Below are 143,381 nucleotides of genomic sequence, written 5' to 3'. Positions count from 1 at the left end.
TGGGGAGAAGAAGTTCTGTGCTCACTGTAACTCTGTTTTGCTGCATGAGAAGGAAGCCCTCCTTTCCCTGGCAGGCTGTTCAGGAGCCGGGCCTGTGACATCATCCGGCAGAGTTGAGCATCAGCTGGGCAGCTGGTGGAGGAGCCTTTGCAATGAGTTACGAGGCTCTGAAACGTTCTGAGTTAGTTGACGCCCTTTGTGGCACGGTATGAAGACTTTGGTTGCGCCCGAGTGTTTGTTTTAATGAGGTATTGCAGTGTAGCACACTCAAATGGAAAACACATGATGTCCCCCAGGCAAGAGAGAGGCAATAACGACACAGATTTTTTGAAGAAGACTAGTCATACCACAGGCTACCATTATAACAGAAAAAATAACAAGAACTTTAATACAGTTGTCTGGCCAAATATATTAATTTAAACTGAATGCCTTTTAAAAAATATTATAGCCGTGAGGCACAGCGTTCCGTTGGCAGGCATCTTCAAAACCCTCAATTTTAGAGGATTCACAGAAATGTATTGAAGTGCAGCAGCCGTCGCTGGTATGTACGTTGGGAGGAACCACTAAAAAGTCTTTGATCATTTTATGTGAGGCTTCTTTGAATTTGACACAAAGAAGCGAAAATGAAAGGGGAGATGTTTTTAAATAGGTGGCCATTTTTGTTTGCACCAGAGAACGGCTGATTTGCACACAGAGAGCGCATTACTTCATTCTGATGCATCAAAGCACTTTGCGGATTCCCAGGTCCAGGGAATGGGAATGGAAAGGGGCGGTTCCCCTCTCCTGGCTTCCCCGTGCTTCCTTCTTGGACCAGCCATCTCTCAGATCCACTGGTGAGTGGCAGGCTTGTTGGACAAGGGGTAGGCTTGGGTTCCAGATGCTTCCACAGAGGGTTACCTGTTTCCACACCAGAATTTTTCCTGGTGAAGGGACAGTCAAGATATCAAGGCTTCTTTTCATTTCGTGAAAGGTAGAAATGGAAGCTCACAAACACATTGGTCCCTAACTACTTTCCCATTCTCCACCTCTCACCAGTGGGTCTGATAATGGGTGGTGGGCAGGGATATATATATATATATATATGTTTTTCTTGCAGCTCAAATGAAGCCAGAAGTTAGCACCTTGACTCCCTTAACTGATTATCTTGCCAAAATCTCCTCACGCCCAATTACCATTGGCTGTGTCTGCCCCTGTGCAAGAGTGGAAGCAGGTCTCACCCCCGGGTAAACCTCAGCCGTCTTTCTCTCTTGCTCTTGTTCTCTTTGTGACCTGCCATTGTCCTAAAAGCAGCCAAGAAAGTACTAAATGTGGTTCCTACACCAACACAACTTGACTTTGAGGATGCAAAAGAGAAATTGCACACCAATAATTATTTTTCCTTCTTGAAGTAAACTGGATCATCCACATGACTGTTTCAGTGAAAAGGAAGCCACGGTGCCCATAACTTCTCCAGCCAGTTCTGGTGGATGCAGCTTGCCGTTCTGCTGGATCCTTCCCCTGGAGCTCGGGCCGCCGTCTGTAATTGGAAACATGCTTGTCGCGGGGCTCTTGACTGCAGAATGGCACGGACTTTTTTCCCATCTTTGTTCGTTCTGGTTTTGTCCCTGTGCCATGATTTTGAACATTGAATTCAAATTTGCAGCTTTTAAAAGAAAACCACAAGAACATGATTTTTAATCTCTTGAGATTTGTTTGCCCCTGTTCTACATAGAAAGTGGCCATTTCCTCAATAGACCCGAGCCGGATTTAAGGAGCAAGTAAAAAATTGCATGTCTGCTGTTTGTCCATTTTTCCTTCATTCCAAGTCTTTCTCCAGTTCAGGATGAGCACAATCCACCACTCCTGGAAGGCGGGGGTGGGGGTGGGGGGTTGGCTGCTTATGCAGACCCCTTTTCAAAGTGTCAAGGAGGGGTCAGCCTTTGTTTAAGTGGTAATTTTAGCTTTCTGCTGGATTCCAGTGCTGGGGGGGGACAAAGGTCCTGGAGAAGCTGTGTAGCCGCACGTGAAGTGATGTCACTGGGGGAGCTCACCTAGAGAAATGAAGAGTCTCACGGCGTATGTTTTTCGGGAACTGGTTCTAATTATCCCCAGTGAGGGAGGGCCACTTTGAATCACGACGCCTTGACATCCCTTCCATGGGGAATCTGCACCACTGGTCACCAGATGTGATAGGGCAGGCGCGCAGCTTCCCGAGGGCGGTCCTGCGGGCTACACAGCTCACAGGCTCTTCTCGTGCTCATCTTTGCTGGAGGGAGGCCAGACCTGAAGCCTACGCTCCCTGCCCCCACCCAATTAAAGAAGATTCTGGGCGGTAAGGCCCACTCTTCATATCCGTGTCTGTGAGCTCAGCCCTTGTTCTCTGAAGGATGTGAAGGTTGGTGCAGCTGGGGTTCAGCTGCTGCCCACAGGCCTCTCTACCGGTTGTTCTGAGCTAAATACTAAATACTATGCACATTTTCCAAGATGGGAATTTTTATGTATAGACAGGCACACCTACAAAGTCCAACCTGGGAAACCTGGATGGACTTTGAAGACCCGTTCTTCCTGCAGGTCTTTACATTCTTGCCTTTGCTTTTAGACCCTTGAACATTGTGAGTCCTGGTACAGTCAGGCCACCCTGCAGGGCAGGCTTGCTTCCCCAGCATCCGCCATGGGCATGGGAACTGCCAGCACTTGCAGGAATGTCCCTGAGGAATGATCAGGACCTGGCCGTGTGGTCTGTCCCCCAGACACTGACGATGCAGACTGTGTGGAGTGAACTCGGCACCACGCGGCCAGTGCTGCACCCAGCCGTGCGGTCTCCCCACAGAAGGCTGGCGGGTGGTGACCTTTCTTCCCCGGGAGGAGGCTGTCAGTTCACTGGGTGTAAAGTTCACCCAGGGGTCTCAGACTGAAGACGGGAACGACTGGAACCATGAAGTACACCCCTCTTAGAAATGGAATTTTTCAGGTGGTGGAGACCACTCAGTTGGGGCTCCTGAAGGGAGCCATAGTTTTCCTTCCCGGGACACTTCTCCAGCTTCCCTGAGCATTCTGTCCTGTAGATTTATTTCCTGAAGCATCTGCCTGTTCTGCAGTGGGCATTTTCCCAAAGCCGCTATTTCCGTCTGTGCGGGTGGGACCCCAAGAGGAGCTAAGCAGAGAGTTGTGAGTTCTGGGGCGGCCACAGAGGAGATCTGCTTCAGGGGTCAGGGGGCTTCTCTGGGGTCCTCTGCACAGGCTCAAGAGCCACTGCTCCCTCTTTGCATCTCGCTTTCTTTTTTCCTATATGAGAAAGCTTCCCTGGAGAACTTCACTCCTTCTGTCCATACGGGATGACGTGGATTCCTGTTTGCCCAGTTCAAAAAGCGTGAGCGAGCCACCAGAATATGAAGTGCCAAGTTCGAAAGCAAAATCAGATCTCTGTATCTTTCATGTTTAGAGAGAGTGGTGAAAGGAGGAGTGACAAGACGTCCGTGATGATGAGACCAGAAAACCCAAGCAGCGGCGGCCCTGTTAGTGGGCTCCGAGGAGGCGGGTCTGTCAGGGAAGCCAGGTGTGCGCGGGATACACCAGGTCCACCTCCCAGGGGCTTAACCAGACGGGGGTTTGTTTCATGTGCCACCGCACTCACTCACCAGAGGCTCTGCCACCTGATGACACCATGACGTCTACACAGGCTTCCAGCGTGACGTCAGAGGGAGGAGAAGCACTTGCAGAATTCAGGCCTGCTCTGTACTGTCCACCTCGACACCTGTGACATCTTGACTTTCACTCACAGGCCAGTGGCCAATGTCATGGCCTCACAAAACCACCGAGGCCAGGAATCTTCCAGCACACCGGGAATAATTAAGCTTGAAGATCCACACGCATGTAGGCATGATAGGAAAAGAAATTGCCAAGAAACTCACTCAAATTCTAAGCATTGGGAATTCCCAATTGGGTAGCTCATTTCCTAGACGTACAGGCGGTAAGCAGCTGGGCCATTGAAGGTTTTAGTACTGACCCCTGGACTGAGATCTGAATGCTGGCCACAAACACTGGTTCGTCTGCAGCAGAGGAAACGCAGAGACTCCCTGCCACAGGGGCCTGACTGTGACCTCGTCACACCCCGTCACATGTCCTGTGATTAATTGTGTTAGACTGAAGAAAGACCCTGGAAAGATATGTATTTTTTTCAAATCAGAATTTACAAAAAAAACCAAAAACCACACAATTATGTTCTAATCGATGGGTCTAAAATCTTGAAAGTAGGGCTCTTAACTCCTTGGAGATTGTACCCATAGGAGGAGTTGGGTACCTGCTTTTATCAGAAGGGTTGCTTCCCTGAAGCAGATTTATGTTCCAGAAGCAAATTTCAGGTCTACCCATTGGTTGGCTCAAAGCTCCACATCAGATTTCTCAGAAAACTATAGGTGAGGGTCTGAGTGAAGTGTCTAATCTCAGGGATGGACAGATTTGGGGGAAAATCATTATATTGTCATCTCCTATTAACTTATTGTCACAATTTCCATGGTAATGTCTCTGAAAGCAATTTAAAAATTATAAGTTTGATAATATAGTGTGAAGCACAAATTTGGCAATGTTTGTTTATTTATTGGTGCTAGGAATTGAACCTTGGGAAGCTGAGCTACATCGCGGGTCCTCTCTTGAAATTCTGAGACAGGATCTTGCCAAGTTGTTTAGGGCCTCACTGAATTCCTGAGGCTGGCCTCTGTCTCCTGAGTTGATGGGATTACAGGAACACGCCATCATGCCTGGCATATTTAGCAGTGTTACTTAGAAACTTAAAATAAAAACATTTGCATCCTCTGATTTAATACTATTTCTATAAATTTTTCCTAAGTGATTAGAGAAGCTTAAAAAGAACTTTATTCTGGAGGTTGGGACTGGAAGTGACCTAGTTTTCTACAAAGAAGAAGGTGGCTCGGTCACTCAGCAGTGTTTAGGTGTGTGCTAGGTGCTAAGTAAGCCCTCTTCTTGACCCAGAGTTCAAGCTGTGGGCAAACCGGATAAAACCCCTTCCTCACTGGGGAGATGATCACCAGCAGAACTCAGTTCAGTGTCCATCAGTGGTGGTGAGTGGATGCGGGATGAAGGCGAGGAGCAGGAGAGGGGGGCAGGAGGAAGAGTGGAGGGAGAGTGAGGAGCTCACAGGGCCCGCACCGGAGGGCGCAGAGACACCTGTGGGAGCCGCTGCAGACCGAGGACCTGGGGACAGAGGTGCCTTTGCAGGGGTCGTGCTGTGGTGGAGGCCTGCAGGAGAGGCCAGTAGGGACTCGCCTCTGAGTAGCTCCAGGGCAGTGCCAGGTGGCGCCAGGGAAGCAGGGTGCTGCTCTCCAGGTTCCCAGGGGCTTCCGGAGCTGGGCTTTTTCTCAGTGACGGTAGCTTTACTCCGACACATTCTTAACCCACTTTTTCTGACTCTTAGTATAATTTCCCGCTTTTGATGCTTGATTTTATATTTTCACATGTTCTAATAATATCTGTGTACCTGTGCTTTTCATTCCTTTTATTTTCAAAAGGGACATTTATTTTGTTACAGAATCACAACATGGTTAACATTTTAGTTAAATATGATTAGTAAAAAGAAAATTGAAGCTCTCCTGAGCCCCATTGATATGTTCAGGTCCTAGTTCTCTCTGTATATTTTAATGAAGTTACGTGCATTTATATATAAATGTATGCATTTACTTGAAACATGAAAATGAACTTTTAAATTAGCAAAATTAGACATGTCTTACTTACATTCTTCTTCACTGCTCCATCAATATAACCACAAATGCCTCCCCCCCGGCCCCTGGCTGCCCTCTCCCAGGGCAGTCGGCTCTGACCTGTTCTTACTCTTTGACTCTTGGAGGTGGACATGGGTGGACAAGTCACCCACAAAGTTGGGATCAAACATAGTGGATCCCTCTGCCTTGTTCAGATCACATTCTAGAAAAGGGGGGGAGAGAGGTGTGCAGAGTGCAGCTCACATTTTTACTGGCCGCCCCTGGCCCTGGGTCCTGTTTCCAAGGACGTGGGTCCCTCCGTGGGTGATTTGCTCCTGGTGTCCCTTCCTGCCCTCCAGCTGTCCCCCAGAGGGAGAGCCAGCTCCTTTCTAAGTGTGTCCCTCACAAGCAGCTCTGTGACCCCCCCACCGTGCATCATGCTGAGCCCTCCTTCTCCGCGGGCTCTTTGCACGTTCACACCCGGTTCACACCCAGTTCACACCCGGTTCACACCCACCGCCCTCAGCTGCTATTCCCCCACATTAGTCACAAACAGTATTATTTTTTAAAAAATGGATTCCTAGTGCGTCACAGTTAATCTCATCGTCTTAAAGCGGAGTGAGCTAGTCCTTTGTTCAGATCCCCCAAGGGCCCAGTAGGCCTTGGGCTACCTTTGCATTTCTGCAGACCTATATGTCAACCAAAGGTGTGATCGGTAGAAGAACGGGCAAAAACTTTTAGACCTCAGGCCTGCTTTCTTCCTCTCCTTCCAGTTTCAGTGAATTGATGGGAGCTTTAGGGAGCCATTTCCCCCACTGTTATAAACGAACCTCTCCTCCTGCATACAAAGCAGATGTTGGTAATGTCCATAACAACATCTGGGAGGTGGGTGGGCAGGACCTTGGGGTAGGTTGAGTGGTGGGGACGAGGTGGAGAGGTGACTCAAGAGGCTTATCTCCGATGACTGAGAGCATAAAGGAGCATTAGAGGGAGAGACTTGAGGCCTAGGTGAGCTTTGTGCTGGATTCTGACCCTGCTGTGTTGGAGCCTGAGAGGGCAGACATACAGAAGAACTGTCAGGTGCACTTTCAGGTGAGCACCGCATCAGAGCTGGGGCAGCTGTGGAGGCGTCTGTTTGTAAGAGGCAGGGAAACTGTGGATGCGCATGTGGCCCTTCCTGGAGCTCATGAGCAGGACGTGGAAACCAGAAGAGGGTAATACCAAAGGAGAGGCCGCGGAGGGGGGCTGCGGGGACTCTGGGATGGGCCTGTCAGGCACCAGCAGGGAGGGGTCTTGAGGTCCCCTGTGTCATCCTTACTTGGACTGTCTTACATGAATTTCCCTTTCAAAGTTCAATTTTCTGATCTCTCTGCAATGCAATTGCTGTCCCTTTGCACGCGTCCCTTCCTCCAGATGGTGGCTCGCGGTGGGAAGCAGGGATGCCCACATGGACTCCTAACTGGCCACTGCCAGCCTCAGAGTTTGGACCCTGCATGAGTGCGGGTGGGTTGCCCTAGGCCGCACTGAAACAGAAGGCTCCAGAGCTCTGGTGCTGGGGAATCTGAGAGGTCACTTGCTTACCAGTGCTGGGTTGAACCTGTGCTGGGGACGGGTCTCTCTCCTAACAGACTTTTAAACATTTCCCAAATAAAGCAGGCTGTGTTTGCCTGTGCATGTCCTGCCACTTTTATTTGAAGGGCCAAGCGGTTCCTGTCTTTTCCCCCTCAGAAGAGGAACCCTGACTTCTTATCACCTCTCCTGTCTCTGCAGTTTTAAGTCAAGCACATTTTATTCTCAGGGGTTCTGTTGCTCATCACATTTGAATCATGCAGTGACGTTGGTAAAACTGTCCTAGGTTGGAGCAGGAAAAGTCAGGGACAATGTTCCTTTATTGGTACAGGAACCGCAGCCGGGAGGACTGAGGATGCATCTCAGTGCCCATCGCTCACCGGCCTCGGGACTGTTTTGCACACTCACGGTTTGGAAGGATCAGCACAGAGTCCTGTGCGGAGATGCCAACTCCGCCCGGCGAGCAGGGGTTGCATAACTATTCCTAGCTCAGTGGTGGACGCGCTGCTGCCACTCTGTGTCATATTTGAATTTATTCTTTGTTTATAGAAATCCAAGCCAGGAAGACTCACAGTCTTGGCAGCTGATTAAAGCAAGTTAAGTTTGAATTTTGACACTGTAATTAAATGTGAGCTCCAGTCAGAGGGCGCTTTCCACCGTCCTCCAGGTGGGGGGGCCACCGAGCGGACGAGGGCCCTGCTGTCGAGGTTAGGCCTCCGGGATTCCAAAGAAAGCTTGGTTTGTCCACGGAGGGTTGAATGGTGCCTTCCAAAACATGTCTTTTAGAGGTATGAGCTAGCAAAATAAATGAGAGAAAATTGGGTTAATTTTAATCATTCTGCCACTTTGGTGCCAGATCTTTGAACACCTACAAAAACAAAGTCAGTCTTGAAGCGCAGCCTTGACTCTGGATTCAAGAACCCCGTTCCTCTTGGTGAGCAAGAGCAGCCAGACACGCAGTTTGAACCTGGGGGCCTCCGTAGCATGACAGGGTACCTGAGAGGCCCTTCAGGAGCCCATGATGACCACCGGGCTTCTGGAGATTCCCCAGTGAATTCCTTTCCAAGTGTTTTCAGACCAGAGCCGGGTCCTTTCTGCTATTGATCGTTTTCATATGGAATAACACTGAAGCCCAGGAGCACACTGGTGGGACGGGGATGGGTATTCCATGTGGGTGACTGCGGCTTCGCTGGAGTCACCGTGACGGGTGGGAGAGAATCAGAGAGAGCATCATTCACAGGTGGCCGCCCAGGGAGGGAGTGCAGCGTGGCCCCAGCCTCCAGGCCAGGGTCCTGGTTCCCAGGGACTCTGCCTCTCACTGTCTGGCTCTGGGAACAACACTTACCCCCGTGACTGCTCCCTCACATGTAGAGAGGGAAGAAGGCGCCTTCCAGCGGGTTGTGGTGAGAGGTGGCTGAGGTGACTTAGGATCACCAAGCACTGACTGTGGTTGCCTGCCTGTGCCAAACTGGCAGAGTTTATCATTGTTGTCTAACCAACTTCACTTTCTCCATGAAATTAAAGGAGGAGGAAGAGGAGGGGGAGGAGGGGGAGGAGGGGGAGAAGGAGGAGGACGAGGAGGAGGAGGAGGAGGAGGGGAAGGGAAGAAAGAAGGAAAGAAGCAGCAGAAGATATTAGAATTAATGAGGAGGAGGGGGAGGAGGAGGGGAGAAATAAATAAATAAATTAGAATCAATGTTTCCCTGAGTATTGGGGGGAATGTGTTAGTGATGGATGCTCACGGGCTGTTTATCATAAATACGGACTAAGATCTGCCTTCAGCAGTGTTCCCTCCTGGAGTCTAAGCAGAGGCACAGGGATACCATCCTGGGCTGTTGATGCAGGAGAGACAACCACCTGATAGTTCATTTAAAGTATCTCATGGACGGGCAGGATTTGCACATGACCCCTTTATCTTGCCTTCCTGCCACCTCTGTGTTTTTTAAGAACTGTAGGATATGTTTCAGAGAGGGACCTGGAGGCGTGTGATCCAGAGTTGGAAACTGGCCTGGCCTGGACACAAAGCCTCCTTTGACGAGCCTTCTTTTCAGAGTCGCTCCCACAGGAGAAGTCACTTCGCTGGTCCACGTGGAATGGCAGATCTTAGGTCCAAGAGAAATAGTCTCACACGCTGGAGCTTGCTTCACGGTATCGGAGGAGACCGTCCGCGAGACTGCTCAGCCTTCAGCAGGAAATGCACACGGAAAAGCGGCTCAGTGTTTGGGATTGGCTGGAGCAATACTGAAATAAACAAGAATTTGCTTTTTCCCTTTGTCTTGCCTGAAGTTGATTTATGAGGCAGGACCTGGGCTGAACTGTGATAAATACCTGGGAGTTGTTCTGAACCCAGCTGTCATGCTGTAGTGCGAAGCTCCGCTTGGATAATTGCTTGATTAAAGTGAAATATTTCAAAATACTAGAACCACACTGTAAACTGATGATTAAAAATAGTGGGAGTGTTTTAACTTTGCTAGAAGAGCAGTTATGGAAAATTCCTTTTTGTAACTTTCAAATAGCTTTGATTGACGATATTTTTAGATAATCGTTTGTCATATTGCAAATAGAGCACTGTATGGATCTTTAATTTATGATAGTCTCTTTGGCAATACCAATATAATCCGTCTTTTCAAATGTTAGTAAATCAAGGCAAAAGCCTTTTATTAGTAAATTTATAGATACAAAAAGAAAAAGGAACCCAAAATACATATTTTTTAAAGACCATTACATCAGAAATGAATCTTCCCTTTCATTTGAGGGAAAGTACAAATCTTATTTTATATCTTTTAATTTAATTGGCTAGATTTTGCCAACACTTACCTATGAAGCGGCCCACAATTATACTCCTTCTTAAAAGCAGTTTTCTGGCAGCCTGTTCTTGGGCAGGGGAATGCACATTATGGGGAATGATTGATGCTCCCCTCAGTTCAAGTTTAAGTGATTTTCCTATAACAGGAAATGCTCCATTGTGATGTGCTGCCATTCAGTGTTCATACGTAATGCCAACCATAGCTCTTCGTACTGAGAACTTGAGCTGATCAGAAGGATGATCAGATTCACCCAGAGACGGCTGAATGTTGCACACACCATGTTTTTAACATCCAGACCCCACATTGCGTATCTTTAGTGGAGAATATCACCAATGCCTGAGTGCGCAAAGGGACCCCACCCTCCCGTGAACTCCTCCCAGGAGACCTAGGAGCCCAGGCTAGGTTGAGGCTAGGGCCCTCCCTTGGAGTTTCCCACAGTGTGTCCTGTCTGCTCAGTGTGTCCTGTCTGTCATTGTCCTGCCTGTCAGGCTGCAAATTCCTCGGACCGTTCCAGTTATCTGCTATTTTATCTTGATTTCCAAAATTCAGAACCTGAATTACATTTTCTCTTTGCTGACAAATTTGGCTCCTGTCTCTCCTCACTCTGATGCGCTGAGCTGCGTCCACGTGGAGGACGCCTCTGCCGGACTCTCAAGGTCCCTGCTTCTCTCTGTTTCCTCTTTGGGGGCTTCTTTGGTCTCAGAGCTTCTGCTTGGTTTTTGGATGTGGCATTGCCTAGTTTTAAAGGACGTGAGAGAAGGCTCTTTAAGGACTTGGCAGTCTTTCCGTTTACTTGCTGTGCCATAGGCAAGTTTCTTACCGTCTCTGTGCCTTCCTACCCTCCGCTATAAAACTCAGCTAATAACAGACACTGGTGAGGTTTTCTGGTGGCTGGTGGGACGTGGCTCCTAGTGTCTGCATATAGCTCCCCACAGGCTGGTCTCACTGTAGCCTTATGACCACAGACCTCTGATGGGCCTGGCTGGAGCTGGGAGGTCCTCGGTGTCTGGTTCTCTGCTGGGCTTCTGAATGATGGACGGACCTACTCTGACCACCTTTTCTTTGTCTGCCCTCGTCTCTCCCACCCAAGAAGTGAGATCCAGTCTTGGCCTTTAAACCCCACTGGTGCTTTGCAATCCTGTGTCCCTGTCCACAGCCAGCCCCCAACTGAGGTCTCAACGTATCGTGAGCACTTCGCTAAAGGACTGACGTGTCCTCGCGGTCTGTTCTCTGTCTCCTCAGCTCCATGCAGTGGAGGACTGTCGTCCAGGTGTGAGGACTGTGAGACTGCCAGCTGCCACACAGTGCAGATGGTCTCGGGGTCTTCTTCCCCCCATTTCCCCTAGTCTGGCCAGTCCTGTCCCTCTTCCTGCAGCCGCTCCTGGTTGGTGATCTCTCCTGGACGGGTGACGCACATCCCAGGTCTCTGTGATGCTCACAAATCTTTTATTCACGTAGCAGCTGGAGAACCTTTAGGATAAGCCAGTCAGACAATCCCTACTTGTCTCTGGCCCCAGAGGCTTCCTGCCTGAGCGGGGCTCACTCACACTCCCTCCGGTGAACTGGCCCTCGCTCCCTGTGGCATTTGGGTCCTCGCCCACAGATGTCAGCGCTCTGTCCTGAGTCCCCTGCCTGGGGCTCGGGAATAGCTACCTCTCTGGTCCCTCACCCTCAGGGGCCATTTCTCTCGCTATGTAAGGGCTGACTCCTGCCTGTCCTGCAGGTTTTGGCCTGACACCACCTCCTTGGCGAGGGCCACTCCTCAGCGAGACCCTCTCCAGCTCTGGCCCTCCCTCAGGAGCTGCGAGGGTCCTGAATTTGCTTCTCACCTACACACTCCTTCCTCTGTGCTCCTTCCCTGGCAGGAAGAGAGTAGGCCGCCACCCACAGCAGGTTCTCCACTCTCCTGTGGTGCTGGAAATGGTGCCTCTGGTGCCCAGCTTGGATGCGCTGACCCAGGACAAAGCCAGCCCTTGAGGGTTTGATGGTTTACTTCTGCTTCAGAGGGGATGGATTATGACGAGGGTGCTTTCTACCAAAGGCTTTCTGTGATCTGAGCTGAGTCTCCTGTGCTGGATGCTAACTGGATGGTGGGGGCTCCTTGGCCACTCCTTCCTCCTGCTCCTGTGTGTGTGGCTGGGGTGCATCCTGAGTTCCTCATGTGGTTGGACACTGCTTGACCTGCCAGCAAGAGGTCGCCTCCCAAGCATCTAATGTCTCATGCACTATTTATTAATTTGCATTAAATTTATTCATTAAATTTAACTGCATCCACCAATTCCATTAATTTTTATTCATATCCATTTTTAAGTTAATTTCTAAAAAATTTGGAACATAACATATAAATAAAAGTCCCCGGGCAGTAAATGCTTATCAGAATTAGTTATAGAGCAGCTAGCTTCCCTTGGGCTCCTTCCCAGGTCGGACCCTCCCTTCCTCTAGAGATAGATACCGTCCTGTTCTCTGGCTTCCCTGCTGCGGTCTGGAGCTGGCTCAGTAACGCTGCCTACCGACTCCCTGAGCCCGGCTTCCTCCAAACTTCATGAAGCTGTAGTCGCCCCGCGTTCCTCGGGGCTGCCCCAGGTTCTCCGTCTCTGAGGCTCCTTCCTGTGCTCACATGTAGCCCCGTGGTCCTGGGGTCCCTTTCCAGGGAGTGTGGTGTGTGTGCCACAGCCCGTCCATCCCCTCCTTTCCTGAGGGCGTCGGGGGCTCCTGGTGTTCTGCAAAGGTGGGCAGCACCGTGCCGAGCAGGCGGGCGTCTCCAGGCGCACACGGCACACATGCAGTGGTGGGGGGGCGCCGAGCCTTCTGAGGTGGGAGCTGGGTGGATTCCCTCCACTCACTCGCTGTCCTTCTCTGCCCTGCTTCTCGTCCAGGGGTTTGGCTCCGGCTGGTGGCCGCAGAGGGGCTCCCTGACCTGTCTCCCCTGGGTTCAGCTGGTGAGGGGCCCTGGAAGGAGGCTGGGGCAGCAGGAGAGGCCAGGGGTCCACCTCCCACCTCTCTCCCTTTGTCCCCTCCGTGGTTTCTCTGTGGCCAGTTTCTGGGTGTCCCTCCTCGCGATCCTGGGCTTGAGGATGGAGATGGCCTCCCTTTCTCGCAGCCCTGGGAGATTCATTGCCCCTCAGTGTTCACTCAAGATGCCCTGGTCATCGTGAGCTTCCCATTCAGCTCTTCTCAGTTCCCCTTTGAACATGCCCTCTGCTTCCCCAGCCGAGAAGTCAGCACTTTTCCAGTCTCCGTGGGCCTGTGCGCACAGCCTCCAGGGAGCGCTGCAGCCCCCCACTCCAGCCCTTCCCAGGTGGGGCAGGCTCTCCGTGATGGCTTGGCCTGCATTTCCTGGGTTTCTAGGGACGTGGAGGCCTTCCATATCTTTAATGCTTGTGGGTATCTTCTTCTATGAAGGCCTTTCAGACCTCTTCCTGGATTTTCCTTTGGGTTGTGTCTTACTGATTGATTTATAGAAGTTCGTTACGAATTGTGGATGTGGATCGTAGGCTAGGATGCTAAAAATATCACCTTCCACTTTTGGGGTTCCTTCTAGTTTCTCAATGAATCTTTGATGGAAAAATAGCTCTTATTTTTAAAAATTTTAATCCAGTTCAAGTTATCAGTCTTTCCCTCAACAGATAGTGTTTTGGCCTTGTTATACAAAATCCCCATCCCAGAGTCATGAATGTATTTTATTTTAGTATGTTTCAGAACCTTTTTATAATGCTGCTTCTCATATTTAGATCTGTAACTTGTGTGGCATTGATCTCTCTGATCGTATGAATGACTCACCAAATTTCTCTTTCTTTCTCCTTCTCCTTCTTTTTTTTAAAATTTTTTATGTGGATGTCACATTTCCCAGAACCATTTACTAAGAGTGTCCCCCCTTTGCTGGCTCCGCTACAGTGCCACTTTTGTCAAAAATCCAGTGTGTCACTATGCCTGTGGACTTGCTCCTGGGCTTCGCTTCCTTCATGGATCTATTTGTGGGGACCTGCATGCACGTCACTGTGACCTGATTGCTGTGACTTCATTATTGTGCTTGGTCTCTCTCTAAGCAGCTTCGTCTGCCTCATCCTCCTCTGAGACTGCCTTGTCTGTCTTTGACCTTGTGCATGTTCATGTATACTTTAGATTTAATTTGTTGTATTCCACAAAAATCTCACTGTAATTTTTATTGAATATTCATTGAATCCATTGATGAATCTGTAGAAAGTGGACATCGTCACAGTATTAATTCTGTCAATCTGTGACCACGGTATCCATTTATTTATCTTCTTTCCATTTTTTTTTTGTAGTTTTCAGTGTAAATTTTGTGTACCTCTTATTTTTGATTCATTCTCATATCATAATAATATTTTTTGGTGCTAAAGAAAATAGGATCTTTTAAATTTTTCACTTTCTATTGATGCCGATATATAGACATGAAATCAAATTTTCTATGTTGCTCTTATGTCTAATCTCTTAAACTTGCTCATTAATTCTAATGATTTATTCTTAAAGCCTCTTAGAATTTCTATGTAAAAACTTCCATCTGAAAATATCTCCTGACATTGTATCCATTTTCTTGCCTTATATACCGGCTAGATCTCTAGTGCAATTTCTGATAAAACAGGGATAGGTGATATATGAGCCTCCCTTGTCTATACCCCATCTTCAGAGGATTAGATTTTAATGTCTTACTACTGAATTTGTGGTTACTTTAGGTTTTGGTTGATGCAATTGGTTATCAATTTGTGAGATTCATAAAATTACCTTTTATTTTTAATTTACCAAGAATTTTTATTATGCATAGATATTGAATTTTATCAAATGATTTTCCTCCTCTATGTAAGATTACTATATGAGTTTCTTTCTTTCTTTTTTTTTACAGTTGCATTGATTCAAACAACATTTTATCCTGAGAATAAACCCATTTTGGTTATAGTATACATTTTTTTTTCATATAATGTTGGATTTTGTTTTCTAGGATTTTGTTTTGGATTTTTGTGACCACATTGATGTGTGAGATTGGCCTGTGATTTTCTTTTTTAAAAATAATGTTCCAGCTGGGCACCGGGGCACATGCCACATGCCTTTAATCCCAGCAACTCGGGAGGCTGAGATAGGAGGATTGTGAGTTCAAAGCCAGCCTCAGCAAAAGTGAGGCACTAAGCAACTCGGTGAGATCCTGTCACTAAATAAAATGCAAAATAGGGCTGGGGATTTGGCTCAGTGGTCAAGTGCCCTGAGTTCAATCCCTGGTACCCCCTCCCAAAATAATAATGTCCTAGTTACATTTTAGTGTCAAAATTTCTTCCTTTTCTGTTGGTTGAAAATGTTTGTGTAAGTCCAGAATCATATTTTTAAGTATTTTTTTAGAATTTGATGATAAATCAGTCTCAGCCTGGAATTTTATTTTTTTTTCCTGGAGTTTGAGATTCAGAAGGTTTGAGATTATTCAGTGTCTTTGATGGTGTAGAGGTTCAGACTTTGTGTTTTTTTTTTTTATAACAGTTTTGGTAGATTTTATTTTCCAAGAAGTCTATCTATTTTAGCTGATTTTTCCATATTTATTGATAGGAAATTGGTTACAATATGCTATTATCCTTCTGATGTCTCCAGGACTAATAGTAATTTTCCCTTTTTATTTTTGACTTTGTTACCTTAATGTTTTTGTTCTCTCTTTAATTGTACTCATTAGTGGCTAGTAAATAATTAATCTTCAGAGGACCACATTTGGCCTTGTTAATCTTCTCTACCACATGCTCATTTTCTGTTTCATTAATTTTGTTCTTTTTTTGGTTGTTTTCCTCGGGTGTTTCTAAGTTCTTGAGGTGGACTCCTTTGCGGGTTTCCTGGGACAATCGCCCAGGGGAACAGCAAGGTCTCTGATTCACTTCATTCATCCTCTTCTGTGTTTGTGGAACCAAGCCTAGTTCAAGTTCATGGGATATGTGCGGTCCCTGTGGCCCTCTCCTCTCACACGGTCACAACCTGCACTCTAGCAAGAAGCCCTCATATTGACTGTCCCGAGCCCTCCCAGAAGGGCCAGTCAGTCCACTGCATAGCAGTCTGTGGAGGTCAACGGTATTTTCTCATCTTGACGGTGTTTCTCAGAAAAACCTTCAACTACTTTTTCCTTCAGTGCTGAACCAAGTTCTTTACCCAAGTTTCCTAATCTTCACTGATTTGCCATTCCCCGCCCCCCACCGTCTGAACATGGTACGTTTCTTTGGGACTCAACAAGCTTCATCTCCTCAGGAGTCTTTTGTTAACAAGTCTCAGAATTTTGCTGACAGTGTGTTTCATGAAGTAGATGTTCAATAAATATTTCTTGGGTTAATGAATAAACTTCAATCTCTTTGTATCTATGTTGATATTTAAGTATTCTACAAAGTCTGATAGCTTAGTACATGTCTTAATGAGTATATTTAAATTTTCTTGATATTTTAATGTTTCTGTCTTAAAATACGGGTGACTTGAAAATTTTTTCCAATTATAAAAGTAGTACACACTTATTATATCCCAATTTCCCCCAAATGTTTGACTTAAAAAGTCACCACGTGATCTCAGCTTCCAAAGTGAAATTTATTCTTCTGGATGTTTTCTTTGCATATGCTAATATATTCATGGGATCATTTTAAAAACTTATTACACCTTGACTATTTTCTGTGCTGTTCATTTAGCTCTGCCTCATTCCTGTCAATACATGTTGTATGTCTTCCAATCTCTGATCAATAGACGTGCAGTATGTTCTTTTTTAACTTTTACTCGTCAGCGAGATAATGTACTCTGGTACGTGGTTCACCTGTTAGTATTTTTGATGTCACTATGTCTCATCCAGCGATGTACTTTCTGATTGGCTGACATCTGTCTGTCATTGTGTGTGTGTGTGTGTGTGTGTGTGTGTGTGTGTGTGTGTGTGTGTGTGAGAGAGAGGGGTGGGGAGAGAGAGAGAGAGAGAGAGAGAGAGAGAGAGAGACACTAAACTACATTGGGAAGTTGGATTTCTTGATTCCACTTGTTCCCAAGTGGAGCACTTCTGTCTCCCCTCAGGGACATTTGGCAAAGTCTAAAGACAGGTTCAGTTGCTGTAACCGTAAGGAAGGAGGGGCTGGGGGGTCTACTGAGGGGAGGCCAGGAAGTCTGGCCAGCCTCCTATACCCAGCAGCCCCCTGGACCTAGCAGATAATTCAGCCCCAGATGCAGATGCTGCGAAGGCTGAGGAGTCCTAGGGTTTTTCTGACTGTCCTTCCATGGCCATACTGCGCACTGCATCAATTCCAGGGCACACATTGATTTTCAAGAGCTGGCGTGTGTCTTACAATCAATAGGGTAGCATTATGGCTGATGTTGATTGGCAGAATTGTTTCTCTTTCCACGTGATCCCTTCGTATCTGACGAGTCTCAGCCTCCGAGGTGATGAAAAATGATAACATGACCATGTCTCCTGAGTTACTTCTGCACGTGACTACGTCCAATTCCAGTGTAGGAAAATGAAGTCTGTGTGATCGCCGTGTCTGTAGGGGTGAGGAGCCGCTCCGTGTCCAGCTGGGCGCCTGTGCCATCAACCCCAGACCTACTCGAGGGCCGAGAGTAAAATGCAGGGTCTGAAACAATCTCATCTATACGATTTTATATTAAAATAGTTCTCTTGGATGCAGTAAGAGACACGATATTGATAGAATGTTCATATTCAGGGCAGAACGATCCATGTATTCACTTGGGAGGCCATGAATCCTTCTCTACCCATTGACTTTTCTCCATGACTTACATTCATTGCATTTAAATGCAGGAAAATGGCAACTAATGGTTGGAATGCCTGGCAAACTTTCTCCAGCCTGAGCCCTCTCTGTTTCCTAACATTTGTAAGCAGTTGGATAGGTCAAGGAACGTTGTGCTTCCTGACTTTGGGGACAAGGTCATGGTAGGAGTATCTGATTTCCATATGGCTTCTCTCTTCCAGGCCCTGGTTGGCTGGTGGCGTTGATCTCTTACACCAGAGCTCACTCAGATGACAGAACACAATTTAGCAGAAAGCTTCCCCCACCCCGTTCTTATCAGAGAAAATCTGAACATATTCAGTGGTAAATGGGTTTCAGTGTGTACTGTCAATTCTTTTTTGCATTTGTAAGCGAGAAAAAAATGAGATGGTTAAAAGGTGGCGGTTTTGAGTTATTAAGAATGATCTGGATTAGCCTCCACTTCCCTGGGTCACTGCTAGGTAGCAGCTGATAGTCCACATCTGGTTTTGGTTTGCGGTCGCTGACAAAGGAGCACCACGTGCATACAGCTGCATTGTTAGCAGTCTCCCCGCTCTTTGAGGGCAAAGTGCTCCCCACGGCAGAGGTACCGAAATGCTTTCGACTCCAATTTACAGATTAGGCCAAACCTTTCAGGTTAAGGGTCACTAAAGGCAGTTGAAAAATTTCTTTGTGAACTTCCCAGTTTTCTGGCTATTAAAGAAAATAATAAAATAAAAAGGGCTCCTAGGCGCAAGAATTCCATAAAACAGAGAGCGGCGGGTGAGGCACATGGATGCTCCCCGCTCTGGTGGGAAGCTCAGAGCAGCTTTAAGTCTGTGGAATGGAAGCTCCCACGCCCTTGCTCAGTGTGGGGGGTGAGACTCGGGTACCCTCGCCACCTGGGATCAGAGCAGCCATGCTTTATCTACAGGAACTGGATTTGTGAGTTAAAAATGAGTCAGAATGTGAAGTGTCACTAAAAAGAACCAATGAAAGGGAAAACAACTGGGCTCAGTGGCCTGCCTTACAGTGTCCGCCCCTCAGGGTGGTCAGAGCCCAGGAGTTCAAGGCCAGTCTGGGTCAACACAGTGAGATCCCCATCTCAAAAGAAAAACAACGTTGACCTTTCCAGAGCCTGCAGGTGTTTGGCCAGGATCCTGCTAGGGACAGGTATGTTTTTCCTGTTCCCCTTGGTGAGGGTTTGACAGAATGGAGACCTACTGTGTGTACCTGTGCATGTCACCTTTGCCCACAGTGACGCTCCAGTCCCTAGCTGGGCCCACCGGTGGAACCTTCTAGATGGCTCTCAGTACATCTGAACTTGACTGGTGCACAGCACTCCCACCCCCACGGCACCCTGGAAGCCTGAGGCAGGGTGTGAGGGGCAGCGAGCCCTGACCTCCAGGAGCTGGTGCTGCGGGGAGCGTGGTGTCCACACCTTCTCCACACCAGGGCTTTTCTTTTCAGTAACATGGGAATGAATTCTCACCTTCAGCCTTCTGCTTCCCATTTGCCCATTGATTTGGAAGTCACAGAGAGACACATGGGAATTCCCCACGTCTCCTGGGGAAGGTGATCTGGGGCGGATGCAGAGATTTTTTTTGGAGCATGGGGCCGAATCCAGTCACACAGGACCTTGGCGGCCCTTAGCAAGGACAGAGAACCCAAGTTGGAGGCCAAGCAGGAAGGGTCTCCTGCTGGGGCAGAGTGACCCCCACAGCATCCACACAGCCACTAAGCAGAGGAGGAAGGTGGTGGAAGAGGAGAGGGATGGACTGCTGAGGCCCACTTCCTATGTTCTTCTCTCAGGTTAAAGTGCTGTGATTTGATAGAGTTTTCTTTCCAACTACTATGCAGGTTCTTCTTTGGGTGAGGACTTGTGTGCACCCTCAGTGCCTGACCCATGACTTGGCAGCCAAGGTCAATACAGATTTGGAGGATAGATGAACAATCACCTAGGAAGAATATTTTTCTTCTTTAACAATGTTGCCAATGTCTCTTTTTGAGTAAGGCATCTGGCCATGACATTCTAATTACATATTGCTGCCTAACAAATGACTCCAGAGCTCAGAGGCTTTAAATCACAGTGGTCCTTCATGGTTCTAGGGGTTGGCCAACTGAGATAGGCATTGGAGCTGGAGTCTTCTGGTAGTTTATTTATACCTCTGGGGGTTCATGCTGGCTGTGGGCTGGGACTGACCACCAGAATTCCTGCATGTGGCTTGGGCTTCCTTCCACGATGGTGGCTGAGGTTTAAGAATGGGTGTCACCAAGAAAACCTGGTGAAGTTGGCCTTGGAAGTCACGTAGCCGAACTGTAAAAGGCACCAGCCCATCCAGATTCTTCAAGGAGTGGCATTTGGAACCAGCCTTTCTAAGCAGCCAAGTCAGTGCCGACATGTGGAAGGGCATGGGTGGGTAGAAAATCCTACTGGAACATCTTGGGAGGTATAACCTTCCTGGTGATATGGTGGGTGCCTAGCAATGCAATGAATCTGCCTTCAGGATGGTCTCTACAAATATGCCTGAAACCAAACTAGTTGCTGAAATAGTTTATCTAAAAATAATTTTAGGCAGAGTTCCTTTGGAAAATTGCCAAATGGGAGCTAGGATTTTATGTCAAAGTCCAGATGAATCTTCTGTCACCCTGTCATGATGCAGGTAAAATAGATGTCCACTCATTCATTCACTTATTCATTCAGTATTTTTTAAAAATTGAATATCCACTTGCTTCCAGGTCCTGGTAGGACTCCTGCTGAGCTGGAAACCCCGTAGCCCACAGGGTCAGACGCCCTCTTAGAGGCTATTTACCCCCTTCCCAGTGATTTGGAAAGCTGCTCAAAAGGCTACTTCCAAAGTGACCTGGGCCTACAGCTGGTCACAGGGAGGGGAGATGCAGACTTCTGGGGGAAGGAATGGGTGGGCCTGAGGCCTCCTCTGAGTCTCTCATCTGTTTACTATCTAGTGTGTGTGTGTGTCGGGGGTGGGGCACTTGGGTGACTCACAGCAGCAGCTATAATCTTATTTTGAGTGAAAATCTCAGGACTTGCTTAGAAGGCTGTTGGAAACCAGACAAATGGCCCAGACACTGGGCACATTCTGTTCAGAGTTCAGGGAGGGGTTGGTGGTTTGGCCACAGCCCACAGGTGAGCCTCAGCTGTCCTGTGGACAGCTGGGCCTGGCCCTGTCACTGGTTAGTACTTCACCCAGAACAAAGAGATCCCAATATCAAGTCAGACTGTGCCCCTGAGGGCCTGTCCTGGGCTGGCCACAGCCACGGCCACACCGCCATCCCCTGCACTTCTGGGCTCTGTGGACAGGCTTCATTCACTCACATAGCCATTGCTGGATATGACTCACCATGGTGACAGCTCCGGGCTTCCAGATGTTTGCCTCTCTTTGTGGGGAACTGGGAGAGAGATGGCAACGGACCTGCTCACACGCACGCCAGTTCCTCCTTTGAGCCACCTGTAAAGGTATTCATTGAATTAAAAAGGAAAATTGGCACAAACGAATTAGATTCCTCATTGGTGCTACCTGACAGGTAAGGATGAAGCCAGGCTCGCCACCCCGAGCCAGACCTCCCCGACCTGTTTCTGTCTCCACCTAAGCGAGCAGTCGGTGTCACTGGGGCTCTTCCACCAAGGTCCTATCTACCTGCAGGTGCACCATGGTGACGCTAGGCCAGGATCCCCCATGACACAGGAGCAGCTGCATCCCATCTATTTTGTGATACCGCTGACACGCAGAAGCCTGTTTGTAGCCTCTAAAAGTGGCCGAGTCACCGATGAAACTGCATTAATCATCCTTCTGCAGAGTCCACTGGAAGCCGACCTCTCTGCTGGGCTGGCAGACAGAGAGGAAAGTGCATGTTGACCACAGCCCCTGGGGCCTCTTCAGATGTTGGTCAGAGCCGCACCACACACAGCCTGCCCCGGACAGCCCTGGACGCAAACAACTCTCACCCGTTGACCTCACCAGTGCTTGGTAGATGAACCAGTATAGATGGAAAGGGGAAAAAAAGGAAATACTGCAGATATTTTAAAGTACAAGTGAGGACAGAAAGAGGAAATTTACAGAATAGGCTATATTTGGGGCAAATATTGCCAAGGACTGCATTTTGTTTAAGTGTTCAGCATTCAATGACCAAAAAGTTAGTGTAATTGTATAATATTATTTTTCAAGAAAACCACCAGATTTAGTTTTAAAGCTTCTTTTGTTTAAAAAAATATATATATATACACATATGTAACTATTATATATACAATTATATATACTTATGATACCATTTTGTAAATGAAAACTATAAACACCTCAAAATACTATCCCCCCACTTTTTTTTTAAATAAAGGAAGCAGGTTCCACAGTACTCTTTCACATCTGATGTATTATAGTGTAATCTCTGTTCCCTTCCACAGATTTCAGCTCCAAAAGGACCCTACTAAATTCTGAGTTTAGGCAAGATTCTAGCAATCAAGCCAGTATGGCCCACAAAACACACACACACTAGAAACTGACCTGTTAATTCAAAGCAGCTTGTACCAGGAAGGTTTGGAACCATCTTGAATTACTGTAAAGTATAATATTTCTTGGGGTTCAAAATTATAACAGTGGGGTAGAGCGATTATACAATGTCCTTGGTCCAGTCTCACCCAGAAAACCAAGCTGTTAGTCTCAGGGGCAGATCTGTGCTGTCTTTGCTCCTAACAGCCTGTATGTCCTTCTGCTCTGTCATACCACACAATTCACATTTTTCAAAAAAAACTTTTCTACATTATGAATATTGTGTTTTAATTTTAATGGATGAAAGCACAACTGCTTTGTAGGATAATAACATCAATTCAAGGAATTTGAAGTCAGGACTGGGGCATGTGGGTGTTCTCTCTGAGGGCCTTTTGGGGGGACCCTTAGCGCCCTCTAGTGTCCAGGAGCCGAGCTGCTGGAAGGGAAGCTCCTTCAGGGCTGGCTCCCTGTAGGTAGGTAGGTAGGTGGTTGCTTCCTGAAGTTCTTGGGGCAGGATGGTTTTTGTAGCTGTAATTAAAGGACAGAGTAGTTTCCACCAGGCAAGGGCACAGTGGGGACACCGTGATTTCCCTCCTGGCTTATCCCTGCCAGCACGTTCAGAAAGTCTTTCCAGGTGGCCCTGAACACTGCAGCCATTCTCCAAACTCATATCGAGATCTGCGTTGGGGTCAGATGACAACAAATTAACTTACTGTTTAGCTCCATTGCTGTTCAGTGCATTTACTGAAATAGGATTAGGCACATCTTCATGTGGGCAAATTGGAAAGAACTGGCCCCCTTGACTGACTCCCACTCTACCCTTGTGTTCCCTGCCCTGGCTGGCTGCATGGGACATGGTGCACTGTAGAGGGGGTCATTGTGATAAAGGCTACAAGACAGCTGTCCCATCCCATCCCATCCCATCCTGTGTCATCATGTCCCCCAGCCCCTGCCCCCATGAGGGGCTCTGAGTGCTTGATGACTTCAAATTCGGCATAGGCTTAGTCGCCTGGTGATACTGATGCGAATGTAAAGGAATTTATGGCACACATTTTCTGTCTTGGCTTTTATTTCTGATTCCATTTGTGATATGAGTAAATTAGCAAATAAATCATCATACTGAGCCATGTTGAAATAAATAAAAGACCATTGTAACTCAAAAGCAGCCCTTAAGAAAAGCAGGAGCAATTATTAAATGCAGACTTCTCTGTAAATTTCCACCAGCTGAATGGCATTAGAGTGCCATTTGTTATCTGTCTTTAGGAGATAATTTATATTTTCTTTTAAAATTAATTATAGATCAAGACAAAAGAAAATCATATGATGAAGATGATGGCCAGTATCTTATAAGGGAGATGGACACACTCTTTAAAAAAAAATCACTTAAACTTCTGACCAGTGATCAAAATTGATGTTCATTTCAACCACCCAAGATGACTTCTCAGGGTGGCCAATGATATTGTCTAGCACCTGGGACAGAATCCACTGGATCCAGGAATGGGGCAGAGAGGCAGGGCAGCCTCGAGACAGGATGGCCAGATGGTCTGGTACCCTCAGACTGTGTGCCTCCTAGAGAGACCAAGCCTCAAGGTGACCAGAGGCAACCTGATGGCTGTGTCATCTGGGCTCAGACATGCCCATTTAGACACATTTAGTTGCTCACAGATTCTATGTAGAAGCTTGATAGCACAATCAAAAACTTTAAAGGTTGCTTTAAGCTGAACTATTGTGGCAAGAGAATCTCTCTCCTCTTGGGCTGTATTTTTTAATTGTGAGTAATACATTGACGTATTTAGGATCTCTGATAATGGATCCGACATTCTTGCATTTGCAGAGGCGTGTGGTGTAGGCAAAGCTGGCACAAACGGGAGAATGTGGGGGCTGCTTATGCAATTGTGTTTATTGAAATCATTGCTTCATTTGAGCCCATGGGGCCGACCTGATGTGGGCTTCAAAATGAAGGAAATTGCAACTCGGTGTTGAGAAGTCGAGGATTTAGTATGTGATAACAATTTCCTTGGTTTAGAGGAGTTCCAATCAAGCAAGAGACTGAAGAATATATTGACCACAGAGAAAAAGTGTTGGAACAGCAGTTATTTAAATTGTAATTGGATTGTTTCTTCATGTGCTGATGGAGGATGGCGTGCACCCACGTGCACACACACACACACACACACACACAGCTTTACCCAGTGGGGCGAGTCCTGCGGTGTGCTATGAACAGAAGGAGGGTCCTTCAGTAGTGTGCAGTGTGACCTTGAGGGCTGGGAGCGCCTTACTCGGCATTTGTTCTCAGGCAAATCCTCCTATTGATGCAGACGGAAAAGCCCCCTGAGTGATGTTGTTCCATTGTGGGGCAGCTCCAGATGCTCGAGTCTTATCTACAATCTCAGGCATGTCCCTGGCAGAATTCCTTGGGACATCCTTCTTGCAGGGCTCTTGTGAATAATCCAAACACTATGCATTTTAAGATTCATGTGTCATCTTAGGGACAATATACAGCATTTTTGTGCTATTGTTTTACTGTTTAAAGCCTGTGTTTATTTCATGGGTCGGTTCCAGGCTCCGCAGTTTCATATGTGCGGAATCCAAGCAGACTGACAGCTTCCCGAACCCCCAAGAGGGGTCTTGTCACCCTGGCTTCCTGAGTGCCCACCAGAGTTCCTGCATGGAAGGGGCATGCCGTTGACACAGAGGGGACGGATTAGTGTTGGGTCAGTGACCACCACAGAGCACATGCCTGTCTTCTGGGGCTTCTTACTAAAATTTATCCCAAAACAGTGAACCTTGCCTTGCTGGAGGCAATTTAAAAACAACAAGCATTTTATTACACATGGGCTAGGGCACGGCGGCTCGAGGTGTCCTGTTCTGCATGTTCCACAGAACAAGCCTGCAGTTGACAGCAGCTCCCCCAAACAGAACATGCCATCTCACTTAGACACCTTCTACATTAGAATCTAACTTTTGTTCACTATAAAGGTTCTGAAAATACAGATGATTCTAAATAGAAAGGAAGAAAAAAATGACAAAAAATTATCTACTATTAGTATTGTATGTATACACCTGCTGATATTTTTTCTTTCCTTATTCATTTTTAACATGATGGGTCTGTGCTGTAATTCTCCTTCATGGTTTTTACCTCACCGGGTAGCATGTCAGAGAAGTTGTAATATCAGAGCGTCCGTCTCCTACATCATTTTCCTGGACACTCTCCGTGACGATGGACATGGCATTGCAGGCCTCGTGCACGGCCAAGCCAAGGACTAGGTAAGTTATGAGCCTCCACCGCCTCTTCTGTTCTCCACCACGTCACACGTCCTTGTTAGAACTATGTTGTTCTCCTCCAGAGCCTTCTCCACTCCCCAGCTCCCTCACATCCTCCACGTGGAGAAGTTAACAAGAGCACAAAGATGAGAACTTGCAGAACTTTCAGAAAGTGGGAAGAGTTTCAGGACAAATAAACAACAGGGCTTCTTTGTTGTCACAGTTCTTTGGTGGTCTTTGGATCTTACATCCTCCTTTTATTTGGAGTAAAACACTGCAGACTTCTGAAGGGTTTGGGAGAATTCGTGGGTAATGGATGCCTGACGAATAACTGCAAGATAGAAAGGTGTAACTGATTCAGGGGCTGCTGCCCACAGCTGCTGGGTGGGCTCCCTGGTCCAGGTTGGTGTCTCTTCAAGCCAGGATAGGACAGGATGGGCAATTTGCAGATGGCCCCCTAACTGGTGACCTTGAGGGCTGCTTTCCCTAAGGAAGAGTGGGATCTGGGTGTAAAGGTAGCCAGTCGTGAGGCAGCTGGGCCCCAGGCTGAGGGTTTGGTGTTGGGTCAAGGAAGGATGAAGTCACCATTTTCAGGGGGTTCCCCTAGGGTAATGTTCGGGAGGTGGCTTTTGCAGTGCAGTGTTTGATTAATAGGTTTGCCCTGTGCCACCAGGAGCTGATCAAGTTGGCTTTAACTGTCCCGAAACTCCCAGGTGTGGATGCTGTTCATGCCATTCTAGACACCAGGACTTGCTCTCCTAGAAGATGCTGGGAATCAAGCATTTCTTCATTGGAAATGAGAAAGATAAGGCTGGGGACGTAGTTCAGTGACAGAGCGCTTGCCAGGTGAGAGCGAAAGGAAGAAATGGAAAAGATTGGATTTGCCTTTAAAAAATTGGTTTAAAACTCATGATCCTAAAAGTCAACATTCTACAATCTTTTTTTTAAGATTTTTATGCATTTTAAAAATTAGAATCAAACTGGCAGAATCTTTAGGAAATAAAAATTTCATCTGGTTTCTCTTTGTTGGGATCCAGGCAAACAAATTAGTCTCTAATAAAACAATATTCTCATTATTTAAAGAGTAAGAGATATTACATATGTGTATATGATGCATAAATAAATAGGGAGATCATCATGGAAGAACGGGATCTCCACAAACATGCTAGAACTTCCTGCTGTGGAGGGCAAGCCAGGGAGGCAGGACCACGCACAGCTCCCTCCCCGGCTGCTCTGTTAGCAAAGGGGTCCTCTTGTTTAAGTTGGTGCTTGGTAAATCCTTAATGCAGCGCTGTTATGGGAGACTACACAGAACCCTGAACTGGTCCTCTTTAGAAGAGAACAAAAAGCAAGAAATCTTGGGGAAGCTAGAGAGGGTTTTGGTTTTTTTTTCCTTTTTTCTTACTACTCCTGAATTCTAGTGGAAGCTTCCCAGATAAAACAACTCAGGACTTTGAAATTTTAGGGGAAACACAATTTTAATCGGCCTACCATCTCACTCATTGTTCAGAGATGAAAAGGGCGGAAATCAGCCTCCCTTCAACATGGAGGTGCTGAGAACTCACAGCTTCTGATGGCTACACAGAATGAGATTTCGTAGGATTTTTTCCTCAGATCCTCAGGCTCTTGCTTGTTGGCTTTTTCTTCTCTTTCTTTTCCTCTTGTCTCTCCCTTCTCTTTTCCTAATTTCCCCATCCCTCCTCCTCCTCCTCCTCCTCCTCCTCCTCCTCCTCCTCCTCCTCCTCCTCCTCCTGCCCTATCCTAACACAAGAGGGGGACCTGGGGTGGGGCCGAGGACATGGGAACCTTTCAGAACTAGAGAGGCGCAGTCCAGTGGAGAGCGTCTGCCCGGGCCGGCCCGCAGCCTGAATGAAAGCAACTCCGAACCTCCACCTCTGAAGCCCAGAGTGGCCAGTGACTCAGGTTCTGGTCTATTGTGTCCCTGGGTCCCCACTGAGACCACACCTCTTCACTGGTCCCCCTTTTGTGTAGCTAGATCCAACACAGAATGTTGTTTCTTCCAGAGAACAAGTAATTTCCTGACAATGAGCGATTAAAGGCCTGGAATCCTCTAAGGAATGTGCGGGCTGCATGAGCTGTACTTCCTTGAGTGGAAAACAGCCGTGTGGCCCTGAACCTGCCGGGCCTGCAGCACTTAACGAGATCCTCACATGGCATCCCCTGGCAGGCCACGCTTGCCGGGCTGTTGTCCGCAGCCTTGCCGCTTGCCAGGGGACCTGCTCACAGACATTCTGAAACGTGGGCTGTATTTTCGCTGTTTGGATTTTAAATATTTGAAAACAAAACTTTGACAGGGTTATTATTTATTTATTTATTTTTCGTCTCTTGGTGACTTTGGGTTGAGAGCCTACATCTTTGACCCTTTACTTATTTATTTTGTGGAGCAGATCACCACTGTGTGTGTTTGGAAGGACAACATGAAACTCAGTAGCTCTGAAATACTCGGTTGAGGGACAGAGGATCACTTTAGCCGGCCAGTGGCCATCTAGGAACGTGAAGAGGGTCCCATCTTCAGAGTTGGCTTGCAGGGGAAACAGCTCAGGTCCTCCGTCCTACCTGAGTGGCACGTCCCGGGAGAAGTGGGCCGAGTGTCCTGGCACCCAGGTGGAGGGTGCCCTCCCCATGTGAAGCCATGCGGAGTCCCACCACATCTGTATCCTGCCTGGGTCCTGGTGCGCGTGTCATACGGAGCCATGCCGGTCACACCTGCTGTGGCAGGCTCAGTCCCAGGCAATTGATGTCTTTTTTTTTTTTTAATTAAAAAAAATCTCCTGGCTGCATATCATCAAGAAAAACAACATTGTTTTCAGGGTCTCTTATCTCTCCACTCCCAAATATCCTGTTTCTTCGGGCTGGGCGGCCAGGACCAATAGAAACCTCTTCCTGCCATTGGCTGACTTCATTTCCCAGACTTAGCACAATCTCATCCGCTCTAAACAACCTCATCAAAACTACTTTCTGGTCAGAGAGAAGCAATAATTATTATTAACATTTATTAACGATCAATAAACTTGATTGCATTATGGCCAGCACTATCAAGGTAAGGAGAGGGTTCCTTTTCGTTTGACAGAATCTTGTTCTTCTTGCGCTTTCTCTGGTTTCCTTTATCAGGGTAGATAAGTTAGGGTTGGGCAACACCCCCCCCCTACCACAATAGAGGACAACAAGATTTCCTCTGCACTGCCTAGTAAATTTCCTTTTTCCTACTCCAACCATCCGCAAGGCTTAAAAACTTCAAACTCAGAAAAAAATTGGGGTTTCTAAATTCACTGTTGAGTGCTGTGGGTGACTTTTGCAAAGCTTTTTGGAGCGCTTCTGAATTTTTAGATTCTTTCTTGATTCCTCGCCGTGCCTGGTGGTGGTTCCGACTCTGGGCAAGAGTCGCCGAGGTTGGAGGGCAGGGGCAAAGGAAGAGATGGGCTTGACAGAGTTGAACTTTTGGAAGCTCTTCAAGGACTCCTTAGCCCCAGGCATGCCAGCCAGTCCCCGTGGAAATGAAGAGATGCTCAGCAGGTGGCTGTGGGTAATGGGACACGCTGGTGTTGGCTTGGTTGGTGGGACCTCCGTGCCGGGGAGGCCAAGCGTTCCTTGGTGGTGGTAACTGGGTTTGTTGGGGACGTGTTTATGGTTAATAAAATTCCTACCCCTCTGTGCACTGTAAGATTTCTTCCGAGAGATGTTGGGTTTGTGGGGATTGGGAAGCAAGGGGCTGCGGGTTCTCTGTGCTCTGGGTGTTTGGTCGGAAGTGTTTTCTTGCAGTGTTTCAGTGGATGGCATGTAGAGTTTAACTGGGAGCTAGACCCAGGTCGGTGGAAACCTGATGAGGTTCAACTCCTGGAAATGAAGTCAATGCAGTGCTTAGTGCCAGCGGCCAAGTCTGCGAGGCGGTGGGTCTGCTGGGGCATTTTCCAGGCGCAGGCCTTGGTGACATTTGTAGAAATGAGAAAAATCAGCAGCACCAGCAGATAAAGCAGGGAGACGAGGAACAGGGGCTCGCCCTGAGCTCTGCGGCGAGAGGTGAGGAGCCGCAGGCCGTGTCCGCGCAGGGTGTGGGTTAGCTGGAGAGCTCCTGGACATGGACGCTGGCCTGGAGTTGGGCCGAGGGGTTTCCCAGAGTCCTCTTGGCTTGGTGTTTTTGTTGCTTGAAATGTTTGTTTGGAGACTTGCTTGACACACACCCTATAAACTGTGTTTCAGGAGCTCTATTCTGTTTTATTACTCAAGTGTGTTCAATAATTTGTCACTAAATTCATGTACCAAAGACTTTCTCGCCTTACAGAGATGTTTCTTCTATTGAAATACAATTATCATCAAAAAGAATTTTAAAGCTGGAGGTTTGAGGTGCTTCATCTTCAGTGAAACTTCAGTAGAAACTCCTTGATTTTGCGGCCCAAAATGCTACCCTTTTGGTTCTTATTTTTACTCTTAATTATAGCCATACTTCATAACAATCCCATCAAATGTTTTGGTGTAAATCTTAAGTAGCTTGAGTAGAAGCCTCTATGTTCCCCTCCATCCGTGCATTAAAAAGGACAGAAATAACCGACCATCCTTTAGGAGGTAGGGGAAACTTTGAAAACTGCACGGATGAGTTCAAGTGTTCAATTTAGAGTATATTTTGACAAAGACATGAAGTTGTTTTGGAAGTTTGAATGCTTTGTGATTCTCAGAATAAGTTTTGGGAAATAGTTCACGCTTCTATTTAATATTGATTTACTACTTTATTACACTCGATGCATGTGTAGTGTGTCTCTTAAGTGAACCTCTAAAAAGTGACTTCAAAGCCCTTGGTTAAAAGCCTCTCTTCACAGGTAACTCCCAGAGGACTTGCCTCTGTGAGGCTTCCTGGGCAAGGTCAAGAGATGAGTTTCCAGCCCTGTTTACAGAGTAGAGAAAGGAGGTCTGGAGTCCTGGACTGCAGTGTTAGTTATGTTAGTGCAAAGCTCAAATTAGCACAGGGAAAATTACCGCTGTCGGTGGAATTAGGAAACAGCTCCCGACACAGGCTCTTCCAGTCTTCTAGTGTGCGCACTGTTTTGGGTTGTTCTAGTAAATAAATCCATTAGCTGGTCAGGTGTCAGGCCCTGGGAATTTGTAAGGTTGTACTCTGCATCTGGGTGGGATTTGTTTTCTTCACTGACATTTGTAAGATCCCATGAGGCACTTGGAAGAGGAAAAAGTATTTGGCCTAGTCTTTGTGATTCCCATCATTCTCCCTTGGTGACTTGAGATTGGGAGCAAAATATCTCAGTTGGAAGAAGTGAAGGAACTTGGGAGCTTATGTTTCTCTTTTTAAGGGTCTTGGGTTTTAGGAAGAGGCCCAGAGTTCTAGGGGAAATGCGGGTGAGCGATGGAGCTCATGCCCGTGTGCAGGCTGCTCACCCTTGGCCTTCGGGGCTCCCCCGGCCTCTGGTGCTGGACACCACCTGTCCCACCTTCACCACAGACCGGCTCTGTGTTTGCTTGCAGACTCCGGGAGAACTGCTCCTCTCCCCGTGACTCCGTGAGGTTCGCTTTGGGGGGGTTCATCCAACCCGCAGCCTTCCCTGATCCTGTTTACCATTTAGGAAGTCTGTCTGGTGATGTGTTTAAAAGCACTGTCTGTCTGGTGATGTGTTTAAAAGCACTCAGAAGAGTGCTTTTAAACACATCAAAGAAAATACTCAGAATACAGTGGGAATCTCTTTTTATCCGTGGGTCCCCTGTGGGGGTCAGGAACCCCAGGTTGCAGCCCCGAGCCTAGAGTTGAATCTTTAAAATGGGAGCTTGGGGAGTGCCCTTGTCACACAGGCCCAGCACGACTGGTGAGAGCACTGTTAGAGGAGAATCAGGCAGGATGTGGAAGCCACCGAGAGGCTTGCCCAAGGCCAAGGGACGGGGGCTCCGTGCCTGCTTCAGTGACTCCTAGAGAAAGGCGTTCCTTGAATCCACAGGGGTGGGGAAGTTTGACGATAAAACAGGAAGTGATGGGAAATTGGTTTTATTAATTTAAAAACATCCAGCCAGCTTTCTCGATGTCACACTGTGCACACAGCAGGCACCCAGAATAGCGCCACCCACATGAAGCGAGCTCATTAAAATGGAGGGTGACAGGAAGGAGGGAATGTCCTCCTAGGTTCTGGTGGACGTGCCTCAGGGTCTCAATAGCAATAAGCGTATATCTTCCACCCACCTGTTGGCTTAAAGGGATGTGACAGATTTTATTCCTTGACACTCTGTGGGACTCTGTGATAGTAGAAAAAATGACAGTGCCAAGTGCTGCTGTCCTGCTGTGTAAATGTCACATCCCAGGGCTGGTCCTCATCTCCTGCTCTTGCCTAAACACGCACTGATAGACTGTCATGTTGAAATGACTTGCTGTTGGTCCCTGGGCTGCTCCTGACCCCAGGCTGCCCTCTGTGGCCGCAGCTCACTTCCGCAGGCTCTCTGCTGGGCACATACCTGTGCACAAGGGTACTCAGCCACCCTTGGGGGCAGAAGTGGGAAATCCAGGGCCTGAGGACCCTGGTCTCATTTAGTGCACCAGAGGTCTGCTACTCTCTTAGAGAATGTTCCAAAATGGACCCATTTCTTCATTATCCACATCTTTTTAAAATGTTTGTTTTTTAAAAAGTGTTAGTTCAATTAAATTTTTGTTTTGCAAACAGACCTTTATTTAACGGGGAGGGGGGAAGCCCACAAACACACATACCCACACTTATGTCTCTTAAAAAAGCATACCTAAGAATGAAATCAAATTTTTAAAAACAACCATTTCTGACATCTTCAGGAAAATCATTTCTTCTGTATTGAGCACTCTGTGGTAAGTGGGGCCCAAGGCAGGACGGGTGGCTCAGGAGCTGGCAGGAAATTGAACAGCTGATGCTCAGGAGAATCAGATAGAAGAGGCCCTGGAGGCCAGACCTGAAAGCTTTCTGACAACTGATCTCAGTGAAGGCATTTTAGAGGAGGGTCTCTGGGCCTTGCCCGGCTGGCTGGCACACTCTGCTCTGTGGGACCTCTTCTTTAGAGCTGGGGACATCTCAAATGCTGCAGGAGCTGCCACCCCCCTCCTATCCTGACAGGATGGGGGAGAGCTGTCCCCTGCCCTGCCCCAGGGAGTGTGCCACAGCACCCCTGAAAGTCAGTCTCCTACTTGATATGGCCACAGACACACCTGCACTTGAATCCTCATTCATCTTGAGCCCCTGGGCAAGGTCCCTGACCTGTCTGAACTCAGTGTCCTCATCTGCAAAATGGGATGGCAGTGACTGTCCTGTCTTGTGCTGTGCGGGCTGATGTCTGTCATGCTTCTGTTTGGTGCTCAGTAAATGGAAGATGCCATCTGAAAACCCAGGGGATGTAGCCCTGCCAGCATGTCGCCTTGTCTCTCTGTCCCTTTTCTTAATTCTATGCCTGCTTTCCTTGTGTCCTGATGCTTCTGCAGGGACAGGGAGAGTAACAGGGTTGGGTCATTCTATGGGGCACTGCAGTGTCCTCCCACACCTGCAGCAGGCACATCGAACCCGGGTGGCAATGAGTCTGGGCAGGGCAGGAGGAGAGAGCCGGCCAGGTCCTCCAATGGAGGTGCACTGGGGCAGGTGTCCAGCACGGGACAGAGGAGTGTCCATGTAGTCACTCAGGTGGTGCTGGTCAGCCACCACCTTCAGAGGCTTCCTCTTGCTCTGAGTTTTTTTTGCTCTGTTTGTGCAGAGAGGCCAGAGGCCTGCCGTGACATTGTGCTCCTGGTGAGTGCAGGAAGAGGGACCTTGGAACGTCCACGGTCCTATTTTCTTGTTAATTTTGAAAAAAAAAATGCATCCTGTTGCTTTATACAAACTACCAACATGAAGCCTTCTCATTGTTGAGATGATGAGAAACAATCAACCTAAATTGCCCCAGGTCCAAGGAGCAGAGAAGACAAACGATGGTTGACACTTGGTGTGTCTTTGCTGCCTGCACCTGTCTGTTTTGCTTCTTGCCTTTAGCTCTGCTTTACAGACATTTCTCCAAATCTTGGAAGGATTTTGGTAGGCAGAATTTTATGTCGAGGAGAGAGCAGGAGAGCCCGACATCTAAAAGGAGTATTAAAATTTTTATGACCATATCCTGCTGCAGGAAATAGTCCTGTTTTCAAATTTTCACTAATCATATTGCAATGTAGCCTCTCTTCGGTTTTTTAAAATTTATTTTGTTAGTATCAGTGCTTAGAAAAGGAACTTTGGGCCAAGAAGTATACATCTCTTTAATCTTTGCCAGATTCACGTATTTGCTGATTTGAAGATTATCTGCCAGTTCGCTTCCTAGAAGGATTGTACCGATTCCCACTTTCTCTAGCTGTACGTCCAGTTCCACTGCACCCAGAACAACCCTGAGTGCTTTATTCTTTGCATCTTGTTCATTCTGGCAGGCAAGGACAGAAACTGGTTTCTATTTCTCTAACTTTACTGTTCTTACTGTTAATTTTACTTTCTTCTTCCTGTAGACCTGTTTCAACTAGTGGTCCGCTGTGTCCTCCGATTTTATTTCTATTTGTACTTCTGTTCCCTGTTTGATCCAATTTGCTTTCCATCTATTCCTCAAGTGTAAGATCAGCTCATTCTGTCTACTCTCTGACCCTCGTTTTCTTTCCCGTCCTCCTTTGGGAGCCTGAACACTTTCTGATCCCCATTGAAGTCCCTGGGACCTCCTCTCCAGAGGCATCCGTCCACTGTGTCTGTGTCTTCAGCAGGCCAGCTGTGAGCGTTCAATAAGCATTAAATAAGTATTTACTGGAAAACATTAATGTTAGTTAAAATTCTCTGAAGTCATAAAGAGAAAGTTAAAGAGATCAGAGTAATACAATTGTGAATTTCAAATAGAATTCTCATTTCTTTAGAGAGAGTTCTTCTCTTAAGTTAGAACAAATTAGGCTGAAACGAATATTTTAAAGAGCCTAAAACTGCTTGCTATCTAAGGAAGCTCTAGCATCCTGACTTCGTGGACCAGGTTGGAGTCCTCGTGGTGCTGCCAGCTGGTGCTGGGCTCTCCTGCTCTCTCCCGATTCTTGCAGCCCCTGGGTGCTGAGGACGGAGGGCTAGAGAGGCTGGGGACCCAGGCGTCTCTGTCTCCTCTCCGTGCCATCCTGACCTCCTTGTCCCCGTTTTCCCCTCTGACCCAGGTATTAAATTACTGCTGAGACTCGCTGCATTAAGAGACAGGGCAAGGCGTTCCAAAACTGGGGAGTGACAGTCCTTCCAGCTGGCTCCTTTATGTTGTCTGTTCCTGCGTGAAAAGTCCCGCAGGGCAGCAGTTATTTTACTCTTGGTGGCCGGGCAAAATAAAGTGCTGGAAAATTCAGGAACAAAAATTCTAGTACTCAATTCTACATGTGGTCGGTGATAAGAACTCTTTCCATATTTGGCAATATCCAAAGGGCAGCGGCTCCTGATGCCAGATCAGCTGCGACATACATGTCCTCACCCCAAGAGGCCACTTCCGCGCTCCCGTCTTGGGGCGTCAGGAGCAGCGAGGCAGGTCGGAGTTTTCCGCCAGGCCTCCCCGTGTGTCTCCTCGGGGCTGGGCTCTGGGAGGAACCCAGCATCTGCTGTGCTGCGCAGATAAGTGCTGAGACATTTAGAAAAGAAATGCTAAGGCCGAGCAAAGTGATTTATTCTTTAAAGTGCCCTGGCAGAATCCAATCATAACATGAACATCGGGGCTGTTACTTCAAACACTTCTGTGAAAAACAAAGCATGTCAAATTCTGGAAAATGCCATACACCACAGTGCGCAGAGATCCCGCACTTGCAAATGTAATACACTGGCTCTTCAATCCTTCCGCCTCCATCTCTCTTGCCATCTTGAAATTAGCGTCTAGCAAACAGTGCATGCGCTTTATTATTATTATTTTTAAAAATTAAATAAGCAAACATTGCTTCAGGGGCAGCACACCAGAGAGGACCCCTTTCCACCTGCACATTCACTTTTCACCCCAGGCCATCAATTTGAGGTTCATCAGCCAACAGCAAATTTCTCGGCCCCCTCCCCTTGGGTCCCACTGGCTCTTATTTTTTTAAAGCTGACAGTGGCCACGTGAAGCCAAGCTCACCTTTGAGGAAGAGGGAACTGTTGAAACGATACTTTGGAATTTGTCAACGTACTACTTTGTGTCTCAATTTGAGGTAGATTTCTCAAGACATTGCTCCAAGTTAAAAAAGAAAAAAAAAGGAGAGAGTGTGTGGTTTTTCGTTGCGTAGTGCACTTTGGTTACCTGACCCTCCAAGGGACATCAAAATCCTGAAAGCTGAATAGCGAGAGCATGGCCCGTTTATCTTCTGCCCAGAGGGGCACTTGATACTCTATTTCTCGGTGGCTCCCTTAAAATAGCCTCTGTGGGAAAGGATTGCTCTTATCTTCCCTGCAGGGGGCGGGAGGAACAGATGGCTGCTGACAGGTCAGGGAAGAGGCCAGCCTGGGAGAGGTGGCCTGTCACTGTGGGACTGCCGCAGAAATCGGTCCCCTCCCCGGACCTGGTTCCTTCACAGAGAGGAGCTGGGCTGGTGGGCCCTCTCCTTTCTGACCTTCCATGTGGCTGCCCCAGGGTGGTTCATGGCAAGGTCACCCGCGGGACCTCAGAAGTGGGGACGGTCCTGTGTTTGAGCTGCTCCTGGCCCCTTCCTGGTTAGTGAGTTCCAGCCTCACAGCCGGAACAGAGGGCTCGGGCCCCAGCTCTGGTGTTATGTGAGTGCACCAAGGTGGAAGCTCTGGAAACTGCAGTCAGCACCCAGGAGCCCCTCAGTCAATGCCAGCCAAGTTTTACCATCCACTCAGGTCCAATGTTCCTTCTGGGACTGCAGTCAGGAAACCCATAAAGGCTTTTAATTTTTATATTTCTTTCTTTCCTTTTTTGTTCAATTGCCACCACGGTTTTGCAAATTCAGTTTTTTCCCAAGGAGCCAATGTGTCCGTTTTCCTTGGACGAACATGTTCTTTTCTCTGTATTATGAAATAAAAGCTCTGATAGAAACAGTGAGTTCCCAATTATTCAGAAGCACTTTGTGGGAGTTGGAGAGGACTCAGCTCAGTGTTGGAAGTGCCTGTGTTGAGTTCCCCTGACCTGGGAGGACACCTGCAGGGCCCTGTCCCCTGGGCTTCCCTCTCTCCTCCTTATTCTCCTTCCCTCCTCTTTCACCCACTTGGCAATTGCTGGCAGCCCACTGGGAGGTTTGAAAAGCAGGCAGACGGTGATGGGGAGATGACCCTCCTGGAGCATCTCTGTGCCCAGAGCCCTTGCTGGACCTGTTCTGTCCCTCACAGCTGCCGCTCCCTCCCAGACACTCAGTCACTTTTCTCCTTCTGGGAAACCTGGGCAATGCAGGTTTGCAGACTTTTGATCCAGAATAAAGAAATGAAAATAAGGTGCCCAGAGAGTTGGCCTGGGTCAGAGGAGGGTCTTCAGCACCTTCTCATTCTCATTCTGACATTCCACTTCATCTCATCTGAACTCCTGGAACTGGACGCATCTTTATGTTCACATACAAATTAAGAAGACTGCCCACAGACAAAATTAAATGACTTTCCAATGACTTTGTTCATTCCACCAGTGAAGTTATAAAGGACAGTTTTCATTGACTTTACCCCTTTTTAGCCAAAGAATCTGATCTCAATTTAGCCTGTGTTAGGCTTAGTAAAGAAGTAAAATTTCCTTTGCTACGAAAGAAATTTCCTTTGTTTCTCATACACCCCTGAGAGGACCCCCTCTTGTCCTCTAAGTCTATCCTCAAACTCTCTCACTGTTGGAAGCACAGGCGTGTGGCCACCAGTTTTGATAAGAAGCTGGTTATGAAATAAGCACAAATGTAATTTTTTAAAGCCTTGTTCTCTGGAGATGGAAAACATCTTTTTTTAGATCACATGTTTACTGCTTTGGTAAACAGTAAAATGCTGCTACAGCAATTACCTTGAGGATGAAGGTTTGTAGACAGATCCTTCCTGCGTTCACTTCCTACTCAGATAGCAAGCCCAGCGCAGGCGCGCCCTGCAGGAAGGGCTCCCGTGGACACTTCCTCTCCGCCACTGTGTGGCTCATTCCTTATTCGTTATCTCTTCTCCAAGGGGAATAAACCTGTCACTCTAGGTTTTCTGGGGAGAATTCCCTGCCTTGAAAGAGGTAAAGAATCGAAGTTTTAAACTAACGATCTTTGTCCTTGTCTCAATCTTGGTGTCTGCTGGTGGGTGGAGGAGACTAGCCCTGTCTGTAATGGTGTGTCCTGTGGGTACCAGAGTCCCTTCTGAATCCCGGATGACAATGCATGAGTCTAATAGTTCTCCTTGAGATCCGATTAATGACTTTTCCCAGGGCTGCTTTGTTTAAAGGCATTTTGAATTTTGCTTTCTTTACTCAAACAGAGATCACCAGATTTGGGTACAAAAATTTCAGCTCGTATTTTGTTCTCTGTGCTGAGTTTACACCAGTTATTAAATTCCAAGGAATGCATTGTTTAGGCCCTTTGAACCAAAGCAAATAAAACCACAAGGTACCAACACTGAACAATAGGGGATCATCAATTACCCCTCCACAGGATATGTCCTTGCCGACCAGACCCTTTGTAGGGGGAAGAATATCTCAAGACAACAAACAATAACAATGAACAATAAACTAAACAAAATAAATAGCACCTGAGAGGCCCTCCACTCAAGCACTGGCAGAACACCAAAGAATGATGTTTATGCATGGAAACATACAGCTCCACCCAGGTCTCCTGCAGAGAGACCCACAATGATCAGAAAACCAGCCAACGATCGTTCCTGGGTCACGTCACGGTGAAGCATCTCCACTGGAGAGCAGAAGGCACCTGGGAGTCTTGGATTGCAACAGAGCAGACAGTGGCCAGTGGAGCCTTCTCCCTGGGGAGCACAGTCAGTGTGGTGCAGAGCAGAGGATGGTTGCCCTGAGCAGCTGCAGACACAGGGAGATGATGTAGTTAGTGTCTCATGAGGGGGAAAGTATGTTAATATGCTCTAGTGATTTTTATCTACATAATCACCCAATCTGTTTATTTGTATTTGAATAAAATTATCCAAAAAGAGATTTTCCTTTAGAGAATCATTTGATGATACATTTTGCTTGTCTCATTGGTAGACAGGCCGGTCAAATGCCTAGCCTCCTGTTGGAATGAGACCTGCTTTCTTCCTTGACATTTAGTGTGCCTCTCTGTCACCTGGTAGTGACACTCTGCGGGCATCTCCCAGTATCCCCCTGCACACCACGCGATGCCTCTGCTGCTTCTGCTCCTTTGCAAAATGCCTTCCTTGGTTCCTGTGTCTGTGTGGGCCCAGGGCCACCCGAATCTCAGCCCTGTGATGCTCGTGCAGCCAGATGGCACATAGATCATCTCTGAGGCCTGCTGGAGCAGCCTACCCCTTTGGCATCTTCTCTGAAAACCACGCTTGCCGGCCAAGGATTGCTTTTTGTTTGCTTTGACCTGGAGTAAACAGATTCAACAGACCCACCGAATGGTGTATGTTTGAAACAACAATAACAAAAACTTTCTTCTTTTTTTTCCTTTTTCAAAAACAATGATTATAGAAATTTAGAAAATAAATATTTAGAAAATTAAATAATTGATTAATTCAATTGATATCACAGGAATTGGTTAATTAAAATAATTGATATTACAGCATCAAAGTCTGTTAGCACTTGATTGTTTTGGAGTTTTTGAAATCTTCCCTCCATTTTTCTCAGAATCTTTGAATAAAATTGGAGAAATTAAATTCACTTTTAGTAGTCATTTCCTACTCACTTCCTTTTATCTAGAATAGAGACTCTTCTGAAGTTCCTGTGGTCTCCCAGATCTTCTATGCAGTGCTTAGGATCAGGTTTGGTGACCCTTCCCGAGGACCCGCTTCCTTGGTATGGAGCGGTCTCAGGTCATGCCCCTGTCACGGCAAGGTGGCTTCCTTCTCTGCCGCTCCCTTTCCTCATCTGGAGGGTGGATCCCAGGACGATGGTGCTGTGGTGGAGGGGAAGCTGCTCGGCCTGTCTGTGCGTCCAGCTGGGGTGTGCCTGCGGGAGTGGGCTGGTTGCCACGAGCCCTGAGGGGTCATTTACCTTCCTGGGTCCTCACATCCTTGCTTTTCTTCCTGGATTGTCTTACCTCTGGAAAGGAATCTCCATAGGCTCCGGGATCTGCAGCTCCTTTGCAAGGGCTGAAAGTATTTCTCTGGGTGCTGTTGGCGTCCTCCTCACTCTGTTCCTCTGAGGGTCGTAGAGACAACACAGTGCAGTCACGATCGTGGGACCATCTAGTGGCTCAAGCAGCATGTGACCAAACTTTCAGCAGCTCAGCCCTATTTTCAGGAACCCAGAAAGCCAATGTTTTGATGATTCAGAGGAAATCAAGGTAGAGACTGAGAGCTGTCTCCTGTCCCCTCCCATGGGGAGGGCCACGAGTGGTCCTGGAGTTAAGGAATTGAGGGTGCTTTCCAGCCACCTCCTAGAGCTGGCACGTTCTTTAGAGGAGAGGAGTGGGCATCTCCTGGTCACCATCCTGCTGGGCGTTGCTGTGATTTGGTCTAGGCACCTCAGTTCAGTCCAGCAACTTTGCGCCTTCAGTTGCCTGGCTTGTGTCACAGGATCTTTGACTGATGCTGATCTTGCCTGGCAACGAGCAGATCCTCAGTCTCATGGGTGAAGGAACACCTGCTGGAGGAGGAATACGGGTGGTGCCCTGTGCTGTATCACACAGAATTGGCTTTTTGTGCGAAGGCAAATGGAGTCCATTTAAGGTTTTTCCCAGATGGGTGAACAATTGTTATGTACCTTTATTTTAATAAATCCATACTTTCCCCCCAAAGCTGTTTTGAACTGTGACTTTCGTTATTTATTTATTTATTTATTTTGAGTACCAGGATTTAATTCAGGGGCATTCAGCCACTGAGCCACATCCCCAGCCCTATTTTGTATTTTATTTAGAGACAGGAGCTCGGTGAGTTGCTTAGCACCCCACTGTTGCTAAGGCTGCCTTTGAACTCGCGATTCTCCTGCCTCAGCCTCCTCAGCCTCTGGGATTACAGGCACATGCTACTGTGCCTGGGTTTATCTTTTTTTTTTAATTTGTTGTATATGTTTAAGTTGCATGACATGAGTTTTGATAAGTGTGTGTATATGGACACACACCCACACATATACATAGAGTTATATATAAAGTTATTATACTCAAAAAGATGAACACCTCTATTGTCTCCCATGGTGACCCATTTCCTGAGTGCATATGTCAGGAGCACCTAGAAGCTACCCCTTGAACAAGGTTCCTGACTATGATCACTAAGGGTCATCCCCCTGTTGTACCTTAGACTTCCAGATTGATCTTCCCCTGACGGTGTCTGCTACTTTGAATCCTTTGACTTCCATCTTCCCATTTCCTGTCCCGCCTATAACCACATTTTAGTTTTATTGACTGTCTCTCTGTATATTGGACACTGTTTTCTCTTCTGGGTTCTACATGGGTGCCCCTCTGTGGGCACGCACCTGATGGGGGCGCACTGTCTCTCGTGGCCACAAATGGGAACATTTCCACGGGGACATCAAAGGGGAGACCCAGTCCCTGGAGACACTGGCCTGTGTTTGTTCCGGGCTCTTGTCTTCATGAGGTGGACCAAGCGCTCTCACTTTGGGGGGCAGCAGTGCTAACCCGTGTTTATTCAGGGTTCACATTGGGTCATTGAAATATTCAATGGTTACAGCCCATTTTACAAAAGGCCTTTTGGGTAGGAACTAATGAAAAGTTGTATTTAATGGGCTATGATGGGGACTGTAGTCACTCCTTTAAAGTTTCAGTGACACTGTAATTTAATCCCTCAGACACACACGCTGGTCTCCACGAACTGGTTCACACAAAGGTTTCCACGGTCATTGGAATCTGGCCGACTACTGGACTATACTTACTAAGTAAATGACATCTACAGTAGATGCCATATAACATAATAGTTTCACCAATAATGAAGATTTATATTCAGTTGCAAAATAATCTGCTTTATCATAAAGATGGATTTCAATAGCAATTAATAACTAGCTTTAGGGAGTGAAATGGCACTCCCTGCTGAAATTTAGAAATTTGCAAACATATTATTTAATATATGGAATTTTACAGATTAAAATATTATATAGAAGACAATGAAAAGGTGATGTCTCATAAAACCTAAAGTATTTTTATTACTGTGGCAAGTTTTTTATGAACTAAGTTTTCAGTCTAATCATTGAAGAATTCATCTTGCCCTTGTCTCCACAGGGGCTCACACAGAAAGTATGTGCTAAATGAATGAAGCAGGAATAAGTGATAGAATGCACATTAAAACCTTTCCCCAGCCAGGTGCAGTGGCGCCTGCCTGTAATCCCAGTGGCTGGGGAGGCTGAGATAGGAGGATCACAAGTTCAAAGCCCAGCCTCAGCAATAGCGAGGCACTAAGCAATTCAGTGAGACCCTGTCTCTAAAAAACATACAAAGTAGGGCTGAGGATGAGGCTCAGTGGTTGAGTGCCTCTGAGTTCAATCCTCGGTACCAATAAATAAATAAATAAATAAATAAAACCTTTCCCAGTGAAGCACACACTCGGCAGTGATGTGATTCCAAGAAATCTGACAGGGTTCCTCTTGTATATCATCTAGTTTTTAAGGAGTCAAAGAAGAGGAAATGATTTTATTTGGGAGTCAAAATGTTGGAGGCAACTTGCCTGGCCCTCCAGGAATCCATTGTGTCTCACCCTAATTATCCTTTGGATCAGGCCACTTTTAATTGTTTCAGGATAATTAAAAGCAACCAGGATTTGGAGGACGAGTGTGTGTGGAGTGGCCATGATTTTGACTAATTTGCCCATGATTGTTGGTCGGAAAACATAAGGAGGAAATGAGATTTTAATTTCCTTCAGTTGTTTGTTTTTGACTTCTAAAATTATTTTCAAACAAATAAAACTTTGAGAGAACTAAAGGGCCAGGTGTGAGGGCCATTAAGATGTGAACTGGACACTCTGCCCAGCGGTGTGAGGGAGGGCATAGGAGTTGATGTGTAAAGGTTTACAAAATCAGATTTGTTTTGGAAAATATAGACTCTCTGGTTACTGTAACCAGAGAGCAACTTAATTCCTGACTTACATACACTGCAGCGCTGTTGGAAGCTGTACTAACTCTATAAGGCCAAGTGATGGTCATCTAGTTCCCCAAAGGCGCAAAATTTTTGTTATCAACAGCATCCACAGGTGGGGTGTTCATCTCCCAGGGCAGCCGTAACACTACCACAGCCGGGGTTGAAAGCAGAGAGCCATCTTCTCCCACAGTTGAGGAGGCCAGAAGGCCAAGGCCAAGGTGGGCAGGCTGCTTCCTCCCAGAAGCTCTGAGGGAGGCTCCGTCCCCTGGCCCTCTCCAGGGTTCTGGTAGTTGCCCGTAGTCCTTGTGATCCTTGGGTGTGGACACCTCCGTCCACTCTCTGCTCTCCCCTCTCCATTCTCTGTGTCCCTGGGGGCTCTCCTGGTCTCTTAGGACCTGCTCACGGAATTCACGATCTACTCTACCCTGGCGTGACCTCACTTCGGTCATTACTTGACATTAGCAAAGATGCTGTTTCTGAACAAGACCACATCCTGAGGTTCCAGGTGAATGTGGACTTGGGGTAACTGTTCAAACCCTACAGGTGGGAAGGAAGGAAAGGTCTCAAGGGGGACCCTCTCCCCTGGTCGTAGGTTTCTAATCGTGGTGCCGGGCTCCTTCATCCACAGTCACTAACAGGTGAAGTCCTGCCAGGACTGTCCTGTCCATGCTCATGAATCAGTCACTCAGGTGTAAATATTGGAAGAGGGCAGTGCAGCTAGTTCTCCTGAAGAAAAAAAAAAAGAAGTGAAACTTCACAGCATTTAGAGCTGGCCCGCGAGCCATTACGTTGTCAAATCCTGTGCCAATCAGAATAAAATCACTGTCAGGCCAAGTGTTTACTCGGCAACTGTTTCAGTTTCACAAGACACTGGGCATGATGTTGTGGTTTCCCTTATCTCGTCACTTTACTTGGGAGCTGTCAAGAAACGCAGGCAGCCCAGGGCAGGCTCACGGCTCCGCACCGGGGACCACGTGCCCTCGGGCTTCCCGCAGCCCTCCTCCCGCCTTCCAGCCTGCCCTGAAGGACAGTGTGCTGGTTGGGTCCATGGAAGCATGGTTCCTGTGGCCTCCTGCAGGAGACGTCTGCAGCTGAATCCACACAGTTCCAAGGCAGGAGTCCCAGTGGACCCCCTCCGCTGGCATCACCGTCAGACACTGTCAGTTCTGACGGCTCATCATGCCGCTAACTCGGAGGACTCCGCGAGATCATCTGGGGAAAGAAACACAACTTTAAAAAGCAATCCAGGGGCTCCGGTGGCATCCCCGAGTGCCCTTGTCTAGTTAGGTGACATGACGGCCTCTCCACTACGCGTCATTGGCCGGTTCAGGTGCCCATGGCCAGCTCCTCCTCTCCCCAGGTTCAGACACTGGGAAGCTTCCAGTGTGCCTGGGAGAGTCACACCGCTGCCAGCCTTTGCCGGCATCCACTTAGCCGCAGACACGGAGATGAGGTGGAACCCTGTGGTGGGGGTGACTCCCGTTGCTCTGCTCTCCACGTGCCCGCTCGGTGTCGGTGGGTCAGGATCTCTCACCCTCAGAAAAGTACCGTCAGCCATTATGGCGAGGCCCTGTTGCCAGAACACTTGGTCCTGGGACTCAGCAGAACTTCTCCGTGTGGCGCACGTGCCCTGCCATGCCACCGTCGAGTGCTGCTCGTGGGACCCAGCTGGAGACACAGGGTGAGCCAAACCCTGGGCTCAGCCTGTTGCACTAGGGGCCTTGACAGCCATGAGTCACCCACGGGGTTCAAGGGCCAGATAAGAGCCATGGTAGAATGGGCGATTCTGAGAGCTATCCTAGGCCATTATGATACTCGATTAAAACTTTGGGGGAGGGAAATGTGCTTAGAACACACTAAAAGAATGCTTTCATTTTTTTTTTCCTTTTTTAAAAAACTGAGCTCCAATGGCTGGGCAAAATAGAGGATCTATTTCTTATGTTTCCTTGCACATAGACCTGAATATTGTTCTTGTTTAAATGCTAAGCCTGTTATGTACCCTACATGGGTTCGTAGCCACCTCTGAGTTATAGGGGACTCAACTTTTCTCTGTTTATTGTCAGTACCTTGTATATACATGGAATCCAGTGGCTCGATATAATTCCTAACTCCTAATTAGAAATGAAGCCACTGCCTGGCTGATGAGCTAAATGACCTCGGAGCTCTTTGGTGTTGTAAAGATTATCTTTTTTTTTTTTTTTGTATTGGGGATTGAACACGGGTGTTTAACCACTGAGCCACATCCCCACCCCCTTTTTATATTTTATTTAGAGACAGAGTTTCACAGAGTTGCTTAGGACTTTGCTAAATTGCTGAGACTGGCTTTGAACTTGTGGTCCTCCTGCCTCAGCCTCCCAAGCCACTGGGATTACAGGTGTGCACCACTGCACCCAGCTTAGAAAGGTTATTTTTAACTGCAGGTTTCCTAGTGAATTACCCCACTGCTGGTATTCTGCACAGGCCACCTTGGTTAGCTCAGTCCGTTGGAGCACATGCTGATAAGGGCGAGATCACAGGCTTGCACATGAAGCCAAGAACCTCTCAGAGATTGGAAGTGGCTGGCGTCTGTGCCCACATGCTACAGCACCCATGCAGCATCTGCGTGGTTGGAAGAGAGCAGCTGGTGAGAGAGAGAGCTCACTGCCAGTGTTTCTGCAGTTAGAAAAAGAAAAATTTCGAGTTCATCCTTACAGTGGACCTGGGCCCTGCAGAGGAACAGCTGCATCCAGGTCCCCTAGAGATTGTCACGCTCATCCCTCAACCCAAACCAGCACTGGGAGTCACCTGAGTCAGCCACAGAGCCGGCACCCACCTTTACCCTGGGCTTTGTCACTGGTGCACATCTGCACAAAGGGGCCATGCATGGAGTCCAAATCTGGTTGTTTAGTCTAGGGGTGCGGGGACGGTTCTGTCTCTTTAATGTTTATAACGGTTGGACATTGCCTGTCGGGTGAAGGTTAATTGCTCTCCGGTTTAAGCAGTTCTGTGCCCAGATGGGTTATCAGGGCTGAACACTCGTTACAAGATTAATCTCGTTTCCGACAAGACTTCCCTTTCCTTCAACTGATTTTTGCCCGGCCATTGGAGCTGTCATCGGCCGTTAGAAGGAGGGTGACTGCTTGGGGCTGTGAGTGGTGGGATGCAGAGGAGCAGCGCAGAGCGGTGGCCCTTCTCAGGGAACAGTGCAGGAGGATACACTGGGAGGTGTTGCCAGGCCCAGGCTCACAAATAGCAGGGACACTTGGAGCTTTTGGGCCAGCGTGTTTGGTGACAAGGCCCAAAGGCCATCGCAGCCACCTCCCCACAGAATCCCACCCTGTGACACAAAGCTGTGGTTCAGGCTCCTGAAGATTTTAAGATAGTTTTTCTGCAGTTAGAGGTCATTCCAGTGGACTCCCACTGAGCCTGAATGCTGCTGTAACTGATGGATAGTGACCCAGTGGAAGCAAAGTGAAGGTCCTAGAGTTGGCGGGTATGTCAGGTGCCACCCATGCTGAGCCCTGCTCAGAGGGACCTACGCTGGGCTCTTCCTCTTAGTCCGGTGTACACTTCAAGTTTCTAATTTCCCAGATTCCTTACATATCATCTTTTTTTTTTCCTTTTTCTTTTTTAAATATTTTTTTTTTAGTTGTCAATGGATCTTTTATTTATTTACTTATTTACATGCAATGGATCAAACCCAGGGCCTCACCCACGCCAGGCATGTGCTCTACACTGAGGCCCAGCCCAGCCTCTTACGTATCACCTTTACCTACAGGTGACAGTCAGGTTGCTGGGTCCCTTTGGGGTTTGGTGTGGGCCAACTGACACACCCACTGTTCACCAGCCGTGTATTGGGCTCCACCAGGGCCACCTAGCAGGACAGCCAGGCTCACTGGGCACCCTCAGTGCAGTGGGGACATGTGGGGGACGCTGACAGGTAGTGCACAGGTAGCCAAGATGGGATCTGGCAGGAGGCCAGAAGTGTTGGGCAGAACGGAGGTAGAAGCCCCGTGGCGGCCAGGTGGGGCTCAGTGTGGACCAGTGTCGGTGACGGTGATGGCAGTGACGTTTGTCTGTCTGGGGAGCAGGCAGTGGGCCAAGGCCCGAGGCAGGGACCGGCTTGTGTGTCTGAGAGCAGTGTGTCCTCTCGTGGTTTCACAGAGGATGCCATCCGAGGAGGGGTCTGCCCTGATGAGGGGTTGCTCCTCTGTTTTCACCCCATTTCCTGGCCCCAGGCAGCTCTGCAGATCCTCTAACTCCCTGTATTTGGGGTGACTCTGCAGGCGGTCAGTCTGGGGCTGCTTGGTGCACTGTCTTCAGCTGGTACAGAGCAGTGGGGGTTAGACTTGGGATGCCTTCTGGAACATGCTCAAGACAACTTCCTAAGTGCAGAGCCTCAGTTTCCCCACCTTGACAGTGGGCATAATGGTAGCTCCTACTTTAAAAGGTCCAAATGCAGCCGTGCTTGGATTGAGAGGGGCACTCTCCTAGAGCCTGCCACGTTGTGACCATGTCACTAAGGTGGGCTATCTATGATGTTTCCTTTACTCAGATCCATCCACTCCAGTGAGGTGCACTGTCGTCAGGCCGAGAGACACTGCTGTGGGTTAGAGATGTCCGAGGGCCAATGTTCTCTTTTTGTCACACTGTTTCTGTATTCTGAATACAGGGACACGGTCACCACCTTCGGGGCAGGTGACCCTGTCAGAGCCTCTCTCTGTCCCTCAAGTTTCTGTGTGGCTTAAGAAGACATTTAAGCCCCCAAAGCTCGAGGTCTTCAAGGAGGAGGGACAGCAGGAGGAGGCGTGAATGCCTGGTGCATCCTCTCTGGCCTCAGAGCTCTGCCTCTGAGAACTGGAGGACACGCCCCTCCCAGGGACAGCCGAGGCTCACCTGACCCTCATTGCAAAGAGGCTGTGCAGAACTGTGTTGCCTCTGGTGACCTTCCAGGGCAGCCCCCAATGTGATCCCGGGCTCTCATTTCCGGGCGTCTCTGTTGAGGAATGGGCCGCTTCCCTTCTGAGACCTCCTGCAGGAGCAAGGGCCGTGAGTGCTGGGGGAGGGTGGCGTTGAGAGCGCAGGACGACCTCAGCATGACCATTTCTGTCGGTGGAGTCAAGGACCCACAGTGTCCTGCCTCCTAGGATGACTCCGTGATTCAGACCTTGGCCAGAGCTGCCCCTCCCAGGTAGCATGCCACTTGGAAACGAGAGCGCCTGTGGAAACACGTCCAGCTCCTTGCGTGGCCCCCATTTCCATGCTGTCAGGAAAAAAAAAGGTCAGTGGTCTTAACTTCTTCCAACTTCCTTTGTTCTGCAGTTTCCTTTATGCAATTCCAAACTCACCCCATTTTATGTAGGAGAACTCAAGTGAGCTGTAAAATGATACCAAATCTTACATTTAAATACAGTTTCATTTCACAAAATAATAGCATCCTTAGACCTTGTCTTTAACATCCCTCCCTGTCCCCTCCCCTTTATATATATATTTTGTGTGATTGTAGATGGACAGCGTGACTTTATTTGTTTATCTTTATATGATGCTCAATATCAAACCCAGTGCCTCACACATGCTGGGCAAGCGCTCTGCCCCTGAGCTGCAGCCCCAGCCCTCGGGGCTCTTTTTGATTATTTGCTCTGTGGCCACAAAGAACATTTCCTCCCGGGTGTGTGTAGATGTGTCTTCGTGTTCGACAGATTTGAGTCAGTTTCCCGTAGGTCAAGGTGGGATCCAGCTTGAGTCATTACTTCAACTCTCTCTGGTCTGGAAGACAATGACGTTCTCTTCAAAAGGAAGAGAATGTTCTTGTACAGAGAATTAGATGTATGGTTATGTTGAGATAGAAGAAGCTGGGCTCAGCGTCCCCAGGAGCAGTGGAGCTCTGAGCCAGATAAAGGCCGGCATGACAGACGCACCTGCCTGGACAGCGCGTGTGGTGGCACTCGGGGCCCAAGCCATTTGAGGGCTCAGCCCAGCACAGGGTGGACTTGCTGTGCTTGTTCTGCTCCTGTAACTTAGGAAACCTGAGCCGTCACTGGCACCTCTTGACTCAACTGAGCAGCCGAGGTGCCCATGATGAGAAAACTCAGCTTCCTGGAGGCCTCAGACCCACGTTCAGAACCGCCCAGGGTGGCACTGTCCAGGGCAGCCCTTGGGATGGATGGCAGCAGGGCCGGCCAGCTCTTCCTGTTTGTTCACCGCTGTGTTCCCATCAGCCCTTAACCTTCACTTTCCGTGTCACTGTTCCAAGACATGAACTTGGTCCTGTCACTCGATGTGCAGATGAGCTTTGCTGGCTCCCACCGCGTGGTCTGCATGTAGGCCAACCCACGCGGCGCAGCAGACAGGTCCTCATGAGTCTCAGTCCCAGGCCTCGCCTCTGTGTCCTCCCACCTGAAACTCGGGGGCCACTCTTAGGCTTCCTCAGCCCCAAGGGGACCTCAGGGCTCTGGCTCAGGTTTGCCAACAGACTCCTGCACTCCTCTCCCCCTTCCCCAGCACCCCTGCCCTATCTGGATGCCTGCTTTTCATACTGAGCTCCTGCCGAGGAACGTGATGGAGAATGGTTCCACGACCCTAGAATATCCTCCACATCTCTGATTTTGAAGGATTCGAGACCAGAGACATGAATTCTAGTCCCGGCTACTCTACTCAGTAGCCTTTGACAGAGCAGTTCTTCTTTCATTAGAAGAGGTTTGGAGTGGAAGATGGACACATATTCAGTGTGCTTCTCTTGAAAATGGTACTGTGGCCTGGGTTTCCGTGGGCTCTGTCCAGCCGTTTTGATGAGCGGAGGCACAGTGGAAGAGCCTCTGTCCAAAGCTGTGAAGCTGCAAACTCATCCCCGTCAGCCCCTGGGCTGAGGCTCCTAAACCCTCACTCTAAGGAGTTGGATCCTGATCGCTCTTCCATGCTCTTGTGACATCACAGGCCTGCCATCTCTTACTTTGTTCAGAGTAGACAGGGAGAGGTGGTTTGTGGCATTGACTGTATTTATGGGATGTGGCCTGAATGTGTGGTCACTTCTCAAGTGTGTCTAGTTACCAGGGAGAAGAGCAGGACACGGAAACCATCAGAAAGTGCCACACGATCACCAAGTTTTTTCTACTTCCTTTAAAAAACATTTATTTTAAAAGTTTCTAGTCTACGGAAGTGTTGGGGAGATCATAAGGAAATTCCTGCACCCTGCACCCCACTTCTCCCTGTGTGTTAGCATCTTACATAACCATGGTCCAGTGATTGGAACCAAGAAATGAACAATAAAATTAACATTATTAACCAGGAGTTGGGAAACTTGGCTCCCAGGCTGAATCCATCCCACTCCTACAACAATAGGAGGTTTAACTAGAATCCACCACCCCTTGCCTGCCTTTGTCCTGCCATGGCAGAGGGGAGTGGCTTCAGGGGAGGCCATGTGACCTATGGAGCTGAAAATATTTACCACCCGACTAGAGATCGCCATCCTCTGCTTTAAATAAATTACAGACTTACCCACATTTTCCAAATTCTCTGTGGCTCCCTTTTTCCGACCCAGGATACCCGTTCCATCTAGCTGTCACATCTCCTGGATTGTCCCATTGCCGACAGTTTCTCATTCTTTCCTTATCTTTCCAACCTTGGTGTGAAAGCACGGGGCTCAGGAATTCACAGAATGTCCGTCTCTTGGGTTTTGCCATGGACAGAGAGTACAGACGGTCAGCAGGATATCCCAGAGGGAACGTGTGCACCTTGTTGGGTCACATCTAGGGTCTGTGGTGTCACGTGAGTGTGGTGCGTTGACGTTGACCTGCCCCGCTTCTTACGGTGGTGTCCCTGGTTGCTTCCCCACGGTTCCTGCCTTTCTCCCTCTCCACGCCTACGTCTGGGAAGCAGGCCACCCATTGCACCCGCTCTAAGGGAGAGGAACTAAGCTCCCTCTTGGAGGGTCAGGGATCACTGGGTTTGTAGACGTGTGTTAGCACAGCAGGAGTCACGGGCAGATCTTCTGAGGGAGGAGGTGAAGTCCTGCAACAACCGCATGCCCCCTCCCCTACCCCCTGTGTGTCTCCCACTAATCCAGCCTCTGTCGCTGGTCTTCCTGCAGGAGTCAGGACTGGGGGGCTCCGACGGGGACTTTCCCTCATTCCTTCCCTGCTTCTTATTTGGGATTCTTTTCTTTAAAAAGATGTCTCTTATCGTCCCGTTGTTCACTCAATTCTATCATTAATTTATATCGACATGGATAGTCATTTTATTCTTTGGACTATGAGAGAGAACTTTCTTGATTTCTTTGGTTGCTCAGCTCACCGCAGTATCAGCCTTCGGGTGCTCCTGTGTCCTTCTGTCCTGTCTCTGAGCCTTCACTTATTTTTAAGCCATGCTTTGCTTCATTTTGAAGTGCAGGTGCCCTCAACTTGCAAGGGGCGACATCCCAACCAGCCCATCTCAGGTTGAAAATAGCTGAGACAGCACTGAGGACACCTGATCTGCCTCCCTCCTGGCCTAGCAGCCGAGCACACCCGGAGGGCCCTGTCACCCTTGTGGTGGTGTGGCTGACCACTCTGCTGCTGCCCAGCATCGCAGGAGACCGTGGTGCATGATGCTAGCCCAGGAAAAATTCAGATTCAAACTTCTGAGTATGGTTCCTACTGAATATGTGTCACTTTCACCTCAGTGAGCCTCGGCAGATAGGACCACCTGTGCATTTTTGCAGACGTTTTAATATTCTGAAAATTTGCTACACTTCAGAAGGCCAGCCAGGGGAAAGTGGACAGGGTCTGTGGGTCACAGGCAGTGCTGTCCTCCTGTGTGTGCCTCTGGCCTTCCGTTGAGTGTAGCAGACATGGGGGCACAGCCAGCGGAGGGGTGAAGTGCAGGTGAGGGGAGGGCTGCAGAGCAGGGAGTGGGTGGCCACAGTCCCTTCTTTTGGACAAGGTGCCCATGAGTCCCCGTGGACAGCGAACAGGACGGAGCTCAAACTCGAAGGTTTGCCCCATGCAGTCATCTCCTTCTCTTAAGGTCATGAAAGAAAGGAAACTATTTTAGTGGCTGTGTCACCTCCCTCCCTCTGCTGCAATGGGAACAGTCTTCTTTCCCTCCTGACCCTCAGAGCTGCACCTCCAAATCTCGGAACTGGGGCTGCCCCTGGACAAACCATGAGTCCATCAGAGCTCCCTGGCTCTGGCCCCTCACCTGGGAGCCCACAGCCTCACTGCCATTGTGCCCTGACAGAGTTAGAGCCTTGGAAGATCCAAAAGCCGGATGGACGTGAGCTCTGGCAACTTGACCCAGGGTTTATCTCTAAACTGGCCACCATAAAATTCAGCCTGTATGCCACAGGCAGCGCTTAGGAGGATCAACTGAGATAATGATTGCAAGGTGCTTCTTAAACTGCAAAGTGCTCAGCACACAGTCAGTCGATGAGTTGCCATAAAGGCTCATGTGACACCCATGTCATAGAGTGCTGGAATGTAGTATTCTACATCAGAATCTCAAGGTAGCAAACGATAGTGCAGGATTTCATTAATTCATTCCTTTATTCTGCAAATATCCCATGGCTGGTGTATGCCAAAAGTTGTTTTACGTTCTGGGGACAAAGTTTCTGTCCTCGTGGGGTTTGTGTTCTGACTCTGGTTTTATATTCTGAAAACCAAGAACCATTATTTCAGATAGAAACCAAATAAATAAATGCCCGCAGATGCTCATAATCGTTATACAATATGTAAATCACACGTTATGCAATCAATCAGAAAAAGCAGGTTAGAGAATAGAATAGACAATATGATTGATGTATGTACATTCCATGTATGTATTATATGTCGAAATACATTCTGCTGTCACGTATGACTAAAAAATAAATAAAAATAAATCGTATGGTTTAAAAAAAAAGGATAGAGAGGATAGAGAGAGGGACAGGCAGATTTTAGAGAGGAGGATCCAGTGATCTGTGTGGGCCTGTGAGGTCCAAGGTGCATTTTAGACATTAAAAAAATCTAGAAGCATTTCATTTTTCTAGCCCAACCCCTGTTTTCCACAGTAGATGTAATTAGAAAGGGAACTGCTTTCCATCTTTAACCAATAGGTGAGGCTTTGAATCATGGTCACTCTTGTTGGCCTACAATTCTCAGATTTTAGATCTGTGCGGTCAAGTTCAGATAAGAAGAAATTGAGCAATTAAAGTGAAACAATGATGCTTAACTCATTTTCTTACTTGTAGAGGCTAATGACAGTTTGGTCATTGAGTAATTTTTTACTCTGTGCTCAGGATCTTGGTTAGGTCTGAGCCACACTATGAGTGTCTGGCAGATTCACCTGGGGAGGTGGGGGTGGGAGGCAAACTTAAACGACTCCGTGACTGATTGTGTCCCAGAAAGACAAGACGTTGGCCTCAGCTCTTCTAGCAGTTCTGCGTCTTCAGTGAAATCCGGGGGCATTGTTCTTCTCAACAGGAGGTGCTGTGGCTTTGAGGTCAGCTGTCATGTTTGACTCTGTGGCTCTAGACCACCCTTGGAAGGTGTTCCTGGCTGTGCCCTCTGACTGCCAGAGCGCCCTGTCCATTGCAGTGACAACTGGAATCACCCCACGTATTGCCAGACACCCTCCTCCCTGGGAGGGAAGGGATGTTGCCTTGAGTTGAGAACCAGGATGCAACACTTTCTGTAACTGCGTTGTCTTTCCTGTCTTTAATAGTTACGCAATGGAACTATTTACCCATTTATCACTGGCCTCCACGACCTTGGTCTTCAAGGGGACGTGTTTATGAAGTCTCCAGTTCTTATGTGCCTGCAGAGAAGCCAGCCTCTGTCCTCCAGAGCCTCCCGGCCCACAGTCCCGTCTTAGGAGAAAATTTACCAGGTGTCTCCCAGGCTGGTCTTTTTGTTAGCATCTTATTTCTACTAAAAAACGCACATTATTCAACCAGATCTTTTGTCTACTATTACTACCTGGTGATTTCAATAGACTCTTAGAAAAATAAGTGAAATAGAAACTTAGTAGTGCCATGTCGAATGCACTTTGTTTTCCTTTCATTACATTCTAAAGAAAAATGAATCTTGTATGGCTGGTGGTGCCAGGTTTTGCTTATGGAGCAGCTGGTTGAATGTGACCATAAAGCGTGAATGTGTGAGAAAAGAAGCACCAGGGTGCAGTGAGGTCTCTCCGCTCCGACACAGCTGCGTGGGGATGGCCCATAGGTGTGTGCTCAGGTAAGTGCAGTCAGCACAGGAGAAGCAGCACAGGAATCCCTTCAAGTTAATGATTTTCTGGTATCTTTTTTTAAATACATTTTTTTTTTATTTGTAGTCGGACACAATACCTTTATTTTATTTATTTATCTTTATTGGTGCTGAGGATCAAACCCAGCGCCACACACGTGCTAGACTTTGAGGTCAGCTGTCATCTTTGACTATGAGTGCTCTACCACTGAGCCACAACCCCAGTCCCTGGAGTAATTTTTTAAAAGAGAAAAGCCTTTCATGTAAGCGAGATAGTTTAGACCATCTGGGATCAGCACACAGAATCCCCGCCCTTCCTTTCTTTCTGCCATCTCTCATCATGTCCACTGGTATAAGCTAGCTCACCTTCACCAACTGGAGATCGGTCAGCTGTAAGTAACCGGGGCGACCACAGCCATCATGATGGAGTTTAGAGAGGCGTCACATGAAATGTTTCACAGCTTGGAGCAGATGTGACAGGTGAGAGCAACCCTTGGCCCCATCTTACAGATAAGGAGATGGCCACCTGCATCCATTCAGTGATGGCCTGGTTGGCCCCGGAGGTACAGAAATGAGTTAAAAATACCTCTGCCCTCAGATGCTTACAATTCCAAGGCCTGAAACAGACCCATGAGCCGTGAGAGAATATAACATCATATGCAAATGGTGGACAGCAGTGCTCAATAGGAATGATACAATTGAAAAGACAAGTTGCTGGGGAAGTGGCTGTACTAAAGACGATGATGTTGACCCCCATGGGGAATGAAGGTCATATTAGAACTAAACGAGGCCATGTGTGTGAATGCACGTGTGCACTATAGACAGGAGGACTGTGAGATGCTGTGATTCCTGCCCAGCATGGTCTCCTTCACACAGACAATTTGCCTGCACACTGACTGCTCCACTACCCAAGTGGGTCCACCAGTTCTCCAACCCTGGGGAAAGTGCCTGAGAAAAATCAGCTTAAAAAGAGGGAATATTTATTTTGGGCTCATGGTTTCAGACCATAGTCACTTGGTCCCTTTGTTTGGGGACTGTGGTAGGCAGAACATCATGGCGGGGAGTGCATGGTGGACCATAGGCGCTGGTTTCATGTGACCAGGGAGTAGAAAGAGAGAGAGGAAGGGGCCAGGGTCTCAACGGCCCTTTCAAAGGCCTGGCCCCAGTGACCTCCAGTGAGACTCTACCTCCCTAAGTCCCCCCGTCCCCATAGCACCTGCAGCAGGGACCAAGCCTTCACCACGTGAGCCAGATCCCACCTGTAACACTGCGTGATGATAAGACTGACTGAAGGGCTGCCTATAAGTTCTATTGTTTCACTTCTCAGTTTATTTGAAAATAAAATGAGAAATAATTTACTATGTAATAAAAAGTGTTCCCTACAAATTAATATTGCCTAAAAAGAAAGAAAGAGAATAGCCCAAAGCCATTTATAAAATGATTCTGGGAGAAAGCAAGATGCAGTTAATCATGTCCATATGTCCCCATTCATGTTCCTAAGACACAAGACGTCCCAAAGCATCGAGTCCTGCTGGTGCTGATGATGGTAATGAGCATTTGTGGTTGAATTTCTGTGAAACTCCCATCCAGAAAGATGGGGATTCTTCTTAAAATAATGGCTTATCAATGTCAGATGGCTAGACCTCTTGAGTTCTCTTGCAAGAGATACTTGAATTGTATCACAGGATAGAGACAGAGTTAGTTAGTCCTGAAATATTTGCTGAATGAGCTCATGGATGGATAGACCTCATATTAGGAACCAGGGTGCTCAGAGTTGTCAGGATGAGAGGGACTTTCAGAAGGTGATGGAGTCTCTGACCTGAAACCATCCTTCTTGGAAACGCTTCTCCAGTGGAATCTGATAGTGACACCCAGGGCCATGTCCAGTTCCTCCTGGGAGGCCTGGCCTTGAAGTCACACTTGAGTGGTGGACACAGAGGTTGATGAGGAAGGCTCCCCTTGGGCTGCAGTTGTCAAGGGTGCATTGAGATGGCTCCATTCTTGCCTCCGCTGTGACCTGTGCTTGAGGGTCATTAGCTGTGGAGATGGGGCAGCCAGATCCTCAAAGTTATCTCAGGACCCTTGAGGAACTGTGGCCAGCGTGATGCAAGCTTTCGAATCCTTTGCTTATCTCAGGTTTAACTTTTGTTCTTGGAAAAGGAGTTCCCAGTATCCACTCCATATGGACCCGTACCTCTGCTGTGCTGTCTGGAGAAGCACTCCCCTGCCCCTGTGCAGAGCCTCAGCCTGGCCTCTCAGGTCCATCCACAGCCCAGGGGAGACAGGAGGGCGTGGTGCCAGCTCTGGCTTCTCTGCCAGGTGGGTCGTGGGGGAGGCGCACACCTGTGCGAGCCACACACCTCACTCCACCCAGGGCTCCTCGGGCTTCCCCCAGGAACCTCACCGGCAGCCAGGGGGCAGGCCTGAAGTTCATTCCTCTCTCCCTTTAGCTCCCAGCTCCTCTCATTGACTGGCAGCTGGTGAAACAGGTTAAGGAGGCAGGAGGCTGGGGGGAGAAAGACCCAGGGTTGGGAATCCCCAGAGTGGTGACAGTCCAAGGCAGGAAGGGCCGTGACTACTGGGCGTGTGCATACGCTTCCATATGCTCCTCCCTCCCTCCCTCTCTCTCTCACACACACACACTGTAGATGTGTGTTAGGTCAGTTTCTACATCGAATGCCACCAAAGCAGGCTCTTCTGGTACTTAAACTTCCCTTGGAGTTCACCAACTGATTATATGATCTGAACACATATGGCTTTTTTTTTTCTTTTCTTTTCTTTTCTGTTTGGACTCTGAAGTACTTGGAAATACTCAAAGTCAAGGTGGAAATGAGTGGATTTCTATTGGCCTCACATCTGCATCCTTTGAAACTGGTCATTTGATGAGAGCTCATTAGCGTTGCAGAACCCTTTGCTGGTGTGCCTTCCAGAGTCCCTGCTTCTAATTTCCATGTCTGGGTCACTGACACACTTCCTCCCAACTCTTCCTCCATCCCCCTTCCCTTTCCCCAAGGATGCACCTAACTGCACCTTGTTAGTATAATGCACTTGTTCATTGGGAAGGTGTGACTCTCTTTTCACACTTTGGTTTCTGTTTTTTTGAAAACTAATATAATAATATAATATAACATAATGTAATATATCAAAGACTTGGGGCCAGGTAGGAGGAAGAGGATTCTTGTGGAGCAACACTGCTGGAGTGTGTTCGCTCCTCCTAGTGCACCCTTGGGAGTGTGTGTGTCCTAGGAAACATTTGCAGTTCAAGAACTTTCTTGTTGTGCCTCTGGAGTTTGAACTTGAGCTGCACCGTGCTGTTTCTGCTTTCCATCGTTGGACCTTTCTGATGCGCTCTAGCTGGAACTTCGTCCAGATGAGATGGTCTTTCAGGATCCTGCTTTGCAGCAGTTCCAGACACCACTTGAGTTTGTAGGATGGGAGGGATTTCCTGCCAGGCCAGAGACCACCCCTTTCCAGATCAACCTTCCTCTTTTGGTTGTTGGGACACTGTCTTCGTTGTTCAGGTCACTTACAGGAGAGTGCTGGAAGAGCAGTCAATGGGTTCAAGCCCCCTCTTTGCAGACTCAGGGTTTCTAGGGGCTAGAGATGGGGCCACCTGGGACAGGCTCAAGAGTTTAGATTTATCTTTGAGCTGAAGGACCATGTGGCAGGATCGCCATGTGCCCATGAGAATTCCTGTTCTGCAGTTTGTAAGTGAACTCACATGGCTCCAAGTTTGAGCCTCCCTCCCTGCTGTTAGTTGGCTACCCGTGGTGGAGGCCATAGTCCCAATCCGTTAAGTCATTTATCTGTCGGGTGAGTTAATGAATCAGTTACAAATCAGTGCCTGGACACTGTGCCGTGACACGGTGCCCATCTTATCAGGGCCACTTTTGGAGAACTGACCATCCCTAGGAGAATCTGACAGTCTGCAAATTCTTGGCTTTAATTTTGCTTCCAACATGTATCCCCCTTGCTTTGGGACTGCGTCCTCCAGAGTCACGAGCCCACGAGGGGCCATCTCCGTACACGCTGTAGGAATGAAGCCACTCTTGTTAATGTAAACCAAACCAGTTATGCTTTCCTCATTAGTTAAATTTGTATTCAAGAGTGCCTTACTGCCTGACAGTGATGGTATCCTGCACCAGAGGAGATGGTCTAGACACTTCAGAGCCTTAAATGTTTTAACATGAAGTCAATTACAGCTGCAGCGGGGACTTTTCTTGAGGGTCCTAGTTTTGTAGACCGAGAATGTTGGCACCTGTGCACCCCCAAGACAATCGCATCCATTAGTTTTATCATATTATGTATTATTTCTTAATGTCTCTAACTCAGAGACAAGTTTAAAAATAGTAGCTTTAAAAACACATGAATAATAAGGAGTGCTCCTCACCTAGGGTCGCCCCGAGCTCTTCTCCCAAAGCGGTGCTGTTGTCCTCAGAGTTGCAGGGTCAGCATCAGGACCCACAGGGGGCCTCAGCTTCTCCTTGGAGAGCCACGTGGGAACCAGGGAGGGGCTGTTCCCCTCTTTATGTCACCCTCTATGTCTGTTTTTTGTAGGGGACAGGATTGAGGTGGGTGATATATCCACAACATGGTCAGTGCTGGTCAACCAAACTAAAGTGGGTAGGGTTGTCATCACAAGTGGGCAGAACTCACAAAGTGGTAGCAGTGCTTCATTTTTCACATAGATTTTATTTTCAGGGCAGTTTCAGGTTTACAGCAACATTGGGCAGAAGGTACAGAGAGTCCTCGTGTGTTCCCTGTCCTCCGTCCAGTGTCCTCACTATCTGTACCTCCACCAGAGAACCCCGATGATGTCGAGGACCCTGCATTCACACATGGCATCCAGAATCCGCAGTTCACATCAGGGCTCTCTCTGGGTGCTTCCTATAGGTTGTAGACATGTCTAATGACATGGACTCATCCTTACGTGTCACATGGAGCCGTCTTCCTGCCCTGAAAGTCCTCTGTGCTCTGCTGTTTTCCCTCCCTAACTTAGTGGTAGCAGCCCCTGACCCTCTGCAGCTCCGCAGTTCTGCCTTTTCTGGAGTGTCCTGTAGGTGGAAGTGTGCAGTAAGTAAGTGTGCAGATTGGCTTCTTTACCCCGGAATGCCTCATTTCCCCCAAAGTCGGCCAGTCTCTTTGTATATCAAACTTGAATGGAAAACCTCAAGTGTGAGTCAACTAACAAAAACCTACTAACACAGAGCACGATTAAGTCTAGCTTTCTTGTCTAACTAACTTCCTCATCACTTCCTAGGGTTGGATAATCCAGGTTTCCCTAGGCTTCTGTTCCCAGAAGACAGAGAAGGACATGCGGGGTCACGCATAGGACTAGCAAGCAACGTGGGACTTTGAGCCACTAACCTCCCAACACATCTTCCCAGAAGGCTTGTCCGGGTGTTCAGGTTTTTCCCCATTTGAGTCACTGCCATGGATTCAATGGAGAAAATGCAGCCCGGATGCACTCTTGGCTTCTTAGGGAAGATTTACCTAGCCACAGTCTCGTTTGCATCATGGAGAGGAAGGATGTGAAAGGGGAGACCAGGAGTGAGAAGATGTAAGAGTAGGGAGCACCAGCCCGCACTGTGGGCAGGACAGAAGTCAGCGTCTGGGGGAGGCAGCCCAGGCCTTTGGGAACTGGGCCCAGGTTACGGGTCCCATCTGAGCGTCCCTAGCTTTCCCGCCCCACCCAGGGTCCTCACTCACAGGGGATGGTCCTACTTCCGTGCCTCTTCTCATGGGTCCTCATCTAGAGATGCCCCTTGTGGGCCCAGTTCCTGCAATTCTTCAAGGGTCAGTGCAACGCACTCCAGTTCTTCCACCCTGCCTTCCTTCATCCTTCATCTAGATGGTCAATCACAGCCAACTCTTAGCATCCACATGCAGGAATCCATGGGATCAGTATTCACTGGGTGTACAAGCTGTGTGTGCCTTTTCCAAAAACTGGAAAAAATAAATAAATCCCAGCCCTAAGGAGCTGATATCCCCTAATAGTGACAAGTCTCCTGACTCTTCTTCCAGTGTATTTTTGTCCCTCTGTATTAAACTAATGACAATCTAAAATGACAGACTTAGAGGAGAAACCCTCTTTATTTCACTGCCACCAAGACCCACTGTGTTTCTCTGCCCACAGTGGATACCCAGGGACATTATTTGGGTTAAATACTAGAAGAATTTATGTTAAAATGAGACAGGTGTGTGCAGTTCCCAGGAAGCACATAAACAGGAAGGATCTTCTAGCGTCCGAGTACAGGATGCAATTTAAACATTAGAACAACTTGACAATTAAACAAAATAAAAAACCTCAAGTTGCCCTTGACATTACCCAGGGCATGCCACCTGCTCACCTGAGCTGCACCAGGAACACCGACATGAACAAGCTGGGCGCTGGGCATGGAGTCCAGGGACCAGCTTCTCAAGCTACCTCTGACCCACAGGCAAAGCTAACTGCAGTAGTCAGGCCGTCTATGATCTGCCTGTTTCCTGCTGCTCTGGGTCCCCTTGACAGAGCTGCCTCCTGTTTTGCCAGAGGACACGCCACTTTTGAGAAGGCTCAGGGGGAAACAGATGTTCGTGCTTTGTAGATAATGGAGAGTGGGCAGTCCCCTCCTTCAGTAGATTATTCCCGGGGTTAAAGAGTCGAGAGCCATCACTCAGCAATTGGGGTGCATAAAAATGCCAATCTCCCACTCCCGGACTTTAAGTCACACAAGTTCCAAATTTAACACATCATGAGCACTGTTTTGGAAGAATCCAGACTGGCTTTTCCCCTGCTGAGAGCTCTCTGTTGTCAACTTGAGGGAAAGGCCTGTGAGTGTCCCCTGTTGCAGTGCTTTGGTGCTAAATATATGTTCTTGTTCAGTGTCTTCTTGCCATCAGGCTGTGGGTACCTGAGGGAGGACAGGCTGGGTCCCAGCCACATTTTAATTCCCTGTAGCAGTACTCTCAACCTAATGGTCTCAGGACTCCTGAAGTCTCTTTAAAATGTCTTTATATTGGCTGTACCTGTTGCTAAAACTAGGAGTTTTAAAACATTGACTTACGAATTCACTTAAAAGTGACGATGACAAACCCATTGCATGTTAACACAACTGTCCCATTTTTATGAGAGCTACATCCAAAGGAAACGTTCGAGGGGAGAGTTGGCATTGCTGTCCTTTCTGGCAAGTGGCTTCAATGCCTGGCCTCCGTAGGAGGCGACGTCCCTCAGGGCTGTCCTGCAGGATGGCATGGGAAGCTTCCTGTTCACCTCCCACAGGATAAGACTGGAAAAGCAGAGGACACAGCAAGCTGACCACAGTGAGGGCCAGCTCTCCCTTGGGGCCTCGGGACCCCAGGGGGCTCCTGGAGCACACTTTCAGAGGCAGTGGCCTGAAGTGGTTAGCGTGGTAACTGGCACTGTGCTGGGTGGGGACACATAGCAGTGACCGTGGGACATGACCTCCACCCTCCGGGACCTAACACACTCTTACATGTTCAGCTGTGTCTCATACATTTGGAGGATGAAGTCTTAACCCTCAACACCTCAAAATGTGACCTGATGTAGAGATAAGATCTTCATAGAAATAATCAAGTTAAAATGAGGTCAGGTGAGTGGACTCCAACCCAGTATGCCTGGTGTCCTTGGGGAAAGGGATATTGGGGCACAGAGACGCATAGGTGGGTGAGGGGACGGTGGCCAGCTATGAGCCGAGGTGCAAGGCCTCAGGGGAAACCTGCTCTGCTGACCCCCTGGTCTTGGACTTCAGCCTCCGGAACTGTGAGACAATAAATGCTGCTCATGCCCAGCCTGGGGCACTTGCACAGATGGTGCAAGAGATGCTGAACCTGGGTTCAAAGGCAGTTCTGAGGCCCAGGTTGCTGGCTCCTAGAAGGGTCCACCGTAGAGGTCAAGCCCCCCTTCAATAACTAGCAGGCCCCTTCTGTAGTCAGAGCTCTGAGAACTGGAATTCTCCACAGCAGTGCACGGTTCTCCTAAACGTTTATCATCTTGTTTAAAGAGGAAATAGCTGGCCATTTGCATCACGGCTCAAGTTGTAACCCTTCTCTCCAGTGCGCAGTGAGCAGGAAGGAAGTGACCCCACGGTGGCCATTCGCCACCCAGAGGCCCTGCAGCCCTGCAGCCTCACGCCCACCGCCGTCGCGGGGTTGGCAGTGATGAGGGCCTGGACGACTAGGGATGGTTGCTGTGGTCAGTTTCCCTGGCTGCCCTTTCCCAGGAGTGGATGGCAGGTGGACTCGGTGAGGTATTTCCTGTGTGTGCCAAGTCCTTTACAAATGGCCGTGGATTCTGAATGAAAAGTTCCCAGCATTCCTGTGCGTGAGAATGAATGGAAGTTCCCGTTGCACGTGGGGCAGGCATGGCCATAACATTTTATTAGGTGTGGCTTTTGCTGTTCACATGGCGAGCATACTGTGGACATTCTGATTGCATTTAGGTTTCAAAATAATAAAACTTAAAAGATAGAAAGAATTTTCTTTGCAGAGCCCTAATGAGGTGGAAAATATTAGTACGTCTCACAGAAGAAGACAGTTTCTGGGCTTTTAGCCAAGACAGCTGAAGAGAGTCATGCCCAGAGAAACAAGAACAGTCCTTGGAAAGGCCTGCAAGGCTCTGGCCCCAGCCGTACCTGGCTCACCCTGCACCTTCTGCTGGAACGCTCTCCCTCCCTCCAACGAAAGGCTTCCTTTCTGACCATTCCTGATCCCAGTGTTCCTCCCCCAACCTCCAGTGCCCATCTCTGGCCTGGTTTGTGGCCAAAGCTGGAAGGCAGATTCCCCTGAAGTCCCTCAGTCACCCTCCATGTCAGCTCAGGCCTCTCCTCCACAAGGACCACCCTGACCACACTATGAGGAACACCCACCCGCCCCTCTCGCCCCAGCCTCCTCGAAGCTGGGCCTTCCTCCATCACACCTACCATCTTCTGACCCGGTTCTCGGAGTTCACCTGCCTGGGGCTCTCCTTGTCCACCTGGTTAAATCAGATCCTGATGCAGTAGCTCTGGGCCGGGCTGAGGTTCTGCCTATTTAACAAGGACCCACATGCTACTGCTGGTCCACAGGGCCAACTTCAAAAACAAGGTTCTCATTGACTCTATAATTTGATTGAATTTTAAAAATTATTAAAATGTACCTCTTGTCTGCATTTGACAGAATACAAGCCTTATGTACACAGGGGTCTTTTTTTTTTTTTTTTTTTTTTTGGTAATTGATGTCATGTAGGAACACCTAGAAGTTTCTGGATTATAAATGGTGTTCAGGACATACTTGTTTAACTTATGAGTAAGTGAATGTTGTCATTCCTGGTGGGGACATGTGATTATAGTGGAGATTAGAGGACTTTCCTATGATGCGAACTTCTAACCTCTTTGAATTAAAGTGTCTTGAATTGCTGACTGGGTCCCGCTCCGTGTGGTGTGGAAGGACCAGTCTTTGGGTGATAACAAAGCCGAGTGGTAACTTCAGGTTGTCAGAGTAGCAGAAACAAAGATGTTTGCCAAGCTGACTGAGGATGTGCTAAGATGGTCCCCAGAGGAAAGTCTAGTGGTGACCAAGCCCTTGGATTGCCTTGGAGTCTGCACAGGGAATCAAGTGCCATCTTAAACACAGTGACACGATTAGAGTTGTCATTGAGACTGCCCCTCCTCTGTGTTGGACCTTGTCCTCTGGTGCTTACACCTATGGGGCCTTGGGTCACCGCGACTGAAGAGGGGTGAAACCTAGCAAGCTACAGGGCACCCACTTGCCATCCCTCCAGAGCACTTTCTCCCTAGAAGCTAGACAGGCTGTGTGAGGTGACAGTGCTGAGGTCACCGGAGGAGCTCACCCAAGGTGGCCTGGGCCTGGGGCAGGAAGTACCCCAGGAGGGTGCTTGGAGGAAAAGGGAAGGTACAGGAGCCGGGGTGGGGCTGTCAGGAACCAGGGCAGCAGTGCCGCAGCCCGGAAAGGAGTGTGGGAAAGGAGAGCGGCTGACGATCTTCAGTGGTCCTGGGTGGACGGCGAGGGGCCAGCCCAGAGCCTGGAGCGCGGGGCTGTGGGGAGCCCACTGTCTGCCCCAGCAGGGCAGCATCAGGACCAGCTGCAAGGCCTGAGGAGCCAGTGGGAGATGAAAACTCCGTCATAAAATATTTTCATAAGTACAGCCCTCCCTAGTTACTTGGGTATCTCAGGATCACCTTGGGGACCCAACCCTCAGATGGTCAAGTCCCAAAAGGGTGCAGTGTTGGCACCTATCCTAAGCACACACTCCATCCCATACTTAAGTCATCTCTGGTTACTTAGGATACCTACTCTGATTTTAATGCTGAGTAAACAGTTGTCCTGGATTGTTTAGGGAATAATGACAAGAAAAGGAAAGAAAGTCCATACATGTTACTAGAGATGCAATTAAAAAAAATATATATATATATATATATATGACTTGCTGTTGGTCTAATCTGTGGCTGAGGAACTTGAGAAGATGAAGGGCTGATGGTTCACCCATAGTTTGGTCCCATTTTTTTTTTGGCCCCACAGCATCCCCATGCACCACCAGCTACCGACCCCATCCCTACATCGGGACCCATACACAGACACTCATTTGCTTAAAATCAAAGTACAAAAGGGAGAGACAATGATGTGTGAAAATCAAGAGAACCATCCCGGGTAAATCCTTCCTGGGTCGATGTGGGGGAAGCGAACCATGCTTGTAGAAACTCTGGATCTGCAGCAATTCGTCATTACAGTCCCAGCCTTGGAGGTCAGGACCCTGGGCACCAGCGTGGCCACCGGTCCCTCAGGACCCTGGGCACCAGCGTGGCCACCGGTCCCCAGGCCTGGCTACCGACCCCATCCCTACATCGGGACCCATACACAGACACTCATTTGCTTAAAATCAAAGTACAAAAGGGAGAGACAATGATGTGTGAAAATCAAGAGAACCATCCCGGGTAAATCCTTCCTGGGTCGATGTGGGGGAAGCGAACCATGCTTGTAGAAACTCTGGATCTGCAGCAATTCGTCATTACAGTCCCAGCCTTGGAGGTCAGGACCCTGGGCACCAGCGTGGCCACCGGTCCCCAGGCCTGGCTGAGGGGTGGAGCATTGGGTGGTCTGGTCGTCTGGGTTTCTTCAGATCAGGAGCTTCAGGGTTAAGGTAAGACAGTGGCACAAGTGTTATCTGATTTCCAGGGCCTCAATTCTTTACAACCTTGTTTTAATTTTAAATTAGTCTAAAGCACAGCTTTGTTTACAGATTGGTAGCCTGAGTGCAAGCCAGGAAGGCTGGAGGTCGGGAATGCAGTGTCCTCCATTCTAGGGAAGATGATCCCCTGGGCTCACCGTGCAAGCTGGAGGGGTAGGCTCTGAAAGGAGGGAATGCTGCGTAGACCACAGGGCCTGGTGGGCAGGTGACTGACACCGCTCACCGGTCCCCCTCCACCAGCAGGTGTCTTTGTGCTGCTCAGGACTTGCATCATGGTGCCCAGGAGCCCTAGAACTCCCTCCTCTACTCCCGGAAAAGAGAGGTGGTAAATATTTCCATACGTGCCTCCTCTGTGGAGGTGAGTGTGGTGAACAGATCCCCAGTAAGGAGACAGTCAGAGACCCTCGTGGAACATCACTGAGATTTCAGGCCAGACTGGTTTCCATATGAATGAACCTACAGAATTTTAAAGAGCAGTTGTGACTTGCAAAGTAGATGGATTTTCAGAGAGGCTTAAGCCAGAGGCACGAGAGCCCTGCTGGGCATGATCTATGCATGCATAGGTTGGAATTATCAGGCAGGTTTACGGTTTATAATTGAGATGCATTGGGGGCTGAGGTCAGCACACCCAGAGTCATAAAAATCAAGTGCAGCAACCCGATTACTGGTGCATTGGAAGTGTTGGGACGACAGGGTGCAGACTGGTGCTCACACTGCATCATGGGAGAAGAGTGAGCTGGGTGCAGAGCATTCACAAAGGTTTTGACACCCTGGCTACTTGGTCACCTTCCTGTGCAACAACTGGGTAAGATTTATGTGCTGGAAAATCTTCTGCAAAGCACTGGCTTAACTTCCTGGCCCTGGGGAGGGAGGTGTTATCATTCATGGAGACCAAGTGCCAGCTTGGCAGGAATTGGCCCCTTGGAGGGGTGAACACGGGCTCTCTCTCTCCACAGTGGGGATCAGCATCTAAGAAAATGGGAATACCCACTTCTGCTCACGCTCTCCACACTGTGTGAGCATCATTATCTGGGGACAAGGATGAAAAGGAAGAGGGATCCCCAGAGCACTGTGTCAACAGTGTTGATTTCCTCCTCTGAGAGCCCCAGTTTCTACGAGACTTTCTGTTAGGAGAACCAGACTTTCTTTTATGATTGGTGCATTTCGCGCACAGAATAGCTACAGCATCCCCAGGCAGGAGGTTGGCTCCCAACCACATTTGGTGACAAAAACCAGCTCTCAAGTGCCGACTTCTTGCCATTAACACAAAATAAGATGTCCACAAGGATATGGGGAATTAAAATCTGCAGACAGTGTGGGCAGAGCCTACAGTTAACTAACCTCTAACCCCCACACACAGCAACCAAACAGTGGCACCTCTGTGCCCAAGGATCTCCACCCATCTATGAATCTGCTCAAAGATGTCAAAGGGGGAGTTGTAGGCTGGTGTGGCAGAAGAAGGCTAAAAAGAATAGTTGTCATTCTGGTGCACAAAGCAACCTTAGGAAAGGTCAGGAGACCAGACCCTCATTTACTAGCTAAGGAGGTAGAAGCCTCAGAACAGGAGGGGTACTGAGTGGCCGAGCCATGAGCTGCTGGCTCTCCAACCAGTGCCCTGTGCTCAGGCTGCTGCTGCTTGATGTCCCCCGGGCACCTGCATATTGAAGCTGGCCTGATACCCATCTTGGGGGAATGACATCAATTCTTTAAAAAGTTAAGGCTGTTGTAATACCTCCTTATGGAAAATTTTGGATCAGATGTTTGAAGGCCTGAGATAGATACCTGGTGAACATTAGCTAAATGAGAGACAGAATCATGGGTGGAGGCCAGGACATCTGCTGCTTCTCTTCTGCTTGCCAGGGTTTTCCATTTTGCCAGAATTTTCTCATGAATAAAATACTTGGAATTTTATCGAAAACAATGAATCCATGTGTCAGAGATTCATGGAGGAGACCCATCCCAGATGTGTAGCATACTGTATTTTTAGCATATGTGTGTTTTGAGAAGGCCAAGCACGGGGCTGTTTTCCATGAAGCTCCCTCTGAAGACCAGAGGAATGCTACCCCATCCTGCCTGGCGTGAAGAGGGGACCGTTCCCAGAGAGGAACGATGCACATGACTGTGCCGTGAACTTCATCATAAAGCTGCCATAGAAACATGTCCTTCTACAAGTTTATGGAAAATCCCAAGAAGTTTAGGGGAAAGTTGATCAATAGCATCATGGACCATCCACCCTGGAAGAGAAGACCTTCCTTCAGGACCCTGAGGAGTGTCAACAGTGTGCCATGTGCTACTCTAGGGAAAAAGAGTAATTTCTAAGGGCACTGAATGCTCATTCATTTACCCATTGACTTTTCTTTTTCTTTCTTTTTTTTTTTTTTTGCTTTTCTGTCTTTTGGTGGCCCTGGGTTCTTTGTTGGATTGAACCCAGGGCCTTAAGAGTGCAAAGCAAGCACTCTGCTGCTGAGCTACTATACCCAGCCTGGTTGGTTTTCTAGAGAACACCAGCAGCAGCTGGGGAATGCACCAGGATCCATCCCTTCCCGCACGAAGCCTCTGTTTGATTGACATCAGTATGAAATTGCAGCTGGAAACCCACAAAAGAACTGAACCAGGGGACACAACGTCTGAATCACACGGGGCCAAAGTGACATGTGTGTTCTTAACAATAAAAGATCCAACATAATCTTCCTCCCCAATCAGACAGATACACAATTTTAAAATTCAATGACTAGGAAGAATAAGCCACCATGGCATACAGGAGACTGCATAATCCTCTGGCATCTGGCTTATTAGAATAAAATGTCTGGAAATGGAGAATCCTGCCTTGAGCCATGTGAAGACTTTGGCTCAGTCATACCAACTTCCTATGTGATAGTCATTTAAATTTAATATTAAGGCTTTTCGAGCCTTTTCCATGCAGCAGTTCATTTGGGCCATTTAACCAGCTGCTCGGGAGCTGGGCATCTGCGACCTGAGCCAGCTTCGCAGTTGAAGAAATTGTGGCTCTAGCCCAGGTGCACCAGCCTCACCTGAGGATGTTATAAAGTGGATTCTCCCCCAGCAGGGCTGCAGCCCAGAGGCCACACTTCTCACAGGCTCCCAGCAAGCTCAGGCTTAGAGCAGGAAGGGGCTCAAACAGTCACAGAGGGAAAGGGTCCAGCTTGACCCAGGCCCCCGACTCCAGACCCAGGACATTTTTGTTCTACCACGTTGTTGACTACATTTGAGTGCCTCTCCATGCTTCTGCGAAGCTTTGTGATTTAAAAAAACAAAAACAAAAAACTTTCCATCTCAAATGAGTTATTTAAAACTAGTTAAAATAAAGGCTTTCGTATGAATATTCTGAGTGTGACCTGACAGCAATGATTAGAAAAACAAGTGTCAAAGTCAAGAGTACCAGCCACCCCACAGGCAGGCAGAGCTGGAGGACGGAGATGGCCTTTTGTTGCTCAGATTTAAAACATCGTCACAGGGTGCTTCTGCTCATGTTCTGGCATTTTCTTGTTCATCTCCAATGACCAAAGGAAGCCTATGATGGGAGGAAAATGTTTCTTTGCTAGAGGAAAGAGAAGGTATTAACATCAAACTCATTTTTTTAAGTTAAATTTATTTTAACTGATTCATAAAGACAAAGAAGTCGTGCATCTTAGTGGGGTATGGCGTGACCCTCCAGGGGTGCGTGTCCACATTGTGCACTGGGCTAACTTCCTGGGTCTCCTCAGACACCATCCTTAACTGACCAGATGCCCCTGGCTGGGCTGAAAGCGCCCAGCTCATTTGCATTTTGTGTGCCTTTGGAGAGCGGCGTGCACAGCTCCAAGATGGCAGAGGGGACTTACTGTGACGCTAGGCTGGCGGTGTGGTCATTCCCCAAGGTTCATTTAAATCTCGTTTCGTGATGGGGAGCATGACCATTCCCTGAAAGCTTTCTATGAAGCGCCGGTCTTTCAGAATATTTCTAGGCTTTCTGCTTTCAGAATTCGGGCCTTCTCCTCTTGCTTGGGAAAATTTGGTTTTCTACCAGGGCTTTCTTACCCTTTTCTGTAGGTTTCCCACTGCAGTTCCTGGTTCAAACTTTCGGGGATTTAAATCAAAGCCTGCGGTGCAGTGCTGTGCTCCATGGTAGTATGACGGGGGCGGGGGGCGACTGCAGCGAGCCTCTAAACCCCATAATTGCCCAGCTCACAGAACGTGTGTCCCCGCTACTTTGGATGATGGAAATTTTGGACTCCATTTAGAGAATCATGACGGGATTCTCTATTATTTCCTGACTCAGTCCTATGATTAATATGAACATCAGCAGACGTGTGATGTCAAGAAACTGTTTTGGTTTAGAAAGACAGAGAAACAGGACCTGCAGATGGTTGTTTCAATAAAGGTATGGTCAGGGGAGAAGTCGTGTGAGCAAGGGGCCAGCTCAGCCTTCCCAGAGCCCATTAGAGAAAACGAGCCCAGAGCAGGGAAGAGCAGCAGGAGGTGTCTGAGCTAAGGTTGTCCTGGCGGAAGCAGGAGATCAAGCCTTGTAGGACAAGAGAGGAATAGGCAAAGGTGGAAAGTGAGAATTCAAGTTCTCTGTATTATTTAGGCAACATCTGTCTTGGAGGGTGCAGATTGCCTTAAAGATAAGGAATATATGAAAGTGCTCCATTAATAAAGATAACAAGGATCATCTCCTTATCTTTATATTTGTTAATATATACACATGAGGTATATGTGTGTATACATTTGTATATGCATACATGTTCATAGTATGTGTGTGTGCATGTGTGTATATGCAAGCGTGTGTGTGTGTACGTGCAAACATATCCTGAGTCTCATCCCCAGCACTGGGCTGGTATAGCGAGTTGTAAAATCATTTGATACTGAAGCGATACCACATTGGATAAATAGGCTCTTTAGATGGACTTCATTTGCCTACATACATTTTTCCTTTGAGGTTAATCCAAGACTTTTTATATTTTTGAAAGACTAAAATAGCAATGTGTTAAATTAGAAAAACATGAACACAAAGCTAGATGCTGCATTCAATATCTGAGTTAATGCTTCCTCCGCTCAAGAATTAAGAAAAGAACGTCTAGCAGGAAGAAAACTGCCCATGCCCAGCTGGACGAGGCATCCTGAACTCACACTGCTGGGCTGTGGGCATGTGTCATAATCAGCAGACACCCTGGGCAGAGGAGGTTCACGCTGCCATATTGGAAATGGAGAAGTACGAAGGCGGTGGATTGGAATCCCCACTGGGCTGGTGCCTTTGGGCTTTGGGCAGAGGGGCTTCTGCTTTGGTTTGTGTTGCTCTTTCCTTCTACAAATGTGATTAGGAACCAGACTTTCCAGAAGCATCTGCTGTGCTTTGCCTTGAAGAGAAACCTCAGATGGTGGGCTGAGACAGCTAATGAGTAGTTTTCCAGTCCTGCTGGGTCCACAGATATCCGTCCCAGGTCTCCAGAGTGGCACGGGCTCTGGCGTGTTCACAGATGGTTTCCCTACCTGCCTGTTTTCCTGTGTATCATTCATTAAGAGAGGGCAGCCATCCACCTGTTGTGAATCCCACACGTGGCCATCTCCTTGGGCCTGAATAATTAATTTGATCAACCACAAGTCAGGTGTGTTGGTCTGAACCATTCCACAGGGATTACATGTACTCGGGGCCTGAGGCTCAGGAAGGCCTGGCTTAGCAGGCTCCTTCCTGGGCTCTGGGAGACCCTCCACTCTCCACTTAGGGCCCTGACCCTTGAATCCAGCCCAGATCCTAGGATTCTGCGCCTTGTGCCCTTTTCTCCTTCCACCTCTTCTCCACTGGCCACTCTCTTTCTAGCTGGCTCCATCTCTTACCTGAGAAAGCACATCTCCTGTGTTCACAGCCACAACAAGGCAGGGCATCGGAAGCCAGCTGTGGAGTGTTCCCTGGTCCACCTTCCTGCTTCTGATTACCCCAGACAGTGGCTGGTGGTCAGCCCGGGGAGGGGGATTCCACCGACACGGCTGTTCCACCTCTCCCCACTGTGATGCTGCTTTGCTTCCCAATCCTGCCCTCTCATCTGTGGGCGGGGGGACGACGGCCTTTTAAACTATTATAAGGGTTAAAAGATGACATTCCTTGTAGTTTAAGATGACCCAGGTGAGAACATAGGCCACTACTTTGCTTGACATCAGAGAAGAAATACAGACGTCTCCACACTGTGTTGGGAGAGCAAGCGCCTCTGTAAGATCAGTATTTTAAAGCACAACCATGATCTTAAAATGCTTGTGCCACATAGTTTTTCTACTTATTATCAAATAATTAAGGCACATGAGACTTAAGGAAACGGAAGACTGACTTGGGAATCCAGTTCTCCAAGTCTCCCCCTGGCCATCTTGCTAACTTTTGAAAAGTGCATACAGACCACCTCCCTCGGTGCCCCTTCTTTGCCTAGCGGTGGGGAGAGCTGGTCATTTGTTAAGATTTTCTCAGTTTCAACACTTGGCCACTCCCAGGTTTTCAGGCAAATTTAAGCATGATGGATTCTCTGTATTAACAATGTAGTATTTTTATGGGCCTTGGGGATCACAAATTAGAAACAAATTTGGGCCAAAATGCTGATTTTCTAACATTTTACTTGAAACCTAAGAACCTAACAAAACACTGATCCATTGCATGGGGATCTTTGAACTCTTGCTGGGAATGTCAGTGTGCACATGGACTGTGTTCCACTCGGTTTTTCTGCTTTAGTTTCTCTTTTTAATCTAAGTGTTCTGGATGCTTTGCTCTCCTTAAATTCACTTACTTGAAAGTAGACACTCACTTCAGTCTTACAGTATGAAATACAATCCAGTTGAATGGCGCTCACATGGTACTGATGTCTTAGTGCTCAAATGAAGCAGTCGACGCTGGGGTTCTAACACAGCAGTGCCTTTTGTTTGGGGTCGATTCACTTAGAATTTATGTGTTTCTCCTAAGTCCATAAAAAATGGGCTTGGGAGGCAGCCACTTGCTACATCCCACTACCCCCAACTTTCCTGGAGCTGCAGAAAGACGCCTCCACACCCTGGTGCACACCAGGCTAAAGTTCAGGTCTTTTTATACTAACGTGGAGTCGGTATATTAGGTTATTGTGCCTCATTTCTGTCAGGTTTGGGTTGTTTTTGCAGTTCCTAAGCCCCGTGGCTGGCTGCAGGTTCTGAAAGAAGAACATTCCTGTTGACTAGGGACTGCAGACGCCCTGGGCAGGTGGGCAGGTGGTGGGCAGGTAGGCGACAGGCCTGGTGGCAGAGGTAGGGAGCAGGGGTGGTCAGCCACAGCAGGGAGTCCCTGTAGCAGTTGGGAGCTCACAAGTTCCTGGTTACTACCAGGCTCTGCACCCCCTTCTGGTTGTAATCCTGCTGGGCTGGAGCGGCTCCCCTTTGAAGTCCTGGAGCTGGCTGGCGGGGAGTGTCCTTGGGGGCTTTGGCCATTCAGACTTCACAAGTGGATGGTAAACCTCCATCTAGCCAAGTCAGGAGGAGGAACCGAGGAGCCCCGTGGCTCTGCGGCTTGGTTTATTAGCGTTTAACTCTGGTGGTCATTGTTGTTGAAACAGGTTTCTGAAAATGACCCTTTCGTCTTCTCTTTGTCTCCCCCCATGAAAATGGCTGCGGTGGTGGGAGTGTGTGAATCTGTTCATTTCTTCCATTTTCTCAGGCTGCAGCTAATTCTGGGGCTGGACAGCCTCTGTGAACTCAGAATCACTTCAGGGCTGTGCTTTTTGATTTCTTTCTTCTGTTCAGAATGTGGGCTCTCTTTTGCCCTCTCTGAAATGTTCATCCTGAAGTCTCCTTGAAGGCCTTTCCCCTTTTGTCAGCCAAAGCAATGGAAGGGTGGCTTTAAAATTCTGAATTAGATCACCTCCCTCATTTTTATGCAAAGTCAACTTTGAGAAGAATTTTAAGGTTCTTCTCAAAGAAGGGAAGTTTGCCTTTTTCATTGGTGGCCCCGGTAAGGTTATCTGCCCTCTTAATTGATCTCTATTAACTTTGATTTCTTTCTTTAGTAGGCTCTTTGCCAGATGTGAGAACAGGTCCTTCCCACAAGCACACGCTTAGGCTTACTTTGAATGTTTTGGTCCCCCCTGCCCCTCAATACTGTGCAACAGTATTTGGCCAGTGACTTTGTTTAGAAAAATTTCTTACTTTATCTGGGGGATGTGCTAATATTTTAAAGTTATTGCCCGTCTTGTCGTTGTTGAAGGCCTTTTATTTTTAATTCGTAATTTAAAATTTTGCCTGACTGGTATATGTGACCTGTTTTTGCCAACTTCTGACATAAATCACACATGCATTCATGCCTCTTGTCACCAGAGAGCCAAAGCTAACATTACATAGAGTGTTATTCCCTCCGAGCCTTGCCTGGGTCTGCCGCCCGCCGAGGAGAGGCCGTGGCCTCAGCCTTGTTTTCTGTTGGGAGTTGGTAGACCCTCTGCTCAGCACTGCTGTGCGAAGGGAGAAGAAACTCTCATTTTGGCCTTGACTGCTCAGCAAGACCACTAAGTCTGTGGTGCCGATTTGACTTTTAACCCTGCGCCTGTGAGCTTGAGCCCAGGTGTCCTCGTTCGCTCACTGTGACCAGGAGAGAGAGGGGTGCAGGTCGCTCCCCGAGCGTCGAGGCTGCCTTTTGCCCCTCCACCACCTCGCCGTGGGTCACCTGGGTCCCTGCAGCACGTGGTGTGAGTGTGTGGTGTATTTCCCCTGCTCTCCTCTCCTCTGCCTGGTCCTGGCTCTGACTGGCACAGCCGTCTTGGGGAGAGCATGTCTTCCTGTTCGAACCTCGGTCTTTCTCAAGGTGTCACAGGGCTGGGATTCCAGGGGTTCCAGTGGGGTCAGGGTGTGGCGTCCCTGCACAGGCACTGCCCTGGGAGCCGACCCTCAAGCTCATTCCTTCTGGTTCTTCCTACTGGCTAACTCGTGGTGCCGTGGGTCAGGTCCTTGGGGATCTGGCAGAAAGCTGGGGGCCTGGGCAGTGGAGGGCAAGGGGCAGGGCACAGGCAGGGAGGGTGGCAGCTTTGTAAATGGAATGGCTCTGATGCCTCTGGGAGGTTCCCATCCCAGAAGGCCGCTGAGGGAGGCCACCGCTGCTGGCCGGCATCCCAGTCAGCTCAAAGAGCGAGGCGGAAGCCAATTCAAACACGCTTCCCAAGCCCCCACACAGGACAAGGGCGTTCTGGGGCTGGGGGACAGACGGGGCAGATGATAACACAGCTCCCCGCTTGGTCTTGGCCGGCTGATTTAAGCCCAGGTTTGGGCCTTTCTGGACCCTGGGAGAGAGAAGGTCTCCAGTCCCCGCTGCCTCCAAGGCTCCATTACAAAATATGGCCAAGCTGACGTTTGCTTCCCTTGAGCCCAGAGGAGGGCGAGGACACCAGGGGACGAGGTGAAAACGAGCCCTCTCCTGAGGTTCCTTGTGTGTGTTATAGAAACCAAAATTGGATTGTCTCGCAATTGCTCTGCACAGTTGCCATGCAATAGATCATTCAAGTAGTTGAAATTCCAAATCACATTGGCCTTTGCTGATTTGGCTGTAGACTATAAACACAGCCATAGACTAACCACTTGTTTGACTCAAAACCACAGAAAAATGATCCAACCATGACAAATTTCTATTTCTTCTCATCAAATCATGCAGAAGAGCAAAGATATTAATAGAAAGTACAGAGGGGGAAAAAAGGGCTTTTCACTGATCCAGATATTTTAACATCCTGGTATTTGGAGGCATCTGGATAATTCACAGCTTCTTTTTCTTTTCTTTTTCTTTCTTTCTTTTTTTTTTTTTTTGGTTCATTTATCATCCAGATGTTTGCCATCATAGAAGCACCACTTGGAACTCGATTCCAGCTAATAATGTAGAGTGGAAAAATCCGTACCTCTGTCTAGCTGTCCTTTGGTCTCCCGCCTCCCCTCCCTTCTTCGAAGGACTTCTTCCTCCAAATCTCTTGGGAATGGGGCAGTTTTGCCAGATGCTTAGGTGTCCGCCTTTACATTTCTTTTTTACTCTTCACGCCCGTTCTGTAGGCTGTCTGTTTGAATTATAGATTGCATTTGTCAAATAATGACACACGCACTTGGATGTCTTCGAAGACCTTTGAAATTCAACTTCCTTGACTGACTTCAGATTAAAGTGGTCTTCTCTGCTCTGCAGCAGCCGAGCCTGGGGTGGTGGGGACCTGCCTCCTGGCCTCTAGGCCAACCCGCAGGGTCTGGCGGGAACAAACTCAGGTGCTTTTCCTTCTGAAAGGTAGTCATGGACACCATAAAAACCACCTGAAACATGGTGTCCCCATTGAGATGACTCTGTAGACAGCAGCTTTAGGTGACTGTCCTCAGCAGTGTCCTGAATCTGTGTCTCTTTGGGCCTCTAGGAAGCATTGTCCGTCGTGAGCGAGGACCAGTCGCTATTTGAGTGTGCCTACGGAACGCCACACCTGGCGAAGACCGAGATGACCGCATCCTCCTCCAGTGACTATGGCCAGACATCCAAGATGAGCCCGCGTGTCCCTCAGCAGGACTGGCTGTCTCAACCCCCGGCCAGGGTCACCATCAAGATGGAATGCAACCCCAGCCAGGTGAATGGCTCAAGGTAAGGAGTGAGCTGGCCTGTCCTCCCGACCTCCTCTCCCCACCCCGTCCCACTTCTATACAGACTGCTGAGACGGGGAGGCCACTGGACGGTGACACTGGGTGACGTGGAGAAAATGTGCTCTGCAGTGGTTCGTGTTGGGGGGTAGGCTGTAAAACCAAAGACTCCCTTTGAAGATGGGGTATTCCGTTCTCCTTCCCAGGCATGAGGGCTCTGGGGGAGGGGGCCATGTCCACATGTGGCAGAATTGATCTCTGAGGTTTTATCACTTGGAAAACAATGTCGTCTTGTGCTTTGATGGAGGGACAGTGTCAGCTAGTGGCCAGGCCGTGTCCAAGCCACCTGACTGAGCTGATGAGTCTACTCGGCCAGCCCTGACCCCTCTCCACCCTTTTCCGCGGCTTCCCCCTCCCCATGCAGGCTGGTTTTTCCTCTTTTTAACTCTCACTTAACGCCAGGCTCCCAAAATTGTTTCCTGAGTTCGTCATGAACACATAGCTGTCACTGAGACTGTGTTATCTGGTGCACACCTGTCCCCAGCACGCAAAAGCATTTCTTTGGATGTACATTTGAAAAGTCCAATTAACTCTCATTACAATATGCTTTTCCAGACACGTTCAGGGAAAAGAATATGAAATCTCAAAACAAAGAAAGGTGATTTCCTTTAACAGTCACCTGATCTACCCTTCTCCGTAGCATCCCAAGAATGGTTCCCACTGTCTAGCGCTTTGCTGTGTGAACGTACTTTTATATCCAGAAGCCCAGCAGCCCCTGAGCAGCCCCATGAGGAATGCTTGTCCCCAGCTAGTGGCTGAGGACAGGGATGATAACCAGAAGTACCATTTAAAGGGACTCAGAATTTGGGCTGAAGCAGGGTGTTGAGTGCCCACTGCTGCAGCAAGTCCTCTTTGTTACTTTGCGAATGTCTTAGTGTTCAGTGTCTGTAGTGCCAAGCTTTCCAGGCCCTGGAGAACTTGGCATTGACCGCTGGTGCAGGGTCAGCCATACCAGGTCATAGTGCCCCATGGGGAATGTCAGCTCAGGGCTGAAGGCTCCACGTGGGGAGGCAGGAGGTGCCTGCACGGCCTGGGGTCCTAGAAGTCTGCTGTGTGCTTGGCACGTCCTGAAGATGGGAGTGACTTAAGTGATGGAGGTGACAGGCCCTGCAGGTAGAACGGAGGTGGGCTCCTCCCGGGTCCCCAGGAGGGATGAGTCCCAGCATTTCTAAAGGGCCTTGGCAGAAAGGGCAGGCGGAGGGTCCAGGACACCAGAGTCATGGGAAGTTAGTGACTTTGAGCAAATGTTTTTGTGCTAAATTCTATAGATTAGAGACTGTTTCTTCTGATCATTAACATTATACTTTCTGAGTCTTAAAAGAATTCAGTGCAGTCAAGTTCTACAGAAAGCAGAAATGTTTATACAGAAGAAGAGGGGGTGGGGCTAAGATGGCGACAGAGCCCAGTCCCTTTTGGAAGGAGTCCTACGGTCCCGTCCCCACGGGCTCATGTTGGGAACACCAAGAACAAGATATGGCCCTAACGCTTTTCCTCCTCGGAGACTGATGTCCACCTGTGGGGAGTGCACCTGTGTGGGTGTGCATGGAGAGAGTGGGTGGCGATGGAGAGGGAGAGGACCTGGCAGTGAGCATGGCCCACGTGTAGGAAGGCCAGTCTGCACAGGGCCAGCCTCCAGGAGTAGAAGGAGCAGGAAGGCGAGGACAGTGTCTCAGAAACAAGGGTTCTTCTGCTCTCTTGTGCTACTTCTGGGTTGATAAAACAGCATAAGACGAGCATGCTGTGTGCAGGGGAAATCCGAGCACGGAGCTCCTGGACATCGCCGGTGAGTCCCAGGGCTGGTGGCTGACCGGTCCCTTCGTCGTCCTGGTCTGGCCTGGGCAACCTGTCTGGCCTGTGGGGTGACCCCAGGGCCTAGGCACAGGTAACTTGACCCCGGCCAAGAAACACATTGGGGCAGCTCACAGCCCCTGACCCTGCAACTAGGGAAGCTCCCGGATGTACCTTCGCTCAGGAGGGAGACGAGACCGGTGCTGGTCTCTTCTGGGGACAGGAAGTCGTGTTCTGGGGCCTACTCTCCCTGCAGGGAGCACGGCACCTTTCAGCTCTTCCTCTCAGCCCTGGAGCTGCAGCTTGGCTCGTACTTTCATGGTAGATGTTCAAGCACAGCTCAGCTTTTGAAGAGGCTGGTGATGTGGTTGGGCAGGTGGGTGTCCAGTGAGCATGGCCACACCCTCCTGCTCCTGTCCCTGGCCTGTTGGGGCGCCAGCCTGGCAGGTGCTGTCCGTGGGAAAGCTCCCTCCACCTGGAGTGAGGTCCATGTGCCTCCCCATCGGAAAGACTCAGCCAGGCAGGAGGAAGGGAGGCTGCAAGCTTCCACCCCAGAGCCTCATGTGCCCGTGACACCCAGTGACGGTGCCCATGTCAGCCAGGCAACCAAGAGGCGGCATGCCCTACCCAGGAACGTTCTGGGGATGCAGTGTGGGCAGGTGTCGGTCCTCTCTGCACAAGAGACGGGCTCAGTGCTCAGGACTGACTTTCCAGAGCCCAGTGTCCTGTGGACTTGTGGAGGTGGTGGAGTCTGACCCAGCATATCAGTTGGGTCCAGGGAGACAGCACCTATGGGAGCTTTGAATATTGTAAGAGCTTTATTTTAAGGAATTGGCTCATGCAGCTGCAGGGCTGGCAAGTCTGAAGTCCGCACACAGACTCGAAGCTTCAGCAGGATTCCTGCATCACAGTCTTGAGGCAGAATTTCTTTTCTGGGAAACCTCAGCTTTATCTCTATGGGCCTTTAACTGATTATGAGGCCAACCCACACTCTTCAAGGTAATTTTTTTGTTAACTGATAGTAGATGTTAGCCACCTTTACCCAATGTCTTCATACCTAGATTAGCATTTGATTAAGTCCCCGTGTGCTGTAGCATAATCACATTGTCACAAGAAGCCAACCCCCGTGCCTGATTCTGTCCAGGTGTCTGTGCTGCTCAGTGATGGGACCATTCTATTTTCAGATCTCCAAAATAGCATGCCCTGAGGTGGCCAGTTCCCTGATACTGAAGACACTCCCCCTGGCTGGACAGGATGTAGTTGGGGGGTCAGGATCAGATTGATGACTCCTCAGGGATCTCTGGGTTCTGAGACTCACAGAGCATCGGGAGGTCTGTGGGCAGTCAGTCTCTCTGAATCTGCTGCCCAGGGAGTGTCAGGAAGGAAAAGCACACAGCTCATCAATGCAGCCCAGACTCACGTTGCCTGGAGGGTCAGGGGACTCACCTGGATCGCATCCCAGGCCTGTGCAGACAGGTCTAGTTCCATGGAAAGAACATGGCCATCGATCCCTCTGCTTTCTCCTGGAGACCCTGGGTGGACATCAGGGCTGTACCAGCCTCGTCTGTGGTGCCAGGGCTGGAGGTGGGGTCCTGAGATGTCCGTCAGACACCGAGGGGCTTCCTGCCGGGATGCCTGGGACAGCATGGCTCCCTCCACATGAGCAGCACCAACAGGGGTGCAGCTCCCTCACGCGCCACCTTCTGCATCCTTCAGCTGTGCCAAGGGGCTGGCCTGTCTCCTTGTCCTTCCAGTGGCTACTTCTAATTGCCCCTGCTCTGAGCTTCTGTGTAAGGGGCTTTCCTGTAGCAGTGTGCCTCTTGGAGCCAAGCGCAAGGGGAATCAGGTTATCCCAGTTGGCTGCTGCTCGGACACGTGTGTAGTGACCTGCGTGTGTGTCACTCTTCTTTTGTGAAGGCCTCCACGGGAGGAGTGCCCTCTCTGTAGCTCCTGTCTGGCCAGAGCAGGACCCACCTGCTTTTATCTAGGGTCTTAGGGCACGGCCCTCTGTCTGTCCCCATTCGTGCATCCCCCACAGAGGAAAAGGCCACGAGCTTTGAGAAGAAGGAGGGACTCAGTTTGTAACCAAGAGGCAGAATGCTACAAACCTTAGCCCTATGTGCTTACAAGCTCCTGAAGTGAAATACCAATGGTAGAGTGAGATCTTTCGCCATTGTAATAGCATGTAAAAAATAATAAAAGAAAAACTGGAGAGAAAGGAACCATGCTTTGCGAGCCAACAGGGGAGCCGCTGTGGGTTTGGCTTGGCCACCACAGGATTGCACGGCAGGATTCCTGCAGGCATGGACCTGATTGCAAGTTGTGCAGACACAGGATACATTTGGCAGTTTCAGGGGTCCCTGTATGTCCCTTCCCTTACTCCAGCCTCATTTAAAAGAAGCCCCAGAGTTCACACAGTGGGAAACTGGGCATGTGCGCCCGAACTCAGAGCAGCTGTCTTTCCGGCACGGTACACAGTGTCCTGCAGGGAACCCGGGAAGCTCGGCCTCCACCAAGTCCCTGCTGCTGCCTTAGTTCGCTGTGAGGTTCCAAAGGTTCAAGCCACTGCAGGCTGGCGAGACAGGCCAGGAGGCAGTGCACTCCCAGACGAGGTCCACGCCAAAGCTGCCTTCCCATTACAGGTGGGCGCAACTGCAGGCCAGGCTGCCTTCCTCTGAGCCTCCCTGGCCCGACCTGCCCACCACGGGTGGCCTCCATCTTTGCCTTCATCTCTTCATGGTGATGTCAATACCCTACAGCCTACCCCGAGGCTCCCAAAGGTCAGAACTTAATGAATTAGTTCTCCACGCTGCGTGTCCTCCCCACATCCAGTCCCCAGAACACCCAGAGCCAGTCAGTGCTTGATTCTGTTGGGTGAGGATTCGCTTGGTGGAGTGATTCCCAAAGCGGGGTTCCAGGAGCACATCCGGGAGCTTGTTCCTGGTGCAGACTCTCAAACCCAACCCCAGACCTTCCGGATCTGAAGGGACCTGGGGTGGGGCCCAGAAGGCTGTGTTTTAATGAGCTCTCCAGGGGAATCAGATGCACAGATCGGGGAAGCTCTGCTCTGCTCCAGGATCCAGGAAGAGGAAAGAGAGGGTGCCCTGGGCGGGGCCAGCTGCCTGTCGAGGGAGTGGCAGGGGACGCAGCAGGCAGGGCAGGTTCATTCCCAGGACAGTGTCTGCCTGAGTGAGAAGCACCTCTGACCCTCTCCACAGGGCACTCGGCCAGCTGAGCAGGGCACTGTTCGGGCACTCGCTGTTCCCTATGCCATCTGGGCAGGGAACCCTGTGTGACCCGCCGAACTCCAGCCTAGGATCAGGTAACAAGGTGCTTGGGAGGTGTTATCTAAAAAGTGTGCCATCTGTAATGTGACAGGGATGATGGGAAGGGGTTACCTGATTGGTCCATCTTGGCCTCAGACACAGGATTATGCACAGAGTCATTCATTCATCCATTTATTGAGCACCTACTCTCTTCAGCCACTGTTCTAGGGATGTAGCCGTAAAATGTACAAAAAAAATCCTGACTTGCTAAGTTCTGTGGGGAAGAATGCCTTTCAAAACTTATTAAAATATGCAGCAGGTTAGGAGAAAAGTGAGGCAGGCCACTCCAGGGGGGCCACCCTGATAAAGTGACCATCCATTAGTCCTAAAGGCTGAGGGAGAAGCCTCATGATTGAGCAACAGAAGAATATTCCAGGCTAAGGGAATGCTCAGATAAAGGCCCTGTGGCCACCCTGAAGTGTTTGAGGCAGGGAGGTATAGATACAGGTGTAGATGGTGGCATTTAGTGACCAAGGGCCAGAGTCATAGGACATGAATTTTTAGAGACCACAGGGCCCTGAGGGGCTTTGCCTCTCCCACTGAGCAAGCCTGGAAACTATTGTGCAGGGGGAGCCCAGGGGGTGGGGGGGCTTCAAGCAAAGGAGGGATGTGATGTCACTCAGATTCAGTGGGGTGTCCTGGCTCTATGTTGATGCCGAGGTGGGGGGCGTGGGGTCTCCCCAAGAGTGGCAGTGAGGGAGGGCTGGGGGAGGTGATGTATCTGCGTGTGATTTGAACCAGTAGAGAGCCCAGGTGCTCTGCTGCTGAGCTGGACACAGGGTCTGGGGAAGACAGGAGGCTAGGGTGGGCTGGAGGCTTGAGAGGTGTGCCCCAGACAAGCTGTGGAAGGACCAGACCCCCCTTCAGCAGCAGCCCAGAAACTGGGGGCTCCGTTGGCTCTCGTGAACACTAGGTAGAGAGGGGGTGCTCCTGCCTCCGTGCTTGAGCTGAGTGGGTCTCAACAAGGGGAACCGTGCATCTCAGCAGGGGTATTTTGCCCCAGGTGGCACTTGGCGATGTCCACAGACATTTTTGAGTACCATGGGGACACTACTGGCACCCAGGGGATGGAGGCCAGGAGACTGTTGACATCCTGCAGCGCACCAGGTAGCCTTCCCCTTCCAAGACCATCACCCGCCCCTGGGAGCCTGGACACCTGCGCACACTGACTTCCTCTGGGTGGTGCTGACTCTGGATAAGCCTGGCCTCGCTGCTGTGGTGAGAGGCCAGGAGAAGCCCGTGGTCCATCCCAGGCAAACAGATCCCCTGAGGTCCTGAGATGGGCCCAAGAAGAGATGCTCAGGGCCTGGCCACAGCAGGGCCGAGGGGTGATGGGCTCTACGGGCAGGAGAGGCGGCCTCAGAGAGTCACTGTCAGTCAGCACTTCTACCACCTGCTGTGACGTCATCCCACCGCCTCATCCCATCTAGGAATGGCGGTGTTGGGATGCGGCCTATTTTCCATCAAAGACCACGGAGCTTCCAGGGGCTGCTGTACCTCGCTCAGGTCCCCCTGCCTCGGGCCGCCGACCACAGGCCTGTGCTCCTGGCTGCCTCGAGTGTCCTCGTTCAGCGGGGCATCTTCTGTGCTGGCAGGGACTCCAGGTGGGGGACAAGGAGTGAGCACTGCGTTCTGACTGTGAATTTTCTGATTTCTGATTTATTTATTCATGTTGTTAAAATTCACGTTGTGGATTTTTAGAGCGTTGACTTTCGGCTTGCTGTTCTTGGCCACAGCACATCGCCTACCCGTGCCCACCTTTATGTCCACTTCACAGGGTTCTCCAAGGGACCCGCAGTCTTGACACTTTAGTGGCCTTCAGGAATGCGCATTGGGCTGGTGACCGTCGACGCGCCACCTGTCTCGGTGTTGGAAATGGCGCTCCACCTTCCCGCTGCACCTAGTACCATCGCAGCAGGGCTCTGCCTCTTGTTGCACTCCCATTGACGGGCACCTGGGCGTTTGGGGCCTGGTCTGTGGCCTGCTTGCTTTGGCCCACTGGGCTGGGCAGGGAGGCTGCTTTCTGGCTTTTCTATGGAGCTTTGTGCGTTATTTTAAGCCGGTGGAACTCACAGCTCTAATTGCTTTTGCTCCTTCTGCCTCAGGGCTCTGGCTTGGATCCCCATAAAGATGCCTCCTAATTAGGCTGGGCCACCCTCCAAGCTGTGGGCAGCGCAGCGTTGGAGACTTTCAAACCAGGTACTGTCACAGCAAGTGCCTTGGAGGACACAGACTGCTGTGACGAAAACACCCCACACTGGGTGGCTCAGAAGAAACAGAAACGTATCTCCCCTGGTTCTGGGGGCTGCGAAGCCCACCCCCAGGGCCCAGACAAATTGGTGTCTGGTGAGGACCTGCCCCCTGCTTCCTGGAGGGCAGCTTCTGGCTGCATCCTCACATGACAGGAGGGACACTGGACTCTTCCTGTGCCAAGGCACTGGTCCACTCTCATGGCCCGGCCACCCAAGGGCGCCTCCTGGTGCCTGCAGTGTGGACACACATCTTGGTCAGTTAGTAGTGGCTTGGCCTCCTCGTAAAGGGCCTCAAGTCCACGCAGAGGTCCCTCCCCTGCAGAACGGGACATGGCTGGGGAGAGGGTAGGTTTGGGATTTGGGAAGGACGGCTGCGCCCCGTCTGGAGGAGACATGTCCAGTGCCTGCCTCAGCATCACCCTCTCTCATCTCCAGGAGGCCAAGGGCACGGGCACTGCTTTGTGGACCAGGGGAACACACAGGGTAGATGGAAAGAAACCCCTCTGGATCAGGGTGGGTGCTGTCCGTGGCTCAGGGGGACTGCTTTGGCGTTTTCTGTAGCCAGAGTTTGCACAGCCTGTTCCTAAAACAAAATCCGAAGCTCCCTCGTGGCTCCTTGAAAAGATGTGGCTTATAGAGACCTTATTACAGAACATTCTGTTTCCAAACACTGAGCCCCCAAAGGGTGTGCTTCCCCCCAGATTTCACCAACTCAATGTGGCATGGCTGCCGATTTCCATTTCTAGCTGTTAAGAGAAATAAACACTCAAATAATGAAACTCTCTCAGGGAGACCTCAAGCCCCTTTCAGAGACAAAGGACCGACTGTTGGTGAGCGGGAGAGGGGGAGTGTTTGGTTAATTTTGTCTTCAACTGCTTTGGAGAAAGGGGAAGGACTGTTGGGGAGAGGCAGGGATTCCAGGTGTGGAGAATGTTCAGAAAGGCAAAAATAACACGCAGCAGTGAAGACGGGCATCTAGGGTTCCGCTGGTGCCGAGCTGGGCATGAATCACTGCCCAGCCCCACCCCCCGCTCGGGGCTTGGGGTCTGAAGCAGCTTTTCCACTGCCACAGATTCCGAAATAAAACAGGCCCACAAATCACCCCGGAGCTTGCAGACAATCCCCTCCTTGTCTGGCCTCCAAAATACCTTTTGTGGTGACGGACTCTCATCCACACTCTGCTGGGCTGATGAGGACCAAGCTCGGCCTCAGGGTCCTGCTGAAGAAAGCCCCCTGCAGAGGGAGGCTTTGGATCGGGTCTGCGCCAGGCCTGGGTGTCCGTCTCTGCCAGCCTCCTGCCGGGCTCTCCAGCAAGTGACCCTGGCCTCTTTGGGTGAAGCTGCCAAAGACGCCTTTACCTGTCCCCCACGCAGCTCCACGCAGACGCCTTCTTAACATCAGATAACCCAAGACACCAAGGAGAGCATGTGGAGTTCTACCAAACAGTCACAGGCTGGGACGGATGATGGTGAGTCAGCTGGCTTCCCTACATGAGCGTGCAGTAGGAGCCAGGTGCCAGGGAGACACGCACATGCACACACATGCACACACGTGCACACACGTGCACACACGTGCACACATCACATACACATATGCACACACACACGTGTGCACACATGCGTGTGTACCGCCCCCCACATACACACACGTGCGGTGTGCTGCCGAGCTGGCTGGCACAGAGCTTCAGTTGGCGAAGCCTGTCACCCCCAGGAATGTCCTCACACACCCTCCCAGAGTCACTCAGTCCTCCCCATGAATGAAGAAGGTGGCCTCGGAGGAGACTCATCCATGGTCAACCACGATCAACCGTGACTTCCTGAATCCAAGATGCGGGTTACACAGTGGAGCTCAGTGTTGGCTGCAGAGATTCAGTCGCAAGCTGATGGTTCACTGTCCCTCTCAAAGATGTCAACTGGGCACGTGCCCTCAGCTACAGGGGCTCTGGGGATGAGCGAAAGTCAGGGTCCAGATGGGAGAGTGGCAGGAGTGATGTGCAGCGTGGTCTCTCCCAGAGCTCAGTGTGTGGCTTCAAAGTGACACCTGGACATGGGACCATGAGAACAGGGGCCCTGGTGCTCCTCCAGCAGCTGGGCAGCTGGTGTCGAGGGCTCCAGGCGCCCTGTTGAGTACCGGGTGAGCTGGGGAGCCAGGGCCGGTCACCTGGGACAGCTGGAGATGTTGACTTATCCTGGGGTGCCATGGGCCAAGGAAGGGCTTAGCTGGGACCTGGCCAGCTTGGGGTCGTCCCTGGGGAGGAGAGATCTGGGGCAGGGAAGAGAACACCCCACAAGTGGAGCTCGGGGCTCCAGCAGAGAGACTGTGGGTGCAGAGGGCATTGAGGGCGGAGAGGACGGACCTGGAAGAACAGGCAAGTTTGAACAGAGTGGGCAGTCCGGCCTCTGCCCACTGGGAGAAGAGGAGGTGTTGGTTCCCAGAGTCCATTCTGACCCATGGCCCAGTGCCTTCGCTGACTGTCCTGAGGGAGGGTGAATCACAGATTCCGTGTGGCTGCTGGTTAGCTCCCGGCTGGACGCTGGGTCACCCGCTGACAGCGAGGTCCACTCACCGTCACAGGGCCGTGGAGACGCAGCATGGGCCCGAGGCTCCCTGTGGGCCATTTCTATGGCTTTTCCATGACAGAATCTGCCCCACCACGGGGAGACTCTGATGTGAGAAGACTAATGTCAGATGCCAAGTTTCGTTGGCTTCAAAGCCCTCGCGTTATATTTCATGTGTTTTGTGGCTCATGAGCTCTCTCAGAGGGATTCTGCATGGCGAGGGCCACATGAGGCTCCATCTTGGCCTGTGCCCACCCCATCTTGAGCAGCAGAGGCTCTGCTTCTCCGGCCCTCTGGCCTCCCCTGGTCCTCGGCCTTCCTCCTTGGGCCCACCGTCTGAGTCAGATTCATGCCAGCTCTGCTGTCTTGGCAGTGGGCCTTCTAGTCTGACTTCCTTTCACACTAGGAGAGCTCATCCATCATCTACCTAGAACATGAACCATGCTGAGCTCCTCCGTAAAGTTCTGGGGAGGAACACATGACACTTCACTGCAGATTGAGATGGATGACTTTTTTTTGTGGCCAAACATTGAAACTCGTATGTATGTTTGAATAAACACGGCCATCTTCAGCGCCAGCTAGGAACCTGCCTTGCCCCTGTGGCTGCCCACACCCAGTTCCCATTGGTAACACTCCTCCATGACTGTCCCAGGGCCACTCTGAGGATATTGTTTTCACATACTGAACTGAGTCTTCTGAGGGTCCGTCCGTTGTCTCGTGTGTGTGAAAGGGATTCCTCAGGGGATTGACTGAGTGAGCTCATATTATGTGGGAGGCAAGAACTTGGACTCAGGACCTCAACTGTCCCGGTTCAAATCCCAGTTCTGCCACCAGCTGTGCAGACTTGGGCAAGTTATCCAACCTCTCTGTGCTTCGTCTGTAAAATTCCTGCTGCATTTATCCAGTCGTGTGTTGTTTAACGACAGGGTGCATTCTGAGAAATGTGGGCTTGGGTGATTTCATCATACGTGTATTTATATAGAGTAAGTTAACCATCCTGTCACTGGGCAGTATAATCCAAGAGGACCACCTTGTGTGTGGTCTGTGTTTGTGTGTCCTTCTGCAGACATGACTTCAAGAAGTTGTGAGATGAATTAATGATGACAGCTGGCACACAGCACCTGTCATGTGCCAGACCCTGTTTAGACGCTCTGCCTGTGTATTTAATGTAAACCTATGGAGACAGTTTGGAGCCATCCCTAGCTCCAGTAAACTCGTGCTCAATGCGCCAAATAAGTTCTGTAAAGATTTGTTTGCTAATAATGTGCCAGAAGCTCAGGAACATAAGTTTTGACCTATTTAATGTTAACAGATTTCTATTTTGAATCTACAAATTGGGGGACTGTAGAAACTCGAGGAATGTATAAAATTGTACCTCTCGAGGTGTTTTCAATAGTTTTTAAATTGCTCACTGACTTGACACCTTTCTGGTCTCTGGTTGTCCGTCATCTCCAGAATCAGTGCTGAGCACAGGCAGCCTGGAAGGCGAGCCGCACGCCATCTGGATTCCTGCAGCGGAAGCAGCAGAGCTGTGCTCAGAGCACCGCTGTCACCAGCCTTCGCTGGCATGGGGGGGGGGTTCTTGGGTCAGTTAGGAGATGCTGCAAAGGCTGTAGCACCCGGCGTCACCCAGTTCTACCAATGAGATGCTGTGAGAGAAACTTCTCCCAGGTCTCAGCCCAGCGAACGCCTTGCTTCTGCTGAACATCTCGTTGGTGTTGTCCTGTGGACCCCTTGAGCCTTGAGGTCAGATCTCTTGCCCATTGCTTTGGCGGGTAGAAAGCTCAGGGATCAGCCGGAGTCCGGCCTCCAGAGCGGCCAGTGGCCTCGGACGGCTTCTGTCTCCTGATGACTTTTCTTCTCTTGTGTTTTATGATTTGGGTTCTCTCCCTTGGTCACCTTCTGTCTCATATGCATTTCTGTGGCCCACTTTAAACTTCAGAGAGTTTGAGGATGAGCAGGAGAGTGACATGTATTCAGAACACCGCACGCACACAGCATCACTTCAGATCTGCAGAGGAAACCCCGCGTCCCCGCCCCAGAGAGCCATCAGACTCCAAACCCCGGTCTGTCCATGGAGCTCTCCGGGGCTTGTTTCTCCCAGGCTCTGGTTCTGACAAACAGCTGTTGTTTGTTTGTTTGTTTGTTTGTTTGTTTTGGTACCGGGATTGAACACAGGAGACCTCCCCAATTAAAAAGGCCTCAGATTCGGTTTGGACCTATGGGGCTTGGCCTTGTCTGCCTTCTCGATTGAAATTCACCAAAATTTACAGTTTCCCTGATGTGCTTTGCCATGTTCTTTCACCATGGATTTGGAATACTAGTGTGTTTCAAGAGTTCAGTGCTCATGGTCTCAGATCATCAGTACTCCAGCCGCCACACAGGAGCAATTATGTGCTTGAGGCTCAGCAGGCCCGTTTAATTGGCAATGTCTGCAGTTACCAGAAGAGGGGCACCGCTCTCCACCGGCTTCCTCCTGAAGGTCCTGTGTCTCCCTACACCGTTTCTCTATTTCCTGGGAAGATGACAGTTGTGTCAAAGGCCATGGGACAGTGTGAGATTGCTGCAGGGTCTGGCCTCCTCCAAGTGCATCTCTGGAGGATGGTTAGGTATTTGGGCAGTGAGGCAGGCGACTCCTTGACACCCTTCTTGGCCATGTCTAACTCCATCTCAGAATTCTTCGTTCTGAGATAGTCTTCCCCTCTTGGGCTGACCCCACCATATGTGGAGCTTCTTCTCCTGTGCCTCTTCCCTCTCGTTGACCCTACGTATCATATGCGCTTGTCCAGACCAGTGTTTGGAAACAGGACCCAGACCTGCAAATGTGAATTTGAGCGTGTGGTTAAGGTGCGATGTTTTCTGGACATCTTTAAAGGAAAGTGTTTTTGAGAGCAGTATCTTGAACTGTGCTCATCTGCACTAAGGAAGTGTATCCCCCAAATGATAAGATACGTTTCATATCACCGAGTGATCATCCACTGGACAATCGTGTAATGCACAACCTTAGAATTGGCACGGGGACTGCTGCGACACACATATGCAGATGCCAAGAACACAGCGTTTGAAGGGGTGCTCTTTGCTAGCGCATGTTGAAAGTGGTGTATCAAACACCCCGATCCTCTAGTGGTGGGGCCTCTGGGTGGGCCGTCATGGTGCAGGTGGATTATGAGCCCTGGGGGTGGGGGAGTTCCTCCTGGTGACAGGCACTGCTAGAAGACACGGTGAAGGTGTGGCTGCTGGGCAGTGAGCAAGGGCAGGCTTCCAGAGTGCAGGTGTGCAGATGCACTCAGAGCACGACTTCCAGATGGATGCATTGCAACTCGGGAACCCTAATAGGGTCAATTCTTTGCTTCTGCAGGAAGTGCCCTGAGTTATTACTGGGCACTTCCCATGTACACATCCTGGTTTGCTGGGGAGTGACCACTCTCCAGGGTTGACTTGGTGGGTCAGGATGTGGACCGTGGTGCACACTTTAAACCAGAGCAAGGTGGGCCGGGGATCTTGGTGCCCATCTTGCCTTTCAAAGCAGAGTGGCTGAGCTTTATTTGTGGAGGTCTTCTCCGCACAGGGAAGGCCACGGGCACCGAGGTGAGGTCACCCAGTGAGGTCTCCAGGGGCCTCCTCCTGACTCTTAACCTTTGTGTATACTGTCCCCTCCTATGTGAGACCGACAGGCCAGCACCTGCCACCCGGGGCTGTGGTGAGGGCCATAGCTGGTAAGCAGGGCCACAGCTGTTAATGCTACTCTGTGGCTGTGAAGATTTCCAAGGGTGCCTGCAAGAGGACATGGCAATGAGAGTAGCTCAGACCTCGCTGACCAGCATTTGCTGAGCTTCAGATGTGACGCATTGGTTGACCTAGGTGAGCCCCTCTTGGGGTTAGAGTTTCCTTGGAGTTCCATTTAGGATGGCTTCCTCTAAAACTAAAGCTAAATACAAGTGGGGAAGAGGCTATATATATTTTTTTCATTGCCCTAAAGATACAAACTTTGAAATCAGCACCTGCTGGTCTCATTTGACTATTTGCTAGCATGAAAGCCAGGGTGGGAAATCTTAATGAGCTGAACTGCATTAGGTCATTGTAAAATGAAAACAAAATAACTCTGGTAAGTGTTGCCCCTATTTTAAATAGTTACACATATTTTTGGATAGCTCTGGTAAATGCATTTTAATGACTTATCCTGTCCAGATTAGGTGAGGAGATCTATTCTAATGCCATAGAAAAACTCTGTGATCCATGTCCAGAGTTCTTATCCTCAGGCATGGAAATTCAACTATTAAGAATGAAAAGAGTTGGGTACAGTGGCGCATGCCTGTAATCCCAGCAGCTCTGGAGGCTGAGGCAGGAGGATTGTGAGTTCAAAGCCAGCCCCAGCAACTTAGAGAGGCTCTAAGCAACTCAGTGAGACCCTGTCTCTAAATACAAGATAAAAAGGGTTGGGGATGTGGCTCAATGGTTCAGCGCCCTTGGGTTTAATCCTCTGTACCAGTAAATAAATAAATAAAAGAATGAAAATAAAATGAATCAATGGTATTCTGAAGGGTCCATGATCCTCAGTGTCCCCTGTTTTTACAATTCTGCCCACCTCTTGGAGCTTTAGCTTTTCAGATGGCCGACTCCCTTGCTGGGGAAGAGTCGAACAGGCTGCACTCACTCAGGGCTCCTGAATGGATGTGACGAGTGAATCAGGACTTTGTGGCTGTTGCTCTGATTACTCCCACGACCCGGGTACCATCTACCATCTAAAATCTCTTTCCTAAACAACCAAATCCCTCTAACTTCTCCTTCTTAGTAACTTCTCTCCTTGAGACAAATACACCAAAACATGCACACTCCACCCAGCGGGTGGAATTTTCCAAAGGAATAGGGAAAGTCTCAAGTGAAGATATTCTGTGTTTTGATATTAGGATGGGTCTTTCAGAGATAAATGTCTGAAGCCAGGAAAAACAGCATCAAGAGGAAATAATGCATGTGCCGCCGCATCGGAAACATACAGAATCCATGGGAACCCGACGGTTGATATTTTTGAATTTCCTCTGTGTTAGCACAGCTGTGAGCTGGCAGCCGCAGGGCGGTGCCTTCCCAGGCCCTCTGGAGGGCTGCAGTCCTGGGCAGCCCTTGTTAGATGGCTGCTGCTTTGTCCTTCTGGTCCACGCTGAGCTCCCTCCACAGGCGCCAGACACATTTGCAAGAGACACTGAGGATGAGCTTATGTTCACGATTTCCAGACACCGAAACACGCTTCCCAGGGTTCTGGGTTCTTGATTGGCCCTTCCTGTTCACACCCTGCCAAGGCCTATGGGTGTGCAAAGACCTCATCCCCCTCCAGCCCTGCCCTACCCTCAGAGTGCCCTTCAGCCCGAGATGGGTTTGACCTTTCAGACGTGAAGGTCAGGTCCATGCCAAGCCTGTGGTTCTAGGATTCTACAAGTTCACTGCAGAGCTCAGCCAGGAAGGTATGGAGAGGAACCCTGACCTTAAACACTGGGGTAGGGGTGTAAAATCCAGACAGTGAAGGTTAAGATTCCCCAAGAACCTGGCGGGGAAGCATCGTGTTGAGATGGGGAGGCATTTCTGAAAGTCTAACTTGGAGGTTAAAACCCTAATTCAGGGTCCCTGCCGCTGTGGGTCAGTCATCCGGAAGGCACTGACACATCTCTTGGGTTTCTGGCTTTCCCAGCTGGCGTTCCCCTTTAGATCCAACTCTACCATGTTCTGCAGCTTTCAAATTTCATTTAAAACAAACAAGTTTCCTCTTCCTTCAAAGGCGTGTTTGTTTTTCGGAGTGACAGTGGCCACCTTACTAATGGCAGACCTGAGGCTGACTGCTGACTCCTCTCTGTCCCCGCAGCTACTCACGCCCCCCCCTTCCCCAGGTCCTCGTGGGCTGCTGGGGTCCGCTCTCCAGCTGCCTCCCGGGCCTCAGCTCCCCACCCTGCCCTTCCTGCCCCAGGGTGAGTCTCCCGAATCCAGATCCTGGGACTGGCCGTGGAGACAGGGAGTCCAACACAGGGGCTTCATTCTGAGGTTTCGAGGGAATATCTAGAAAACCCTTGCTGGGCGCAGGTGCTGGCTGTGGTGGTGAGGAGGACAGCCGCTCACTGCTCCTGCACGTGCTCCGGGTCGGCTCCCACACGTAGAGCTGACCGGTGGTTTCAGAAGAAGCTGGCTGGAGAAGCAGGAGCCGGTGGCAGCTCGTCTCCCGCGAGTGTGCTGCGTGCTGCTTCTGAGGGGGCAGCATCGTGGCCGGCACAGGCTGCCATCGCCAGGCCCCTAGACAGGACTTTAGTTCTCCGGTTCTGGGCTCTCAGGTCAAGGTGCCGTAGAGTCCTTGGGTTGAGATGACCTGGTGGAGAAAGAGGGAGAGGGAAACGGAAGGGCATTGGGAGGAGCGCTGTTCTCCCGTCTTCTTGCCAGGGCGCTCACGATGAGGATGGGGCTCCACCCTCACGGCCCCATCTAACCCCACCCTCCCACAGCCCCCACCTCTCAGTGCCATCATGAGTCTGGGGGAGGGGCACAGCCTCCAGATCTCCTGGGCCCTGCACCTGCCCCCGGACCTTCTCTGCTCCTTCTGCCTCAGGCTCCCCCCCGTGCCCTTGCCTGGTTCCCTGTGACCCCAAGACCACGGAGCCAGCCCTTCAGTTGCCATAATCATGGAAGAATTTGTCTTCTCCCCCAGGAACTCCCCCGATGAGTGCAGCGTGGCCAAAGGCGGGAAGATGGTGGGCAGCCCAGACACCGTGGGGATGAACTATGGCAGCTACATGGAGGAGAAGCACATGCCACCCCCCAACATGACCACGAACGAGCGCAGAGTGATCGTCCCAGCAGGTGAGGTGCTCACAGCCACGCTGTGGCCGGCACCCACGCCCTCTTGGAAGGGTGGGCGGGCGTGGCCATGTGGGACCCCTGCTGTGGCCGTCGCCCTCCCTGGTCTGGAGTGGCCATGGAGAAGGGGGCTGTAAAGCTCATCCACGCAGGCCAAGGGCTCATGATCCCCCCAGAGCAAAGAAACGGGCAAGCCCACGTGCACACCCCGGCACATGCGTGTTGGAGTTTATGACACGTGGGAGAGCCGGCTAGCTCCCGACTCTGTCTACCTTGTAAGTGTGCACACCCATGTGGAAGGAAGGTGTCCAGGCCGGCACAACCCTCAGGCTCACGCACACTCACGTGCGCACACATGTGTAGACGTGCATGAGTCCACGGAAGGCGACCTTCACTCAGGGGAGCACCTTCCCCGAGGTGTCTGTGCCAATCCCGTCTCTCACGATGTGTGGGTTCTCGTCCAGTACAATGAAGAGTGGGAAGCTGTGTCCTGAACTCCAACACGCTCTTGGACGTCTGAAATTCTAGTTCTTGCTGGCCTGAAATGCAGACTGTAATAATCAGAGTGATTCTTTACCCCAGACCTAATCCAAACTCAACCCAAGGAAGAGCTTTCTTGACTTTGAGGGAAATGCCCAGAACTTAGTTATTTAGCAAAACCACGGGAGAAAGAACGGCTTAAAGCTCCTGGGAGATCTAGGCTGCAGAAAACCGGCACTCAGCAACGCAGCCAGTGCTCAGTGAGCGCCTTCTCTGTGCTCCGTGTCGTGGGAAAGCGTCTGGGGCTGACATGTGCTTCATAACTTCCCTGCTAAGAAATATGACGCACAGAGAGGCTAACTAACTTTTCCAAGGACAAACAGCCAATAAGAGGCTGAGTCAGAATCCCCTCCTGTTACTCATTCTAGCCATCTGACCACCTTCAGATCTGCCACAGGCTTGGACTTGCTGTCACCTCACCCTGGAACCCTGGATTCCAGGTCGTGCTATACCTCTTTCCTCATGAAAGCTCCGAGAATATACAGCCTTCTGAGCCTGTCCCCATGCGCCTGTCTGGAGTGCTCCCCACTGCACCCCATGGTGCTTAGTCCCCTGTCTGTCTGCTCCTTTCTTTCACTCATTCTCATCTTTCATTATGTCATACCTCAGTGTGAAACTTCTCTTGCTACCTTCCTCCCTCCCCAGAGGTGACCCTGGCAAAGGCCCTGTCTGCAGGGCCAAGCGCAGTGCCTGTGTGCAGTAGGTGCTCTGGAGGTACGAGCACAGTGCCTGCGTGAAGTAGGTGTTCTGCAGAGCCGAGCCCAGTGCCTGCGTGCGGTAGGTGCTCAGTGGATATTAACTGACACGGGGCACGGGTGGCTGCTGGGTGGCTCGACACTACTCATTCCTGGTTGTCACCGTGGCAGAAGACGTGCATGGTGACACATGCCCACACTCCATTTCCCCATGCCCCAGGTTCCCCTGAATCCATGTCTGTGAGCACAGTACAGACAGGATCAAGGCCACCACGGCCTACTTCCCCGTGCCCTGCATCAGACCTCACCAGTGGCTCCTGTTCCTTTCCACACAGGAGCATAGCGTGCAGAGGTCCTGTGCTCTGGGTTCCTCCCCAGTTTGTCACTGTGTGGCTTTCCGTGAACTGCCTGAAGCTGATGTGAGGAGGTTTGGTGTGAAGGGACCGTCCTCTGGGTTATGTCTGACTTTGAAGCACATGCTGGAATTTATGGGAGACAGGGATGGTGCTGCCCGCTGTGCGCCTTAGGAGAAGGACAGAACCGTGGTGCTGGTCATTGGAAGGGGGCCAGCAGATATCCAGGGCCACCCATGCCAGCCGAGCTACTGCCCAAGACCACCTGACTCGCCACGTGTCTAAGCACAGGGTCAGTGCCCAGGGGATGGGAAAGGCTGGCCATGCAGTGTCCCAGGCCCAGGTGCCTGTCTTCGATGTGGTACCTGAAAAGCATTGAGAGAACCGTGAGCCTGGAGGGGGCTGTGAGGCTGGCGGGGCCAGACTGGCTGGGCACGGACGGGGGCAGTAGAACTAGAGGAAGCCCGCCCGCCCGCTCCCCTGCGCCCGGCTCTGGGGGGAAATCATGCTGCCCCTGAGGCAGGTCCACTTTGAGTTGTGTAGGATGAGAGAGTATCTGAACGGCCCAGGTGCCAGGTGCTTTTCTTGTTCCTTATAGAAGGTGGAGGGGGATCCTGGTGCCCCTTTCACTGGCGAGGTTGATTTCCGTGATGCAGCTGTCTCCTTGGGGGGCATCCGACTTTGAGCCTTTCTACCTTATTTCTTTCTAAACAATTTCTGTTTAGGAAAGAGGAGGTGTTTCTGTGAGGAAGCAGCCAAGAGCCAGGGTTGTCCTGTTGGAGCGCGAGCATTCCTGTGCGTGGTGGGTGCTCACTGAAGGTGCTGGCGGGAGGGGACGGTGGCTCTGCAGATGAGCTGGGTTTGGTTCGAGGCTGATTTTCCCCCGGGGAAGGGGCTCTCCTGCCCTCCCTCCCCCGGTTGCTTCACGCCAGCGCAGGCAGTTATTCAGTTAACCGTGTTTGTAAGAGAGCTAGCTGTGGCTGATTTTGCAAGTTGTGAGTCTTTCAGTTATTGACCAAGTTTCAGGTGTGTGTGTTTACACAGGCACACACACGCACACACATGGGCTTCCTTGCACAATCTGGCCAGTCCTCCAGTGTGGCCACGGGGTTGCAGGACCTCAGGAAGTCCTACGAGCTGCATCCCTGTCCTCTGGCTCCAGCACAGGCACCTCACAGGCACAGCTCGGGCCTGGAGGGTTCCGGTTCACAGAATTCTCCAGATCCAGTTCTGTAGCGTCCACACAGCTCTTACTAGTTAGGCATGTTGCTTGGCACCCCAAAGTGCAAATCAGAAAGACAGCCAAATGGGAAAAAGCACTTACTATTCCTAGGCATTTGTACTCTCCGTCAACAGCAGAGACGTTCTGTCCTTCACGTCCTAGACATCGGAGTGGCCCAGATAGAGTCAGGAAAATGGGCGTGTGGACTGAGAGGTCAGAACACAGGGCTTGGGGCCCTGTTGAGGTCGGGATGGAGCACTTATATGTGAAACTCAGTTTTAAAAACTCAACTGAGGATTTGAGATTGACTTTAATATTCAAGAGCTGTAAAGAATCCTACAAAGTATCCCTAATGAATAAAAACCTACTGTCATTTGATATATTTACACGGCCTCCTACTTCAGAATGAATTTAAGAACATTTACGTAAATATACAGCGAAGAGCACTGTAGAATCAACTTTAAAGTAAATCAGGAGCTGGGGTTGTGGCTCAGGTAAAGTGCTCGCCTACCATGCATGAGGCACTGGGTTCAGTCCTCAGCACCACATAAAAAAAATTTAAAAATTAAAAAAAAATAAATACGGAGCATGGACTGAGGTCAGCATTTAACAGAGGGAAGCCAGGAGTGAGGTGCTCTGCACGTTGATACACGTGGGCATCGTGCTGTGACCACGCTCCCTGCCCTGCTGCGGGCACATCCCCAGCAGCCCCCTTGTGAACTGGAAGTGGACGGTGATCTGAACATGCCTGACCTGCTGCATGCCCTCGCTCAGCCTGGCCTTCCCTAAACCTGCCCAGAACTCTGGCCTTCGCTACAGCTGGGCAAAACCCTCTGGCACAAAGCCTATTTTATAATGAAGCTTTGAACATTTCCTGCAATGACTTAAATACTGCACTAACACGGGGAGCACAGAGCAGCCCCCTGGCCTCACCTGGTGTCACCCTGAGCCCCAAGCTGACAAGCAGATCAGGCCCCTCATGAGGCCCGGATCCCGTGCTCTCTGCACCTGTCCACAGCCAAAGGTGACCTGGCCACTCAGGCACCTGACTTCCAGGTGTTTCCAGCTCGGCCTCCCGGGGCTGTGAGCAAGGATTAGAGAACTGAGAGCAGCAGACGTGTCAGGGAGTCTCATCAACGCCTGACCTGACATTGGGACCTGTCCCCTGTGTGCCTCTGGGCTCTCGTGGCCGTCACTGCTGATTTAGGTATTGACGGGGATGTGCCAACCAAGCGGGAGACGAAGAGGAAGGCTCCATCTTCACCACTTTTCTTAAATGTTGCAAAATGCTGACCAAATGCAATCGGACCTCTGGCTTTAGCCACTAAGAGCATTTTGAAATACTTTTCTTTTTCCCTGTGTTATTCCCCAAAGTGCGGAGCAGCCAACTTCTCCAGATCTCTACCTTTTTTCTCTCACATTTGTACTTTCATTTTTAAACTCACTCACTTTAGGCACAAGCCCCTGTGTCGTCCAGCAGCCTCGGGGACAGAGCAGCCACGCTCCCCTCTTCCCTACTTCTTCATCCTCTCACTCACGAGGACTTGCACCTGAGAGTGTCTCCTGTGAGACCCAGACCCCCTCTCCAAATACTCACGGCTAGAACTTCCTGAGCTGGCCAAAGCCCGTGGTAGCAGAGGAGACCCACCCACGTGGCGTAGGCAGAGAGGACGCAGGGTGTGTGGCTAAGACGTTCCAGACCATCTTTGGACTGCGGATCGATACGACAGGAGGGCTCAAGAAGCTTCCTTGACACCAGCAGCCCACAGTCTAGGTCCCACACCGAGCCCAGGGTTCTCTGCCCCCCTGTTCTGACCCTGGCCACGCTGCTGGGCTCACCTCTGCCTTCTCACAGCCCGGAGTCTTGGTCCCTGCTGTTCCTGCTGCCAAAATGCCCTTCCACCCTCTGGACTGATGCATTCTTCAAGGCATGTTTGAAATTCACCCTGTCTGCAAAGTTGTACTCAATACCTTTGCCAAATTAACGGTTGCTCTTAGTGACATTTCCAATTCTTTAGTTAACACGCTTTATTTTGTTCATGTTGCATTCTCTAACGAATATAGATACTTACTTACGTAAGAATATGCCGTTTAATTCCACAAGGGTTTGAGAAGCCTCAACTCAACTACTGGTAAACATATGTCCCAAACAACAGATCCAATGAAAACTGGAAATTAATTAAGGCCATTAAAAATACCAATGGAAACTAAGAGCAAGCCAAGGAAGGATAAAGTCATTCTGACCACAGGCTTGGATAAGATACTGTAGTTATTCTTCTAGTACAAGCTTTGAGCTTCCTGGAAGCCAAGATAAAAAGAGAAATTGGGGGGAAATTATTCAAAAAGAAATTTCATAGGGAAGGTAATGTTTATCTTAGCATAGAATCCTAAAGGCAGGATCCCTTGACTTTCTGAGTGGGCTCCACTGAGGCTTAGACCTGAGCTCTTTCCCGCCCAGTTGCAGCACTGTATTTCATCAGCCCGTGGCTTGTGACATGGTGGCAAATGCTGAGTTATGTTAGAGAACAACTCACAGCAGACAGAAGATGGACACCTGGAGTGAGTCTTTGGTGGGGTGTTTGCGTGTCAAGACAGGATTTTGAGTTCTGAACATGAAAGAAGACCACAGAACTCTTGTATAATCCTCCCTCAATATGACACCCCTGAGCTGACCTTTGAAAGCAGATGCATGATAAGTAGTAGAACTGCCCACACTGGTGGCCAGTCTACTGTGGGTCTGTCTTACGGGCATTCTTTATTTACAAGCCTGTCTATTCTTTTGGAGAGAAAGCTTCCCGAGGTGGCAATGCAGGTGTCTGTGTTCTTGATCACCAGAGAAAGCAGGGGGCATGTGGTCTGCTTGGGGGGGGGGGGTTGGCAGCAGTGAAGGTGACCTCTTGGGTTAACTGTGACCCAGTTGGTGGGAACCACAGATTCCTGGGAGTCACAGGGTCCTCGGTGATCTTAATTCAGTGTCTTCTTTTAAACATGAAACCACCGAGGCCTAGAGGTGACGTGACTTTCCCAGGGTTGCAGGCACAGCTGGTGACCCTACACATCTCTGCGTCTTCTTCACCACACATGGAGCACTCCCAAGACTCCGTCCCACCACCCGACATCGTGGAAGGTGTTTCTATGAGCTTCTATTTAAGTTCCTGCTGTGGCAGGTCAGACAATGGAGCCACCACACCAACTAAAGTGGACATCCTCAGTCAGAGTCAATTATATTTGTAAAGTTATCAGCTGAATAGTGGTTGGGTCACAGGAGAGAGTGAGATATATATATTTATTAATATGCAGCTGCAGTCTCCGGAGCATGCACAATTGTCGGGCGCTTGAACATTTACTTTGAGGTGTTATCTCCAAATAACCCACTGGTGTAGGTTCTATTTATTATCATCCCCCTACAAAGAAACCAAAAGTAGGGGTGCTGGAAGGGCCGTGCAAGATGTCCTGGCCAGTAGTGTGGAGAGCCAGGACCCAGCCCAGTTCTGTGGACTCGTCTGAACCCTTGTTCCTGCACCACGCAGACACCCAGAAAGGGCACAGGAGAAGGGGTTCAGTTATGTGAAGGACCTGCAGGGTCCTTTCCCAAGAAGGCTTAGGAAGGAAGGAAGGGGTACAGAGGTGCCCACATGGTCTGCCATGGTGCCCAGCTGACCTGGACATGTCCACAGTGGAAGGACCTTGTCTGCTTTTCTTGAAACCCACAGTCTCCACTTTGAAAGGAGCTTAGATTTTACTTTGAGCAGCTGAGTAGATGCTGATGAATGCACAGAACACGACTGTACAGGCCAAGTGTCCCTTACCCGAGATGCCGGGCACCAGCAAGTGTCTCGGATCTTGGATCTTTTTTTTTTTTTAAATTTAGAACGTTCGCACACATGATGAAGACCTCGGGGGTGGGACCCAGTCTAAAACAGAAGTCGCTGTTTCACACACACCTCATGCACACAGACTGAAGGCCGTTTAGATATTCCTGTGCACGTGCATTTTGACGGAAACTCACATGAGGTCAGGTGTGGAAATTTCCATATGTGCTGCCATCTTGGAGCTCAAAAAGCTTTTATTTTGGTGCCTTTCAGATTTTAGATTTTCAGATTAGAGGGATGTTTAACCTGTAATGCCCATTTCACATGGTGCCATATGGATTGACTTTGACAATATGTAGAAAGGGCTTAAATAGCCCCTAATACCTCAGAATGTGACTTTATTTAGAAAGAGTGTTTGTAGATTCAATCCAGTTAAGGCATATTTACTAGTATGGGCTTAATAAAATCACAAACGTGGGAATTCAGACATAGACACACACAGAGGGGAGATACTGTGGCTGCACACAGTGGAGACATCATGTGAAGAGGGAAGGGATAGGAGTGAAGCCAGCACAAGGCAAGGGATCGTTCTACCCATAGTCTCAGAGGAGCAGTGGCCCTGCTGATACCTTGACTTCAGACTTCCAGCCTCCAGAACAAAGGGAGAATACATTTTTATTAATTTAAGGCACATGTTACAGCAGCCATAGGAAACTGATACAGCTTGCATGTTGTAATTAAAACACAGAGTGGATAAGAAAGCTCTAAGATATCTATGCCACAAGGACAGGGGTAGACCAAGGACAAAACTCTGGGGCACTGACATTTAAAGAAGGGACAAAGAAATACAACCCAAGCAGGGAGAAATTTTCAGGTGGAAGCCATTCTTTTGCTTCAACATTATGAGCTCAAGAACATTGTCATGTTGCCAAGCACTAATGGGAAGGAACAGGAAGGAAAAACAAAGGTCAGCATCAATCATAAGCTCAAGAAGAACAGAGCATGGCTCCATCCAGAGAAAGAAATTTGGGTGACATGTCAAAGATGTGTTTAGAGCCCAGCAAAAATAATTTAGTTATATAAAACCATTTCTTACAGACTTAGACCCTTTCGTAGGAAGCTGCACAATTTATATGGACAATTGAGCTTTGGACAGTTGATTAGTAATGCCTGGAGGGAAGCATACCAATAGCATGAACTGGGTTGATGGCTGCATTGAAAATGGGAAATGTTTGATTCTGTAACAAGTAAGCAGAGAATGCTCTAGATTCCAGTAAAACTGACAGCTTAGAAGGACCTGAGAATAACATTCCCTTTGCAAAACCCCTGGAAATGCAGCATGAAGTTCAACATCTTTTTAAGTGACAGGTGGATGGGGAATAAAGAATTCCTTAGGGACTAAACAAGGAGGGGCCTGAGAGGAGAGCAGCACCTTGTGTTGGCACTGGTTGTCTTGGGTGGCATGGATGGGGGTGGGTACCCATGTCCAAAGGGAGGAATCTAAGAGGAGAATAAGGCATGGGGAAGACGCAGCAGTAAACTCTGGAAACAGAAACAGATAGATGTGAAAATAGGTGCATGACGTGCACTCAGGAGGTGGGTGGAACAGGGACTTGAAACAGCTGAGGAGTGAATTAGAGAAAGTAGACACAAGGACGTTACTCGAGGCACAAAAACGGTGACACGGAGATGCAGAATAAGGAACAATGTGGAAATTTCCATCTGTGCTGCCGACTTGGAAGTCAGGAAGGACGAGATGACAGCGTCCTGTGTGATCAGATGGAAGTCCCGGAAAGGAGAAAACCAAGAGAGCGGAAGAGATCAAACACTGGAACCGATGGAAGCTAAGACATTGACAAATGGTGAATAAGGCCAACCTGCAAATACGGTGACCCCAAGTCAAGCAGGACAATGCAAATCTGCCCACACGGACTGTATCCAGGAGAGACGGCGGAACCCCAAAGACAGTGCTGTGTAAAAGCTCTGCAGACCAAAGGCAGGGTCAGTGACATTAAAATTGATCATATGTGTATAAATATATGTCTCTATGCATGACCACTTCTGATACGATGGTCATCTGTAGAACTCTACACCTAATAATTAGAGAAATGGATTTTAAATGTCAAGAGACATAAACAAAGATTGGCCATGGATGGTGCTAACAGAAAAGTACAAACAAGAATTCACTGGCCAGAGAGCAGTACAACTAGCAATCAGTAACAGGAGGATGAAGGGATCCATGATTCAACACTTTGAAGGGTCCAGAGGCAGCCTGGAAGGCAGGCCTGCTCCTTGAGGTGGCGGCTCCGTCCTCTGTGGAGGACAAAGGTATTGTCCCCGGCCCACAGCCCTCTCTATCCAGCCTGCTTCAAGAATGGGAGCCCCACCCTCGGGGAGCAGACAGGCAGTTCTGAGAGTGTCTTGGACAGAGACGGGCCTGGGGCCTGGTTTCATAAACAAAGACCTCCCCAGGCCTGTGATACGGCTTGGGGACACATTTTATTCAATTTTTTTTTTTTTTTTATAATTGAGGGTGGCTTTTATATCAGGAAAGCATTAAATCACACTGATATTATTCAGCAAAAAGGTCACTCAGGACTTTCATTAACACCACCTTGGCCCTTGTTTAATCTTGCTCCTCGTCCCATCTCTCGAGGGGCCTTGGAAATACTACGCTGGCCTGGGTGAGGGGTGGCCGTGGCCTGGGGCAGTGTGCACCCTTTGGCCTGGTTTCAGGACCGACTTTACATTTTCCTGGTGGCACTGGAGCTCTCCTTGGTCAGACTCCTGCCTCGTGGAGGATCAAACAGCTCAGCCCTCCCCCACCCAGTGCCGTGTCCCCGGACTCCGGGAGCTGAAACTCCAAACCTCGGTTCTTGTGAAGATTAAAAGTCAGACCCCCGAAGTCATGCAGAGAACTTTATTATGAGCAGCAGGGAGCACTCTCAAGGGAGACGGTGGCTGTCTCCACAGGACCGCACAGGAAGCAGCGCTGTCTGCAGATGGACCACTGCTTGACGTTTACCGGCCCCTTCAGTCTTTGCAAGTCAGGTGTTCAGCTCCTCCATCACGTAGGGTGTGGAGTTTTTGACCTTAGTTGGTCCTCTCTGGAGCGGTCATGGTGGCCATGCTAATCAGGGGGCTTTGTCTACAAGTCAATCCCATGTTAATGTGGGCGCTGGGGTCAGTAGCTGGTCAGAAGTGACCCTAGTGTATCTGAACACTAACAATAGCTTATAGTAAGTGCTCGGTATCGCCTTCTTAGATTCAGTTACCTTCCTTTCCAGACAAACGGAGACACCTCTAGCCATGATCCCTAGCTCCCCACACCTCAGTGGACCCTGTCAAGAGTCCGTCCCTCCAGCACTTGCCCTGCCTGGACTTCCCAGCCAGTGCCTTTGCTTCTGTTGATTTGCTGCAGAGCAACTGCCGCCCTTTGCTCTCTTGTCCACTTTGAGAGTTGTTTAAAGAAGACCCTAAAGTAATTTAAAGAACACCTCCTCCAGCATCTCGCTGCTCTGTGCCAGCCACCACCTGACCTTGGCACCCTCACCCCACCGACGTGATGGACAGGAGACAGTGCGTCTCCAGAGCGCCGAGCATGATGGTGCGCTTCACTTTATTCTTTGTTACACTTTAAAAACTCGGACATCCTGAAAGAGGGTTCAGAGACCTTATGGGTTCTTACCTTGTAACCCAAGACACAAGAGGCGGCCGGGAATCATGGCCCCGTTCCCCTGGGCTGCGGGTTTCACCGTCCTCCTGCCCGGGAGTCGCGCAGTGGCGATGACAGTTCTTTCCAAAACAGTGGCTGCAGGAGACGAAAACAAAACGACTTATCTTCTGTGGTTCGGGATTCTTCTGACAGCAGCCACTCCAAGAGTTCCTTAAAACAAAGCGATAAATCAGACTTTTAGGTTTAAAGGAAGAGGTGGCCCCAGCGATTAAATATATTCTTTCATTTTAGCGGAGTTTGAGACACAAAATCCAACATGTTGACGAACCCCTTTTCTGCTCCACGTTGTGGTTGGCAAAGTGTTTTCACATGCATTATCTCACTGACTTTTCAGTTTCCCTAACATTTCATTCAATTACCAAGAGAAAAAGAAAATTGAATTCCAGAAATTCCAGTTTATGTTCAGTAAGTGGAGGACTCTGAACCCCAATGTGCAAATCTGCGTATCCCTGCCCCAGTGAAGCCCTGTTTCCATGGCTAAGTTTTCTGTGCCGGGGGTCGTTGAAGACGTATTTTGATCCCTCAGAACTTTCTAGTTTCACTTTCAGTCACTCCTGCTAGGATTCGAGTAATCTCTCTCTGTGATGGTGGGGCAGAGCGAGAGGAGGCCCGTGGAGGAGGGCAGAGAGACTCTCCTGGGGCTCTCTGTGGAGTAAAAGGTGACCCATGGATGGCAGCTAGGCCCCAGCTTACGGGGCACCGTGTACCACTGCAGCATGCGGGCCTGGTCCGGGCAGCTGGGGGTCAGAGGGGGCTGTGTCACTGGGGCAGGGCCATGTCTTCAGTCTCATTGTCACTTCCCTGCTCACAAGATGTGTCCTGTGAGAGCATCCAGGGCAGTTGCCCAAGGAGGGGACAAGGCCAAGTGAGGGCAGGAGAAGGGTCTGGTCCTCCGGGCAGTAGTCGGTGTGGGGCACAGGCACGGGGTGTTGGTTCTGGAGATGGCAGGAGGCTGTGGGTGGCTGCAGGGAGGGCGGCAGGTGGGAAGACAGCAGGGACTGGTGACCGAAGACTGCAAGCTTTGTGCTTGGACTTGCCCCTGGCCCCTGCCCCCGCTGCGGCACCCAGAGGAGGTCAGAACGGCTGTACCCAGACAGGTCAAATATGGACACCCTTATTTCCTCTGCCAGTGTCCCTTTCGATTTTCAGCATTTGCTTATAAAACAATTTGTATTAACAAAATGTAAAAGAAAGTGAGACTAAATCTTTACACTCATGAAAGAAATTTCATAAAAACACTTGAACATACACCGTCAGCCTCTCTATCTGTGGGTCCCACGTCTGCCAGTTCAACCAACCGGGTATTGAAAATACGGAGAACAGAAATGTGTCTGAACTGAACATCTAGGGAGATTTTCTGGTCATTTCTGTATCTGGGTAGAATAGCAACTATTTACTTAGTATTCACGTGGGTTTGGTATTGTAAGTGACCTAGAAATGCTTCAAATTATGCAGGAGGCTGTGCATAGGTTATGTGCAAATACTCTGTCACTTCACATAAAGGACTTGAACATCCTCCAGGTCTGGCACAGGAACTAATCTCCTGAGAATGCTGGGGATGTTTCTAATTCCTGGTTTTCATTGTTTAAAATAGAAAATACAGTTTTATAAATAATTTTAACCAAAATTTAGAAAGAGAAAATGTAGTTAATGGCAAAGAAAAATCTGAAATACCCTCTCCTTTCTCCAGACACAGCCACTGTCATTTTGCTGCAGGGCCCCAGCTTCTTTCCCCACAGATTGCATACTTAAAGACCCAGCTATATTGCAATACTGTTTTGAACTTTTAACTCTAGTCCTTTGAACATTTTTTCAGATCCATGAATATATTTTAGCAATGTAGCTTTTAGTTTCTAAAATCACAGGAATATTCCTAAATGAACCACAACTTAACTCGTTCTCCTTTGCTGGAGGTGTAGGGGTTTCCGGTGTCTTGTTATTATAAACAACACTGCAAAGAGCATCCTTGAAAAGCCATCGTCTAGTATTTCCTTAGGATGAACTTCTAGAAATGGGATGTTTAAGCCACGGACTGTGACCATGTTTAAAGACATGGAAATGTGTGGTCAAATTGTTTATCAGAAAGTTGGTAGAGAGTTAAACTCCTTGGCAGTAATTGAGAATAACCTTCCCCTAGAGGAACAGGAGCATTTTAGAGGTCAGGACACGTAGGGTGACTGCACCTCATCTCCTGAAGGACAGCTGACTGAGGTACGAGCACCTTGGCATCGACTGGGAAACCAGGGAAGGGTGCACCACGGGACCCCAAAGAGACTGGACTTCTCTTCTGAGTTGTCTTCCTGCAGTGCACTTCACCGTTGAACTTGGAGCCCGTGACTTTTAGGAGAGGTGTTTATTCAACATTTTGAGGACATGAAGAAGAGAAAATCCACTTCCAGAATCAACCAATTTCTAGGAATTAGTTGTACCGAGGAAATAGCCCTCCCATGTTGTTACTAGGAAAACCAAACCAAACCAAACGGACAGATTGACTAGTGCCTAACAGAGGTTCTCACTGGGAGTGACTGGAGTGGGGCTGTGGGAGGTGGGGTGTCCCTCTGTGAGGGTGTTTGGAGTGTCTTCAGCACAGAACTGAGAATAAAGTGTTCAATCGAGGGTATCCTGGGACATCAATATGATCTGTTTTGGGATAAGAAAAAGTCCATATTTTCTATAAAACTAAAATACCCCAAAGGTTTGAGCATGCTGTCCCTGAAAGTAAAACCCCTACCCAGGACAAAGAGCTTTCTGAACTTCCGTGAGCTGGACAGTGTTAGCCTTCGACATCACACTCAATTTCCACAGACGAACAACCTGTTCCCATATGACAGAGCAGATGTACAACAGGGAACCCCCCCTCCTTGCTCTTTGCACCGCCATTTGCCTTTTTAGAGATGTTTTCTTTGCAGTAAAACCAGAGCACCCTTAGATTTCAGTGTCTGCACCCTGGCTGCTGATTTAGAGTGTGTCCCACGACTCACTGGCCTTGTGGAAGGTGCATGTGCCCTGTGTCCCAGCAACTCCACACCACAGTACTCACTCCTGGTCAGTTTCCCCCAGTATAGAGTGAGAGCCTGGTGGAAAGGTGCTGTGTGGTTCAGCAGGTGGGGTGGGTGCAGGGAGTCTGTGTTTCTAATTAGCTCCCCCCTCAAGCTGGGGCTCCCAGGCCAGAGGATCGCACTTGAATGGCGAGGTGCTGGGTGTTGGGTCTGAACCTTGGTGCACATTGGAGTCTCCAGCAGGGGCCTTTCACACCTTGGATGCCCAGGCTGCTCTCCAGCCTCAGTACACCAGGACCTCCGTGGTGAGGCACTGCAGGTCTTCAGTCTTCCCAGGTGGTTGCAAGGCTGGGGACCAGTGCAGCCTCCTCCACGTGGGTGCAGGGAGACAGTGGGGATATTCACACAGAGGACGCCCAGGGCTGCTTCATGACTGACTGTATCTGCCTGAATTCACTGGGCTACATCTTGCAAGTAGAGTGCTGTGGGCCCAAAGCAAGCCAGATACCATTTATGTTAACTTGAAAAAACGCAAAACAATAAGTGTTGTTGATATGGTAAAGAATTAAGATTCATAGAGGAACGCGGCATGAATTCACTTCAGGGTGATGGTGACTTCTGGGGTGTCCAGGAGGGGCATGGCACGGGGAAGACTCTGCTGGGTTTGAAATGACTTCTTCCTTTCAGCAGATAGGAAGGGGAGGAAGGGAAGGGAGGAGGGAGGCAAAGGGTGAGAACCAGAGCAGGGAAGGACGGGAGGGAGGGAAGCCCTGGTGATGGGCAGCGGCCTGTGCTCACGCTCACTCGGGTTCCTCCTGGCACACTCAGGTGGCTGGAAACGTTAGTGGGACATCTGGCTACAAAGTGGCCCGTGCCACTTCCTCATTTAGATGACCAGAGGGTGTGGCATGCCTGGCTTCCGGGGCCTGTCCAGAGCCCGAGGTCAAGGCTCCTTGGCCCACAGGAAGCAGATGCAGGGGGAGAGGGGGCTCCTGGTGGGGTCCAGAGAGTGGAGAGTGGCAGGACCAGGATTCGGGCCCCTCTGCCTGCCCAGGTGTCTCCGAGCACTCTGGGGAGCAGTCTCGGGGGAGACCCTCAGCTGGGGCTGTTTACAGTTCAGGGTCACCTGCTCTGGTTCCCTGGGGCCTGCCCTCCACGTCCTGCACCCGGGTCCCCTTCCACGTGGCAGTGGAGCGTGAAGACACTCTCTGTACCCTACGGGGGTGTCTGTGCTCCAGGCTCTGGAATGTGGAAGTCACTCACTCAGCCCGGCTCCTGCAGGTGCCAGTTCATCGCAGGAAAAGTCTAACTGGCAGCTGACAGCTAGCAGTGCTCACTCTCAAGTGCAGCTAGGGTTTTGGGTTCACCACCACTTCGTGGTCAGTGTTTTTATGATTTTTCTAATCCATAGTGAGTGTCCCCCTGCACGTGTATTCTAACTCTCCAAACATCCCAGTAGTCTGTCAAGGAAGAAAAAGTTGCCTTTTTGTCTTATGCATTTTTAAATGAATAAGTTAAAATGAAAGTAAATGGAAAAATAAAGAACTAAAAATATCCCTGGTCCCTATGGGAAACTTTACCTGAACCTCAAAAGAGGTAGGTGGTATGCATAATCCTCACCTTCCAGAACAATCCATGTAAAGACATCTCACATCTGTGGTCTGAGTCATTTCTCTTTCCCCCAAGACACTCTGGAGCAGGCGCTGAACCCTGCCTGAGGCGGGCACTTCTGGAGCAGGGAGGAGGCTGCTTTGAGGCTGGGGCTGGGCTGGGCTGGGGCTGGGGCTGGGCTGGGGCTGCTCTGAAGTTGGGGCTGGGCTGGGCCAGGGTTGGGGCTGGGGCTGGGGTTGGGGCTGGGCTGGGGTTGGGCTGGGGTTGGGGCTGGGGCTGGGGCTGGGCTGGAGCTGGGCTGGGGCTGGTCTGGTCTGGGCTGGGCTGTGGCTGTGGCTGGAGCTGGGCTGGGGCTGGGGTTGGGGCTGGGCCTGGTCTGGGTTGGGGCTGGGGCTGGTCTGGGCTGGGGCTGGGGTTGGGGCTGGGGCTGGGGCTGGGGCTGGTCTGGTCTGGGCTGGGCTGGGACTGGAGCTGCACTGGGCTGGGGCTGGTGCACACTCTGCCCTAAAACCTGTCTTCAGAGGTTGATGGCAGATGTTTTTCCCCTTTTCAGATCCCACGCTGTGGAGCACAGACCATGTCCGGCAGTGGCTGGAGTGGGCAGTGAAAGAGTATGGCCTTCCGGATGTGGACATCTTATTGTTCCAGAATATCGATGGCAAGGAGCTGTGCAAGATGACCAAGGACGACTTCCAGCGGCTCACCCCGAGCTACAACGCTGACATCCTGCTCTCCCACCTCCACTACCTCAGAGAGAGTAAGCCGCCCCTCCCCACCAGGAGCACTGGCTGTCCCCAGGGGCTGAGGGGCCTGAGCTGCAGAGGGTCCAGACACAGGGGTGGACAGCAGCTTCCTGCCCTCCCCCCTTGTCTGTTTCGGACCCAAGGGGACAATGTGCTAGAAGGTCGTGGACGTAGGTGAACAAGACGTCACCTGTGAGAAGTAGTGAGTGCTTTTCTTTGAAGCCACCATAGCTCAGTGCCACCTCCCGCAGGTCCCTGTGGGCAGGAAGGTGGAGTGTCCCAGGGAAAAGACACATTCTGCGGTCACACTCTCACTGGTCTCCACAGTGCCCTAAATTGAAATAGAAGCACCAGAGCAAGGTGCCTGCTTGAGGGGACTCTTCCCAGAAGCGGAGCCAGGGCCCTTCACGCCCAGCCCAGCACAAGGAGGGAGGTTTTCACTTCATCAAGACAGTCAGTGTCACCGGACGGAGGGGGCATGGCATACTGGTGACCAGGCTAGGGAACCGAGCATCTGCAGTAGGCTTTAGTTCTGCACCGCCAGGCATGGCCAGGAGAGCGTGGAGGGGCAGAGACCTCCCCTGCATGGCTTTGCCCAGTGTGCCAGTCACCTCTCCCTGGAGAAGGGTGGCCCCGATGGGGGTTGAACATGCTGAGCGGGTGATGTGGGTATTTCCCCCAGTCCCTGATGGGAGCACGGTGCTGGTGGTTTCCTCTCTTTCTCTCTCTTTTCTTTCTTCTTTCTTTTTATTAAGGGAAGACTTTTTCATTTGGATGTTGCTCTTTGTTGTGTCTTGTAGCTCCTCTTCCACATTTGACTTCCGATGATGTGGATAAAGCCTTACAAAACTCGCCACGGTTAATGCACGCTAGAAACACAGGTAATGCCAGCCCCGCCCACCCCAGGAGGAGCACAGGGCCCCGTCTGCAGGTGCATGCTGAGGGCGAAATCAGGACCAGTCAGGGCATCAGAAGGCAGGACACAGGGCAGTTGGTGGTCCTTGTGTCTAAAGGAGGTTGAACTTCAGCCTACCTTGGCTGGATTACAGCATTCTGCTGCTGGTCCCAACGCGTCCACCTTTCTGACTACAGAATAGACACGGACGGCTTGTTTGGTGTAGTGGGATCCCCAGTAACCTCCATTTTCCCCCACTAGGATTCCCAAGGGATTGCTTACTACAAGTTGGGGTTGTATTTTCCTTCCTGATACAGTTTTGGGTCATCAGACTTGTCTGGCTCGGACGTGTTTGTTGGGGAAAGGCAGTCAGAGAGGAGAATGTCTGTTACTTTTCTGGAACTTTGGCTCTGAGGGAAATTCTGCTCTGACTGGAGAGTAAGATGGTGGTCACTGACCCCATGCCTCTCTCTCTAACCACTGGTTCTACACTTCACCTATTTATGGTCAGGCCTGGGCCTACTGGGGTGGAACCCAGAGCTTCCTTCTGGCTAACCCTCCTCCCTTCCCTCCGGCTCAGTTGAGCATGGGTTCTCTGTGGGTGGGTGTGCTCTTGGTCTGCCTCCGTTTCCTCCCTCCTGATGGAGTTGCTGTGGAAGCGGGGCCACACACCGCTCACCCACTGGGTAGCCTGCAGGGACCCTCCACAACCACCCAGGCTAGGGGGAAAAACAGCAAGGCCTAGAGGCTTGGTGGGCCTCAAAAGCAAGCCAGCCAGCTCAGGGGCCACCCTCCTGGAGAAACACAGCCATTTCCCAACTGTCCAACCTTCTATTTGAAAATGTGTAACCTGAGTGAGTCCTAGTTTGACTGTTATGATGAAATTGCTGTTTCTCTCATTCTGTATTCAAAAGATCATGCTTTTAATGTAACACAACAAACGCTTCGAGTTGGTAGTAGACCTTTTCAATTCAACCTGCTAATGATCTTGTGGCCAGAAACAACAAATAACGGGCAAAGTAATGTCCTCCTCTGAGGAGACACCTTGGAGCTACGCACATTTTCTGATAATTTCACAGTCACTAAAAAACTCTAACAGTGAACGAAAATTTCAAGAAAGCTCTGAATTCATTAACTTTATATTGTTAAACATAAAAGCATTCAAAAAGCAGGACAATGAATTCCAAATGGACTGAATGTTGAAAAGGGAATTTTCTCAGCTGACACTATGAGCATTGATTGAAAAGGGAATGAGAAAACATGCAGTTGAGTAGCCGTGGGTTGATTTCTAATGATATCCATATAGTCCTAAGCAAAATATTTCCAAGTCCCTGGTACTATTTTCTAAGAGATCTGTAAAATATTTTATGGGTTTTTATACAAATTGGGGGAAAAATGTGCACCACAGAATTTTTTTTTTTTAAATAAAATGAAACTGCTGGCGGGTCACAGATGAAGCTCTGGGAAGAAGCTGTGAAATTGAAACACAAAGTGCTTTACAGCGAACAGAGCACGGGAGAGCAGGCTGCTGCGCACTGCAGAACCCGTTTCTGGGCCCGGTCTTGCTCATTCCCCTGAGGCCTGGTGAGCAGCTCCCAGGTGGTCCTCCTCCTGGTCATAGGGCAGGTGGACTAGCTGAGGCTGAGATGGACAACCTCCACGCAGACCTTCACATGTTTTGTCTTTCCTTCTCTGCAGGGGGTGCAGCTTTTATTTTCCCAAATACTTCAGTATATCCTGAAGCTACGCAAAGAATTACAACTAGGCCAGGTACGCCAACAGCCCTGCGTGACCTCCACTGAGAGAGCCCAGATGTCCCGCTGACATCCGGGACCTAAGTCCCATGTACAGAGAGCCGATCCCGGATCTGAAATGAGTCCCCACAGTCTTATTGCTGCCCCTGTTGATTCAAAAACTAAATCCAGTCTAAGCACAGCATTCAAAGACCCCAGGAAAGGCGTCTGAACTTCTGAGTTAGAAGAACATTAGCTCTCTAACTCGCTGCTCTGAAGACAGATGGGCAACAAAGGCACCCAGGGTGCCTGAGAAAAAGTAATACGTGTAATTTCGGGTTGATGGAAGGACCGCTGTGTCATCTTTCCTCGGGGGCGAGCACAAAGCAAGAGGCATCCCCAGACCTGGAGTGACCAAATTCCCAGCTTGGCACAGGAAGCCAATCTTTAGGGCAGGAGCATAGGATAGATAATACTTACCTCTGAATCTTACTCGTAAGAAGGTTCACTTAGGTGGTTGATTTACATGTCACTCACCCAAAAATAAACGTTTATTGAGTGTCTCTTAGTGCCAAGCATGAAGTTAGACCCTGGGACTATAGACACGAACCAGACCTCAGGAGGCTGGCTGTCTTTGGAGAGCTCACCTGCCTACTGGGCTCCTGGGTCTGTTCAGTGCTGAGTGCCCCCTGCAGAGGCCACAGAGGGCACAGCTGTGAGCCAGAGGAAATGCTTGAACTTCTAGATGCTTCAGTAGAGCACTTAGAGCCAGAGGAGCAGACAAGGATTTTAAATGCTTAACCTGGAGAGCTGGACCTTACGGCAGAGGCCCCCTGTAGCTGTAAAACCCAGAGGGGGCAGCCGCAGGAGCCGGGAGGGATTCAGCCCACCTGAGAGGTGCCAGGAGCTTCCCAGGACTGGGCCCAGGCCCCAGGAGGACCAGGCCTTTGCCAGATGGAGAGTGAGCAGGAAAGGGCACCTGAGACCGAGGGTGCTGCCATCCCTGGACACCCGTCCCCTCAGCATCTTTAGGACCACCTGGGAGCTAAGTGTACTAGTGCCAGCTCCAGGTGGAGGAGGTTGTGATCCTGGGCACTGGCTGGTTTCTCCCTATTGAAATGTGGAACCCGTGTCTTCCGAGACCCAGGCTGCCCTCTAACTCTGTCCACACCCAGCCGCATCAGCCTCAGCTGAAGTGGTCCGAGTGGCTCTGCGGCTGCTTTCCCATGATGAGGACGGGGTGAGGAGCTGGACGGGCGTGGACCAGGAGCTCTCTGGGGAGGTTTCTACCTCTGTACTGCCCTGTGACTGCCATGGGGACTCTGCTGTGATTTTCTCTCCCCCAATCTGAGATTAAAAGCTTGTTCCCCTGCTCCTGGGAAGCACGGTGGGAAGGCTGAGCTCGCGTCCTTACCTGTCAGGTTAGAGGCCATTGATATGCCGAAAGGACCTAGAGTCTGCAGTAAACCAGATGGGTCCCGAAGAACCCCACCAAGTGTATTGAAAACGAAAACAAGTACCTTGCCTCTGGCTCTAGAGATTTCTGAGTTCACGGCTAGCAAGTGCGAGTGGGGGTAAACACAGGGAAGGGCGGCAGCGACCTTGTGAGCACTTCAGAGGTGTTCCCATCCATACTTTAGAAAAGTAAGCTTATCTGCAAAACCTTTGGCCTTTAAGAAATGGTCAGTTGGGCTGGGGATGTAGCTGAGGGGTAGAGAGCTGGCCTGGCAGGCATGAGGCCCTTGGTTCAGTCCCTAGTACCTCCTCCCCCTCAAAAAACAATGAATTAACTTTTAAAACTCGTTTGTTTAAAGCTGTCTCATGGATATCACCTGCTGAGTTTCAAGGCCTGGGCTTGTGAGCTCATGTTGTGAGTTGACCACATCATTGGCCAACTCTGTTCGCCTAACCCATTGGTCAGACCAGCTGATTGGTAGAACAGCAGGCCCTGCCATACTTTCTTCATGTTTTGGAATGTGGTAGACCCAGAAGTTGTGGCTCACCCAGAAGTATCAAAAGGAGGGTGGCAGCAGAGGAGATGCTGGCCTCCCTCTGTCCCTCAGCCCAGGGAGGGCCAGGGTGACAAATTCCAACTTCACCCATTGCTTTGATGGTGCCCTTCCATGTGCCCATCGTTTAAGCAGACTTGGGAGGTCTCACACTTTCACTGCTCCCTTATTATTAGCACAGTCTGCTTCTGGGACTTGATTTGTCTTTAGAAATTCCCATTTTGATTACTACTACTGTCATTATGAAAATGCATACAAGTATTGGTATCTGACTTGTAAAGAATGTAAATCAGACTGGAGAAGCCAGAGGACTATTTACTGTAGGCCAGATTCAGGGATTTGACCTTTTGGCTCAGCCATCGCCAAGAATCAACCACTCAGCCGCAGGGCCTAAGAGGTTGGGATTGGGCCTCAGGGAGAATGGGCCTGGTACTTGTGATTCCCAGAGTGGCAGGGGTCACAGAGGAGGGATCACTGGGAATCTAGCCCTGTCCCTGTGGTCAGTGGCTTTCAGAAGAGATGACGGTTGGCTCTTAGACTCTAACCTGGGAGTAGAGCCCCAAGTTCCTGTCCCCTACACCTTGTGATCTTCATGGGATGAGGCACAGAGGACCCTGGCTGGCGTCCTTGTGCTGACCCTGAACCAAGCCAGGTTTCTAGCAGAAAGTCTGTCGAGACCCTTCTGTGCATTCGGCTGTTCACCACAGAGTCCCTGTAGGAGAAGCGGGATGGTCTTCCCGCTGTGCTAGTCTGCATAGCATTCTCCTTTCTGTGAGGCCCTTCCACCTGCAGGTATCTCCGTCCAGTCCTCCTCCTGGTGCCCCCTCCCCACCCTGCCTCCTTTCCCTCCTGCCTTGGGTCACCCCTTCCTGGGCTGCTATCCCAGTCTGCCTTTTCCTTTTATCATGGCTGAACTTCCTCAGTGAATCATTGATTCCAGAGCCCCTGTCCTTCAGTCCCACCTCATGGTTGGCCAAGACTGTTCAGTGACCCTGCAGGTGGCCACCTCTGGTCAGTGCTCACCTCCTTTGCTCATGCCTCATCCCTTCTAGCCCCTACTTGTCCCTATACTTTCCTGATTCAGAACACACCTTCCTTGACCCCTGTATGGCATTAGCACTAAGATCAGTCTCTATAAAATATTGGCACAGAGACACGTTATTTTACATACTGTGGTTTTATGGTCATTATTGTACAGTACTGTGTTTTTTGAGTTGTCACAGTTATTGCTACCAGAAACCCTTTCCTCCTCCTCTGTAAACACTTTTCTCCTTTGCTAATTCTGCTCCTTTTGAAGCTACAGCCCCTTGAGATCTCAGGATAAAAACAGGTGTGAGCCACAGAACATTGCAAAGTATTCGACCTCATGATGCACCATCTGCCTGGTCTCGTAGGAGCAGTCCTACGAAGTTCCGTTCTGTCACAAGGGTGACATTCTACTAGCACTTCCTTCCTCCTGCATCACCATGACAACTCGGATATCTGGCTGAGCATCTGCATGTTATCAAAGGTGACTGAAGAGTGTGACCTGCACACACAGCCTTGATTTCTACTCTGAAGCTGCTGTTCTTTGGGAGTTTCTTGGGATCTTAAATCACCCCTGCAATGGCGCTCTCAGCTCAGTGCTGCTCAGTGTGACCAAGCACGGCGGGACAGTGCGCCAGCTCTCAGGTGCCGTGGAAAGCCTGCATCTTAGCAGATGGTTCCAGGTGTTCTTTGCTTCCCTATAGCTATACCAGAACCACAGAATTGTACACCTGGGCAAGAAGAGAATGCAAACAGGATTTTGGAAGACTTTAGGACGATCTGGAGGAAGACAAGAAAGATGAGCTTAATGGCCTGAGGGCTGACTCTCAATCCCTTCCACTAAACAGGAATTTATAGAATGATTCTGGGAAATAGCTCTCAGTCTTTCCAAGTTTGTCTTCCCCGTTGGCATCCAAGCATGTGGGAGAGGGCCAGTCTCCTCCTTTCCCATCCAGCCCTGCCAGGGGCCTCCACAGTGGCTTTGCAAACCGGGCTTGGATCCTGTGCAAGTGAGCTCTTCTGTGATCCTGGTTCTGGACTTTTAGTTGGCAGAAGTGACTGGGAGGCTGCTAGTGCACTCGGTATCAGTGAGCTGGGGGGAAGGAGAGTCGAGAACTTGGTGAGAACTCAGCCTTCCTGGGAAGGGCAGCCAGGACGTCCTGATTTGCTGATGTCTTGGGAAGATGCCGTGGGAAGGAGCCTCACCCAGAATCAGAAACTCATCCTGTTCCCAGGAAATGTACCCCTCCATCTCTCGGGTGTGGAGAAGCAGCACCCGCCAGGCTCCCTGGTGCCGTCACATTATTTCTTGTCTGGATCACGGTGTGTAGCACACTCTACAGTCACCCCAAGATGCCTGGGAAGTCGTTTTGATGAAGTTTAGCTTCTAAACCCTGTCTTGTGCAGGAGGAAGAGCACAACAAAGCCAGACGGCAGCCTTCCCACCCACGGAACCTGCCAGGCATTGGAGCAAAAGCCCTTGAAAGTGGAAGTTGAAGAGAAACGATGAGGGTGTTGAAATGGTCCCCCAAAACTAAGACGGACTGTATCCTTACCAAATCCCGTGCCTGCTGTGATTAAAAGACAAATGGCAGGCAGGACACGTGGGGCCGTCACTTTTTAGGGAACCAAGAGTGGAGCTACTCACCCTGGTGTGGCGCTAGAGCCATCACCCTGTGTCCCTCACACCAGCGGTTCCCAGGGTCAGCACTTCCCAGTGTCACGTCCCACAGGGGCAGCTCTGTGCCACAGCATGTGATCCGTATCTGACAAGGAAGGCCAGCCCAGAATGGCATGAAGGAAAACAAAAGGGAGCTTATCTGCCGTGCAGCGTGTTTATGGACACGTCCATCATGGCCCAGCGACGTCTCGAGCACTTGGCTGAGAGTTCGATGCTGTCTGGTGTGTTCAGGCCCCGGTTTATTATCTAGGGAGGAGAGGATGTGTTTATTCATCCTAAAAAGGACTTTTATGAATAAAGAGTTTGAAAATATTTTTGTAGTCATAGTTTGGTGCTTGATGTTTTTCCAGTCACACTTCATCTGCGAAGCTTTTGGGTTCGCAGTCGTGTCTGAGCTACCTACGGACGCCAGCGAGAGCTGAGGCACAGTCCCCCCGGCGCAGGGAGAAGCAGGCACTCTCGAGCTCACGGCCATCTTTGAAATTTGTAGTGGCACACTCCAGAGAGCATTCTGAAATCGTTACCTGCAAGAATGTGGAATCAAGAGGACCAGAGGAAATTCCCTAGTGGGGGCTTTCTCAAAACTCCAGTGTGCACCCAGGTCACCTGGAATCTTATTAAAATGCCAAATCTGACTCAGTAGGTCTGGAGTAAGATTAGACATTTCTAACTGACGCCCAAGTGCTGCTGATGTTGTTGGTCCATGGACCACAGTTTAAGAAACAAGGATCCAGGACATATTTCCATGGTATCTTGCTTTTTCATTTGGTAAATATGTGCCTGTCTGCTCATGAATTGGGGTAGATGATCCATTACTCGTAGAATCTTCTTTCTGAGACAATTCTCATATTGAGATTCTGGCTAACATTTTTTTTTTTTTTTTTAAGAATCTGTACAGTGCAAAATGCTCCTAGAGAGTTAGGTTGAAATTTAGTTGTAAATTGATAGTGGCTGCAAATGTAATTCCCACGTGCAATCCCAACTCCAGAAAAGTGAAACTCCGAGGAGCTGGGTGGGAAAAGCTGAAGGTCTCCTGCAAGACTGCCAGCCGAGAAGGAAAGTGAGCAACAGCAAGTTTAAAAAGAAAAATTATCTAACCCTTCAAAGCTCAGGAGGGTAGGGTTTCAGAGACCACCCCAGTCGCAATGCTTGGCCAAACAGACCAAATAAATTAAGGCAATCCTGTGTTGGATTTCACATCACATATCACTTCTATTCTCTTTGGGATATGAAAATAGGAAGAGACACATGCTCAGCAACTTGGTCAAGCTCTTTGAAGACTGACCCACCCCAATGCCATTTTTAAATTTGATTAAATGATTTGTTTAAAGAGAGGCTTAACGATGACGGCACTGCCTGCCCTCCACGTGAGATTTTTATAGCCATCTCCTGCTGTCTGGAAGGAGATCACCTGTTGGAATACCTGGCTATGGCTTTCGGTTGGCCCCAGGTGGACATTTGCATTGAACTGAGGCCATGGATCCAAGAAGCAGTTGTGAAATGACTCTGTAATCAGATTGCAAGGAGGAACAGCTTTGCATATGCATAGTGAGCGAGAGCTGGCATAATAATGTTTTTGAAATATATTTTTGAAAGAAACTTGAACTAACATAGAGTCTTGGTGCTCATTAATAGGACTCACACTGAGGAGGCAGAAACACAGTTATTAGATTTACTCTGCAAAGTGCAATGGAGGTTTATGGACAAGTGAGATCACCATACAAACACGAAGAAATCATGGAGTAAGATTAGACATTTCTAACTAACTCCCAAGTGCTGCTGATGTTGTCCGTGGACCACAGTTTAAGAAACAAGGATCCAGGACATATTTTCATTGACATGTCCTTAGCTCTGAAGGTCATCATTAATAGGCTGTGGGGCAATTGTGTAGTTCTTGTAATGTCCTCTAATTCATTTCATACAATTAATTTTAGAGACATTCTAAATTTGTTTGGAAAAGGGGAAAGAATGGACATTTGCCTAGAAACATAACTAGACCAGTTATGACTGGCAGTGTAAACAGATGGAAAAATGGGAGGAAACCGCGGGCGTCAACTCACAAATGTGAGGATCGAAGGTAGCAATGGTTCCTAGGGATGGGAAGGAGGAGTCCAGGTGCCTCTTGATGGATTTTGGTGCAGACCACAAACAAGAAGTGGGTGAATCAGCTAAGCTGGAGGGAGGGTCATCCAATAGGGGGTGGATTTGGGTCTGTCCAGGTTGGAAGCAGGACAAATTAGATGGTAAAAAACAAAAACAAAAAACAACTTTAACATGCTCTCGACCTCTGATTGGAGAAAAATGCTTCAGAAGAGTCAGCAAGCTCTGGAGGAATCTGCTAATAGGAATTTTCAGATAAACGGAAGAGAGAATGTATGATTTTGTATATTTTGTTATGTCAACAAAATATTCAAAAGTATAATTTGCACATAGAACCAAGATCTATGGCACATAGGTTGAATGCTGCTTTCTATTACTAGACTTTCTTATAAGCTATTTATTCTAATAAACATAAAATCTTTTAAAAAATCTGTTAGAAAAATTGCATTCATGGGTTTTTGAGTTCACTTTTTTGTCTTTCCAGATTTACCTTATGAGCCTCCCAGGAGATCAGCCTGGACCAGTCATGGCCACCCCACCCCTCAGTCAAAAGGTACAGAGTTGTCTCCCTCTGCCTTGATCTGCATGTCACCAGGTGTGTGTGACTGCTGATGGAGTAAATGACAATTTAATTAATCTGTGATTTTCAACAAGTGGTTGGCTTATTCCTTCGGCCACAAAGCACAACCAACTGTAAATGCTGTTTGGGTTAGACCTACCTTCAGAACAGAAAGGAGGGAATGAGGTGCGTGTTTGACAAGATGTCTGAGGATAGACCCAATGACTGGTGTTTTCCTTAATTTTGGCTCTGCCTCACTTTATTTTCCTGATGGTTTCTCTTTTATCTGTTTATTTTACAATATGAGTCATTTTTCTTTCCTATTTTGTAAACCATCTCAAATTCTTCCTTTTTTACTTTTGAAAGGAATAAGGTAGTCACAAAATTTTTAAATAATGGAAAATTTAAATCCTTCTTTTTGTTACAATGTCTTCATTTGATCTCATTGGAAAGGGAAATTTGTCCTCACTGTCAGTTGCTTCTTGTTAAAAGAGTCAGATTATTATCTTAATAATGAAAGTAATTGATGGAACCATTATGTAATCAATAACATCAAAGACGAGTGGCCAAACCAAACCTAAGTTATAGCCAGTCCTCTTTTTGTGTGTTTGAATTTCCAGCTGCTCAGCCGTCTCCTTCCACAGTGCCCAAAACTGAAGACCAACGTCCTCAACTAGGTATGTTTCAGGACTCCTCCAGATGGTCATAAGAGAAGACCCAGGCCCAGCAGGGAACATCTAAAACATGCCATCTTTGAAAAGAACTTAGTTTATGTCTCTCTTCTTTGCGACAGTTTCATATATAAACCAGAGGCCAAACACTCTGCCCACTCTTTTGGGATGACTTTGAGATTTTGCTGAAAAATGGGAAAAAAAAAATATTTGTGTCTTTGAGATCTGCAAATTCATTTAACTTTACTTCCTGTGCTGTGTGCACCAGGGCCAGGACGATTACACATGCCAGGTGGAAAAGCAGAGGAAGGTCGATGTGGCCCTGAGCTGAAATGGCCAGCCTGGGCACTCGGCACAAATTCATAGCCCTGTTCTGGTCCTGGGTTAGAGTGAGCTGTGGGCCAGGTTTGGGGAATCTGGGAATCCAAGTCCTGCTACTACCTAGGAAGCCTTTAGCAAGAAGCATCTCTGGGATTCCATGTGGCACCTCCTAAAGGAGATGGAGGCAGGTGCTTTGGGGACAGGGAACAATTTCAGTTCTGAAATACAGAAATCGGTTCTGTTAGCCCAAAGACTCAGGGTACCAAGTCACAGTGAGCCTTTGGATTTGACTTCTTCTCTTTCTGCTATAGATCCTTACCAGATTCTTGGACCAACAAGTAGCCGCCTTGCTAACCCAGGTGAGATATCTGATGATTTTGTTCTCACACATTGCTCTTCAGGTGGTGGCAAATGTGTACTGGTGAGAAATTCCTTCAACTGAACAAACTGTAGTCTCAGGTTTCACTGGATCATTTGCTTTAGGGGAAAAACAGGTCGGGGTATAAATTAAGATTATTAGTTTCAGCGAAGAGCATTGTGACCTAATCTAAGCTGTAACTTTTCTAGGGCTGTTGTAACAAGTACTATGGAGCAGGTGGCTTAATAACAGAAAGTATCACCCAGAGGCTGCAGGTCTGATGTCCACACGCATGGTGGCAGCCGCTGGGGGCTGTGAGGGAGGACCTGCCACAGGCCTCCCTCCCTCCTTCGATGTCTTTTTGTTGTATTTGTTGTTGTACCAGGGATTAAACTTGGGCCCTCGACCACTGAGCCACACCCCCAGCCCTACTTTGTATTTTATTTAGAGGCAGGGTCTCCCTGAGTTGCTTAGCACCTTGCCTTTGCTGAGGCTGGCTTTGAACTCACGATCCTCCTGCCCCAGCGTCCCGGAGCCTCTGGGATAACAGGCGTGTGCCACTGCATCCAGCTCCTATATCTCTTTTTATGATCTTCCTTCTTTATGTGTCTGTGTGTCCAAATTCCCCCTTTCTATAAGGACACAGTCACGTTGAAATAGGGCCTCCTCCAGTGACCTCACTTTAACTTAATGATCTCTGTAAAAAGAAAGGCTCTGGGGGTAAGACTGTGATGGGTGGATTTGGGTGACACACATTTCAGGTATAGGAATTAGGGTTGTGGGGCTAAGACTTTTGACACGTGAATTTGCGGGGGGGCGACACAATTCAATCCATCACACATGCAGATAAAATAACTCATCTTAATGACAACCACAAGACTTCAAATTAGGACCCTCTTCCATCCTCTGTTTCTGAATCTAAACACTAGAATAAGGTGTTTAAATGCCTCCTTGGTCCATTTGTAGCCAGCGCCTGGCTACAGCACATCACCTGTCCTCACGTTTCCGTGCCAACCTAATCGTCCTGTTTGTGTTCAGATCAGAACCAGCTGTGCAGGACCCCGGCTCCAGCCGTGCACTGCACCTGTGGGACGTTCTCAGCAGCAGTCAAGTGCGAGATGTCACAGGGCGAGTCCTAACTCTGAGGCAGAATGGGTTGGGACGCCAGCAAGTTCAGGTTCAGGTGGAGGCCTTTCCGGCTCAAGAATCCCTGCTTGGAGAACACCAGCAACGGGCTCTTTGACATGGAATTGTGGTTAGCACTAATTAATTCAACAAATGCCTTTTAAGCAGCTGAGTAGCTAGAGGGGACTGTTTCCTTTACTGCTTTAGCCTTGGTCTCAAACTAGGAGCTCAACCATGATTCCTAGAGTTCCTGAATGCCAGGAGTCAAGAGAGGCGGCCCTCCAGGCCAGAGCAGCAGGCTCCTTTCTCTAAGTGAGCGTCCAGCTGGTGGCCAGGTCTCCGCAGGGGTCCCTCCCCATCCCTCTGCTCAGCCTTCCATTTGCAACTGGCTCTTAACCATTTAAATAACAATAATGGCTGTGCTTTGAGAGGATTGTAATCAGTCATGCTCCGGAATGGATCTGGCAGCAATGTTCTAAGGACAGCTTAGAAAGACTGAGCGTGTGGAAGCTGAGCACTCTGGGAACGCTCACACCACCCTGTGAGACAGCAGTCCAGCAGCTCCCACAGATGCCCCCACAGGATGTACCATGCCTCTGAGCCCTTCTGTGCATCCTGCCAGTCCTGGGAGATTGTTATCTCCGGCCTACAAAAGAAGAGATAGAGGATCAGAGAAGTCAAGTAACTCTCCCTGAGTCACTCAGCCAAAAAGATGGGAGGCCTGCTTTGAAACCTGTCTCTAGTCTGTTTCTGGACCTGCACGCACTACCCGCAACTTGCTTAGCACCTTGCTTTTGCTGAGGCTTCTTGGGGAAGTCCTGCTGTTTGTCAGGGGATGAGAGTGTGTGCTCTTCCAGTGCAAGTTCACCAAGCTTCAGGGAGGGGACAGTCCTAGCAGGGCCTGAGGGACTGCGGAGGGGTGTGCAGAAGCCAGGCCAGAGAGCAATAGCTTGTGCAGGACTGAGCACGGCAGCCTGGGGCCTGGGTTCCAACCTCTGCCCACCGTGGGCAACAAAGTCAGTTCTGAGCTCCAATGTCCTGTGGCTCCATTGGGCTAATCTCATGATTCTATGGGCATTAAACTGTCACTTGTAAGGATTTAGGACAGTGCCTAGCACAGAGTAAGCTTTCAGAGGATCTCAGGAAGTTCTGAGAACACCAATATCTTAAGCATCAGAAGAGCCAGCAGAGCGCTGCTGGACAAATCCCCTTCCTCTTCAGTGAAGAGACACCTTTACTCACTCTGGTTTCCGGCCCAGACAATCTTAACGAGATTCCTGAACTGAGTTCATTCTTACAGTGACCTGCAAGGTGGGCCTACTGCTGTCCCACCCACTTTGCAGAAGAGACTGCTGAGGTGCGGAGAGCTGGGGAGTTCCCCGGAGTCCCATGAGCAGCAGAGCCAAGATTGAGCAGCCCAGGCCTGTACATGCTCACCTGCCGTCCAGCTCTAGAGCTCAGGGAAGGGGCTCCCGTGGGGACACCCCTGCCTCCATGCAGAGGGTCCAGCTGTGCTGTGCTTCTCTGTGCCGCCTCCACCTTCTATAAAAAGTGGTCCCAGACCACTGCCACCTTGGGGCATGCTGTTCGCTTTCTTTATGCCCTTGGTTCTGGTCAGCTGAGGGCTGTAGGCCTCAGTGGGACAGTATCCACCTGCAACACTCTGCCTCGCTGTGTTTTGGGGACTGTTTAGTGTCTTGCCCTTTTTGCTAAGTTTCTACTTCGTTGCTAGGATGTTCCTATTTTTCTTGACTTTTGGGAGACAGCTCTTCTCCCACCAGTGGAAGGGGTGGCCTTCCAAACTCCTAAAGCTACACTTCAACTCTTTCACCCTGTAGCTGGGTGGCACGTGCCACCTTTTCTCTGGCACATGCCAGTCTTTTCCCAACTCTGATATTTTTTAGTTTAGTGCCTGAGGACAGAACTGGTTCCTCCTTGCTGATGTTGGACAGAAGTCAGCAAGACAGGGTGAGAAGGGAGGTCTGGAGGGCTTTTTACCAGACAGGTGATTCTCCAGGTGGGTGGCAATGCTGTCACATGAAAAATCCTTTTATCTTTTTCCTTGTTGGCATAGCCAGTGTGTGACCCAAGCCACTTTTGGTTTTCTCTAAATGCTATTTTTTTTTAAAGAATTCTATTCCATATCACAAAATGCACCTCATCACACATCATTATTGTTTTAGCAGTAAAATAAGACTTATTAAGGTGCTTTTGAAATTTTTGAAATTCTGTGGCCAAGAGTAACAGTGACTTCTCACCTACCACTGTGTGTCCTTAAGAGTTCTCACACAGTGAGAGCCTTCGCGGCCTGCCCTGGAAATGCAAAGCATTTGGTTCACAGTGTTACATTTAGCAATTAATGAGGCTGATAGCGTGTTAAATTCTATGTTGTCACTCAACCTTGCACGGAGTTTTACATGTGTAGTTTAATTCTCAGGTTTGGAAGCTGCTGAATCTTGCTCCCCTATCTCTTGGTTCCACAGAGCCTTGGGGTGCTCCCAGGCCTGACCCCTGTGTCTTGCCAGTCAGTGGGTGAAGTGGCCTAGCAGGCCGTTGGCACGCCTGTCTGCCCAGCTTGAGTTTCCTGCCCTGGATGTAGTCCCCCACTCTTAGCTCCTCAGAGGCAGGAGAGGTATGAACCCACCATCCCCCACTGGTTCCCTCCCATCATGTTGGTGGGGGCAGTGAGTGAGGGACACATTTCTTAGAGGTGACGACAATGCTTGAACAGACACCAAGTGCTCTTTGAGCTGTGTAGGCAAATCTGTGGAGTTGCTCTATGGGAGCAAGTTGACACTGAATATTTATTTTCAAATAACTGTATATGTTTATAGTGAAGCATATGTTAGACTGTTAAATCAAACATCCATGGTTTTTCCTATTCCCAGGTCAACTATGGAATTCTTTTTTCAAGTTTTAATCCTTTGGTTACAATATATATACTAAAACCATATGGTTCTCTCATACCATTCTTTGTATTTTAAAAATGCATATTAATGAAATGTTGGAAGGAACACAACTTGATTGGGAACAGTTTGTATATGTAGTTCCGAAAAAGGAAAGACTTCCATTGCGATGAGCTACAAGCTGTTAATATGTTTCAAATGTACTGCAGGCTAAAGACCATCTTTTCCAGAATATACAGAATATATATATATATATATATATATATATATATATATATATATATATATATACACACACACACACACACACACACACACACACATATATTTAAAAGCTGACCTTTCTCACGATGCTATAGTAAGGATGAGTTCACAAACATCCACTTCCATGTAGCCAAAGTGGAAACAAGGATTTATGAGTTGCACAATTATATAGGGAGCCAGTGGGAAGAATTTATGGGGAAAAAAATTTATCATTGATTTTCACATGACATCAGTTCCCTGAGTAGTTGCCAGTTGAAGTTATTTTAATCATTTTATCACATCTATTGATCCTATTTATCATATTAAAGAAGGTAATTTTTTTTGGCATTAAGCCCAAGATAATTCTGTAGTGGGGTTTTGAGAAGACCCACCTCTCATCCATTTTAAAGCTTCTAAAGCCTGTGCCACACAGCTCAGCTTCTCTGGGCTCGTGATGGCTGTTGGTACTCACATCACCCCTCCTTGGGGAGCCGTGAGTGGACTTAAAGCACTGTAGCTTGGTGGTCAGAATGACAGGGCCAGGAATTTCTCTGATTTAAGAAAACCAAAGGCCATCTCTGTGTGCTTTTGATGGATGGAGAGAATCCCGACTTTGTCCTCGCAGCTGAGTGGCAGCGCTCTGGGCCGGTCTCCTTTGCTGCCCAGAAGGACTTGCCGCCGTGTAACATTGGGGGGTTTCTCTCGAGAACACTGCTTCACAGTCGGTGTGGCCAGCAGGGCCGCACGTGGATTTCCGTTGCCCTGTGCTGGCCTCTGTACTGGAAATGGGTGATCTGGTTTGAAATGGAGCCAACGTTTTTCTGAACTTCCTCATTTTGAGTGGGTTAATTCTGTGTTAGGAAAAGTTTTGACAGAATTGCTTTCTGGGCACCAGCAAAATGTTTTGTCAGAAATAACAGTGTTTACTTCCATTCTCTATTTTTTTCCATAAACATTTAGATGTTCATTTCCGAAATCTGACTTTTATTATTTCACTTGACCTAGCCAATATAAATAGTATTAAGTCATTATGACCATCCACAGAATGGCATTCTCTGCCTTAGAAAATAGGAAAAATTAGCTTTTCCATCACCCAAACACCAGGCTGACCTGGCTGCTCTCTGAAGGAAGTCAGAAATGGATGGAACCAACCTGAACTTGGCCCCATGTGAATTTCCTGCATTCCATAGGGGACTTGGATCTCTCAGATGAGCCTGAGAATGACCAAGGTCACCTTCCTAGGTGTCGAGCAGGGGATGAGGCTACTGGGCAAGTCATGGTCAAAGGCTGAGGAAGCAGCGTGGGGCAGCGTGGAGACTAAGGAGTTCCAGATTTCTTAAAGCCTCCTTGAATCTGGACCCTAGCTTCCACCTGGTCTTGTGGGAGTGGGGAGCAGACCTACAGTGTAGGTCCTTTCTTGAGGCCAAGGGCTGTCCCGTAGTTCCTGGGTCATTCTGACCAGGGGACACCTGGGGAGATGAGCAGCCCCTGTCCATCCAGGCCCTCTCTCTGGAGCAGTGGGTGACCACAGGACAAGAGCAGGAATACCCCAGCTGCTGAAGGATGGGGGAAGGCCTGGTCCAGGCCATCTGGGTGGCATGGGAAGAGTGCCAGCTGCGGCCCCGGGCCAGGTGCCCACAGCTCAGAGTCTGTTCTCACCGGCGCGTTCTGTCCTTCCTCCTCACTAGGTAGTGGCCAGATCCAGCTCTGGCAGTTTCTCCTGGAGCTCCTGTCTGACAGCTCCAACTCCAACTGCATCACCTGGGAAGGCACCAACGGGGAGTTCAAGATGACAGACCCCGACGAGGTGGCCCGGCGCTGGGGAGAGCGGAAAAGCAAACCCAACATGAACTACGATAAACTCAGCCGCGCCCTCCGTTACTACTACGACAAGAACATCATGACCAAGGTCCACGGGAAGCGCTATGCCTACAAGTTCGACTTCCACGGGATCGCCCAGGCCCTCCAGCCCCACCCGCCAGAATCCTCTCTGTACAAGTACCCCTCAGACCTCCCCTACATGGGCTCCTACCACGCCCACCCTCAGAAGATGAACTTTGTGGCGCCCCACCCTCCAGCCCTCCCAGTCACATCCTCCAGTTTCTTTGCTGCCCCAAACCCCTACTGGAATTCACCCACTGGGGGCATATACCCGAACACCAGGCTGCCCGCCGGCCACATGCCTTCCCACCTGGGCACTTACTACTAACCCCTCGATGGAGGCCTTTCCCAACAGTGTACAATCGCCGATCAATTGCCACAAACTCTGTCGGAGAACATGAATTAGAAGTGCCTCGAGCAGGAGGAAGAAGCTTGATGGGCTGGGGAAGGGAGCCAGGGAAGAGACCCAAAGACTCATGGCGGGAGGGAGTTACTAAAGTGTTACTACAGAAATAAGATGCTCAAAGTGTAATGCATATGGATGTAGGATCTGTGGACCAACCGTGATAAAGACATTGTGTGCAGCAAGCAGGAAGTCCTGAGGATAAGTGCCAAAGGAAGTGGCCTTAAGTAGTGTATGAACTGTAGAATAGAGCGTGGGATCCCGCTCATGCGACCCAGGTTTAAACTAAAGCAATAGAGATAACACAGTCTTGGCCTAACCTACCGTTTATAATGTCATTTTAAGGAAAACTACCTGTATTTAAAATAGAAACATATCAAAGCCAAAACAAGAAGACGAGAGAAACTGTGGCCCCGCAACAGACATTGCCGGGGCTCCTCGGCATTGCTGCGTCAGCTGGAATCTGATTCGTTCCATTTGATAGACAGCTGTCAGCTCTCTCAAACTGTGAAGACAACCCAAAGTTTCCATCTCCTTTACAGGATTGCAGGAACTATGAGCCAAATGGTGGAACTGCGGATGTGTATTGAGTGGGCGTGTTATGGTAGACAGAGGGCTGGAGGAGGAGGACGAGGAGGAAGCAGAGGAGGAGGAGAGGAGGAGTGGAAGAGACTTTTCAAGCAGCAAAGACTGGATTTAGGACACTTTTGGTGGAGAAAGATTATTCGTGGAGACCTGAGGTTTAATGCAGTCAGTGTTATACCAAACCCAGTGTTACCAGAAAGGACCCAGTGTAATGGAGGAAGGGGGAGTGGTAGAATTAAGAACCAAAACAGCCACCTCTTTGTTTGTCAAAAGAAAAATTTAACTGGAATTGTCTGATATTTAAAAGACACGTTCAGGACCTCAGCATTCTGTAGGGGCCTTGTGCCCCACAGGGTCAGGTAAGAGTTGGCCTCTGGCCACCACAATCAGATCTCAAAGGCATTTTGGGGAGGTGGGGGTCCAGTTTTCCTTTTCGAGTCGCGAACGCTGTGCGTTTGTCAGAATGAAGTATACAAGTCAATGTTTTTTTTTTTCCTTTTTATATAATAATTATATAACTTATGCATTTATACACTACGAGTTGATCTCGGCCAGCCAAAGACACACGACACACAAAAAAAGAGACAATCAATGATATAATGTGGCCTTGAACTTTAACTCTGTATGCTTAATGTTTACAATATGAAGTTATTAGTTCTTAGAATGCAGAATGTATGTAATAAAATAAGCTTGGCCTAGCATGGCAAATCAGATTTACACAGGAGTCTGCATCTGCACTTTTTTAGTGACGAAAGTTGCCTAATAGAAACTTGTGCTGAGTGTTGTGGGTTTTGTGTTACAATTTTACTTTGTCCAGGAACTGATGCCAGTGGGGGCCAAGCAGATAGGATGTTGGACAGGTGATGTGTACCCCTCCCGACCCTCTTGCCTCCACCTTGATTCTCAGCACCATCTGCAACAGAAGGGCCCAAAGCTTCACCATGAAACCTCCACATGTACACCTAGAAGGGAAAGAGGCCTCTAAAACTGAGGCTATAGTTGAGAAATTCCAGTGCAGCACTGGCCACAAATCACCCTAGTTTCTGCTGTGATCATAAAACATTTGCAGAATGGTGAACAAGCCACTTCTGTGAACAAAAGCTGTTGTTACCATTGGTCAGTGAATCATCATGGACAGCTGCAGTTTTTCACTTCAGGGTCAGCTTCTAAGTTTGCCATGTAGCTTCTTTTTGGGGTCCTCATCAACTAGACTAGTGCTCTGATCCTTCCATGCCAGAATAGTCAGGCACTGTGGTTTGTGATTCCCCAGCCCTGGGCCTGACCTTCCCAGCCCTCCTCTCACATCCTGTTTCTGTGATACAAACTCGATTTCTTTGAACACCTTCTCTTTGTGTCACAAGTGCGGCCCACCTTGGCCAAGGTGAAGGTGATTCTGGAGAGGAGAGGCAAGTCACCTGTAAAAAGGAGCAAGCCTGTGCACCTTCTCAGCCTGAATCAGTTTAAATTGGCCATTTTATAGCGGTTTTGGGGCTTGTTTTGTACTTTGTAATCCTTTTGCTATGATTAAACAAACTTGCCAAACCTCTGTGCTGTGCATATTTTGGCAATGGTCTTGAAACTCAGTAGGGTACGATTACCAAAGCTTCAGACATCCCTCATTATTTGGATGGAAAGGAGCCCAACCATCAATCATTCTGCAGCAGCTCGGGAAAGGCCCACAGAGGGCCTGCACCTCCTTAGGACACAATGAGGAAAAGCAGACAGTCCTAATGGAAAAGAGCATTCGTTTCTATTTTGGAATGCAAATGCAAGGCTCACCTACGTTCTGCATGTGTGAAATACAAGTTTGCTTGGCTAATCATTCAATTCTCCCTTTCAAGACTGTAATATGAGCAAAATAATAAAAACAAGACATGATTATCATATTCAATTCTAACAGATGTTTTAAGTTAGATTTCTCAAAACCCCTCCCTCAAATTCAGTTATTAGCCACAAGCGTGAGCAACTGGGATAATTTGAGGATAACATGATAATACTGAGTTCCCCCAAATAAATGATTCTTAAGTTGTCTTGAAATAATGGTGGTGCTCTGCTCCTGTCACGATCATATTCCAAAGCCCCCCTGGATCAATTTCATAATTACATGATCCTTCCCCTCTCTAGGCTTCTCCCCATTTCCTGGCTCCTCCTTGTTGATGATCACAGTTCCTGCACAACCCCACTCCTGCTGGCAGAGCTCTGTCTTCTCTTCTTGCCTTAAACAGTCTTTGGGGTTTCGTACTTGGAGAAATCCCCAAACCTCAGTCAAGGCCTCACCGTCACTCCCGTCTGATGCCCTTGTTACATTTGGTGTGGGTTGAGGATGAGTGTGACTTGTCAGGACTGGCTCGGCTGGTCCTCTGCTTCTTCCAAGTGCCTCTGCACAGTTGAAGTACCTGCCTGCTGGGTGCAAGGGCCTGGGGCAGCTACTCGGATTGCAGGTGCAGCACCAGTTGCTAATGCTTGTGAGCTGGGAATTGATGGGAAGCAGAAGATCATGGATGTCCTGTGGATCCCTGAACAGACCCTTCCCCTGCAGAGAGGGAACAGCCTAAGGTTTTAAAAACTTGGTTTAATTAGTCTGTTATCACTCCACCCAAATAAAATTATGACAGATGGAGAATAAGAAGTGCTTTGGATGGTTCAAAGGTATATCAAGTTCTGCACTTTAACTCTGATTTCAAAAATCTTGTCATTTTCCCATTAAATGAGCAATATTGGATATAGAAATCAGTATTCAAAATGGCCAGCACCTCTCTTTTGTAGTACCGCAGTGGTTTACACAGAGGAGCCTGGGCCAGTGTATCAGCAACACCTAGCACCTGTAAGGCAAGTGAATTTCCAGGAACTGACCAAAGCCTGCTGAAAGAGGTTCTAGGGTGGGGCCCACCATGGCATTAATAAACCTTATAAGTAATTCTGAGGCACACTGATGTTTGAGAACCCCTGTCTTGGAAGCAAAGAAAGCCTGAGTCTCCTCATGGAATGTTGAGTACGAAATCCAGGACTGTTTTTTTCTGTAGCCAAATTAAAACCAGCCACTAAGAAAACCATCTTACCCTGAAAGAGTTGTCTCAAGTAGTGCCACCTATGAGCAACTATCCTCACCAGTGCTGACTTCTCCCTGTGCAGTCAGCTGTTCATGGTGCACGACACAGAACCACACAATTGGCAGCTGACACAATGTACCATTACAGTTTCTAGGGACCAAGAGTCCAGGTGTGTGTGGGGTGGTTCAGTCCCATCAGGCTAAATCAAGGAATTAGCTGGGGGCTGTAAACTCACCAGAAGTTCAGGGTCCTTTCTGGTTCTTGGTGGAAATGAGTTCTCTGCCGTTGTAAGACTGAACTCCTATGTCCTTACTGGTCAGTCAGGGACTAGTCTTAATTTTTAGAGATCATCCAGGGTCCCTGCCACATGGCCTTGTCCACACAAGGTCATTTACTCACTCAAGGACAGAGGGAGACTCCTACTTTGAGTCTCTCTGACTGGTTGAGGGTTCACCTGATTAGGATAGACCCACCCAAGAAAATCATCTTTTATTTTTTTTTTAGTTTGTGAAATCCTTACTGCCATAGAATGTAACTTAATCACAGGATTCGTGGCTCATCATAATCACAGGGTCTGCTCACACTAGTGATACTAGGGATGGGATGATTTGCTTTGAAACAATAGAAATGAAGCCTAGCCAACCATTGTGAGTACACACAGGCAAAGCTTCAATTAGGGCTTCAGCTAGAGGGAGACAGCACTGACCGAGAGCCCAGGCTGCTCTCTGAACAAAGGGAGATGCAAGCTTCTGTTGTCTTACTGGAGTGGGCAAGAGTCCCTTAATCTCCCCTGGTCAATGGCGTAATTCTAAAAGATGTTTCTTGCTTGAGACCTGGACCAGCTGGTAGTCACTCTTGTTACTGGTGCCATCAATGTGCAGACTTCCTGGCCTTGTGGCTCCATCTGGGACCCGATGACAGGGCTGAAGGACTTTGGATGCTTGGGCTGCTGATGCTGCCGGAAAAGCATGGAGTGAAAGTAGAAGAAAACAGGTACCAGCTCCGTGGGCAGTCACCATGTCAGCATGAGCAGACTCCCACCCCAAAGGCAAGGCAGCAAAGGGGACAGACATGAGGACAGAGACCCCATTCATTCACCATCAGATTCTGTGGGCCCAAGTGAAGAGTCAGTGGTTTCAGCAAAAGGGGGCTTCAAGTCTCTGCAACCGGCCTCAGTCACTATGATTGTAACTCACCGTCAGAGGTGTCCTTTACAGCAAAGCCAGCAGGAGACTGCAGCACATTGTTCAAATGTGTGACTTCCAAAATTAATGACTTTTGAGTTGATTAAGTGAAGCTAGAAGGTTATTTAGAGTTTTCCCATAACAATTTGATCGTGTGAAAACCTTTTCTACTGGGTTTTATCAGGCTCTCACGTGGGTCTATTGAAAGGAGCTCAGGAGGAGAGAAGCAACACGCCCTGCTTCCCAGGCAACAGTCTCTGAGGCCTGAGGGGTCATTTCACTGTTCCAGCTTCTGCCCCTTCCATGGTGCTTCCTGTCTCTCAGGCATGTGGACAAGGGTGGGACTCTTGGGGGCCATATTAGAACTGAGCCTATACACCATGGGTATCCTGCCTGTCTTTATAGCATTTTGAAAGCCTTCTGGCCAACAAGTGTCCTTAATATGCACATTGTCTAGAAGACCAGCCACACTCACGCACCTTGCTGAAGTCCAGCGATCCATCCCTCCTTCTCCTGCAGGCAGGCAGTGTGGTTCTCCATCCGGTCTAATAGTTATAATCTGACGGATTTGAAGCTGTTCATATCAGGATTGTCAGGACCAATGCTAAGTTTTCATTTGTTGTTCTGTGTTCTTTTAAAAGAAAGAAAAGCAGTCCAAGTTAATGCTATAGAGAAACAAGTGTGTAAGCTTTTTAAACTTATCACTGTAATTATAAATTCATCTTACTATGTAAAATAGCTTCATTTTCTCACAAAATTTTTACAAACTATCATTCTGTAGACATATGCCATAATATTAATTGATCATAATTTTTGCTAGGACATATTCAATTACAGGTTTGTGCAAGAAGCAAGGTTTACATAGAAATAAACAAGTTTTTCATGTTTTGTAACAACATGTCCCTTAAGAATACTGGAAAAGTATGGATCAAGAGCATTGATTAAAATATCTATGCATATTTTGGGGCTGGGGTTGTGGCTCAGTGGTAGAGTATGTGAGGTACTAGGTTCAATCCTGAGCACCACATAAAAATAAATAAATAAAATAAAGGTATTGTGCCCAACTACAAATAAAAAAGTAAAATAAAATAAAAAAGATCAATGTGTATTTGGAAGGGAGGTCAGGATCAAACCACATGTCTCTTTCCTTGAACTTACTTGTTCATACTTTTCAGGAATAAGGAACAGAAGGCACACTGAAGACAATTTCAGATGTCCTGGGGCTGACAATAGGTTACATGACAAATTCAGGATCCCAAAGAACAGGCAAGACTGATGGGCTAGATCTTAAGATTCTGGGACCTCCATCCATATGTAAGCACCAGGGTGCTGGACTGAGCAGAAACTCGTGTGAAGAGGATTTCAGAGTCTTGGCTATGATAGCAATAATATATAGAAGAGCCATCACCAAATGAGTGACATATGGGCCAGACATGCCACACGCATTGCCTCATTACTCCTTCTCCTTCCAACTGGCCTCATGGCACAATTTAAAAAATCTGGAGAAACAATTTGCCTAGTTAGCCCAAGGTAAGAGGTAGAACTAAGTCTTGTTCAAGTGCTATCCAATCCCCAAACCTCTACTCTTAGTCTTAAGCTATTTTGCCTCATAGTGACAGAAAATCCAGGTGATGTGGTAGCTCAATCTCAGGTCTATATTTTCTGAAATAGATTGTGAAAAAGAATTATTTACTCTGCACTGAACAGATTCCCATATCAATTCTGGGCCTACCTATGAAGAGTGACATAAGCCAGTAAACTCACTGGAGAGAGATAGAGGAGGGAACCCAAGGCTGTGCCACGGAGGACGACCTGGAGGGAAGGTTGCGTGTCTTTGCTGGGAGTGCTACTGCATTTATCACCCACTGACTCAGGACAAGCTTGGTGCCTGAAAGCAGTAAGCTGTGTTCATGAATGAACATGCAGAAAGGTGGTATTGGGACTAAAGGCGGGTTGCCCATTGGTCCTACTCAAGGAAGAACTTTTTAATAGTTGTAGGAACTACAAATGGAATGACCAAACATTGTCCAGAGTTCTCGGATACAGGTAAGGACATGTGATTGCCAGGCTTTTGGCAGCACATGGACTATATGGCTCATTAGGTCTTTTGTCAATTCTATGCAACTTGGGTGCTGCAGTTATTAAATTACATATGGACCCACAGGAAATGCAGGAAGAGGTTCTGACATGAATAATGGTGCAGTAGCCTCTCTCTGAATCATTACCACTTAGTCCTAAGGGCAAGACCACATTAGGGTTTAAACATTAGAGGCAATGGAATCACCCCAGATTACTTGGGCTGTGTCTCCAGACTGATTTGAGCCCAGTCGGCTTGGAGATTAGACACCACCTATCTGTTCAGCTCTGCAGGGCCCTGAGAACAGCAGCAGCCAGCTAATGGGACTGCTGGACTTTCCCTCACTTATGAGGAAGACCAGCTCCCTACAGCACACTGGCCCAAAGCCACATGACATGGAGGTTGTTGGTAACAGCCTGCTCAGCATTAGACATGGCTCAGCTAAGAGTGTCAGCCTGCCTCAGGGACCTGGTCAACCCAACTCCAGATGAACCACTTCCACTCCTAGTAGGCAGAGCAGGCTGGGGACCAAGGCTGGCTTTTCACACAAGCTCCTGAGGTAGACAGAGGCCAAGAAAGGGGTGTGGCTGTAGCCTGAATGTGTGAGAAAGAATTTGCATTAGATGCTATGAAATCAGTTTGTAAAGTTTCTCATCTTCATCTAGGAAGGCAGGGTATTTCAAGAAGTTGGCAACTTTTTATTTTAAATTAGTTCTCTTGTTAATTTCTGTTTTTCACTTGGAGTATAACAAACTTATTTGAACAAACTTATTTGAGGTGGGTGAACGGATGACTTTCACATTCTTTTTTTATTAAGGGTAAAGGGAAAGAAAAAGGTAGGCTTCCTCTTCTTTTCCATGATGCTGGCTATGATTTCCAAGCCTCCTCATCAGGATAGGGAACCAGCTAGCCAGGGGAAGCTGCTGCATCCTAGTCTCATAATGTGTGACACTCGGGTTTCAGATCCGGAAAGGCGTCTCTCAATGGAAGTCATTTTCTCCTCTGAACCACAGTAATACTAATCACTATGTTTTGATGATAGGAATAGCTTAGCAGCAAACAACAGCTTAACTCGCACGGTGGTGACAGTCTGAGATGCCTTCCTCTCCTGAGGTTGAGCAACTCAAATCCCAGGAGACCCTTACAACCTCTGGGCTCAGAATGCTGAGGCCCTCCTCAGCCATCACGTGGACGGCCTTCAAGGGACATCACGCAGAGTCCTGCCCCTCGTCTCTGTCCCACGGGCAGTGGCAGAGGTTACCCAGTGGAAAGCAGCGCAGCCCTCCCACTTCGGGTCCCTCGCCTGGGCAGGGCTAGGGTTCTCCAGCCTCCCGGCAACGAGGCCTCCACCGCAGACGCTGCAGCAGAGGCTCTGACAGTGCGGACCCTGGGCCACGCCTGGGGGAGGCCCCGGGCTTCTGCCTGGGGCTGAAGGGGCTTCGCCCGGGTCTAGGCACCGCCATCCCCGCTTCTTGGAGTCGGAGGTGGAGGCCCTTCCGGGCCCGCAGGTCCTGGGCAAGCTCTGTTCCACGTTCCATCAACCCAGGAGTCAGGCAGATAAAACACAGACACCCCGTTCAATGGCGAACTGGTCTAATGCAGCCTCTGCCTCGTGCCCTTCGTGGACACCATGCCGGCCGGAACCTGATGCTGTCGCAGGCCCCGCCTCTTCCTGTGGGCGAGAGCAGCCCAGTAGCGGAAGAACCTGTGTGACTGCCGCTAAGGACCTCCCCCCGGAAACAGGCATGGTAAGGAATTCCCGTTCCGCACCGTGTGCCCATTCCCTAACTAGTCACATCAGAATTATTGTTGGACAAAACATTTGCTCACAACATTGCTTGTACCTCTGTCTGATCACATTCATATGGCACAGGACATTAAAAGGTGGAATTATACAATGGATACTAGACTTCAAATCAACGCTGTCAGGTACATATTCACCCTAAGCTGCCCTACTCCAATTAAGGAGGAAACATCACCAAGAGAGCTGTATCTTTCACCCAATGAAGCCTGAGTGCTTATGAAGAGTTTATTCAAGTTCACAAGGCTCTTCAGTGCCAGTAAGAGGAATTGAATCAGTGTCTGTCTCCAAATCTTCCATCACTAGTCACTATGGTGATCTACCTCTCAGAGAATGGTCTTACTTAATGGTAAAGCTCATAGGATGGGAAGCTATCCTAGGGTGGACAAGCAAATGAGAATTCACGGGATAGTAGGAAGTCAGGTAAGAAGGGAGAAACTGCAGGAGGGAAACGCAAGTGAAGCAAGACTACATTGTTAGTTTGTGATGTTTAGTAGAGGAGGATCATGGCAGAAAAGAGTAAACTGAGATCATTACCTGAGGCCTCCCAGTAAACCCACAGTAGAAGGACCCTGTCTCTCTTACAGAGTGTCACATGCACCAAGTTAAAAAAAAAAAAAATGATTCAAAGTAAAGTCAGTGAATCCAGCCTGCAGAACATTTAATGTCATCAGATTGAATGCTATGTCTTAAGGTCAAGTGTTATGGGAAATTGAATCATCCATGGTTGTTTTGGGAAGCCCTTCTTTGTGTGCTTTGACTATTTGCAGTTTGTGAATCTGCCAGAGTTTTTCTTCTTCTGTGTAGTTCTTGAGCCCAGTCACACTTTTATTTATTTATTTTTTCTCACTGTGAGTCAGACTTTATAAGAATGGCTTTTGGAAAGGATGCTAATTGTAATTATTAAAACAAAAGATAAATCAATGGGGAGCAAAAATATTTGCACTCATTTATTCAACAAGCATTTATTAGATGTCTTCATTATCACAACACTGTGAGACGAACAGAAAGATGTAGGTGGGGAGTTCTTGCCCTTGAAGAACCTAGGAAGAGAAGAAATAATCTAGAAAGAAAGGAAAAATTAACATGAAGCTATCTAATACAATATGAAACCACATATGTTCCAGGGGAGTGCAAGGAGGAGCAAAGGTCACTCTAGGTGGGCTGGCGAGGAAGGCTCCTTGAAGGAGGAGTTATTGCAGATGGGGGATGATGTTAATGGATATCCCACATTCCAGGCAGGGAGATATTCTTTTCTTGATTAAAGGCAGGAAGTCAGAAAACCACTAATCTTCAGGGGGGAAACATACCAGTCACAGAGAGAACAAAGCAAAATAAATCAATCAGGGCTGGGGATATAGCTCAGTGGTACAACACTTGTCTAATGTGAGCAAAGCATTGGGTTTCATCCTCAGTGCCAAGAAAAGAAGAAATGGATAATAGATAGGTAGGTAGATAGAGACTACTTGCAGTCTGTGATTTATGTCATATATGAGGTCAAATAGGTCGTTTGTATGTAATGAAACAAACAATACTGAGGTGTGAACTTTAGGGGAGATCTTTCTGTATGATAGAAATGACTGAAGAGGCGTGGCTTTTGTGGTTACTACCTGCCATAGTCTGTGATAGGAAGAAGGATTGATGCCCTAGAGAGTTAAGAAAGAATGCACATTTTAAAAAATATAAGCCATTGAAATGGTAGGAAATGAAATTGGGAAATGTCTCTAAGAATTTTTTTTCCCGAAGTGGCCCCTAAATCTTCTTGAACAGAAGCTATATTTTAAAATGTCTGAAAACTAAGATCATTGAGATAGAAATTTGTTTACCTCTTTATTCACAAGAAATATCTATTTTACAGTAGCAGGTATGAAATCAGGCCAATGGGATAAAAAATTAAATTGACTTTGTAGACTTCAAAGTCTCATGAAATCATGTCACAATTTGAAGATGAGACTCCTACAGGGAAATAGACTTCTTAATCTATGATATATTTCTTAAAATGTGTAGCTAGTAAGAAGAACTTGAACTTGAATCTAGGATTTGGGAATTAGCCAGATGCATTTTCAACCACACAGTGCTTCCTCCCCGGTGGTACCACAAGAACTTGACACAGAAGCACCATGAAGCCAGGTGACTTGTTTGGATGTGTACACAGGTGCTGTCATTTTTGTGCAGTGAATCATACCTGTTTTTTTTTTTTTTTTGCCTGTTTTCTGGTCTTAAGTGTCAGCATCTCCTTCTTCCACCCTCAAGTTGAAGATGGAGCAGTCTGAACTAGGGTTCTAAAGGTTATTTAGGGAACAAACATTAGAGAACAAATGTAAAGGGAGACAATAAGAAGAGTGGCAGGAGCAGGAGAGGGGTTGGTAAAGGTCACCCTGAGAATGGGAGAAGATCAGAGCCTATGAAATTTGTAAGCTATGGGGACTTAGACCTCCGTGAACGTGCAAGATCTGGGACTGGATAAGAATTCAGGAGGGTGATCGAATGATGATCTTAGGGAGCTGGAACCATGTCACTAGGAAGGCTAGCCCCACTAGGGACTGCTGTGCCTCTGTTTGATATTGAATTGAAGCAATGGACCATTGGGGTTGGGGAAGTAAGCATGTACTGTAGACCAGGGGACACTTGCTTCCAGGACCTAAGATGGAGAGGTGCGTACAGTGATGAGGTGATTAAAGGATTTTAAGTTCCCACCAGCTCTTGATAAGTTAATTTCATAAAAAAGAATGTAAGTTATTGCACTACTTTCCTACCTAATTATTAATATAACCATCTCCATTGTTGATAAAAACAAGTTGAAGGAAAACAAAAAATATAAGATTAGAAAACTTGGCCTAATGGTGTTAGAGTATTGCTCCCCTAACAGCAGCACTGGTTTGGATGAATACGAATTCTTATTCACTTGAATCATTTATTAAAATTCACAATAAGGGGCTGGGGTTGTGGCCCAGTGGTAGAGTGCTTGCCTGAGAGCAAGGCCCTGGGTTCAATCCTCAGCACCACATTAAAAAAAATAATTAATTAAAGATATTGTATCCAACTACAACTAAAAAATAAATATTAAAAAATTCATAATAAATAGAATTATAAGGCGGATTTCAACACATGGAAAAGATTATAATCACATAATACTGTCTCAGACATAAAGCAATTGTCCTTCATGTCAATAACAAGTAGACAAAATTTTTATTTAATAAACATACTAGCATTTCAACAATGAAGTAGCAGTGGAAGTTAGAAAGTATTTATGATTTAATATAATGAAAGTAGATATCAAAATATCTGGTATTGAGAAACAATGTAAAAGGAAACAGAAGAATAGAAGAACAGGAGAGGTTGGGAAAGGTAACTAAAGCAGCAAGCAAAGATAAATTTATAGGCTTAAATATTTCTATTGAAATGGAAAAGGGATGAAAATTAGTAAAATAAACTTGCATTTTAAAAAGTAAAGGAACAAAAAATTAAAAAAAATGCAAGAATTAGAAAATGGGATATTATAAACATAAGGGCAGAAATAAATGAATTAAAAACAAAATAAAAGGACTAACAAAGTTTGGATTTTTGAAAAGATTAATAAAATTAACAAATTTGGGGTGAGATTGGTTTAAAAAGTGTGTGTTTTGTGTGTGTGTGTGTGTGTGTGTGTGTGTGTGTGTTTATAAAATGCAAAGATAAAATATGGCTCCTGGATACTTTAAAAAGTTTATGGATACTGTGCGCTATTTTATACCTACTCATTTGGACTTGTGTATGTAAAAAAAAAAAAAAAATGAAACAGACCAATTGACATAAGAAGAAATAGAAAACCCAAATAATCTTATAGTCATTAAAGGAGTTAGGTTAGTGGTCATAACTTTTCCCACAAAGAAAACTACAAGTGAGATGGCTTTATCAGTGAGGTTGACCAACTCTTAAAGGTGCAAATTTTCTCAAAATATCAATGTAAAAAAATGACACTCTGCAATATAATCTGTAAGGCTAGCATGATCCTGATACCAAAATCTAAAAGGGCAATCACTGTTATAAAAGTGAGATGAAACCCTCAGATAAGAGCAGGATTGGGGAAAATTGCCCATCTGAATAGACACAAAATATACTCATATGTCTATATGCTATAAACTACTAGCCAAATAAGAATAGAACATGAACACTTTGACATGATAGTGGTATCTATAGCAATCACACAGCAAACACTGCACTTAAAGGTTTAAAATTGAAGGTATTCTCAAGAACAAGACAGATGCCTACTATTATAATTTCTATTCAACAGAATGTTAGAGGTTCTCAGAACACAAAAGCAAGAAAAAAGAAATAAAAATGATACAAATTGGGAAAAAACAATCTTTTATTATTTATGGAAAATATGCTGTGCATAAAAAATCTAAATTAATCCTTAGGCTATTTTTTTTAATTCCTGAGAGTTTTAGCAAAGTCATTGGAAATAATATTCAGTTGCAGTTCTAAGTACTAACCCACACATTTAGAAAATTAAAGTTTAAAATATATCACTCACAATAGCATTTAAAAGCGTAGTACCTAATAATAAATCTATTAGTGATATGTGAGACTACCACGAGAAGATCATGCTTTACTGATAGACAGTGAAAGAGCTCTAAATAAATGGAGATGTGAGTCATGTGTGTGGATATAATGATTCAGTTTTATCCAGAATGTCTATTATTTGAAAAATAACCTAGAAATTCACTACATATCCTGTTAAGAATCCCAAAAGTCTTTTTTTCTTTTTAAAACTTGTACAAGATGATTTCAGAATTTTTTAAATTTTATTTTTTGTTCTAATTTGTTATATAAGACAGCAGAATGCATTACAATTCATATTACACATATAGAGCACATTTTCATACCTCTGATTGTACACAAAGTATTTTCACACCATTCGTGTCTTCATACATGTACTTAGGGTAATGATGTCCATCTCATTCCACCATCTTTTTTACACCCCTTGCCCCCTCTTTTCCCCTCCCTCCCTTTTACCCTATCTAGATTTTATCTATCTTCACATGCTTGCCCTCCCAACCCCACTATGAAACAGTCTACTTACGTCAGAGAAAACATTTTGCATTTGGTTTTTTGAGATTTGCTAACTTCACTTAGCATTATATTCCCCAACTCCATCAATTTACCTGCAAAATCCATGATTTTATTCTCTTATAATGCTGAGTAATGTTCCATTGTGTATATATACCAAAGTTTCCCTATCCATTCATCTACTGACAGGCATCTAGGTTGGTTCCACAGTTTATCTATTGTGAATTGTGCTGCAATAAACATAATATTAGTAGACAGGTTGACCAATGGTACAGAATAGGGGACACAGAGACTAATCCACATAATTACAGTTATCTTATATTAGAAAAAGTAGCCAAAAACATACATTGGAGAAAAGATAGCCTCTTCAGCAAATGGTGCTGGGAGAATTGGAAATCCATATGCAACAAAATGAAATTAAACCCCTATCTCTCACCATGCACAAAACTCAACTCAAAGTGGATCAAGGACCTAGGAATTAAACCTGAGACCCTGCATCTAATAGAAGAAAAGTAGGCCCCAATCTCCATCATGTCAGATTAGGCCCCGACTTCCTTAATAAAACCCCTATAGCATAGGAGTTAAAATCATGAATCAATAAATTGGATGGATTCAAACTAAAAAGCTTCTTCTCAGCAAAAGAAACAATCAGTGAGGTGAAGAGAGGGCCTACAGCTTGGGAGCAAATTTTTCCACTTGCACATCAGATAGAGTACTAATCTCTAGGGTATATAAAGAACTCAAAAAGGTTAATACCAAAATAACAAATAACCTAATCAATAAATGGGCCAAGGAAAGGAAAAGACAGTTCTCAGAAGGTGATTTACAATCAACAAACATATGAAAAAATGCTCATCATCTCTAGCAATTAGAGAAATGCAAATCAGAACTACTCTAAGATTTCACCTCACTCCAGTCAGAATGGCAGCTATTAAGAATACAAACAACAGTAAGAGTTGGCGAGGATGTGGGGGGGAAGGCACACTCACACACTGCTGTTGGGACTGCAAACTGGTGCAGCCAATCTGGAAAGCAGTATGGAGATTTCTTGGAAAACTTGGAATGGAAATACCATTTGACCCAGCTATCCCACTCCTGGGTCTATATCCAAAGGACTTAAAAAACAGCCAATACAGGGACACAGCCACATCAACGATTTCAGAATTTATACAGAGTGCCTTGATCAGCCAAGATATTCTTGAAGAAAACACAGTCTGCATTTTCTGTATTCTGTCCTTCCAGGTAGTAAACATTACTATAAAGTAATAGTAATTAAGAATAAATACATGAATGGATCAAAAAGGGACAAATAGACCAGTGGCGCAGAAGAAAGAGTCCATAAACAATCTGACGCCAGATACAACCAGAGGTGGTGCTGAAGATCACGGCAGAAAGTGGCCTCTTATGGAAGTAGCACTAAACACCTGGAGTCTGTGTAGGAAAATGACTCATGGGACCACACATACAAATTAGCCACACTTTCCTTGTTAAGAACTTAAATGTAAGGTGCAAACTTATAAAGATTTCTGAAGATTACAGGAAAATATCTGCATGACTTTAAAGTACAAACATTTTTTTAAAAAATTTAGACATATATTACAAATTGTAAAAGAAATATTGAGAGAATCCAAGAATGTGGCTCAGTGTAGAGTGCTGGTCTAGCATGCTCAAGGCCCTGGGTTCCAGTTCCATCCCCAGCACTGAAAAGAGCAAAAATCAAAAGGAAAAAGGAAAACTCAGAACTATTCTATTAAAATATGTCACTAAACAGAGAGAAAAGATAAACTAAATGGTAGGAGATGATAGTTTTAATCCATTTAACTAAGAAAGCATTAGAATCCAGAATGTGTTACTGTTATACATCAATAAGGAAAATATAAGCTGTAGAAAATATGTGAAAAAACAGAAGAGGGCTCCTCTCAAGGGTGGAAACATGATGGTCAACGAATGTTTAAGCAGTGTTTGGGGTCCTGGCAATCGAGGATATAAATTAAAATCAAGTCGGTATTCATTTTACACCTACCACATTGTTTAATATTAAAAGGTCCAACCAAGAACAGTGATGGTAAAGACTTCAAATGAAGATCGTTTGCTACTAGTGGGAGCAAAGCTCTGTGTGATCTTTTTTGAAAACTGGCATTCATTGTAGAACAGGTGGGGCACATGCCCCAAATCTTTTTATTTTTTATTATTTTTTTTAAATTTTTTTTTAGGTGTAGATGGACACAACACAATGCCTTTATTTTTATGTGGTGCTGAGGATCGAACCCGGGTCCTGCCCTTGCTAAGGGAGCACTCTATCGCTGAGCCACAGTCCCAGCCCCAAATCTTTTTATTTCTTTTTTTTTTTTTAAAGAAAGAGTGAGAGAGAGAGAATTTTTTTTTTAATATTTATTTTTTAGTTCTTGGTGGACACAACATCTTTGTTGGTATGTGGTGCTGAGGATCGAACCCGGGCTGCACGCATGCCAGGCGAGCGCGCTACCGCTCGAGCCACATCCCCAGCCCCAAATCTTTTTATTTCTAAGAGATTACACAGGAAGCTAAGGAACTGTTCCACAACTCCACAACAAAACGGGTCCCATGATGTTCCTACAAACATGCTTTTGAGATAAATGAAATAAAACAGGGAAGTACACCAAAAATCCATCAACCTTGGAGAAGTCAGTCTGGAAACATCTGCATAATGACGTATGGACAGCAATGAATGGAATTCACAAACTTGCTGTTGAACAAAGAAGCAAGTGGGGAAGCATGCAGACTGTAGCTTCATTTATTAACTTTCAAGAGAATGCAAAGACAATATATTGTTTAGGGTTCATGCCAAGTTAGTAAAAAAATAATGAAGAAAAGCAGGAAATTGTGAGAGATGGGATCAAGGAGCTCAGCGATGGAACACTCACCAGGCATGCAGAGGCCCTGGGTTCCATCCCTGGCACCAAAACAGAACAGAACAAGAAACACCAAAAAACCAAAACCAGAGAAGAGGACATTTAGATTCCAGATCTTTCAAGGACCTGGCGTGTTCTCCTCCCCAGCTTGGTGCTTTCTTTCTTTGTTATGCATTTGTTTTAAACCCACTTCCATGTATATGATCTTTCAATTCAACTGCGCTTTAAGTGATATGAAAAAAAACTAAAGTAGGCACAGGCTAAGCCCAGGTCTCCCCACCAGGAGCGCCCCTGTTGTAGCAGTGAATGGCTACCCTGTGACTGTGCTGCCTGGAGCCACTCTTCCAGAGGATGCACCACTTCTTCCTGGGTAGGGTGAAAAGTTCAAGTTCAGCATGTTGAGCTAGGTATTCCCCAGAAAGGCTTGCTTCCTCTGCTAAATGACCTCTGTTGGCTAGCTATTGTTGAGGAACGTCTGTGCAGGATTCCGTCTCTCTCATGATTTTCTGCCTTTTAAGAGCTGGAACTTAGTTTCCCACCTTTTACCGGAGTGGGCTGAACCCAAGACCTGCTCCAATGAGTAAAACATGGCAGGCATAACAGTGTGAGTTCTGATATTAGTCACAGAGGGCAGACTGGCCGCCTCCTTGGACGAATCCTCTCAGATAAGCCAAGCCTTGCTTGAGGAT

At 48.5% G+C, this 143,381-nt stretch overlaps 1 protein-coding gene across 3 annotated transcripts; it reads left to right on the top strand.

The window, feature by feature from the left end:
• The first annotated feature begins 28,462 nt into the window (after positions 1-28,462).
• On the top strand, positions 28,463-127,354 carry ERG (ETS transcription factor ERG). Of its 3 annotated transcripts, none has more exons than XM_081300879.1 (10): positions 28,463-28,611; positions 75,402-75,619; positions 92,282-92,433; positions 107,952-108,155; positions 108,942-109,022; positions 110,735-110,806; positions 118,070-118,138; positions 118,765-118,821; positions 119,448-119,495; positions 125,457-127,354. In XM_081300879.1, the coding sequence occupies exons 1-10, from the start codon at positions 28,594-28,596 to the stop codon at positions 125,975-125,977; spliced, it is 1,440 nt and encodes a 479-aa protein (XP_081157005.1). In that variant the 5' UTR covers positions 28,463-28,593; the 3' UTR covers positions 125,978-127,354. The 3 variants fall into 3 exon arrangements, with proteins under 3 accessions (XP_081157005.1, XP_081157006.1, XP_081157007.1); XM_081300881.1 differs by lacking the exon at positions 28,463-28,611 and adding an exon at positions 28,818-29,084; XM_081300880.1 differs by lacking the exon at positions 110,735-110,806.
• The last annotated feature ends 16,027 nt before the right edge of the window (positions 127,355-143,381 follow it).

The sequence above is a fragment of the Spermophilus citellus genome, assembly GCF_964194105.1.
Source record: "Spermophilus citellus genome assembly, chromosome: 7".
NCBI lineage: Eukaryota > Metazoa > Chordata > Mammalia > Rodentia > Sciuridae > Spermophilus > Spermophilus citellus.
Note: the sequence above shows the minus strand (reverse complement) of the source record. Positions and strands in the feature narration are given on the sequence as shown.

Bases quoted from the DNA above. Each gene is read 5' to 3' on its own strand.
- ERG (XM_081300879.1), top strand. The intron at 75,620-92,281 runs GTAAGGAGTGAG...CTTCTCCCCCAG, and splicing joins AGCCAGGTGAATGGCTCAAG to GAACTCCCCCGATGAGTGCA. The intron at 108,156-108,941 runs GTAAGCCGCCCC...TGTGTCTTGTAG, and splicing joins CCTCCACTACCTCAGAGAGA to CTCCTCTTCCACATTTGACT.